This window comes from Dendrobates tinctorius, unplaced genomic scaffold (assembly GCF_039654945.1).
Source record: "Dendrobates tinctorius isolate UK_male_01 unplaced genomic scaffold, ASM3965494v1 ptg000008l, whole genome shotgun sequence".
Taxonomy (NCBI): Eukaryota; Metazoa; Chordata; class Amphibia; order Anura; family Dendrobatidae; genus Dendrobates; species Dendrobates tinctorius.
Genome location: NW_027361676.1, coordinates 33,138,316 through 33,282,494, shown reverse-complemented (window position 1 = coordinate 33,282,494; position 144,179 = coordinate 33,138,316).

Genomic DNA, 144,179 nt, shown 5'->3' with positions numbered 1-144,179 from the left:
GCCACCTGAGGAAGAGGATTGCGATTGGACATCAGGAGTTTCTGATTGGACAGATGAGTCCATGGTCTTCTCGGAATTGGTAAAGGTACCAATTCCCCGGCTGGCCGGAGATGAGAGCTCTTAGAACGGGCGCAAACCCCACAGGCTGTGACATATTCCTTATTTCTATAGACATAGATGGCCATCAAAACACTCTTTTATTCGTATCAAATTATACGCCCCCTAAGATATAGTTTAGAGAACCACTTTGCCCCCGAGAGTTGGTTACACAGATCTGGAATCAAGGGTAAAGGATATGCATTCTGGATGGTAATCTTGTTGAGTTCCCAAAAGTCGAGGCAGGGACGCAGGCCACCATCTTTCTTTTTGACAAAGAAGAACCCCGCTGCTATAGGGGAAACTGAAGGTCTAATATGACCTTTACGGAGACTTTCTGCTATATAATCTTTCATTGCCAGACGCTCGGGTCCTGACAAATTAAACAGACGGGCTTTAGGTAATTTGGCCCCAGGGATCAGGTCAGTGGTGCAGTCGTATGGCCTGTGTGGGGGTAATGCCTCGGCCTCACTTTCGGAGAACACGTCCTCAAACTCCTTCAGGTATTCCGGAATACCCTCCAGAGAAAAAGAAGACCCAAAGACAGGTTTTGCAGAGGAAACACAGCACACAGTTTTATAGCAACAGTCAATACAATCCGGGCCCCATTTAACAATTATTCTCTTCTCCCATTCAATTACTGGGTTGTGCCGTTGAAGCCATGGCATGCCCAACACCAACCCTTCGGGCAGATTGTCCATCACAAAACATCTCATGTCCTCAACATGGGAGGAACCAACCTGTAACACAAAATTATTAGTAACATAACAGATACCCGAACGGGTGAGAGGGGAAGAGTCAATGGCTACGATTTTCAGGGTGGTCTCCAACCTGACTGTCCCTATCTTGACCCTGGAGATGGTGCTGGAACTGATTAAGTTCAGGGATGAACCGCAGTCCACCAAGGCTGTAGAAATAAAACGGTTATTGTCTACCACCAGTTCGATATTAAGCAAAACTTAGGGCATGAGGAAGAAAGTACCTGAGGGTCTGGGCAGCCTCCTCGATCACTACCCAGACCTAGTAGTTTCCCAACGGCTTGGCAGAGGCCGGACAAGATGGACAATCTCTCCTCCAGTGTCCTGATTCCCGCATTAGAAACGTAGTTGTTTATCCCGCCAACGTCTCCTCTCCTTTTCTCTGATCGAGGTGGCGCCAATTTCCATGGGCATAGAACTGGCCTCCACCTCCTTGCTTCCTGAGAACAGAGATGTTTCGGTGTGCATCACTCCTCTGGATCTCAGCCGGCGATCCATCCGTACCGCCTGGGTCATGGCCTTGTCCAGAGTATCGGGGGGCGGGTGCAAGGCCAGGGCGTCCTGAAGGCATTCTGACAGACCTCTATGAAACAGTCCCCGGAGTGCGGCATCATTCCAAGTGACTTCGGCTGACCATTGCCGAAACTCAGCACAGAACCACTCCGCAGAGTGTTGACCCTGACGTGCTCTCATCACCAGGTCCTCCGCCAGGCGTACTCTGTCAGGTTCATCATAAACACAGCCCAAGGCCTCAAAAAATCATCTACAGTCATATGTTCAGGTGCTGTATGTGCTAATGAAAATGTCCAAGCTTGAGGGGCACCCCACAGCAAGGAGATCACTACCCCCACCCTTTGAAATTCTCACCCAGATGAACGGGGCCTCAGGGAGAAGAACAATTTGCATCCCTCCCGAAATGCCCTGAACTCCTTTTTATCTCCAGAAAAGAAATCAGGTAATTTAATCGGAGACTCAGGAGACGAGAGGGACACATCCCTACTCTCAGGAGCCATAGCCCCTTGCACCGTACTAACCAGCTGTTGCTGAGTGTGGGCCAGGCTGCGTTGTTCCACATTCATCTTTTGGAACATTTGTGAGAGCTGTTTCACTTGCTCGGACAGTGCCTGCACTGGATCCATGACTATAGTAAAAGCCCCTCTATACACACACACCCGTCTGGTAAGAAGAAAGGAAAAGAATGATATAACAACCAGTGGTTGTTGTCGGGAGTAGCGTGAAAGGCGAGCATCAGCGGGCCCCGAAGCTGCTGAGACTCCAGGGGAGGGTACTCCTGGTGAACGGGCAGAGGCGCTGTATCTGCGATCAGAAGTCCGGACACAGAGGAGCGATGGGGAGATGCTCAGTGCCCGCAGGACCTTCCACCATGTGACTGCATGTCAGAGGGTTGGGGGCGGGGCTTAGCCCCCGGGACGCAGCAGTGATAGTCAGGGGACTAAGCCACACAGGGGCTGAGAAAAGGCGATAGTCAAACAAAGCAGGGGTTCATACACATATCTAGTAACGCCGTACAGAATCAGAGTGGCAGAGAATAGTCGGTTGAAGCAGAGGGTCAGACACGGGTCGGGCAACGCAGTACAAAATCAGAATGATAGAGAGCAGTCAGGGGAAGCAGAGGGTCATACACGGGTCGAGCAGAACAGTACCAAATCAGAAACCGAGAGATGTAAACCAAGTCCAAACCAGATCATACACCAATCAACGTACAAGAACAGGCGAGAGGAATTAGCGATGCAGGGTCGAGCTCCCTCAGGTTAGGAGTATAACCGACAGGGAGAGGTGCTCACCTGAAGCTATAAAAACCCTCCCTGGCGTCATAGAGAGGCTCTCCCTATTAATCCCTGCACCATCTGATCCAAATCCAATACATATCCAAGAATGCTATAGGTAGACGTACAAAAACAAGCTTATGGCAACAGTCAGCATTTTAGCTGTTGTGCGCACATTTGTTAAATTGTAGTAGTACAACAGTTGAGCAAAAACACTATTTTTTTCATTTTTTAATGTACAGTCTATTTTGGTTAACATTCTCCCTACTCTTTGGAAAAAAAATCGGTAACTCTAAGAAACTATGTTGGTAGGTAAGTGCTTTTACGTTAATAGAGCTGCAGCAACAGCTAGAAGTATTGTTGTGTGACCTATAAGGGACTAGAAGTCAAAGTCCAGAGAAGTTTTTCAAACAATGAAAAATTGTTTATTACAGGAAAATTACACAAACAATAGCAGACAAAATATAATAAACTAGTCAATAGTGGTGGCACAGGGTATCAAAATACTGCAAATCCACAATGTAGTAATGGGTACAGGCAAGGAATTAAACCTATAGATGCACAGAATCAGGGTGCATTGCTGCTAGAGTAAACTATCTGTTGACATCTGAATGAAATTAAATGCTATGGCAGGAGACCCAGGAGGACCCTACTGCTGATGCAGAGACATAAAAAGCTAGACCGTTATGTGCCAAAATATGCATGAGCCTATTAAATCTTTCTGCGAAAGATGAGACCAAGATAGAGCTTTTTGGTAAAGCATATCATTCTATTGTATATCAGAAACATCATGAGTCCTACAAAGAAAAGAGCACAGTGCCTACTGTCAAATATGGCGGAGGTTCACAGATGTTGTGGGGTTGATTTGCTGTCTCTGGCACTAGGTACCATGATTGTGTGCAATGCACCATGACCTCTGAAGATTACCAAAGGATTTAAGGTAGCAATGTAGTGCCCAGTGTCAAAAAGCTGAATTTGCATCCTAGGTCATGGATCTTCCAGCAGGACCATGACCCCAAACATACTTCAAGAAGCACCAAAGAATGGATGGAAACACTGTGCTGTAGAGTTCTTAAGTGGCCAGAAATGAGTCCGATTCTAGACCCCATTGAACACCTGTGGAGAGATCTTAAAATAGCTTTTGGGAAAAGACATTCTTCAAATATGAGAGACCTAGAGCAGTTTGCAAAAGAAGAGTGGTCTAAAACTCCAATTGAGAGGTGTAAGAGGCTTGTTGATAAATGTTAAATAAAGCAAGTGATTGCAGACTAGTTATTTATTCCAAAGGATGTGCAACCAAGTATTTAGTTGAGGATGCCAACAAATTTGTCCAGCACATTTTGGGAGTTTTGTGTGAAATTATGTCCAATTTGCCTTTTTCTCTCTGCTTTTTTTTGTGTTGTTCCACAAAGGAAAGGAAACATGTATAATAAAACCATGTGTAATTGCAATAATTTTCTGGAACAATTTCAAGGGTGCCAACACTTTCGGCTGTAAATAACTTATCGTTTGCCTGTCTCACTTTCTCTGACACACAAACCTTGGATTCAGAAGTACCCTTAGGACAGATGGGTAAAAACAGCTTTCTTGTTTCCAGTGTGTCAAGAATATAAAGTAAATATGTTACCAAGGTGTTGTACTGCAGTTGTACTGCAGTATATCACATATTCACTGTCACACAGACTCTGAAGGTCCAGATCTTGCCTATCACTTGAATCTGTCTGTTATTATTCAGACTACCAAACCCATTTTCAATGATTTTCAGTGGTGTAGTAGCACACCATAATCAGACTTAGGTCCTTATATCTAGTATGTGTACTCTTAACTACTATCTGTAGACTCTAAAATGTTAAAACAAACTCTACTTTCCCTGCCCTCATCTTTTATGGTCCCTTCCCCATTTGGCTGCACTAAACCATCTCATGTTATAGCTGCAATGCATTATTAGATAGCCCATGTAAGCACACTTGACATCACCGATGTGTAAATTGGCACTGGACATTTTATACCGATCCTCGTGAATCGAATCACAAATTACTTAAATTCATTGGAATCTATGAATTTTAAGAGCAATAAATTAGACTCCAACTTGACTTGCAGAGCATCGATCCCCTCATCTTTAGTATTTGGGTATAATATAGTGTTTTTATTGTTTAAGTCAGTTTACTTGTGGTAGTCTAAGTTTGAAAATTGTCTTGGCCATGAAAGGGTTACAGCAAATTTATACATGCCCTTGACACGATTTATTCAATCAAAAATGTTTTAAACTCCACAGAATAAAAGCTTGAAGTAGGACATTTAAGAAAGCAATTTATGTTCAGACTTTTATAGGCAATTATACAAAGTAGTACATCTTCAGTAACACAGATCAGTTGCCAAGATTCTAGATTGAAATTGTTCACTGAGTTGTGGCTTTTGTTTACTGCAACACAATCTGATGGATATTTAATTGCTTGCTTAATGTCATATGCTTTGATAAAAAACCTTTAGTGCTTGAAATTGCTAATTATTTTCTTTTTATAGAAATAATATGGGAAGATGGAGTCTTAGGCCACATGCACACATTCAATATTTGGTGATTTTTTTTACCTAAGTATTTGTAAGCCAAAATCAGGAGTGGGTGAAAAATGCAGAAGTGGTGCAAATGTTTCTATTATGCTTCTCCTCTGACCGTTCCACTCCTGGTTTTGGCTTACAAACACTGGGGTAAAAAACTCACCAAATACTCAATGTGTGCACAGGGCCATAATGTAACATGTATACACATTTGGGCAAAATGACTGATACCCTTTTCTTAAAGTAAGCAAAAACCACAATGGTCACCGAAATAACTTGATACTGAGAAAAGTCATTTTTAATTAAAATTTTCTGTCAGCAAATAAAAATAAGATGTTGCTTTTCAAGAGCAATATTAACCCCTTTCCAACATCGGGTGTAATAGTACCCATATGTCAGACTCCCTCCCTTTGATGTGGGCTTCAGCAGTAAGCCCATATCTTTCCTGGGACATGTCAGCTGTTTTGCCAGAAATCCGCCCACCGGTGACCCACATCACGTGATCGCGGGCCACTGTGTGTTCGCATGACAACCAGAGGTCTCATGGAGACGTCTATGGTTGTCACTGCAAGCTTGCTGTGAGCACCACCCAGTGGTCTGAGCTCATAGCAAGTCAGCAATTCTGCTACATAGAGGCGAACTGATCATTGCCTCTATGCAGCAGAACTGATAGAGTTATGGCAGCTTCTAGTCTCCCTTGGAGACTATTGAAGCATTCCAAAAGTAATAAAAAATTTTAAAAATATGAAAAATCAAAAAGTTTAAATCACACCCCTTTCGCCCAATTCAAAATAAAACAATAAAAAATATCAAACATACACATATTTGGTAACACCGCTTTCAGAATCACCCAATCTATCAATAAAAAAAGAATTAACCTGATCGCTAAAAGGCATAGTGAGAAAAAAGTCAAAATGCCAGAATTATGTTTTTTTTGGTCGCTGCGAAATTGCATTAAAATGCAATAACGGGAGATCAAAAGAACGTATCTACACCAAAATGGTATCAATAAAAATGTCAGCTTAGTGCACAAGAATGAATCCCTTACCTAACCCGAGATCATGAAAAATTGAGACGCTATGGGTATCGGAAAATGTCGCAATTTTTTTTAACAAAGTTTGGAATTTTTTTTCACCAACTAGGTAAAAAAGAATCTTGACATGTTTGGCATCTATGAACTCGTAATGACCTGGAGAATCATAATGACATGTCAGTTTTAGAATTTAATGAACCTAGTAAAAAAGCCAAACAAAAAACAAGTGTGGGATTGCACTTTTTTGCAATTTCACCGCACTTGGAATTTTTTTCCTGTTTGCAAGTACACGAAATGGTAAACCCAATGGTGTCATTCAAAAGTGCAACTTGTCCCACAAAAAACAAGCCCCACAACACCATATTGACGGAAAAATAAAAAAATTATGGCCCTGAGAAGAAGGGAAATGAAAAACGAAAACGCAAAAAAGAGAATACCTCTGGGGGTTAAGGGCTAGGAAATCCTTTGTGCAACTCACAACAATCCTAAGACATACTGTAAGAACATCCCATATAAATGGTGTTTTTCTATAAAATCAACAGTTTTCATGTGATTTAAAGTTCAACAGGAGGCCAGGCATATCTAAAGGAACATAAAATTTCAGGGAAAGAAAAGAATCCTACATTAGGCTTCCTCTACACTTGCTGTAGTTTTTGCGGCCCCTTTTTGCATGTCTTTTTTGTGGCCCGTATTGCCGTAATTTTCACGGTATTCCTCTAAAACGGGCTGCAAAAATCTTCTCGGATCAACGTTTTTCTGGTTTGGAATAGCTTTTGAAAAGGCGGAAAAAAAAAACAGGAAATTGTCAAGGAACAATAAAGAGAAAAAAACTCAAAAAAAGAATCCAGTGCCATTTTCTTCTGGTCTTCACAGTGTGCAGAGCTCTGTGTCCTTTGTTTGTCGCAAACTTTGGAGTTCTGTTTTCTGAATATGTCAAAGCATTTTGAAGATGATGTGATTCTGTGTTGGTTGCTTTACCAGCATTTACAGCATGAGCAGAGAACAGCAGCAGAAGCTGCACTTGCACCAAGGAGGCTGTGGGTGCACCCAATTCTGTCCCAACGTTCATGGAAGGGTCATTTCCATACGCTGTACAGTGACTTGCGTCAGCATCCAGAGAAATTCTTCACACACTGTCTCATGTCCGTGGCAACTTTTGATTTGCTGTTGTCAGAGGTGCGTCCCTGGATTACATTCAAGGATAACAGAATGCGACGCTGCATTTCTCCGGAACAGTGGCTTATTGTGACATTGAGGTAATGACAACCTTATTTTAAATAACTAATTTAGGATCTTAATGTTTAATAATAAATTACTAATGTCTACCTCCCCCTTTTTTAAAATTACAGATTCCTTGGAACAGGCAACTCTTTCTCAGCACTTCATCTTGAGTTCTTGTTAGGGATTACTACAGTGTCTAAGATAGTTGCACATACCTGTTTGGTATTGTGGGAGCACCTAAAGGAAATTGTTTTAGCTCATCCAAAGCAGGAAGACTGTCAAGCTATTGCAGTGGACTTCCAAAAAAACGCAGTTTCCACACTGTATTGGTGCGCTGGATGGGAAGCATATCCGGGTCAAAAAAATGGCCTTCTTTGGCACCAAATTTTTCAATTATAAACATTATTTTTCTATTGAAATAATAGTTATTGCTGACAGCAATTACAATTTTGTAATGATCAGCATTGGGGTTTATGGGAGCACGTCTGTTGCAAGGATCTGGAGTAGCATTTGAAGAACAACCAATTAAATCTCCCAAAACCTGCAGGATTATTGGACTACACCAACCACCAATTTCCATATGTCCTGGTTGTTGATGAGGGCTTTTGTTAGATGTCAGGTTCCTGCAGATACACAGCAGGAATCCAAAGCCTTGCATCCAGTTGTCTCCCATTCTCCACTGACCGCTCAGGAGCCTGCACAGTAATCGCAGCGTCCCAGACGCTCTGCGCAGACCAGCTCCGTAGGTCTGGTTGTTGCTGCCACCTCTGTGTCAGCAATAGCAGCGCAGGCTGTCCTACAGCAAGCCACTCCAGAGGCTAAGTCCTCGCGTCTCGCTACTGGGCATGCTCACGAGACGATGTCCCATTGGAGATCGGGAGTCACGTACTCAGGTCCTTCTCCTGATCTGATTGGTCCATCTCAGAGATCTGGAAGGTCCTGGCAGCTCACGGCTATAAAAGGCCCGCATGGCCTCTCGGCCATGCGCTAGTATAGACTCTTCTTGCTAGATGTGTGAATGGTGATGCATGTATGATTTTGGTGACTGACTTACTAAGATTCCCCTCCCTCTGATATTACGCATGTGGATAGGGAACCATAGAAAGAGTCAGCGCCAGTCAGTGTCAAGCCTTAGGCCACTGTGCACACCGCACCTCTACACTAGCGTCCGGTGGCATCACGTCTCTCACGGCACTATCGCATAGCAGCTGTGTCTGCCACCGCGCTGCATTCAGCAGCACTTACCGGCATCCGCAGTAGTGATGCCGCATGCATGGTAGGTCTAGAAGACACCGTTCCCTGTCTTGGACCCTGTCCTGTGACCTGATACCGTGCGTGTAATTTCGCTGAGACCTGTGAGTCTAACGGCTCGGTGTTTATGTTTATGTTACAGCACCTCTGTGAGTTAACAGAGTCCGCTCTGCACACATCGGGTGACGTTGAACCCGTGCACATTATACTGCCATATAGCGTGTCTGCCATTGTCTAGCAGCGGTTTTAACACCTACTGCACGGTGGACCCCGGGCGGCGAACACACTTTCTATTATTTAATATTTAGTGCGTTCCGCTGTCCCTAACATTATACTAGTGCCAGGGTCTGACTAGTAATGGCGGACCAACAGCAGCTGCGGCAGTACATTCGGCAGCTGGAGGGCAGGTTGGTGGCTCTCGAGAGTCCCACCTCAGCTGCGAATGCTACTGCAGCCGCTGTTCAGGCTGTCGCAGAGGCTGTCTCACGTATGCCCACGCTCACAACGGCACTGACATTATCCCGCCTCCCGCTGCCGACAAGTTTTCAGGTGACAGCGCCACCTGTAGGGGATTCGTGAGCCAGTGCTCTATTCAGCTTGAGCTACTGGCCACATGGTTCCCTACAGAGTGGGCTAAGGTGGGGTTTATTGTCTCTCTCCTGTCAGGCAGGGTGTTAGAGTGGGCTATGCCATTGTGGGAGCGTGATGACCCCGTGGTTCTGAGCTCCGCTCAGTTTCTCACATCCATTAAGCAAGTCTTTTTGGGACCACAGGTCACTCACGACACCTCTCTCCAACTATTAGCCCTAACACAGGGGTCCCTCTCAGTCAGCCATTACGCCGTCCGATTCCGGACATTGGCTTCCGAGCTGGAGTGGACTGATAAGACACTCGTCCCTAGGTTTTGGAGAGGGTTAGCGGAGTATATCAAGGATGCTCTAGCAAACAGAGAGGTCCCCACAACTCTGGAGGAGTTGATTGCCATTTCCACCCGCATTGATCTCCGGTTTACGGAGAACGGGCTGGAGCGTGCGCAATCCAGGCGAAGGGTTATGGTGGCTCCCACCTTCTCCGAGCCGCTAAAAATTTCCCTCTCAGGAGTTGATACCTTCTGAACCTAGGTGTCTCGCACCGGTTCCAATCCACGTCCAGCGCGAAGCTCTGCACATTGTTACCAGTGCTGGCAATTTGGTCACTCGGCTAACACGTGTTCACTGCGGTTGAAAAAACGATCACGTCCAGTGATCGTAGGTGGGGGTCTGTCAGATATGAAACCTTTCTCTCTCAAACCAGTATTCCGTGGGACCTTAGATAGCGGAGCTTCCACCTGGGAGGCAAAGGTCACCGTGGATTCCGGGGCAGAAGGGAACTTTATGTCCTTGTCCTTCACCCAAAAGCACGCTTTTCCTCTGGTGTTACTGCCCCAACCCTTGACCATCAGGGTGTTTAATGGTGCACCTTTACCATCTCAGGTTACCCACCAGACAGCACCACTCATGCTCTCTATCTCACCATTCCACCGTGAGATTTTGTCCCTGTGCATTTTGCCAGATGACATCGACCAGGTGCTTCTCGGAGTTCCCTAGCTCCGTTGCCATATTGATTGGGCTTCGAGGAATATACTGGGTTGGAGCAAGGAGTGTGAGGGTAGGTGCCTGAGGGACAGTGTTAAGGTAGCCTCCACTGAAGTGCCTGCGGATCTCTCTGCGCTTCCCAAACCATACCACCAGTATACGGACATCTTCTCTAAAAAAATCTGCGGAGACGCTTCCGCTGCACCGTCCTTACTAGAGATGAGCGACTTTGCCTTTTTTAGGGTCAAGTCAGGTTTCATGAAACCCGACTTTCTCAAAAGTCGAGTCGAACGAAATCGGCCGACTATAGGGAAAAGTCGTAAAAAGTCGTGAAACATGAAACCCAATGCAAGTCAATGGGGAGAAAAGTCGGCAGTGAGTGGAAGACTGTAAACACACTCGGCATGAATTTTAACCCTAGAAGCGGCAAAATCTCTCTCTTCTCCCTCTCCCTCTCTCTCTCTCTCTCTCCCACTCCCACTCCAGCTACGCTCCCGTTACGCTTCTCTCATTGGCTGAAAAAAGTCACGTGCAAGCATTCAGCGAAACCCGACTTTGGCGCTTGGATCGCCGACTGTATGGCCGACTTCACACTGTGGTCGGGTTTCGTTTCATGAAACCCGACTTTGGCGAAAGTTGGCGACTTTTGAATCTGACCAACCTCTTTCGCTCAACTCTAGTCCTTACGATTTTCCGATAGATCTATTGCCAGGCACGGAACCTCCTAGAGGCTGCGTGTATCCGCTATCACTCCCCGAGACAGAGGCCATGTCTCAATATATCCGGGACTATCTGGCAAGAGGTTTTATCAGAAAGTCGGTGTCGCCGGCTGGTGCAGGGTTCTACTTCGTGCAGAAGAAGAGTGGAGAGTTATGTCCCTGCATTGATAACAGAGGTCTCAATGCCATAACAGTTAAAAACAAGTACCCTCTTCCGTTGATCTCTGAGTTATTTGACAGGTTGCGAGGGGCCCGGATCTTTACAAAATTAGATCTATGGGGGGCTTACAACCTGATCCGCATTCGCAGATGGACGAACGGAAGACAGCCTTTAATACCAGGGATGGCGACTATGAATAGCCTCTTTGGCTCCTTTGGCTTCTGTAATGCGCCTGCTGTCTTCCAGGATTTTGTTAACGACGTCTTCTGCGATATGCTCTCTACCTCGGTGGTGGTATATCTGGATGACATCCTCATCTTTTCGCCATATTTGACCTCCCACCAGAGAGACGTCTGCAGGGTCTTCAACCATCTGCGGGCGACCTCTCTCTTTGCCAAGCTGGAGAAGTGCCAGTTTGAGCAGGAGTCCTTGCCGTTCCTGGGCTACATCATCTCGGCCCAGGGGTTGGCTATGGATCCTGCCAAATTGCAAGTGGTAATGGAGTGGCAGGAGCCCCATTCACTCAAAGCGGTGCAGTGCTTTTTGGGGTTCGTCAACTTTTACCGCCAGTTCATTCCCCACTTCTCCACACTGATAGCTCCTCTGGTTGCCCTCACTAAGAAAGGAGCTAATCCCAAGGCTTATTCAGAACAGGTCTCCAAGGCCTTCTCATCTCTGAAGACCCATTTTGCCGGCGCTCCCATCTTACACCGTCCCGATGTGGATAAACCTTTTATCCTAGAGGTGGATGCTTCTTCCATCGGTGCAGGAGCAGTCCTTTTTCAGAAGGATGCTCAAGGTCAGAAGCATGCCTGCTTTTTCTCCTCAAAGACCTTCTCACCGGCGGAGAAGAACTACTCCATCGGGGACAGGGAGCTGCTAGCAATGAAGTTGGCCTTTTCCGAGTAGAGACATCTCCTGGAGGGAGCCCGGTTTCCCTTCCAGGTGTATAAGGACCATAAAACCTGGTCTATTTACAAATGGCCCAGCACTTGAACTCTCGTCAAGCTAGGTGGTCGCTCTTCTTCTCCCACTTCCGCTTCACCTTGCACTATCTGTCTGGAGAGAAGAACGTCCGTGCGGATGCTCTCTCTCGCTCGGTGGTTTCAGCGGAGGAAGAGGAGGCTGAGCCTCAGCTAATTCTCCCTACTGAGAGTTTCAGGACTGTGGCTCCAGTTGCTCTCGAGTCAGTGCCGCCGGGCAAGACCTTTGTCCCTCCTCAGCTATGGCCGGAGGTTCTCGCGTGGGCACACGCATCCAGGGTGGGTGGTCACTTCGGCAATAAGCGGACCACAGAACTCCTGGCAAGGTCTTATTGGTGGCCGCACATGGCCCGGGACACAAAGGAATACATACAGGCATGCGTCTCGTGTGCGCGGAACAAGTCCTCTAGACAGAGGCCGGCTGGGTTACTGTATCCTCTGCTGGTGGCAGACAGACGTTGGGAGATGGTTGGCATGGATTTTGTGGTTGGCCTGCCCAAGTCTGGTGGCAGTACGGTCATCTGGGAGGTCATCGACCATTTTTCTAAAATGGTGCATCTGGTGCCACTCGCGCGGCTGCCTTCCGATCGTGGTCTTGCCACACTGTTCATAAAACATGTATTCCATTTGCATGGCATGCCGGACAAAATTGTTAGTGACCGAGGTCCCCAATTCAAGTCTCGGTTTTGGAGGGAGCTCTGCAGTCTACTCAGTATTGAGCTAAATCTGTCCTCTGCTTATCATCCTGAGACAAACGGGTTGGTTGAGAGAGCCAACCAAACTCTGGTCACGTACCTGTGACATTTTGTCTCTGCCAGGCAGGATGACTGGGCATCCTTACTACCATGGGCTGAATTTGCCCTGAATAATGCAGTGGCTGATTCCACTGGTCAGACGCTGTTCCTTCTTGATTACGGCCAGCATCCGCACGTCCCTGTCCCGATGCCGGTGTCCTCCACTGATTCCAGGGTGGCAGACTGGGCAGTGGAGGCTCGCGACATTTGGGATCGCACCCAGGATGCTATTTGAGTCTCTAAAGAAAGAATGCGGGCGTCTGCCAAAACACATCGGTGCCCCGCTACAACCTTTTCTCCCGGATACTTGGTGTGGCTCTCTGCTCGAAATATCAAACTGCGGGCTGGGTACACAAAGTTCGCGCCGCGATACATCGGACCATTTAAGGTTCTTGAGCGAATCAGCTCGGTGGTCTACCGCCTGGCTCTTCCACCACATTTAGCCATCTCTGACGTCTTCCACGTGTCCCTTCTCAAACCTGTTCACATGGCCCGGTTCTCCGAGTCATCTGCCGGGTCATCATACTTGTCTTCAGATGAGTTTGAGGTTAATGCCATTGTGGGATGCAGGATTGTGCATGGCAAAAATTTTATTTGGTGGACTGGAAGGGTCATGGTCCAGAGGCCCGGACCTGGGAGCCAGTGGAGAACATCCACGCTCTGCTCCTGATCGTGGCCTTTGAGTGTAGCGAGGCTCGGGGGGGCCCTGGGGGGGTAATGTTAGGCGTCGGGTTCCTGCAGCTGCACAGTGGGAATCTAGAGCCTTGCATCCAGTGGGCTCCCATTCTCCACCGACCGCTCAAGAGCCTGCACAGCAATCTCGGCGTCCCAGACGCTCTGCTCAGACCACTTTCGTAGGACTGGTTGTTGCTGCCACCTCTGGGTCAGCATTAGCAGCGCAGGCTGTCCTACAGCAAGCCACTCCAGAGGCTAAGTCCTCGCGTCCCGCTACTGGGCATGCTCACGAGACGATCTCCCATTGGAGATCGGGAGTCAAGTGCTCAGGTCCTTCTCCTGATCTGATTATTCCATCTCAAAGATCTGGAAGGTCCCGGCAGCGCATGGCTATAAAAGGCCCGCATGGCCGCTCGGCCATGCGCTAGTATAGACTCTTCTTGCTAGATATGTGAGTGGTGATGGATGTATGATTCTGGTGACTGACTTACTAAGATTCCCCTCCCTGTGATATTACACATGTGGATAGGGAACCATAGAAAGAGTCAGCGCCAGTCAGTGGCAAACCTTAGGCCACTGTGCACACCGCACCTCTACACTAGCATCCGGTGGTGTCACGTCTCTCATGGCACTATCGCATAACGGTTGTGTCTGCCGCTGCGCTGCATTCAGCAGCACTTACCGGCGCCCACAGTAGTGACGCCGCACGCATAGTAGGTCTAGACAGACACCGTCCCCTGTCTTGGACCCTGTCCTGTGACCTGATACCATGCGTGTAATTTTGCTGAGACCTGTGAGTCTAACAGGCTCGGTGTTTATGTTTATGTTACAGCGCCTCTGTGAGTTAGCAGAGTCCGCTCTGTGCACATCGGGTGACGTTGAACCCGTGAGCATTATACCGCCATATAGCACATCTGCCATTGTCTAGCAGCGGTTTTAACACCTACTGCACGGTGGACCCCGGGCGGCGAACGCGCTTTCTATTATTTCTATTATTTAATGTTTAGTGCGTTCCGCCGTCCCTAACAGTTTTGTGCTCTCCCCATATATAATGAGGCCTTTTCCCCGATGATCTTTAGATTCACGGAAGAGGATCTTTAATTATAGACTTACTAGAGCACGAAGGTACATTAAGTGTGCCTTTGGGATCCTGTCAGGAAAGTGGCGTCTACTCATGAGCTGCATGGAAGTAAGACCAGAGATTGCAACAAATATTGTCAAGGTGTGTGTGGTGTTACACAATTTTGTTCGACAATATGAAGTTAACCAAGACCATTTGCTTTCTGTGGAAACTCCATCTGACAAGACTATCAACTAGAATTGAGTGAAACGGGTCGAAAAATTTCAAAAGTCGACGACTTTTGGCAAAGTCGGGTTTCATGAAACGAAACCCGACCCTAGGATGAGGTCGGCCACGAGGTCGGCGACTTAAGCGCCAAAGTCGTGTTTCAAAAGTTTGTTTTGTGCTCTTTTTCAGCCAATCAGGATCCACGGACACTGTGGGCAACGTGATGACATAGGCAGGGGTCACCACCATTTTTCAGAAGGGCATGCAAGTGATTGGCTTGCTTTGGTGGGCGTCACAGGGGGTATAAAAGGGCGTGCACGCCGACTGCCATGTTACTCATGCTGATCTCAGAATAGGGAGAGCTGCTGCTGCTGCTGATTTTGTAGGGAGAGCGTTAGGCAGGGAAGAAGACACCAAAAACTGCTTCTGCTGCTAGCGATTTTGCCTGTACAACACACCAGTCACTGTGTGTACAGTGCAAGTGGAGGCTATATTTTGCTGGATCAGCGGTGTTGGTTGTTAGGCTGCCTTCTAAGGCTTCCTGACGGCTGCATTGCTGTTTACCCACTGCTCTGCAAACTGCTTTTTTAAAAGCAATCCCAATTTTTTTTTTTGTCCTGGTGAGGTACTGAGCATGCATTTTTTCACACCATGCAGCGGTGCACACTCCTCACACAGTACCGTGTAACGGCTGTTATCACAGCCACAGTGAAGCTATCTGTGTGTCACTCTGTAAGGATAAGTCGAGGACATGTTCCGTTCTTACAGACCTGCACCTTCTAGTTTTGTATAGCTTTCAAACAGTTAAATATATTTGCTGTTTGATCACATTCAAAACTATAGAGAGACAGCGTGTGTCAGTCCGTATACTTAAAAAACATGGAGCTTGACAATTTTACGTACACCGGACAGCCGTGTACGTGCACGTTCCTCTCTCAGTACCGTGTAACGGCTGTTATCACGGCCACAGTGAAGCTATCTGTGTGTCGCTCTGTAAGGATAAGTCGAGGACATGTTCCGTTCTTACAGACCTGCACCTTCTAGTTTTGTCTAGTTTTCAAACAGTTAAATATATTTGCTGTTTTATCACATTCAAAACTATAGAGAGACAGCATGTGTCAGTCCGTATACTTAAAAAACATGGAGCTTGACAATTTTACGTACACCGGACAGCCGTGTACGTGCACGCTCCTCTCTCAGTACCGTGTAAGGGCTGTTATCACGGCCACAGTGAAGCTATCTGTGTGTCGCTCTATAAGGATATCGAGGACTTGTTCCGTTCTTACAGACCTACACTCTAGGGAGATTCCTATTCTGCCCAATTCTATATACACCTTGTAGTTTGTCATACACTAGCCAATTTCTGCCTGTGACATAGCACTGTGATATTCACTGGGCCTCACACAATCCAAAAGTGTCCAGTGTCCACAAGTGTGTGCAGAAATTCAAAATCTCTGTTATCCTCTAGTGACATTTTTCACACCTGCGACATCGAGCCTGTGACATAGCGCTGTGATATTCACTGGGCCTCACACAATCCAAAAGTGTCCAGTGTCCACAAGTGTGTGCAGAAATTCAAAATCTCTGTTATCCTCTAGTGACATTTTTCACACCTGCGACATCGAGCCTGTGACATAGCGCTGTGATATTCAGTGGGCCTCACACAATCCAAAAGTGTCCAGTGTCCACAAGTGTGTGCAGAAATTCAAAATCTCTGTTATCCTTTAGTGACATTTTTCACACCTGCGACATCGAGCCTGTGACATAGCGCTGTGATATTCAGTGGGCCTCACACAATCCAAAAGTGTCCAGTGTCCACAAGTGTGTGCAGAAATTCAAAATCTCCGTTATCCTCTAGTGATATTTTTCACACCTGCGACATCGAGCCTGTGACATAGCGCTGTGATATTCAGTGGGCCTCACACAATCCAAAAGTGTCCAGTGTCCACAAGTGTGTGCAGAAATTCAAAATCTCCGTTATCCTCTAGTGACATTTTTCACACCTGCGACATCGAGCCTGTCACATAGCGCTGTGATATTCAGTGGGCCTCACACAATCCAAAAGTGTCCAGTGTCCACAAGTGTGTGCAGAAATTCAAAATCTCCGTTATCCTCTAGTGACATTTTTCACACCTGCGACATCGAGCCTGTGACATAGCGCTGTGATATTCAGTGGGCCTCACACAATCCAAAAGTGTCCAGTGTCCACAAGTGTGTGCAGAAATTCAAAATCTCCGTTATCCTCTAGTGACATTTTTCACACCTGTGACATCGAGCCTGTGACATAGCGCTGTGATATTCAGTGGGCCTCACACAATCCAAAAGTGTCCAGTGTCCACAAGTGTGTGCAGAAATTCAAAATCTCTGTTATCCTCTAGTGACATTTTTCACACCTGCGACATCGAGCCTGTGACATAGCGCTGTGATATTCAGTGGGCCTCACACAATCCAAAAGTGTCCAGTGTCCACAAGTGTGTGCAGAAATTCAAAATCTCCGTTATCCTCTAGTGACATTTTTCACACCTGCGACATCGAGCCTGTGACATAGCGCTGTGATATTCAGTGGGCCTCACACAATCAAGTGTCCAGTGTCCACAAGTGTGTGCAGAAATTCGAAATCTCCGTTATCCTCTAGTGACATTTTTCACACCTGCGACATCGAGCCTGTGACATAGCGCTGTGATATTCAGTGGGCCTCACACAATCCAAAAGTGTCCAGTGTCCACAAGTGTGTGCAGAAATTCAAAATCTCCCCTGTCCTATAGACACCTTGTACCTTGTTTTACATTACAATATAGTTTGTTGGATTTTGTCTACATTTCTACCAAAAATGAGGAAGGCTGGTGGAAGAGGCCGTGGAATTGGGCGGGGGTTGGCAGCTGGTAATGATGGTGTTGGTGGTGGATCTGATGGTAGTGGCAAAAGCAAAATAGGACCGAATGCAGGAGGTGTTGAGCCTGCGTCATCGTCTGGCTCCACAATGCCTCGAAGGCTTAGTTTTCTAGGAGTTGGCAAACCGCTTTTAAAGCCAGAGCTTCAGGAAAAAGTTTTGTCTTACATTGCTGACTCAGCCTCCAGCTCTATCGCCTCCTCTTCTGAAGTTGTAAAAAATAAAAGCACTGAGTCGTCATTGGAGGCTCATGTTTATGAACCACACCTTTCCTTGTGTCCTTCACCCCAGCCAAGATTGAAGGATGACGCAGGCCATACTAATGATTACTCCATGGAGCTGTTTTCACATACCATGCCTGGATTATCAAGTGAAATGCTGAATTACCCAGGCCAAGATGAATCTGACATGGAGTGCACTGATGCACAGCCACTGATAGATGATTCTGCTGGTACATTCACTCAGAGCACTACATTGTCCTCGCAGTGTACAGAGCCAGATTCTGACCCTGATGAGACTCAGGTGCCCCTTCCCGCACACTATACCACCATACACGGTGACACAGAGGAAGGTGCACATGACATTGAAGAGGAGGTGATGGATGACCCAGTTGTTGACCCAGATTGGCATCCATTGGGGGAAGAGGGTGCTGCTTCCAATAGCTGAGATGAGGAGGAGGAGCATCCACAGCAGACATCGACATCGCAACAGCTGTTATCTGGCAGGCCCGGAGCACTCCAAAGACTGGTTCCAAAAATCAAAAGAGTTGCTGGACAGCTTGTCCAGAGGGTCAAAATATCACAGCGTGCTAGGCCGCAAAATGTCTGCCAAAGTAGGAAGAGTGCAGTGTGGCACTTTTTTGAACAAAATCCTCATGATCAGGCCAAGGTTATCTGTAAGAAGTGCGCAAAGACCGAGGGAAAAATCTGAAAAATTTGAATACCAGTTTCATGCTTAGACATTTAACCAGCATGCACTTGCCAGCGTGGACACAACACCAAACCTCAAGTACCACATGTGCAACTGATCACAAAGAAGGTAGTCAGCAACGCTACATTGTTTCCCCCACTGTAAGCCCACCGGTTAGCACAGCAGCAAATGTTGAGGTGTCGTTGCAAGGCCACAGCAGTCAGGGAATCCCACTGTTATATCAACGAAAGACTGAATCTAGGCCATCAGAAAGAACACCAACTCCATCACCATCATCAACTCTCTCTCAGTCCGCCCTGTCCACCGCTACTTCCACCATATGCAGCTCTCAAGTCCAGCTCACCCTCCCAGACACTATGAGTAGGTCAAGAAAGTACTCAGTTTCTCATCCGCGTACACTGGGTTTGAACGCCCACATTGCCAAACTAATCTCGTTAGAGATGATGCCCTATCGGTTGGTGGAAAGCGCAGCTTTCCGCGAACTCATGGCCTATGCAGTACCACGCTATGACCTACTCAGTCGCCACTTCTTCTCTCGCAAAGCCATCCCAGCCCTCCACCATCATGTGAAAGACTGCATTGTCCATGCACTCCAGCAGTCATTGAGTGGAAAGGTGCACCTCACAACTGATGCATGGTCCAGTCGGCATGGCCAAGGCCGTTACGTGTCCATCACTGCACACTGGGTTGATGTGGTGGATGCAGGGTCCACAGGGGACAGCGGTGGTGGGACAGTGCTGCCTAGCCCACGGTATAGGAAACAGTTGGCTGTAGGCGTTCGACCCTCCTCCTCCTCCAGAAGCGAAAGCTCGTCCACAGAGCGCAGTCATACGAGCACTCCATCTGCAGCTGCCACTGTTGCACACGGGGTGTCCCCCTATCGAGCAGCTAGTGGAAAGTGTCAGCAGGCTGTGTTGCAGATGATGTGTTTGGGCGACAGACACACTGCCGAGGTGCTGGCCGAGTACTTTCAGCGACAAACTGAGTCATGGCTGGGCAGTGTACATCTTGAGGCAGGCAAGGTAGTTAGTGATAACGGCCGTAATTTTGTGGCAGCCATAGCCCTTTCAAAACTCAGCCACATACCTTGCTTGGCTCACACCTTGAACCTGGTGGTGCAGTGCTTCCTCAATAATTATCCGGAGTTAACAGCCCTGCTCCAGAAGGTGCGAAGACTGTGCGCGCACATCCGCCGGTCGCCTGTACACTCCATTCGTATGCAGAAGCTGCAGCGATTGCTCCACCTTCCCAACCACCGCCTCATTATCGACATTGCAACAAGGTGGAACTCCACCCTGCACATGGTTGAGCGGCTGTGCGAGCAGAGGCAGGCCATAATGCATTTGTGGGAGGATACACGGCCAGGCACTTTGAGAGCAGACATGGAGTTGACAGGTGTGCAGTGGTCGAAGCTGAAAGACCTCTGTAAAGTCCTTCAGTGTTTTGAGGAGTGCACACGGCTGGTAAGCACAGACGACGCCATCCTCAGCATGAGCATCCCACTTATGTGTCTGCTCATGCAAACTTTGACGCACCTTATGGAGCAGGTGTCTGCAGCCAATGTTGACAAGGAGGAAGAGGTGGAGGGAATCCTTGATGACATTCAGCCATTGTCTGCTCAGGGACCTCTCCTGGACGAGGTGGAGGAAGAAGAGGAGGAAGAGGATGATGATGGGGATGATTACTTAGGGGAGGAGGATGCATCTCGTGGGGCAAGTGAAAATGTTGGCGTGGCAAGGTCTGGTACAGGGTTTGTGTGTGACTGGAGGGATGTGGATTTGCCAGAAAGTGCTCCTCCACCCAGCACTTGCAGTGCATCATTGACACCGGGAACATTGGCCAACATGTCAGATTATGCCTTGCAGATCCTAAAAAGGGACCCACGCATTGCCAAAATGATGAACGATGACGACTACTGGTTGGCCAGCATCCTGGATCCACGCTATAAAGGCAAATTAAAAAACATCATGCCACAGGAGAACCTTGACCTAATATTGGCTAATAAACAAGCAACTCTGGTTAGGTTGGTTGAGGCATTCCCAGCACACAGCAGCGGTGATGGTTCTCACACGAGCCGTACGGGCCGGGGGCAGCTTGGCAGAGGTGTTCGTGGTGCACACAGCAGAAGTGGCGTTGGAGACAGGGGTTTCATGACAATGTTGTGGACTGATTTTTCACGGACCGCTCACACAACTGGTAATACTGCATCGTTGGAAAGTGACAGGAGACAGCAGTTGTCAACTATGGTTCACAACTACTTTTCCTCCCATATCGATGTTCTCCCGCACAGGTCATTCCCCTTTGACTATTGGGCCGCTAAACTGGACACCTGGCCTGAATTGGCACAATATGCCTTACAGGAGCTCGCTTGCCCAGCTGCAAGTGTGCTATCGGAAAGAGTCTTCAGTGCAGCTGGATCAATCCTGACAGAAAAAAGGACCCGTCTGTCAACCCAAAATGTGGATGATCTAACCTTCATTAAAATGAACCATGCATGGGTTTCCAAGGATTTTGTCCCACCTTCCCTTGATGACACATAGGTTGCCAGAAAAATGGCTTGCTTTGGTTCTCCTCCTATTCCGCGAACTTGACCTATTTCGCCTTTTGCAGCAGCTGAATGACCCACATCTACATATGCCACTTTGTAAACCTCCCTAAGTGGGCGGCCCCCCCCATGGCAGGGGTCACCACCTAGCGCACAAAACCGTGCGAGTGCCGTTGCCCTGGACAGGTGGGTAGGCCGACTCTTGGGCGTGGGCACTGCCATAGGGTCCCTCATAGTGCAATCAAGTGTCTCTGACAGTGGTGGTGCACACCCGCCATCAGACACACCGCTGTACTATGATGGGCCCAGTGCCAGTACCGACGCCCACGAGTGTGCCCCTCTTGCTTGGGCAGGGCCCCAGCTTTTGCAATGTTTACCTCTCCCTGCTCCTCCGCTGAGTAGTCTGGGCTGTCAAATCCTTCACTGGGACTGTCACTACAAATTGATTGAACTGAAAGATGATGGTTAAGATGTAGCTATGCCCTGTCCTGCTGGCCGGGCTCTAGCTCCAGATGATCAGTGGCTTCCATTTCTTATGGACGTCGACTCACAATTACATGCAGTGGTGGTTTATCATCAGCTTTCACAGTTTTCCTACTCACAAACGTGTGACATTCCGGCGCACATTTCAAAATGTGCCCTCTCATGCCAATCAAATAGAATCGCCTACGGCCTGTGGCTTCTGTCTTTTGCACTCCAAAGTTACGTGACAGATCATGATAGCCAGTGAGCACCATGTTTACATCGCTCCCTGTCATAAAAATTGGATTGAGATATGTAACAGTGATGGAATCAACGGAAGTGCGATACAGCAAGACTTTATTCACAAAAAATGTTTTCACTGTCTCAACACACAAATTAATTGAGGGTCAGCATCACCTATGAGAATTGTGACGGAAGTTTTTCCCGTGAATAATAATTCCTAGATTTCTGCAATCAATAGCCTTTATGTCACTAATTGTATGCATCTCATTTCCTATTGCGGAGAGGCTGGACTGTATTACTGAGGCAGAAATATATATGAAGATTTAAAATAACACCAAAAGCATATAGTTGTGTATGCCTCAAATGCATTTCCTTTTTTCCACGTTTTAGATTGCTGTGTAATCCATACTGAGAACACTGAGATTTTACATGTTTAAACTATGCTATATATACCTGCTATCCAGTGATAAAGTACCCTTTCTCAACTTTGTACAATCTGGTCAAATCCATACTGGGCCTGAGAACATCTGAGTCTGCCTCCTGATCTATAGACATATATTTTTAATGTGTAAACTAGGCTACATATATACGTGTTGTCCGGTGAAACTGTACCCTTTATCAACTTTCTACAATGTTGTTGAATCCATACTGGGCCTGAGAACGGCTGCCCAGCTGTTAAGCAAGCTACAGCACCTGTGGTTTGGACACTTAATTTTTTCAGGAATGACAGTTAGGCCTAACTCCGGAATTGCGGTTGACCTGAACTTACTGGGAAATCATCGTTCGCGGGGAATAATCTGAATCCCAGATCCCCATCACTAACGGAGTTCAGCAGGTTATCTGCATCTGTAAGCGACAAAAGCTGGTCCTTTCAGTGTAGTGTGCATGCAGCCCCGGACATGTACTGGAATGCTAGACCTGTTATTGCTCGATCTCACGTGCCACAGCCTCGCGAATCCCTCTAGTAAGCTTGACGCGTACCACGGGGCCATGCCGGAGTCTCGGTCATTAACGGAATAAAGCTGAGAAATCGCTAGCACAACTACAAACGGACATACCACACCACACACAGAATCGACAAAGCTTGCAATCTGTCCATCTTTTCTGTAGCTTGTATGGTAGTGGTTTCCCGGGCGCAGTCCAATTAAGCCACAGGCTCCACTCCTGGTGGTGCCTTTTTAGACATTCCTTTAAGGTTCAGCTTTGCAATCATACTGCCCCCGGAAACCAAAAACTTTGCCTTCAGGGACGCTGTTTGGAGGTTCGTGGGAATAACGCCGCCCGATCAGCAGTCTGCATATGGGTCGCCCTCCCAGGGCTGTGGGGTACTCGGTACCGGGCCGGTGTCAGTGGGATGTGTCACAGCAGTGACCCGGACGGTGGCCCTGGGTGCCCATGTAAATGGCGTGGTATAATGGTAAAGAGTTTATATAGATAGTTTGACGCCACCTGTGGTGTTCGGCAACATAGATGTTAGGCCGACACTGCATGCAGATCCTCTGGGACTGAGAGTGTTGTGCAGCAAAGATGGTGAAGCTCCCCACAGGTGGAGCTGGAGTCCCAGGGAAGTGTAGATGTAGTGATGGGGGAAAGGCACAGGTGGTGTAGGTTCCGTTTACCCAGATGTAGCGGTGCTGGAATAACTGTAGGACACCAGAGCGTGCAGTTCCAAAGCTGTACTCACAGTCTGCAGGTTACACAGATGCCTGCCTCCGTGCTGTGTCCTCCGGGTCAGGACCTCTGCCAACCTCCGGGACCAGAATGGAAAACTCCCTTCCAACATTCCGCCAACATGTACCTTCCTGAACGTCTCCTTTCTAGAGCTTGTGGGGGAAGCACTCACAGGACCGTGGTTCACTGAAACGCCTCCTGTCTAACAGATGTTCCTCAGACTTTACTTGTATGGCAGACAGCTGTAGCCTTTTCCTTCTGCCTCGCACACGTCGATGCTGGGGCCTCCGAGCCTTAGTTGGGTGCAGAGCATTTATTGCTGCTACTTCCCCCGGTTTTTGCTGCAGGAACATCAGTGTCGCTACAAACTCGGAGACCGGAATGCGGACCATGAGCTCCAGCTAGGAGTGAGCCTTAACTCTGCTCATCCTCCAGCTCCCCTTCTCACATCCACACACTTCCCCTTCCCTGCACAGAGTGCCCTAACTTACCTCCTCCCGACCACAGAGAGCAGCTCCTCAGCAGTCAGGTTCAGAGGTCTCCCTGCTGGCCTGGAGTGGGAAATGTGTTGTGTGTTGGTTTCACTGCTAGCGAGATCCTTCGTTACTCCCAAGCTTGACAACACACTGCCTAGGAGAAAGGCAATGCCACGGTGGCGACCGTACTCTTGGGGACGCCACAAGTGCACTGAGGCCCAGCCACTGCTGGATGATGCTGCTGGTACATTGACCCAGACCACTACATTCCCCTTGCACTCTACACAGCCAGAATCTGACCCAGAGGAAACTCAGGTTCCCCTTCCCGCATACTATACCACCTTACACGGTAACAAAGAGGAAGGTGCAGATGAAAGTGCAGGTTCCTTGAGCAGGTGGGGGGCATACTCATGGGCGATGGCACTGGCACAGGGCACCGCATAGTGCGCAAAAGTGTCTCTGCCGGTGGGAGGGCCTAAACAGCCAAGTGCAGTGAGATGGAAGATGGGGACGACAAGGAGTCCTAGCAAGGAGACTTATGTAATTGTTTTCAATGTTGGGACAGCAATTTTTGGGGAGCACTATACTCTGGTGAATGATATATGGGGCCCACCATACACTGGAGCATTCCAAAGGTGGACATCAGACACTGGAGCAGCATTTACAGGGCCCATTATACACTAGAGCAGTAGAAATGGGGCCCATTATATATGGAGCATTATTTGGGCCCATAAGACAGTGGAGCTTCATCCATTGGGACCAACATATACTGTAGCATTATGTGGAGCTCATCATATACGGTTTGAAACATTATATGGGAATAATGATTCCGTATGGAGAAATATATGGGCCTCATTACTCTGTATAGCGCACTAAGTGCTGGCCATAATACTGTATGGAGTTATATACTGTCCATTTTTGGAGGTATTGGAGAATTTAAAATGGATATCAGTCATGAGATGTAAGAAGTGAAGTATTTTTCATTGTACTATACTGCTATTTCTCTGCCGTATCGGAGCATCGTGAGTTGTGGTATGTGTTAAAGGGGCGCTCTTTGGCCCTGGGCCCACGAAAACCTGGAGCCAGCCCTCCCCCCCACAACTGTAGCCAAATAACCCCCATTTTTCAGTGCGTAACTAGTATTATGAAGTTAATTAAGGTTGACAAGCTTCAGAAACAAGAATTTATGCTTTTGGCATTCAAATGGGCACAGTTGGTGTGTTTCCTGTCCTCCTCTCACTGCCGACTTTAATTCTCCATTGACTTACATTGGGTTTCGTGTTTCGGGACGACCCCGACTTTTCCCTATAGTCGGCCGATTTTGCTCGACCCGACTTTTGGAAAAATCGGGTTTCATGAAATGAAACTCGACCCTAAAAAACCAAAAGTCGCTCAACACTACTATCAACACCTCGAATCAGCAAGTTAATTTTGGTCGCCCTGCTGCAGCTGCAATTGCAATTCGAGAGGTTTTTGCAAATTATTTTGTGTCTTCCCAGAGAGCCGTCTCCTGGAAGCAGGCGGCCATTCATCAAATGATTATTACGACCCAAAGTGTGAATTGTGCCCGCTGATTTCCCTGTACATTTTGAAAAACACACAAGGAAATCAGTGTTTTTATCATCTGCAAAATTGATGTTTTTTTTTTTGCTACAGACATTTTTGCTTCCAGCCTGTATGCAGCTATGTGCCTACAGACTTGGAAACTGATGTCACTCAGTTCACATGTCACTAGTAGAGTTGAGCGATACCGTCCGATACTTCAAAGTATCGGATCGGAATGGATCTGCCGATCTTTAAAAAAAGTATCGGTATCACCGATTCCGATACCGGAAGTCCCATTCAAGTCTATGGGACTTCCGGTATCGGAATAAGAAAAACCCTGTTTTTGCCTTGTACAGCCTCTCTGGGGTCTGTACGGGCCTTTCGGGGGGCTGTGCCGGCCTGCCAGGGGGTCTGTGCAGGCTCCGGTGGTCTGTGCCGGCCTGCCGGGGGGCTGTGCCGGCCTGCCGGTGGTCTGTGCAGGCTCCGGTGGGCTGTGCCGGCCTGCCGGGGGGCTGTGCCGGCCTGCCGGTGGTCTGTGCAGGCTCCGGGGGGCTGTGCCGGCCTGCCGGGGGGCTGTGCCGGCCTGCCGGTGGTCTGTGCAGGCTTCGGGGGTCTGTGCAGGCTTCGGGGGTCTGTGCAGGCATCGTCCGATGGGACTACAAGTCCCATCGGGCGATGCCTGCTACCATGACAGTGATTGACACATTAGCCAATGATGGGACAGTAGTAGTCCCATCATCCGGCTAATGTGTTGAATGTAAAAAAAAAAAAAAAAAAATACTACATACATACTACATGCATGCTACATACATGCTACATGCTACATACATACTACATGCTACATACATACTACATGCTACATACATACTACATATATACTACATGCATGCTACATACATACTACATGCTACATACATACTACATATATGCTACATGCATGCTACATACATACTACATACATACTGCATGCTACATACATACTACATACATACTACATACATACTACATGCATGCTACATGCATGCTACATACATACTGCATGCTACATACATACTACATACATACTACATGCATGCTACATGCATGCTACATGCATGCTACATGCATGCTACATACATACTACATACATACCACATACATACTACATACATACTACATACATACTACATGCATGCTACATACATACTACATACATACTACATACATACTACATGCATGCTACATACATACTACATGCATGCTACATACATACTACATGCTACATACATACCACATATATACTACATACATGCTACATGCTACATGCATACTACATACATACTACATACATACTACATGCTACATACATACCACATATATACTACATACATGCTACATGCTACATACATACTACATACATACTACATACATGCTACATGCTACATACATACTACATATATACTACATGCATGCTACATACATACTACATATATACTACATGCATGCTACATACATACTGCATGCTACATGCATGCTACATACATACTACATACATACTACATGCTACATACATACCACATACTGTATATACTACATACATACAATACATTCATACAATACATACATAGACATACAGTACATATAACATAGAGTAACATACTTACCAATACTTGTCACATTGTTCCCCAAAGCCATTGTCTTTTCCGGAATAAATATTAACATAACAAACCACAAAAATACTCACCCACGATCCGAAGCAGTCCACGAGTGTGTCCCACGACGATCTTGGGTAGAGAACTGCAGCATCAGATGATGCTGCCGTTCTCTACGGGCTGCAGGAATCCAATGACGGAAGGTAGGTATCCTTCCGCACTGTATTCCTCCGCCACTTAAAAAAAAAAAAGTCCCTAGTCTCACTTTATGCCATTGCTGTGTGGGAATTTCCCACGCAGCAATGGCATAAAGTGAGACTAGGGACTTTTTTTTTTTTTAAGTGGTGGAGGAATACAGTGCGGAAGGATACCTACCTTCCGTCATTGGATTCCTGCAGCCCGTAGAGAACGGCAGCATCATCTGATGCTGCAGTTCTCTACCCAAGATCGTCGTGGGACACACTCGTGGACTGCTTCGGATCGTGGGTGAGTATTTTTGTGGTTTGTTATGTTAATATTTATTCCAGAAAAGACAATGGCTTCGGGGAACAATGTGACAAGTATTGGTAAGTATGTTACTCTATGTTATATGTACTGTATGTCTATGTATGTATGTATTGTATGAATGTATTGTATGTATGTAGTATATATGTGGTATGTATGTAGCATGTAGTATGTATGTAGTATGTATGTAGCATGCATGTAGCATGCAGTATGTATGTAGCATGCATGTAGTATATATGTAGTATGTATGTAGCATGCATGTAGTATATATGTAGTATGTATGTAGCATGTAGCATGTATGTAGTATGTATGTAGTATGTATGTAGCATGTAGCATGTATGTAGTATATATGTGGTATGTATGTAGCATGTAGTATGTATGTAGCATGTATGTAGTATGTAGCATGCATGTAGTATGTATGTAGTATGTATGTAGCATGCAGTATGTAGCATGTATGTAGCATGTATGTAGTATGTATGTAGTATATATGTGGTATGTATGTAGTATGTATGTAGTATGTATGTAGTATGTATGTAGCATGTAGTATGTATGTAGCATGCATGTAGTATGTATGTAGTATTTTTTTTTTTTTTTTTTTAACATTTAACACATTAGCCGGATGATGGGACTACTACTGTCCCATCATTGGCTAATGTGTCAATCACTGTCATGGTAGCAGGCATCGCCAGATGGGACTTGTAGTCCCATCGGACGATGCTTGCACAGACCCCCGGACATCAGCACAGCCACCCGGCAGGCCGGCACAGCCCCCCGGCAGGCCGGTACAGACCCCCACAGGGTGCACAGACCACCGGCAGGCCGGCACAGCCCCCCGGCAGGCCGGTACAGACCCCCGCAGGGTGCACAGACCACCGGCAGGCCGGCACAGCCCCCCGGCAGGCCGGTACAGACCCCCGCAGGGTGCACAGACCACCGGCAGGCCGGCACAGCCCCCCCGGCAGGCCGGTACAGACCCCGGGCAGTCCACACAGCCCCCCGGCAGGCCGGCAGAGACCCCCGGAAGGCCCGAAATGACGGCGCATCATGATGCGCACACACCGCGCATCATGATGACGTCAGGCTGTCAATCAACTTTGAACTTCCGATTCCGATGCCGAATTCCGATATTGAAAAAATATCGGAAGTCGGTATCGGAATTCCGATACAGCAAGTATCGGCCGATACCCGATACTTGCGGTATCGGAATGCTCAACACTAGTCACTAGTCCAATTTTATCTACTCTACTATTATCATTATTTCTGATCTTGTGTGGCACACTGAAACTACAGTAGAGAACTAAAAAAGTCTCAGTCTGCTACACAAGATGTGGACTAATGGCTGGACTTACTGATTCTTACAAAGTTTGTTTGCTAAATTTTATTTAACAACATATATATTTAAAAAAAAAACATATTGGCCTTAAAAAAAGAAAAAAAAATGAATTTGGCATTTGTGAGAAAAACAGGACATGTTCCAAATTCACATGTTAAGGAAGTTGGGGATGTTGTGGTCAAGCATCCCCGCCTGGGAATGCTCAGAAGATTTAGGAGTGCTTAAAAGACTAGATGAGCCCTGAAACTGCAATGTGCCCCCGGAAGACTGTGGCAGATTTGTACTAGCCTGACGCTGCAAAAAAGAATTGCAAATTGCATACTGTACGCCTCGTTGACTACTTAAACCTATCAATAGCCTCCTCCAAATCAATCGGATGGTGTTCGTGAGAACATATATATATTACACTGTTGATCATGCTAATACAGCTCTTCTTGTTTTCCGGGAGCACTTTGCGAAAATAGGGGCTGAAGCTCCTTAATAGCTCCTTCTCTGGGCCTTCTGTTTTTTTTCCTTAAAAACTCAAGGATTTCTTGCCCTTTTCAAGGGGAGCAGCAGAAGCAGTAGCAGCAGCAGCAGCTCTCCACTTGTGCTTTTTCTGCGACGTAATGTCTACAGTGACCACCCTTTCTGCAGGACATTCCGAGCTCTCGTCTGCAATGATGCCTTGTTAGCTTGAATCAAAAGAAGTACTTGCACCACTGCTGCTTGACTGCTGCTGCTTTGATTGTGTGGACTCTGCCAGTAGACTTTCTTCAGTTCTGAAAATTAGAACAGACAATTTAAGTAGCTAGACAACAAACATCAACATGGAGGATACATATATATGTATGTAAATTTACTCACACATGTCAAGGACAGGAAGCAGAAATTGAAGCTGTTTAGTAAATCTGTGGGGTTTCTTTTCTTTACCACCAGCCTCTCCAGAACTCTCTCTCTCAGCTTTGGCCTTTATTTCTCTTTTTATTTGGTCCCTTGGAGATTCCCACTTGATCTTAATGTATGTCACTGTAGTGGAAGAAAAAACATAACTCTATTTTACACTTTTTAAATTGTAAACAACAAGTATATCATGTCATGTGTTGAGTACTTACATATCAAGTCTTGCTCCTTGAAATCTGTGCGCAGGCCTGCTCTTTCAAGTCCCGGTCGTGATAGCTCTATTAGGGACACAAAAACGGGCTGCAAAACCACGGCAAGTGTAAAACAACCCTTACCCTGGATTATAGAATTTAATGGGCTTCTAAAAAGATTGTTATGGCATCTTTTGTTTGATATTGATGTCTTCTGACTTACTTTTATCTTGTAGTTTTCCCCCTCTTCTAAGATAAGGGTGAGATATGGGAAATTGATATCATTTTGATTTCTGATAGCATTTCCCTTCAAGATAAAGTTTGTCCCAAAAATACTTGCTTGAGATCACTCTGCCCCCTCCCTTTGCATGCATTCTCCAAGGCCATGAAAAGCAATGCAATGTTTTACTTTAATTTAAAACTCCAGTGCTCTGTGAAGCTCTGTGGCCACCAATTAGCACAAGTGTGTGAGTTCTAGTGCTGACACAGCCAAACTAAATTCCTTTTGTGTAACTCAGGCACTACAGGTCACAGCAGGTCTGAGGTATTGAATCTGGACCTATGACCTATAATAACAGAATACAATATCTCTGAGACTAGCCAAGCACATAATCGGAATCAGCATTCCTTCCCCCACATGCCCGTGCCTGGCAGCCACCTGTAGCACTATGTGTTATTGAACTATAAAGCATAGCTACCAGGAATTACATACGGTAGGCATATTTAGTCTCTAAGCACAGATAAAACCCAGGAGAATCCAGCGGCACCACTGCCAGTCCATTCAGAGCTTCGGGCGGAAAGTTATGAGCCTCCATGGTTCAAGACAGAAAATCATAATTTCATTGATGGGAGAAGAGAGGAAGCACAAGCTGTTGTGAACTCTCTTGATCTGACTTCTGAGTCAGGGCTCCCTCTGTGGTTGATGTAGTGGAGCTGGTCTTATTGACAGAAGTCTATCACCTGAAGATGATGATTGGAAGTCAGGGGTTACAGACTGGGAGGATTTAAGTGAGCAAGCTTCCTTCAGTTGCTGCTGGTGATTTGGTTTCTCTTCCTGTGCATTGTGAAGTCTGCTTTTTCCCCTCCTTGGTCTTGCATCATTCAGAAAAGTTATTTGTTTGCAGGAATCTTTTGCATTTGATACAGTTTTTGCCTTTCTCTGTTTTCTGCTTTGCTGTGTGGGTTCAGCATTATTCCCTGCTGAGATTTGTGCTGGACCCTGCTCATATGTCACAACTTATGTCATTCTGCTCAGTATTGCTAATTCCCTGTTGTATTAGTATCTTTTGCTTTGCTTCCAGATCACACCAGAATGCTGATCTAGTGGGGGAGAGGTCATGTGGCCTCAGTGTTTTTGTATATCAAATGTGTTGGATTTTTAGGGTTTTTGCATGATTGCAGACAGTATCTTTTCTGTCCTGTCCTATCTAGGCAGTTTGGGCCCCATCATTTGCTCACTCTATTTTCTGCCTGTGTTTGTGCCTCATCTTGTCTCACTGACAATATATGTTTGGGGGCTATCTATTCCTTTGGGGTTCTACTCCGGGGCAGAATAGCTTTCCCCCTCTTGCTTTGAACTTAGTTAACTCTTTGGCTGTGCCAAGGCATCTAGGGCATTATAGGCACATCCCACGGCTAATGCTAGTTGTGTTGTTAGGTTTAGGGGTCTGCAATCTACTAAGTTGCCAATCTTTCTGGTTTCCTGGTTGCTTAGCTGATTCCCTGGTAATCCTCCTCGGTGACCGAATCATAACAACAAGCCCAGGGTGGGCACAAAGTGTGGGAGGAAACAGCCTAGGAGATATAAGGCAGCCCCTCATTTTGGACTTAGTTTCCTACAGGCAGGATATCCGTTATCAGATGCAGCCGCGAAAACCACATAACTAAGATATGGACCTGTGATCCATGAGCACCTCCCTGTGGTCACATTCTACATAACACGGTAATTGCAACTTATCTATACCCTATCCTTGTACTACACTCTTGACTGTATACCTGTATATTGTTCTTGTAAATATATACCTGTATATTTCAAGTGCGCCTTTTCGGCGAATAAATAAAAAATTAATCTTGGGCTGCTCTTTTATCTCAATACACGAATCCACACACCTCCACTGGTTATTATATGCTACCTGGGTTGGTTTCAGACTTGATATAAGCCTGCTGTCGGATGAGGCTTATTTCGAATGAGGAACTGGTGGCAGCAAACTGTACTGTTTTAGTGAGGAACTCTGGCAGTAACGGCCGGGAGGTTTATATACATATCCCCAGCTTGGACGGGTGATATATATCCCCCCTTACTGGGAGTGCCTCATTAACTCGTACCTATAAGGGAAGCCTTTCCGGTGACTATTTGCCCTTGGTGCAGTTCCCTGTCTGACCTGGGGCAAGTGGTGGTACCAGAGAGTCGATCCCTTCTGTGTCTTTCTCTCCCCTCCCCCAAGTTGAGCGAAGTCGACACCCCCTTCTCCTGTGCGATACGTCACAGAGGTCCATTGGAAATGTGTCTTGTTTGTTCCCAGACCTTGTTACAGGATCATCTGAGAAGAATATGGGTTTGGTTGTTTTTGGTTGTGATTTTTGAGATGTTGATTTACAGTGTTTTTATTCTGATATATGTTATATGATGCTTCTTGCACCATTGATTTTCACACTCGAAGAGAGTTAATATTCACAAATAAGAATTTCTGGCAGTCTCACTCTGTATTATGAATAGTGGTACAAATCTTATCTCTATACAGTATGTAAAGGGATTTAATGGTCCCATTAAGAGGCACTCTTCTTGGAAAGAAGCTAAAAGCTCAAATTGTGGGTCCCGGTGATTCTGACATTTTTTTTTCTCATGACATATTGTACTTCATGTTAGTAGTAAAATTTCATTCATATAACTTGCGTTTATTTGTGAAAAAAACAGAAATTTGGCGAAAATTTTGAACATTTTGAAATTTCCCAACTTTGAATTTTTATGCCCTTAAATCACAGAGATATGGCACACAAACTTAATAAGTAACATTTCCCACATGTTTACTTTACATAAGCACAATTTGGGAGCCAAAATTTTTTTTGTTAGGAAGTTATAAGGGTTAAAAGATGACCAGCGATTTCTCATTTTTACAGCACCATTTTTTTTAGGGTCCACATCACATTTGAAGTCACTTTGAGGGGTCTATATGATAGAAAATACCCAAAAGTGATACCATTCTAAAAACTGCACCTCTGACGGTACTCAAAACCACATTCAAGAAGTTCATTAACCCTTGAGGTGCTTCACAGGAATTTTTTGAATGTTTAAAAAAAGATGAACATTTAACTTTTTTTCACAAAAAATTTAATTCAGGTCCAATTTTTTTTATTTTACCAAGGGTAACAGGAGAAATTGGACTGCAAAAGTTATTGTGCAATTTGCCCTGAGTATGCTGATACTTGATATGTGGGGGGAACTACTGTTTCGGCGCATGGCAGAGCTCGGAAGAGAAGGAGTGCTGTTTGACTTTTTCAATGAAAAATTGGCTGGAATTGAGATCGGACGCCATGTCACGTTTGGAGAGCCCCTGATGTTCCTAAACAGTGGAAACCCCCCACAAGTGACCGCATTTTGGAACCTAGACCCCCCTAAGGAACGTAACTAGATATGTGGTGAGAGCTTTGAACCCCCAAGGGCTTCACAGAAGTTGATAATGTACAGCCGTAAAATTTAAAAAATCACATTTTTGCACAAAAATGATCTTTTCACCCCCAATTGTTATTTTCCCAAGGGAAACAGGACCCCAATTGTTATTGTGAAATTTGTCCTGAGTATGCTGATACCCCATATGTTGGGGTAAACCACTGTTTGGGCGCAAGGCAGAGGTTGGAAGGGAAGGAGCGCCGTTTGACCCAAAATTGGCTGGAATTGAGATCGGGCGCCATGTTGCGTTTGGAGAGCCCCTGATGTGCTTGGACAGTGGAAATCCCCCACAAGTGACCCAATTTTTGGAAACTAGACCCTCAAGGGAACTTATCTAGATGTGTGGTGAGCACTTTGAACTCCCAAGTGCTTCACAGAAGTTTATAACTCCCGGGCGTGAAAATAAAAAAGATCATATTTTTTCCACAAGCATGATCTTTTAGTCCCCAATTTTTTTATTTTCTCAAGGGTATAAGGAGAAATTGGATCCCAAATGTTGTTGTCCAATTTGTCCTGAGTATGCTGATACACCATATGTGGTAGAAAACTACTGTATCGGCACATGTCAGGGCTCAGAAGGGAAGTAGTGATGTTCTGGAATGCAGACATTGATGGAATGGTCTGCGGGAGTCATGTCACGTTTGGAGAGCCCCTGATGTGCCTAAACAGTGGAAACCCCCCACAAGTTACTCCATTTTGGAAACTAGACCCCATAAGGAACTTATCTAGATGTGTGGTGAGCACTTTAAACCCCCAAGTGCTTCACAGAAGTTTATAACGCAGAGCTGTGAAAATAAAAAAATCATATTTTTTTTCATAAAAATCATATTTTTGCCCCCAATTGTTTATTTTTCCAAGGATAACAGGAGAAATTGGACCCCAAAAGTTGTGCAATTTGTCCTTAGTAGGCTGATACCCCATATGTGGGGGTAAAACCTGTTTGGGTGCATGGCAGAGCTTGGAAGGGAAGGAGCACTGTTTGACTTTTTCAACGCAGAATTGACTGGAATTGAGATCAGATGCCATGTTGCTTTTGGAGAGCCCCTGATGTGCCTAAACAGTGGAACCCCCCCAATTCTATCTCCAACCCTAACCCCAACACACCCCTAATCCTAATCTCAGCCCTAACCCTAGCCTTATCCCTAGCCCTAACCCTAATGGGAAAATGGAAATAAATACTTTTTTTAATTTTATTATTTTTCCCTAACTAAGGGGGTGATAAAGGGGGGTTTGATTTACTATATATGGCTGGTTTTTATGTTTGGCAGCTGTCACATGTGTAGGGATTCAACTCGCTCAGGAGCAACGGGAGACAATCAGGAGGCACGTTCCTTTAAAAGTTCATAGGGTTTATTGCTCCATAACTAGAGTTGAGCGATACCAGCCGATACTTGAAAATATCGGATCGGAATGGATCGGCCGATCTTAAAAAAAAGTATCGGTATCGCCGATTCCGATACCGGGAACCAATGCAAGTCAATGGGGCCAAAATATCGGAATTAAAAAAAAACCTTTCTTTCCTTGTAGGTTAATTCTACATGAAGAAAAACAACTAAGAATAATGTAGAATGTATTGTGGGAGGTGGAGGAGACATTAAAGCCATAGAGGTTTAGCCCAATCAAATGGAATAGCAGGAATTAAACTTTTTTTTTAAAGATGTTAGGAGTTACAAAGATATTGACTATGTTAGCCTCATTTATATTTTGCCAGACATGTATGTCTTCTTCTTCTTTCTTCTTTCTTATTCTTCTTCCTTTTTTTACCTTCTTCTTCTTCTTATTCCTTTTTTTACATTCTTCTTCTTCTTCTTCCTCCTTTTTTTACATTCTTCTACTTCCTTTTTTTACATTCTTCTTCTTCCTTTTTTTACATTCTTCTTCTTATTCCTTTTTTTACATTCTTCTTCTTCCTTTTTTAAATTCTTCTACTTCCTTTTTTTACATTCTTCTTCTTCTTCTTCCTTTTCTTACATTCTTCATATTCTTCTTATTCAACAATTATTATTCTACATATTCAACTTCTTCATCTTCTTCCTATTCTTCTTCATCATATTCTTGTTTGTGTCAGGCATTCCTGTAGTTGTTATCTGGAAAAGTTAGAAGTTTACACCTTCCGTTCTGCCTGTCACAAAAGATTTACAACAGGATTTGTCCGCGTTCAGTTTGGCCTGCAGCAGCAGGCCTTTTCCAGGGGCACCACGAGGAGGAACGGACTCACCCCCATACACTGCTTAGTCTTCTTCTGCTTATAAATAAGATAATATCATTTGCTCAGAGTATTAGTCTTATGCTTAATGTTCTTCTGCTTTGTTTTTTTTATGCTTCTTGGTCTTCTCTCTCTTGTTGTTCTGCATCTTGGTGGTTGTCTTCCTGTTCTTTGTCCTCTTGAACCAGCTGACGGTACTGGCACCGGGAGGGGCAGCAGAAGGAACAAGAGCCAATGGCACTACCGAGGACCAGCTGACGGTGCTGGAACCCGGTTACTAAGCAGGAGGTACCTGTGCTACAAAGCACTACCAAGGACCAGCAGACGTTGCCGGAACTCGGATACCGAGATGGAGGCACCTAGGCCAAAGGCTCTGACGAGAACCAGCTGACGGTGCTGGAACCCGGAGGGGTAGCATAAGCTGCAAGAGCAAATGGAAATAGCGAGGACCAGCTGACAGTGCTGGCACCCGGAGGGGCAGCAGAAGGAATAAGAGCCAATGGCACAACCAAGGACCAGCTGACGGTGCTGGAACCCGGTTACTAAGCAGGAGGTACCTGTGCTACAAAGCACTACCAAGGACCAGCAGACGTTGCCGGAACTCGGATACCGAGATGGAGGCACCTAGGCCAAAGGCTCTGCCGAGAACCAGCTGACGGTGCAGGAACCCGGAGGGGTAGCATAAGCTGCAAGAGCAAATGGAAATAGCGAGGACCAGCTGACAGTGCTGGCACCCGGAGGGGCAGCAGAAGGAATAAGAGCCAATGGCACAACCGAGGACCAGCTGACGGTGCTGGAACACGGTTACTAAGCAGGAGGTACCTGTGCTACAAAGCACTACCAAGGACCAGCAGACGTTGCCGGAACTCGGATACCGAGATGGAGGCACCTAGGCCAAAGGCTCTGACGAGAACCAGCTGACGGTGCTGGAACACGGAGGGGTATCAGAAGTTACCCCTGAAAAGCAAAGTTGGCATGCCGCAAGCTGGCCGCAGTTACCGAATCACACAGTCCTACAGGGGGTGCTTGTCCTACTGGCACTATGGAACAAGCCTTTCTTACCAGAACCCGCAGTCCACATAGGAAGCACCTAAACTGCTGGCACCCTAGCCTCGGCTAACCCAACCGCAACACGACATGGCAACTTGGGGTGGCAAACTGACATTGACACTTCCCGGAAACAGCAGGCAGGGCTGGAACCAAGCTGGGCAGGAGGGAGTACCCGTGCCAAAGTCAGTTATGAGCAGCAACTGGCGATGTTGGAGCCCAGGACAAGCACTTAGCAGGCTGAGGCCTGATGTGCTGTCAATTGGGAGGCAGCAGGACAGATTGCCATCAAAACAGCAGGGGAACAGCTGACGTTACTGAACCCCACAAACACAGGAGCTAGTGTTTTACTCTGTGAAGACGGCACTTCCGAGCAACAACTGGCTGTGTTGAAGCCCAGGGACAAGCACGGAGCAGGCTGAGGCTGCATTGAAGAAATTTTAAGATCGGTTGTAGACTACTAATTTGAACCAAGCTCCACTTAGGCCTGTGGCTTCACTGATTTTCGTATTTCCCCTGTCCTCCAACCCCGCCAGTTACAGCTCCGAAGTGGCGTCTGCACAATCCACACTTGTTCCTGTGTTACAGGTGTTCAGTCCGGTCAGTTAATCCCCTGATGTGTGTCCGGCAATGTCGCCTGCTCTGTCCACATTCCCATAATGGGAATGTGGACAGAGCAGGCGACATTGCCGGACACACATCAGGGGATTAACTGACCGGACTGAACACCTGTAACACAGGAACAAGTGTGGATTGTGCAGACGCCACTTCGGAGCTGTAACTGGCGGGGTTGGAGGACAGGGGAAATACGAGAGACAGTGGAGCCACAGGCCTAATTGGAGCACGGTTAAAAATCAGTAGTGGTATGACTGTGTAGGCAGCAGGAGACTTTGCCATCTACACAGCAGGGGATCAGCTGACGTTACTGAACCCCACTGAGACACGGGAGCAAGTGTCTCTTTCCGTGTGGACGGCACTTCCGAACTACAACTGGCTGTGTTGAAGCCCAGGAAATAGGAGGGTGTAGGCAGAGGCCTACTGTATTTTGAAAGAGGTGACAGCAGGAGAGACTGCCATCCACAAAGCAGGGGATCAACTGACGTTACTGAACCCCACTGAGACACGGGAGCAAGTGTCTCTTTCCGTGTGGACGGCACTTCCGAACTACAACTGGCTGTGTTGAAGCCCAGGAAATAGGAGGGTGTAGGCAGAGGCCTACTGTATTTTGAATAAGGTGACAGCAGGAGAGACTGCCATCCACACAGCAGGGGATCAGCTGACGTTACTGAACCCCACTGAGACACGGGAGCAAGTGTCTCTTTCCGTGTGGACGGCACTTCCGAACTACAACTGGCTGTGTTGAAGCCCAGGAAATAGGAGGGTGTAGGCAGAGGCCTACTGTATTTTGAATAAGGTGACAGCAGGAGAGACTGCCATCCACACAGCAGGGGATCAGCTGACATTACTGAACCCCACTGAGACACGGGAGCAAGTGTCTCTTTCCGTGTGGACGGCACTTCCGAACTACAACTGGCTGTGTTGAAGCCCAGGAAATAGGAGGGTGTAGGCAGAGGCCTACTGTATTTTGAATAAGGTGACAGCAGGAGAGACTGCCATCCACACAGCAGGGGATCAGCTGACGTTACTGAACCCCACTGAGACACGGGAGCAAGTGTCTCTTTCCGTGTGGACGGCACTTCCGAACTACAACTGGCTGTGTTGAAGCCCAGGAAATAGGAGGGTGTAGGCAGAGGCCTACTGTATTTTGAATAAGGTGACAGCAGGAGAGACTGCCATCCACACAGCAGGGGATCAGCTGACGTTACTGAACCCCACTGAGACACGGGAGCAAGTGTCTCTTTCCGTGTGGACGGCACTTCCGAACTACAACTGGCTGTGTTGAAGCCCAGGAAATAGGATGGTGTAGGCAGAGGCCTACTGTATTTTGAATGAGGTGACAGCAGGAGAGACTGCCATCCACACAGCAGGGGATCAGCTGACGTTACTGAACCCCACTGAGACACGGGAGCAAGTGTATCTTTCCGTGTGGACGGCACTTCCGAACTACAACTGGCTGTGTTGAAGCCCAGGAAATAGGAGGGTGTAGGCAGAGGCCTACTGTATTTTGAAAGAGGTGACAGCAGGAGAGACTGACATCCACACAGCAGGGGATCAGCTGACGTTACTGAACCCCACTGAGACACGGGAGCAAGTGTCTCTTTCCGTGTGGACGGCACTTCCGAACTACAACTGGCTGTGTTGAAGCCCAGGAAATAGGAGGGTGTAGGCAGAGGCCTACTGTATTTTGAAAGAGGTGACAGCAGGAGAGACTGCCATCCACAAAGCAGGGGATCAGCTGACGTTACTGAACCCCACTGAGACACGGGAGCAAGTGTCTCTTTCCGTGTGGACGGCACTTCCGAACTACAACTGGCTGTGTTGAAGCCCAGGAAATAGGATGGTGTAGGCAGAGGCCTACTGTATTTTGAATGAGGTGACAGCAGGAGAGACTGCCATCCACACAGCAGGGGATCAGCTGACGTTACTGAACCCCACTGAGACACGGGAGCAAGTGTCTCTTTCCGTGTGGACGGCACTTCCGAACTACAACTGGCTGTGTTGAAGACCAGGAAATAGGAGGGTGTAGGCAGAGGCCTACTGTATTTTGAAAGAGGTGACAGCAGGAGAGACTGCCATCCACACAGCAGGGGATCAGCTGACGTTACTGAACCCCACTGAGACACGGGAGCAAGTGTCTCTTTCCGTGTGGACGGCACTTCCGAACTACAACTGGCTGTGTTGAAGCCCAGGAAATAGGAGGGTGTAGGCAGAGGCCTACTGTATTTTGAAAGAGGTGACAGCAGGAGAGACTGCCATCCACAAAGCAGGGGATCAGCTTACGTTACTGAACCCCACTGAGACACGGGAGCAAGTGTCTCTTTCCGTGTGGACGGCACTTCCGAACTACAACTGGCTGTGTTGAAGCCCAGGAAATAGGAGGGTGTAGGCAGAGGCCTACTGTATTTTGAATGAGGTGACAGCAGGAGAGACTGCCATCCACAAAGCAGGGGATCAGCTGACGTTACTGAACCCCACTGAGACACGGGAGCAAGTGTCTCTTTCCGTGTGGACGGCACTTCCGAACTACAACTGGCTGTGTTGAAGCCCAGGAAATAGGAGGGTGTAGGCAGAGGCCTACTGTATTTTGAATGAGGTGACAGCAGGAGAGACTGCCATCCACAAAGCAGGGGATCAGCTGACGTTACTGAACCCCACTGAGACACGGGAGCAAGTGTCTCTTTCCGTGTGGACGGCACTTCCGAACTACAACTGGCTGTGTTGAAGCCCAGGAAATAGGAGGGTGTAGGCAGAGGCCTACTGTATTTTGAATGAGGTGACAGCAGGAGAGACTGCCATCCACACAGCAGGGGATCAGCTGACGTTACTGAACCCCACTGAGACACGGGAGCAAGTGTCTCTTTCCGTGTGGACGGCACTTCCGAACTACAACTGGCTGTGTTGAAGCCCAGGAAATAGGAGGGTGTAGGCAGAGGCCTACTGTATTTTGAAAGAGGTGACAGCAGGAGAGACTGCTATCCACAAAGCAGGGGATCAGCTGACGTTACTGAACCCCACTGAGACACGGGAGCAAGTGTCTCTTTCCGTGTGGACGGCACTTCCGAACTACAACTGGCTGTGTTGAAGCCCAGGAAATAGGAGGGTGTAGGCAGAGGCCTACTGTATTTTGAAAGAGGTGACAGCAGGAGAGACTGCCATCCACAAAGCAGGGGATCAGCTGACGTTACTGAACCCCACTGAGACACGGGAGCAAGTGTCTCTTTCCGTGTGGACGGCACTTCCGAGCTACAACTGGCTGTGTTGAAGCCCAGGAAATAGGAGGGTGTAGGCAGAGGCCTACTGTCTTTGTAATGCGGAGACAGCAGGAGAGACTGCCATCTCCACAGCAGGGGAACAGCTGGCAGTGCTGAACCCCACTAACACTTGAACGAATGTGTTTGGCTCTGTGGAGACGACACTTCTGAACACCAACTGACGTTGTTGGAGCCCAGGATTAGGCGAGGAGCAGGCTGGGGCCTACTGGATTTTGGCAGGTGAATGCAGCAGGAGACTTGTCATCTCCACAGCAGGGGAACAGCTGACAGTGCTGAACCCCACTAACACTTGAACGAATGTGTTTGGCTCTGTGGAGACGACACTTCTGAACACCAACTGACGCTGTTGGAGCCCAGGATTAGGCGAGGAGCAGGCTGGGGCCTACTGGATTTTGGCAGGTGAATGCAGCAGGAGACTTGCCATCTCCACAGCAGGGGAACAGCTGACAGTGCTGAACCCCACTAACACTTGAACGAATGTGTTTGGCTCTGTGGAGACGACACTTCTGAACACCAACTGACGTTGTTGGAGCCCAGGATTAGGCGAGGAGCAGGCTGGGGCCTACTGGATTTTGGCAGGTGAATGCAGCAGGAGACTTGCCATCTCCACAGCAGGGGAACAGCTGACAGTGCTGAACCCCACTAACACTTGAACGAATGTGTTTGGCTCTGTGGAGACGACACTTCTGAACACCAACTGACGTTGTTGGAGCCCAGGATTAGGCGAGGAGCAGGCTGGGGCCTACTGGATTTTGGCAGGTGAATGCAGCAGGAGACTTGCCATCTCCACAGCAGGGGAACAGCTGACAGTGCTGAACCCCACTAACACTTGAACGAATGTGTTTGGCTCTGTGGAGACGACACTTCTGAACACCAACTGACGCTGTTGGAGCCCAGGATTAGGCGAGGAGCATGCTGGGGCCTACTGGATTTTGCCAGGTGAAGGCAGCAGGAGACTTGCCATCTCCACAGCAGGGGAACAGCTGACAGTGCTGAACCCCACTAACACTTGAACGAATGTGTTTGGCTCTGTGGAGACGACACTTCTGAACACCAACTGACGCTGTTGGAGCCCAGGATTAGGCGAGGAGCAGGCTGGGGCCTACTGGATTTTGGCAGGTGAAGGCAGCAGGAGACTTGCCATCTCCACAGCAGGGGAACAGCTGACAGTGCTGAACCCCACTAACACTTGAACGAATGTGTTTGGCTCTGTGGAGACGACACTTCTGAACACCAACTGACGCTGTTGGAGCCCAGGATTAGGCGAGGAGCAGGCTGGGGCCTACTGGATTTTGGCAGGTGAATGCAGCAGGAGACTTGCCATCTCCACAGCAGGGGAACAGCTGACAGTGCTGAACCCCACTAACACTTGACCGAATGTGTTTGGCTCTGTGGAGACGACACTTCTGAACAACAACTGACGCTGTTGGAGCCCAGGATTAGGCGAGGAGCAGGCTGGGGCCTACTGGATTTTGGCAGGTGAAGGCAGCAGGAGACTTGCCATCTCCACAGCAGGGGAACAGCTGACAGTGCTGAACCCCACTAACACTTGAACGAATGTGTTTGGCTCTGTGGAGACGACACTTCTGAACACCAACTGACGCTGTTGGAGCCCAGGATTACGCATGCCGCATGCAGAGGCCAATGGGCATCGGTTTTTATGGAGGTTGTGGACTACTACTGATTCTAACCATGCTCCACTTAGGCCTCTGGCTCCACTGTCTCTACTATTTACCCTGGCCTCCAACCCCGCCAGCTACATCTCTGAAGTGGCGTCAGCACAATCTACACTTGTTCCTGTGTTACTGGTGCTCAGTCCCATCAGTTGATCCCCTGATGTTTGTCCGGCAAGTTCGCCAGCTCTGTCCTCATTCCCACTACTGGTTATGGGAATGTGGACAGAGCAGGAGACCTTGCCGGACACACATCAGGGGATAAACTGATGGGACTGAGCCACAGGAACACAGGAACAAGTGTAGATTGTGCTGACGCCACTTCAGAGATGTAGATGGCGGGGTTGGAGGTCAGGGGAAATAGTAGAGACAGTGGAGCCAGAGACCTAAGTTGGGCACGGTTAAAAATCAGTAGTGGTTTGAATGTTGATGGAGCTGGTGACTCTGCCGTCCACACAGCAGGGGATCAGCTGGCATTACTGAACCCCAGTAACACAGGAGCTAGTGTGTTTCTCTGTGCAGACGACACATCTGAGCGACAACTGGCTGTGTTGAAGCACAGGGATTATAGTTCAGGTGGTAGAAAAATGAACACACCAGCAGACCTGGATACAGTTGCCAACCACTAATTTAGTCTGTAAGAGGAATGGCAAAGTCTTTGGAGATCCAGGCCTTGTTCATTTTCAGAAAAGTCAGCCGGTCAACATTATCGGAAGATAGTCGCGTGCGACGGTCTGTTAGTACACCACCTGCGGCACTAAAGACACGTTCCGATAATACACTGGCAGCAGGGCAAGCCAGCACCTCCAATGCATACTGGCTAAGCTCTGGCCATGTATCCAGCTTAGAGACCCAAAACTTGAAGGGGGAAGAGCCATCTGGGAGTACAGCGACAGGGCAAGACATGTAGTCTGACACCATCTGACGGAAGCGTTGCCTCCTGCTGACTCGACGCGTCGCTGATGGTGTAGACAATTGTGGTGGACACACAAAACTTTGCCACATTTGGGCCATAGTGGTCTTGCCTTGTGCTGCGGCACTGCCTCTGCTCCCTCTTTGTGCAGAGTTTCCTCCACTGCCTCGACGCACAGAGCTGCTTTGTAAAGCACTAGCAACAATGCTGTCGGGTGGAATGGAAAACATTATGGACTGCACCAGTGACTCTTCGTACTCCCGCATTTTACGCTCCCGGTTCAACGTTGGTATGAGCCTTTGTACGCTGTCCCGGTAGCGAGGATCTAGGAGGGTGTACACCCAATAATCAGCCGAGACGAGAATGTGGGCGATGCGGCGGTCGTTTCTCAGGCACTGCAGCATGAAATCAACCATGTGCTGCAGACTCCCAACTGCCAAAGAACCGCTGTCCCCTGTTTGAGGCGTGACCTCGACCTGCTCTGCATCACCCCACCCTCGCTGTACATACTGAGTAGAGGTTTGTGTACCTCCCTCCTCTGGAGAGATGTCTTCCTCCTCCATCGACTCCTCCTCATCCTCCTCACAAAGTGTCCCCTGCCTAGGCCTTTGTGAGGAAACACGTAGCGCAGACTGTCCAGAAGCAGATGGCATTTGGGACTCCTCATCCTCCACCTCTTCTGAAACCTCATCCCTTAGTGCTTGCAGTGTTTGTTGAAGCAGGCAGATAAGGGGGACAGTCATGCTGACTAGTGCATCATCTGCACTCGCCATCCGCGTGGATTCATCGAAGGCACGCAAAACGAGGCAGATGTCCTTCATAGAGGCCCACTCAATGGTGCTGAAGTGTGAACGGCGCACAGTGCGACTTGTTTGCGCCTGATGCAGCTGGTACTCCATGACTGCTGCCTGCTGCTCACACAACCGCTCCAACATATGTAACGTTGAATTCCACCGGGTGGGTAGGTCACATATGATGCGATGTTCCGGAAGGCCAAATCGTCGCTGCAGAGCAGCGAGGCGCGATCTTGCCGTGCTGGAACGTCGCAAGTGAGCGCACTCTATGCGGACCTTGTGCAACAGTGCATCAAGATCCGGATAGTCCCTCAGAAAGCTCTGCACGACCAAGTTAAGAACATGTGCCAGACATGGGATGTGTGTGAGGTTGCCTAGGCCAAGAGCTGCCACCAGATTTCGGCCATTGTCACACACTACCAAGCCCGGCTGGAGATTCGCTGGCCCAAACCACACATCGCTCTCCAGCTTGATAGCATTCCAGAGCTCCTGCGCTGTGTGGCTTCGATTCCCCAAAGAAATTAATTTGAGTACAGCCTGTTGACGTTTGGCCACGGCTGTGCTCATATCGGTCGTAACAGGCTCCTGCTCTGCTGTTTCTGAGGAACTTGAGTAGGAGGAGGAGTCTATGTGTACAGACTGGAGTCCTGCAATCCGTGGCGTTGGAAGAACACGTACAGCGCCACTCTCCAGATCCGTACCCGGCTCCACAACATTGACCCAGTGGGCAGTGAGGGAAAGGTATCGTCCCTGTCCATGGTTACTGGTCCACGCATCGGTGGTCAGGTGGACCTTGCTACTAACGGCGTTTAGTAGCGCATGTTTTATTTTGCCCTCAACATGTTTCTGCAGGGCAGGGACGGCTCGCCTGCTGAAATAAAAGCGGCTGGGCACGTTGTATTGGGGGACTGCCAATGCCATTAAGTCCCGGAAGGTGTCAGTGTCCACCAGCCTGAATGACAGCATTTCAACTGCCAGAAGTTTGGCAATGCCAGCATTCAGAGACTGTGCTCGGGGATGGTTTGCCGAGTAAGGGCGCCTTTTATCCCATGCCTGTGCTACCGATGGCTGTGATGGATGGGAACGTGCTGTTATGGGTGGAATCTGACAGGGTCTCCGGACAACAGTGGCAGAGGTTCTTCCTTGGCGATCCTGTGAGGAAGCCGAACCAGCAGTGTGTGAGCTGGAGGAAGAGGGCCCAACACGAACTGAAGAGGTGGTAGGTGGTGCTGTACGTTGGCCTACGTCTTCAGGGTGTCTCTGCAACTCCAACTCGTGCTTGGTGCGCACATGTTTCCACATATTTGTGGTATTGAGGTTGCTGACATTTCTCCCTCTTTTGACTCTCTGATGACACAGCTTGCATTTGACAAAGCAAATGTCATCTGCAACTGTGTCAAAAAAGGACCACGCACTGCAACTCTTGTGAGCGCCCGGTTTGCCTTTGGAAGGAGGAATGCTCCTAACGGGTGCCGAAGTGGAGGGTACAGGCAACCAAGTCTTCCCCCTCCCTCTGCCTCCTGTTTTGGCCGGTAGGGGAATCTCTTCCTCCGAGCTGCTCCCACCACCTTCCTGTTGCTCACGCCATGATGGGTCAAGGACCTCATCATCTTCCCTCCCCTCTTCAAACAGCTGCTTCTCCGGGGTTGTCTCGCCAGCACCGTACGCACCAGAAAGTGGCAACTGAGTCTCGTCATCATCTGATGCGTACTGAGGTGTGCTGACCATAGGCACTGGCCCACTCGCCTCTTCAGATTCAGAGGGACAAAGAAGTTGCGCATCACTGCATACTCCCTCTTCTTCACATTCAGGAATGCTGCTTGGCTGGCCCCCTCTTTCCAAGCCAACAGATTCCGAGAACAGAAGTAGAGACTGTGATGGCTCCTGTCCATGTCTCTCTGACTGCCTGGGCACTTTGGCAGGTGGTGAAGAGACAGATGGTTGCTCTTCGGTGCTCTGACCCTGAGAGGATGCGGAAGTAATTGAAGTCGATGCGTTAGCTGCCATCCATCCGACAACGGCTTCAATTTGTTCCTCCCGCAGCAGTGGGGTACGTTGAGGTCCTACAAAGCTGCGCATAAAGGACTGTTGCCTGCTAAAACTGGGGGATGCTGATCCACTGGTGCCCGCAGCAGGCCCAGAATCCCCACGTCCTCTACCTGTAGAATCCCCACGTCCTCTCCCTGCAGAATCCCCACGTCCTCTCCCTGCTGAAACTCCACGCCCACGCCCACGCCCCCGCGCCTTACTCCCTGCCTTCTTCATCTTGCAAGACTGCTTAAGATAGGCAAAAAAGTACAAAGGGGGGCCTTAGTGTGCTTATTCCTGAACAGCTGGTTAGAGGTACAAGAAACACTAATTTTATGAAGTGTGTGTGTGTGGACTAGACTTTAATAGGAGCTGATGTGGCCTACACAAGTTCAAAATGTAGTGTTTGGTGAACTTTTTATGTGGTTTCTTTGTTTGAAACAAACTCAAAGTATGAGAACAAAGAATTGAAACTGATAGTATCACCAACTTTTTGGAGCTATTACAATGCAGGCAGGTAACCTACAATGCAAAAGATGAGGCTCCCAAAAAATTGGGTAATACTAATCTGGCTGCGCCGGCAGGGCACAAGCCAGAAAAAAAGGCTCCTCTATCTACTCCTATATAGTGTTTGCAACCAACCAATGTTGATGGATACGGATGGATGCACACTAATAGGAGAAGAAAAAATGAGCTGCACTCAAAGACAAATATGTGTGAGGCAGTGACGCACGTTGAGCGTCCTACAACCAGACGTAGCTGCAGGACACACTACTCAGTGTGAGCTGCACTCACACACAGTCAGAGACCTCTCAGACAGCCGTGAACAGTGCAGCAAAGTGGACACTAGCACTGAAAGGCTGCAGAAAGGCTCCGCTGTCTACTACTAGTGTTTGCAACCAACGTATATGGATACGGATGGAAGCACACTAGATTGAAATTATTTAAAAAATGCAGCTCAAAAAATAAAAGATGTATGAGGCAGCAGTGATCACACTGGGTGGCCTACAGCCTGACGTGGCTGCAGGACCCACTCCACAGCGTGAGCTGCACTCACACAGCCCTTGCAGACAGCTGTGAACACTGCTGCTAGGGCAAAGAAGGCTACAGTGGTGGTTTATGTAGCCTGGGTAAAGCACTAGATGTTTGGTGGAATCGCTATTTCTAACTGTCCCTCACAGTCTTCTACAGCAGCCTGTCCCTAACTGAATTCACAGCAGAGTGACCAGAAATGGCGGCTGCGGTGGCTTTTATAGTGCATCATGACATCATTTCGGCAGCCAATCACAGCCATGCCAATAGTTAACATGCCTACATGCCTAACAGGATGTGCCCACACTTCAGAGGATTCCCATTGGCTTAATCAAAGCAAGCAGGCTCATAGCATGATGGGAACTTCCTATTCCGATTCCGATCCCGGAATCCGATATGAAAAAAGTATCGGAATTAAGTATCGGAATTCCGATACCGCTAATATCGGCCGATACCCGATACTTGCGGTATCGGAATGCTCAACACTATCCATAACCCATAAACCAGCATATAACATAAGGAATAGCCTTTAGCTCAGGCGAAAGTAAGTATAAGTGCCATTGTTTCAGGCTCAGTCATGGAGCCTCAGCAAACACAGGAGGCTTATCCGTCCTCGCATACAGCCAATATACACAGGCCTCACCGGGTCAGCAGCCTCAGCATGTGGTCTTCAGGAAGGTAGCCCACCTTCCTACACCTAGGCCTGCCGGGACCTTCCACATGGCCCAATCAGATCCATGCACTCTCTCTCATGTGACCGGACCTCAGATACCTTATATGGTCCATAACCACACCCACAGGTGATCACATGGCTATGACCTCACTAAAGGTCCTATTACACACAGCCATACTCATACTTTTTTATGACACTCTTAAACACACCCCTGGGTGGGTTTGTAGGTAACAAGGCCAGCCCATCTCTCTAGTTACCTGGAGACTTCTCCCTTATACATTGAAGCAACACCTCAGCAATATAATTGCTAAACAACACATAAGTCTCCATCCCAAAGCCACCCACTTTGGGATACATAACGGCCATTCCGTATTCTACCGTTCATCCTTTCTCCTGGGACATCCACACAGCACCCCCTTGCGGACTCAGTGGTTACTACATCACACATGCTAAAAGACGCTTTTTATTGTAAAAATAGTTTTTGCATCACCACATTTTGAGAGCTATAATTTTTCTGTATTTTGACCCACAGAGTCATGTGAGCTCTTATTTTTTGCAGGACGAGTTGACGTTTTTATTGGTACCATTTTTGGGCACGTGACTTTTTTTATCGCTTTTTATTCCGATTTTTGGGACGCAGAATGAACAAAAACCAGCATTTCATGAATTTCTTTTCGGGGAGTGATTACACCATTCCGTGTGTGGTAAAATTGATAAAGCGGTTTTATTCTTCAGGTCAGTACGATGACAGCGATACCTCATTTTTTATGTTTTGGCGCTTTTATACAATAAAAAAATTTTATATAAAGAAATAATTACTTTTGCATCGCTATATTCTGTGAGCTATAACTTTTTTATTTTTTCGCCAATGACACTTTATGGCAGCTCATTTTTTGCGGGACAAGATGATGTTTTCAGCGGTACCATGGTTTTTTATATCCATCTTTTTGATTGCGCGTTATTGCACATTTTTTGTTCAGTGGTATGATGATAAAGCATTGTTTTTTGCTTTGTTTTTTTAAGGGGTTCACTAAAGGAGTTAACTAGTGGGACAGTTTTATAGGGAGGGCCGTTACGGACGCTGTGATACTAAACATGTGTACTTTTACTGTTTTTTTCTATTTACAAAAAAAAATTTATTAGGTAATTTTTTTTAATTTATTTAGGGATTTTTTGTAAATTATTTCTTTTTCTTTATAGTAATGTCCCAGTGTGGTACATTACACTCTGGGACATTACTCTTTTTTTAATTCTTTGTACTTGACACTGAGACACATTAAAGGTGCCAGCCACCTCTGCAGTGGATCTGGTCTTCAGCCTCTTGATAATCCAGGCTTTGGTCGCAGGGTGGATTTTTGGCACATTGTCAGAGCTCAAGTTGCAGCTCAAGTGAAGGTCTGGGGTGCTGGGTTTCTTTTTATATACACCCACTAATTAACCGATCATTTACTGACCAGGCGAACTTTTGTCTTGCCAAAATCTGACCATTCTGTGTCCATTAAATGATCAATATTTCTGCATTGATGCCAATTTATTTTCTTAAACTAAACCACATTTCGGAGGATTTCAGCTTTCAAAAGAATAATTTATACAACCAATGGATGAACTTAATATCAGGTTATAAGCTTTTATTTACATAACATGGATAAGCGACATAACTTCTGTCAGGGAGTGTACTATAAAGTGTCAGATCGCTGATCTGACACTTTGCAGTGCACTGTGTCAGATCAGCGATCTGACAGGCACTGTATAGGCTTTCTCAGTGCCTGCTCTCAGCAGGCTCTGACAAAGCCACCTCCTTGCAGGACCCCATGACCATATTGAGTCTGGGGCCCTGCGTGATTTTTTCCCTGTGCCCCGGTACACTGTGATCATGTTTGATCGCAGTGTGCCAGGGATTAATGTGCCAGGGGTAGTCCGTGACTGCCCCTGGCACATAGTGCCGAGTGTTAGCTGTGATAATCAGCTGACACCCGGTCGCGACCAGCGGCGCTCCCCCCGTGAGTGCCGCTGATCGCGCTGACGTACTATCCCATCCCCGGTCCTATGGGCCTGGGTACCATGGACGGGATACTACATCAGATGTCAGAAAGGGGTTAAACAAAAAAAAAAAGCAGGAGTGATTACTGCTATCAAAATACTGTATTTTTCAATTATTAGCTGAAATTACTGATAATAACAGCCAATTCCACATTGTTATTTGTGTAATTAATACAATCACTTATACTCTACTTAATTTGTACACTCCTAATCATGGGAAAATCACATTTCTAAAAAAAACTAATGAAGAAAGTCTAAAAACATCAGGAAATGGATTTAATTATTTAGGGGGTTTTAATAATATTTCTGACCAAATAATGGATACAACAACCACCCCCAATGGAAAAATGTTCACCTTAAAAAAGTGGATAATCAAACATGAACTATTTGATGTCTTTAGATATCTGAATTCTTCATCTAAATAATTTACATACTTTTCTGTTAGTCATGCAACTTTTTCAAGAATCGATTTGATTTTAACCAATATCATTTCTCTTCAGAGATTGAAAGACATCAACATAGGGAGCATTTCATGGTCTGATCATGCACCAATGCATTTTTAGAAGAAATCAGTTGTCAATGAGAACAACTCTAGGAGGTGGAAATGTAATTGTTTTGTTCTGTGATGTCCTGCATTCATGTAGAAAATAGAAAAAGCAATGCTTTTTATTTCCAGGAAAATTCTACTCAAAATATTTCCCATTTTTCACATTTTGAATTCCCACGAGGCAGTTATTAGAGGTGTTTTTATTCAGTTAAATGCTCAATAAAAAAAAACTAGGGCAAATACTCAAAATATCTCATAAAAAATAACAGAAAATGAGACAAAACAACAAATCCCTTTGATGAAACATATTCTAAAATTTAAAATTGAAGAGCAGAATTGAAAACTTTGCTGTTGGAGGATTTTGACAAAGTAATTAATTAGATCAAACTAAACCACTACTTCTCATATAATAACATGACTATGCTCTTGACCAATAAAGTTAAACAGCAACACTTGAAATCTAGAGTTTTATGTGTCAAAAATGCAGGTGTCACGCTCAAGCTCTGACTGGTGGGCGTGACCCAGGGGGTTGTGGACCCACTGTTCCACAAACCAGACTACCCAGGAAGGGGCATAACTAGTGCAGCTACCTTGGTCTTCTCTGGAACCTCTGATGATGAGGTCAGGCTTGTGCAGCAGGTAGCTGCCAAGTGCCACTCCAGGGTGGTGTCTGGCTGTGGCTGCTGATCCCACTGGGGAACAGAATGCTAGGACAGGTGCAGGCAACAGGCAAGACTAGCAGACAGGCAGGTGAACATGGCAGGCTCGGCTGGTGCTCTGGCAGGTGGGCACGGCTGAGAAACTGGCAGGTGAGCAAGGCTGAGACATTGGCAGGTGGGCACGGCTGAGACACTGGCAGGCGGGCATGGCAGAGACACTGGCAGGTGGGCATGACTGAGACAATGGCAGGCGGCAATGGCTGAAACACTGGCAGGTGGTCAAGGCAGATACACTGGCAGGTGGGCAAGGCTGAGACACAGGGGCAGGGACTACCTCGAAAGGCACAGGGACACGGTCAGGAAAGATTGGTGTATGGAATAGGTGGGATCCTATTCAGACAGGAGGTGCAGGAACTGGTACAGGTAGGATGGAGATATGGACAGGTATGAGGGAACAGGTTTGGACCTGTTCACACTGGAGACTGCAGTGAGGAGCTGCAGTTTGCAGCAAGAGGTTCCGCAGCAGCAGAAGCGGAGCACAGGCAGAATCACAGAAGTGCGGCGCACAGGCGGAACCGCAGGAGGGCGGAGCACAGGCAGAACCGCAGGAGTGTGGAGCACAGGCAGAACCGCAGGAGTGCGGAGCACAGGCAGAACCGCAGGAGTGCAGAGCACAGGCAGAACCGCAGGAGTGCAGAGCAAAGGCAGAACCGCAGGAGTGCGGAGCACAGGCAGAACCGCAGGAGTGCAGAGCACAGGCAGGTGGAGAGGACACAAGGATAGACATGGCATGGAAAGGAGCACAGACAAGGAGACTAACAGACAGAGGTAGGACTGAGTTCAGACAAGGTAATGGTGGGAGACAAGTTACTGGAACAAAGACACAGAGACTCAGATATAATGCCTCCTGGAGGCCACAGGGGACAGGTATGAGACAAGGCAAGGAGCAATAGCACAGGGACTAGGATATTCTGCCTCCTGGAGGACAGACAAACAGGTACAAGGCAAGGATAGGAACAAGGACACAGAGACCAGGATATTCTGCCTCCTGGAGGGCAGACAGACAGGCACAGATATAGGATTTAGTAAACAAGCCTCCAGAGAAGGCGAAACACAGGACAGGACCTGGCAACTCAGCAGCAAGACACTAACTGAGTTACTACATTGCACAGGCAGCTACCACCAGGTGGAGCTACCCTAAATACTAGAGGCCTCTTGGCAATTGGCCAGGGACACACTAGACAGGTGCACCCTGATTCCATAAGAACCAGAGAGTTCTGGCGCCGTCCCCTTATGCACACAGTCAGAAAGCATGCAGAGAGCAGGCAGGAAGCATGAGGCACACAGCATGGAGCCAGCAGCATACAGAAGTCACAGTATGGCCTGGAGCAGTGAGTAAGTTTGTGTGTGGGGGATGGGAGGCCATGCAGTGATGCCGGCAGAGCTGTTACAGCAGGCAGTTGATATCTTGATCTTCATAAGTTCTACAATCCAAAAATGTAATTAAAGTAAACCACCTGGCTTACCTAATGAATATTATAAGATATTTAGTCAACATCTTTCATTTCCATGTTCAATCATGCAATCAATGAGACTTCTTTTCCCAAAGAATCTCTCCAAGCCACTATACTCGTGATAGGCCTATCTCACTGCTAAATCCAAATTTAAAGATCTACAGTGGGTACGAAAAGTAGTCAGACCCCTTTAAATTTCTCACACTTTGTTCAACTCTTGCACCTGTACAATAGGGAACAAGAACTGCAACCGGCTGTGAGTATTACATCAACCGTGTTAATGAAGGAAGCAAAACAATGAATGGGAGGATAGAGGAGGCCCTGAACACAGTCTGGTGATATACCCAACAGCCTGGATAGTGACAATTAGCACACTTTGCAGGACATTTTTTTTGGCATTTTCTTTAGTATGCAGAGAAGATTGCCTATTATTTAGTGGTTGCAGACGGACTGCTAAATATGACTGAAAGGTGGTGGATATAATATATATATGGAACATGTATACACAGGCTCCCTTTAAAACAGAATATAATTGACACATAGTTATATTTAAAACAAGCCACACAATGACCACACTAAGTCATGAACGCCATTATGCCTCAAAAACACCACTGTAGGTGCTGAATCCATATGAAAAAAAACATGCAGGCAATCCACAATGACTGAAGAAAATGGCAGGACCCGTTGGAGCACTGAAGCGCGAAACACCTATAGTCCGTACCTTGCACATGTGTCCCATGCCTGATCAGCACAGCATTCTATAAAGCAAGTTGAATCCGCATTGTGAGTGCCATCCATCCTTTTCTTCTGTCATTGTACATAGTTATATCCTCTCTTTATGGTAGGCTTGGTTTAATTTAAAAATGTGGTGCGAATCCATACTAAGAATTGTTTGCATTACAATATCAGCACCAACCAGCACGTACATATAAAATAAAAACACAAAAAAGGAATTGAAAAATCCCACTCTACAAAGCCATACAGTGGGTATGGAAAGTTTTAAGACCCCTTTTCATTTTTTACTCTTTATATCATTGCAGCCATTTGATAAATTCAAAAAAATTCATTTTTTTCCTCATTAATGTACACTCTGCACCCCATCTTGACTGAAAAAACAGAAATGTAGAAATTTTTGCAAATTTATTTAAAAAAAATTAAATATCACATGGTCATAAGTGTTAGACCCTTTCCTCAGAACTCATATTTAAGTCACATGCTGTCCATTTCCTTGTGATTCTCCTTGAGATGGTTGCTTTGTAAAGGCACACACCTGTCTATATAAGATGTCACAGCTCACGGTACATGTTAGACCAAATGACAATCATGAGGTCAAAGGAACTGGCCAAGGAGCTCAGAGACAGAATTATGGCAAGGCAGACATCTGGCCAAAGTTACAAAAGAATTTCTGCAGTACTTAAGGTTCCTAAGAGCACAATGGCTTCCATAATCCTTAAATGGAAGAAGTTTGGGACCACCAGAAGTCTTCCAAGACCTGGCCGTCCGGCCAAACTGAGCAATGGTGAGAAAGGTAAATAAGAACACAAAGATCACTATGGCTGAGCTCCACAGATCCAGTAGGGAGATGGGAAAATGTTACACAAAGTCAGCTGTCACTGCAACCCTCCACCTGTCTGTCTTTATGGCAGAGTGGCCAGACGAAAGCCTCTACTCAGTGCAAGACATATGAAAGCCCGCATAGAGTTTGCTAAAAAAACACATGAAGGACTCACAGACTAAGAGAAATAAGATTCTCTGGTCTGATGAGATGAATATAGAACTTTTTGGTGACATTTCAAAGTGGTATGTGTGGGAAAAAAGCAGGCACTGAACATCACCTGCCCAATACAATCCCAACAGAGAAACATTGTGGTGGCATCATCATGCTAAGGGGGTGTTTTTCAGCTGCAGGGACAGGACGACTGGTTGCAAGTGAAGGAAACATGAATGCGGCCAAGTACAAAGATATCCTGGGTGAATCCTGGACCTCAGACTTGGCCAAAGGTTCACCTTCCAACAAGACAATGACCCTAAGCACACAGCTAAAATAACAAAGGAGTGGCTTCAGAACAAATCTGTGACCATTCTTCTCTGGCCAAGCCAGAGCTCTAACCTAAACCCAATTTCTGGAGAGACCTGAAAATGGCTGTCCACCACTGTTCCAACGTTCCATCCAACCTGACCGAACTGGAGAGGATCTGCAAGGAAGAATGGCAGAGGAGACGCAAATCCAGATGTGAGAAACTTGTTGCACCATTCCCAAGAAGATTCATGGCTGTATTAGCGCAAAAGGGTGCTTCTATTCAATACTGAGCAAAGGGTCTGAATATTTATGACCAGTTTTTCTTTGTTAATAAATTTGGAAAAGTTTCTGAATTTATGGTTTTCTTCAGTCAAGGTGGGGTGCAGAGTGTACATTAATGAGAAAAAAAATGAACTTTTTTGAATTTGCCAAATGGCTACAATGAAACAAAGAGTGAAAAATTTAAAGGGGTCTGAATACTCTCATACCCACTGTATGCTAAAACGATTGCCCAGAGACAGCTAAAAGTTCTTCCAGGACTTATACATTCGGACCAGGTTGGCTTTGTTAGGGGAAGGCATGTTTCAGATGGAACATGAAGAATTTCAAAATTGTAGTCAACCAAATAGAAGAGGAGATCCACCTCAATTCTTTTGTCATTGGATGCCGAGAAGGCATTTGACCGAATAAACTGGAACTACACATTTTACACCTTTTAAAAATGTGGGTTTAAAGGGCAAATTCTAAATGCTATCTCTGCTTTATACTCTACATATGTCAGCAAAAGTTTCTGTTAATAATTATTTCTCTAATTACTTCTCTATCTAATGGTACTCAGCAGGGGTGCCCATTATCCCCATTACTATTTGCATTGATAATGGAGCCTTTTGCTAAATCTATTACTTGCAAATTCAAGACAGCATAAAATAGGGCTCTCTGCGGAAGATACCTTAGTTATGCTTTCAGATCCTATAAATTCATTACGAGCAGTTTTCTCAGTAATACAGTCTTTTTCCTTGGTTTCTCATTGTAAAATAAATATAAAGAAATAAAAAATATTGGGCTTTTCATAGCTTCTAGCCTAAGGAAATCACTGAAAAAGGAACTTCCTTACTCATGGGAGAAATTTTACATTCCTTATTTGGAGATATAAATTACTAATCAAAGCTACAAGCTCTTAGATGAAAATCTACGGCAGGGCTATTCTTTTTAAGATGATTATCATTCCTAAACTCCATTATATATTTCATACTATCCACATCCAAATCCCTGACCATTGGATTAATAAACTGCATGAACAATTATCCAAGATAAGATCTCAACATTTTTGCGGTTTAAGCATAAGAAAAATTGTGAAATCGGCCTAAACAATATCTATGCCAACCATGCTTCCAATTTCATTCTTCAAAGTAGATACTGATTCCTTGAGTTTGGCACACCTGGCTGGACGGAACTTGAAAAAGCTTCTAATAATAATTCCTCTTTATCATCATCGATAATATCCCATTTATTGGATCCATCTCTTCCCTTACCTAATCACTCTTTGATTAAATCTACTATCTCACTTTGGAAAAGCAATATAGTAGCTAAAAAAGGAAAAAATGTAACATTAATCTCAGCAAACTTCCTATTTCTAATTTTTTGTACAGATCTACCAAATTTTCCATGTAAAAAATGGGAAAGTTTGGAATTCTAGACTGTTCTTCACTTATAACGGGGCCTAAATTAGACTCAATTATAAACTTTCAGTCATTAAAAACCCTCTGCAATCTACCTGGCAAAGAATTCTATAATTTTCTAGAGTTGAGGAAGTATATTACAAGTAGAAACAAATTATCTTTACCTTTGACCTTTTCAAGAGAACGTCCTACTCCTTTACAGAATCCTATGAATAACTTAATTTTGGAACATGAATATATACGCAATTTTTAATTCTGATGTCTCTTTTTAAAAGCTAAATTGCTGTATTTTTCTGACTAGAAGACACATATAGGTTTTAGAGGATGAAAATAGAAATAGAAAAAAATTGAAGCAAAAAATGCGGTCATAAGACTCAGTTATGGGGAGCTGCTGATGACATTGTTATAGGGGTAATATTCCCTATCCTGATATACATAGTCTCCATCCCTATCCTGCTATACATGGCTACCATCCCCATTTTGGTATACATGGCCCCCTTCACCATCCTGAAAAACATGGCCCCCATCCCCATCCTGGTATACATGGCCCCCCTTCCTGCTATACATAGCCCCCCATCCTAATCCCGGTATACATGACAACCATCCCTACCCTGGTATACATGTTCTCATCCCAATCCTGGTATACATGGCTCCCATCCCCTTCCTGTATACATACCTTTACCTGTCATAGCTTAGGACGGGATTTCCTTCTCCATCCTGGGCTTGTGGGGGTTAACTCTGCATGGCCTCCCTTTTGTTTGAGGAGGGCTATTTTAACCCACTCTGGTGCTGGCTCTTAGTCAGTGATACTTCTGTTCTTGGCTGAGCAGCTAACCTAGTGACTCTGGTGTACACCGTTTGTTCCTCTGTGTGCTTGTTTTGTGTATGATTTGACTTGTCCCACATTTTTTGTCTGCTTGCTGTAATTCTGTACTCTGTACTTCTGATATTTCTCTAGTTCAGATGTTTGACTAAGTTCTCTGACTTCCCTCCTGTCTGCACCCCTGGTTACTGAGTCCCTGTCTGGTTTCTGACTTCGGCATGTATTGCACCATTCTGCTGCCTCATCCCTAGGACACTGTGCTACCCTCTGGTTACTGAACTTGGCTAGTTTGACCTCGCTCCCAGCACCGCCAGCTCCTGCTTTCATTTTCTCTCCCATACGGGAGTTAGCTCCACCTCCGGCCACTCCCCTGGTGGTCACAAGTCTCAGGTCCTGCTCTCATGTGGCTCTCACTCAGCAGCGGCCGCACACTCTGACTTGAGATTGCTGCCTTCCTCCTTACTCCCCGTTTTTCTTTACACCACCCCAATCTTGGTATACATGGCCCCCATCTCCATCACGGTATATACATGGCCCCCATAACGCCGCACACATTAATAAATAAACAATTGTACTTACCTTACCTCTGCTCTTGTTGGTGACAACTGTCTGCAGTGTGTAAGCAGCACATGACATCACTGCCTTGCGCCCTTACATGCAGATTTCAACTGCCATAATATCCGCTGTTCTCCATACTCGGGATTATGGGCATGAAGAGCAGTGAACATAAATTTTCTTTACTAGTAAGCATACTGTTAGCCACAGCCGCCAAGTAATTATGTGTGATCACTTTCAAAGAGAAAGAATATTCAATGCTCTCCACTCCCATGGGCGATGCCCCTGTTTACACAGCGGTTATGTAAGTAGTAAGTATATGTATAGATAGATAGAGAGATAGATAGATAGATAGGTAGATAGGTAGATATGCTTTTTATGTTATTTTTATCCCCTTAGTAATGGAGCCACTTTTGACCTTAGTAACCATGCAAATTTTTGAAAACTGACCAGCGTCAGTTTATGTGATAATAACTCTGGAGCACTTCAACATTTTATTCAAAAATTTAACAAAAATTTATGAAAATTTAGCAATTTTCAAACTTTTAATTTGTTTACCCTTAAAAGAAACAGTTACAGTGGGGAAAAAAGTATTTAGTCAGTCAGCAATAGTGCAAGTTCCACCACTTAAAAAGATGAGAGGCGTCTGTAATTTACATCATAGGTAGACCTCAACTATGGGAGACAAACTGAGAAAAAAAAATCCAGAAAATCACATTGTCTGTTTTTTTTTCATTTTATTTGCATATTATGGTGGAAAATAAGTATTTGGTCAGAAACAAGCAATCAAGATTTCTGGCTCTCACAGACCTGTAACTTCTTCTTTAAGAGTCTCCTCTTTCCTCCACTCATTACCTGTAGTAATGGCACCTGTTTAAACTTGTTATCAGTATAAAAAGACACCTGTGCACACCCTCAAACAGTCTGACTCCAAACTCCACTATGGTGAAGACCAAAGAGCTGTTAAAGGACACCAGAAACAAAATTGTAGCCCTGCACCAGGCTGGGAAGACTGAATCTGCAATAGCCAACCAGCTTGGAGTGAAGAAATCAACTGTGGGAGCAATAATTAGAAAATGGAAGACATACAAGACCACTGATAATCTCCCTCGATCTGGTGCTCCACGCAAAATCCCACCCCGTGGGGTCAGAATGATCACAAGAACGGTGAGCAAAAATCCCAGAACCACGCGGGGGGACCTAGTGAATGAACTGCAGAGAGCTGGGACCAATGTAACAAGGCCTACCATAAGTAACACACTACGCCACCATGGACTCAGATCCTGCAGTGCCAGACGTGTCCCACTGCTTAAGCCTGTACATGTCCGGGCCCGTCTGAAGTTTGCTAGAGAGCATTTGGATGATCCAGAGGAGTTTTGGGAGAATGTCCTATGGTCTGATGAAACCAAACTGGAACTGTTTGGTAGAAACACAACTTGTCGTGTTTGGAGGAAAAAGAATACTGAGTTGCATCCATCAAACACCATACCTACTGTAAAGCATGGTGGTGGAAACATCATGCTTTGGGGCTGTTTCTCTGCAAAGGGGCCAGGACGACTGATACGGGTACATGAAAGAATGAATGGGGCCATGTATCGTGAGATTTTGAGTGCAAACCTCCTTCCATCAGCAAGGGCATTGAAGATGAAACGTGGCTGGGTCTTTCAACATGACAATGATCCAAAGCACACCGCCAGGGCAATGAAGCAGTGGCTTCGTAAGAAGCATTTCAAGGTCCTGGAGTGGCCTAGCCAGTCTCCAGATCTCAACCCTATAGAAAACCTTTGGAGGGAGTTGAAAGTCCGTGTTGCCAAGCGAAAAGCCAAAAACATCACTGATCTAGAGGAGATCTGCATGGAGGAATGGGCCAACATACCAACAACAGTGTGTGGCAACCTTGTGAAGACTTAGAGAAAACGTTTGACCTCTGTCATTGCCAACAAAGGATATATCACAAAGTATTGAGATGAAATTTTGTTTCTGACCAAATACTTATTTTCCACCATAATATGCAAATAAAATGAAAAAAAAAACAGACAATGTGATTTTCTGGATTTTTTTTTCTCAGTTTGTCTCCCATAGTTGAGGTCTACCTATGATGTAAATTACAGACGCCTCTCATCTTTTTAAGTGGTGGAACTTGCACTATTGCTGACTGACTAAATACTTTTTTTCCCCACTGTATATCACACAAAACAATAAAAAATAACATTTCACATATGTCTACTTTTGCATTTGCATATTTTTGAAATGATAATTTTTTTGTTAGAATGTAAGAGGTATTGAAAATTTAGCAGCAATTTCTAATTTTTTCAACAAATTTGCAAAACCTGTTTGTTTAGAGATCTATTCAGATTTAAATTGAATTTGTAGGGTTTATATATTGGAAACTCCCCAAAAGTGATGCCATTTTAAATAATGCATACCTCAAATAATTCAAAACTCTTGTCAGGAAATTTTTAAACCTTCAAGTTCTACACAGGAATTAATACAAAGTGAAGTAAAAAAATTTTTTATTTTACCTCTAAAATTATGCTTTAGCCCCATTTTTGTTCACTTTTGGAAAAGTTAAAACCAATAAGTGGACCCCACAGTTTGTTACTCACTTTCTTATTAGTGCAGTGATAGCCCACATAGCATCAAAAAGTTCTGTTTGAACAAATGACAGGGCTCTGAATGGAAGCAGAAATTTTTGAATTTTGGAACACAAATTTGGCTGAAACAGCAGAAACCACCACAGAAGTTACCTAATTTTGGAAACTACAGCCTGTTAGGGTTGAAGGATTGCACTAAATAAAATATAAAATAAAATGCAATCGCAACCCGGGGTCCACCGTGCAGAGATGAATCTGCTGCTAGTAGAAACAATGATGGAAACAAAACAGCGAGTATTACCTTAAGCACACTGTGTTAATGCCACACAGTGTGATCGGAACACTGAGTAGCAAGCTCAGTTACTTCACAGAGAGGTACTGCACAAAGAAAGATAAGTACTATACCATGTCACCTTCGCAGAGAGGAAGCATAATGATTGAGCTTGCTCTGTAACTGAACTGTGCTAACCGCACACATGAACAAAACAGATGCTAAGTCAAGTGGCTAGTTACCCCAGTCCTGACGCTACCAAACTTGTGCCTGACAGGCACCTTAAGCGAGAGTTTTGGCACAGACAGTCAGATATGAAGTGTGCCATGTGTGCCAAGCTGCAAAGAGGCAAATTTTCTGTGACCCCAGAAGGAGGAACAATACCCATGCTCTCCTCACATTGACTCTCCTCCTCCATCTCCTCCTCTCCAGCCCACCCATGCTGGACAGACATGAAGCTGGGGTTGGGAGTCCCCTCTGTAGCATGAGGTGTTCCCTAGGTACTACTGAAAAAGAAGTCCTCTCCCTCCTTGTCTTCATCATCATCTTCATCCCCCAATCTTGCCTGATGACATTGCCTGGGCTGGGTAGGACACCCATTGTGAAATCTTGCTCCATATCCAGCTGCTGGGCCATTTTTAGATTATGCAGTGATTTTTTCAGCAGACACAGCATAGGGATGGTTATGCTGATAATAGCCTGATATCTGCTCACAAGCTTGGTGTAGTACTCACAGTTATCAAGCACCTTACAAATATCAGCAATCCACACCCACTCAACAGTTGTTATGTGTCTTGGCTGAGTCTCAGTGTGACGGTCATGTTTAACTTGGTATTCTCAAGTGCCCTCTCCTGCTCACTTATCCTTGCCAACATATGATATGTTGAGTTCCGCCATGTCGGCAGGTCACATATGAGTCAGTGGTTTGTCAAATTAAATTGCTTTTGAAGCACTGCAAGACCGGCAGCAGCAGTTGAGGAATGGCGGATATGGGCGCAAATATGGCGCACCATCTCAAGTAGGCACGGCAAGTCAGGGTATGTTTTTAGAAATTTCTGCACCACTAGGTTCAGCACTTGAGCCATGCATGGCACATGTACCAGCTTCCCGAGCTTTAAAGCTGCCATCAAGTACGCCCATTATCGCAGACAACCAGACTGGGATGGAGTTGCAGTGGGGAGAGCCATTGATTGGTCTGTTGTTTTATTCCTTGCCACAGCTCTGCTGCAGTGTGTGGTGTTTCACCTAAGCAGATCAACTTCAGCAGAGCATGTTGCCCCTTTGCAGATGCGCTGCTGCACAGCTCCCAATTTGGGACTGATGTGGAGGGTAATTCGGCATAGGGTGATGAGGCGGAGGAGGAGGAGGAAGAGGGGAGACAGGACGTATATGATGAGCTGGAAACCCTGATAGAGGTTGGGCCCGCTGTTTGTCACGTGGGTAGGATATGTGATGGTTGCGTTTAAGACTATGTCCCACCCTCCACCAGGATGAGCAAGTGTGCAGTTACAGAGATGTATCGTTCCTGGCCACAAGTACTTGTTGACTTGTCCGTTGTAAGGTGGATCTTCCCGGTTACGGCATTGCTGAGAGTACACTTTAGATTGTTTAAGATGTGCTGGTGTAATGCGGGGACAGTGCACCAGGAAAAATAGTGCCGGCTGGGAACCAAGTATTGTTATGAATGAGTCACCGAAGGAGGAAAAAACAAAAATACAAGCTAAGTCCAGAAAACTGGAGAGGTTGGTAGCTATCAGATTGCAGACCCCTGATCCTATCCACAACAACTAACAGTAGCCGTGGGGGGTTCCTACGATGCCCTAGACCCCTCGATCACAGCTGGAGAACTAAATAGGCCTAAAGAAAGAAAGTGGAAATCTAAACTGCCCCAGAGCAGACCCCAAAGCAATAGGCAGCCCCCAACATATAATGACGGTGAAGCAAGATGAAAACACTAACACAGATAGAAAGATAGGTTGAGCAAACGATGGGGCCCAAGCTAACTAAAAAGGACAGGATAGAAAAGCTGCTGTCTGCAATCCGTAAAAATCCCAACCAAAAAAATGTCCCAACCGTCTGTTAGGAAAAACAGGCCCTGAAGTCGCTAGGACTTCAAAAAGACTATATCAGCACTCAGGTAAATTCTGAAGACAGAGTAAAGAGACAAACTGATCAGAGACAAAACTGGAACTCAGCACACCCCCGACCGGGGATGGCTGAACTCCAAAAAACAAGGTAAACAAAGCAAAACTAATAAGTTCAATAGCAGAGTAAAAACTTATCTTTGGGAAGCAGGAATCAGACTGGTCTCCAAGAATCCAGCAGAGAAATCACCAGCGACTCAGAAGGGCGTCGGCTGCCTTATATCCAGTCAGAATTTCCTGTTACCCAGTCATCATCTACCAGATCAGGTGTTTGGTAATCAGCCTCACTACCTTCCTTCACCAGAAGAGGGAGTTCATCAGACATCGACGGTGAAGGGGAAAATGAACTCACAACAGTGCCTCCCCCTTGAGGAGGCGTCACCGAACCCTCATCCACGCCACCAGGGCGATCAGGATGGGCCCGATGAAAGGCACGAACCAATCTTTCGGCATGAATATCGGATGCAGGGACCCAAGAATTATCCTCCTGGCCATAACCCTTCCATTTAACCAAATACTGGAGTCTCCGTCTAGCCAGGCGAGAATCCAGTATCTTCTCAACCTCATATTCCACATTACCTTCAACCAATACCGAGTCAGGAGGTGCCACCACAGGAACTACTGGCTCAACAAACCTCTTTAACAGAGACTTATGAAACACGTTATGGATCTTAAATGTAACAGGAAGAGCCAATCGAAAAGAGACTGGATTAAGAATCTCCAAAATCTTGTAAGGTCCAATAAATCTAGGTTTAAACTTTGGAGAAGCCACCTTCATAGCGATATTCTTTGATGACAACCAAACCATATCACCCACCTTAAACTGGGGACCAATGGTCCTATGCCGGTTGGAAAACCGCTGGGCCTTTTCCTGGGAGAGAGACAACTTATCCACCACTTGGTCCCAGATCTGGTGCATTCTCTCCACCACAGTGTCAACACATGGGCAGGCAGAAGGCTCCACCTGCCCTGAAGAGAATCGAGGATGAAACCCAAAGTTACAAAAAAAAGGTGACATCAAAGTGGCAGAACTAGCTCTATTATTTAAAGCAAATTCGGCCAAGGGCAAAAATGAAACCCAATCATCCTGATCAGTAGAAATAAAACATCTCAAATACGACTCCAAAGTCTGGTTTGCTCTCTCCATCTGCCCATTGGTCTGAGGGTGAAAAGCAGAGGAGAAGGACAACTGAATTCCCAGCTTGGAACAGAAAGTCCTCCAAAATCTAGACACAAACTGAACTCCTCTGTCAGATACAATGTTCTCAGGAATCCCGTGCAAGCGAACCACCTGTTGCAAAAACAAGGGCACCAACTCTGAGGAAGATGACAACTTAGGGAGTGGTACAAGATGGACCATCTTAGAGAATCTATCACAAATCACCCAAATAACAGTCATTCTCTGAGAGACAGGCATATCAGAGATAAAATCCATTGAAATATCGGTCCATGGCCTCCTGGGCACCGGCAAAGGCATCAACAAGCCACTAGAGCGAGAACAAGGTTTAGACAGAGAGCAAGTCCCACAGGACTGCACAAAATTCCTGACATCACGAGACAAGGCGGACCACCAAAAAGACCGACTCACCAAATCTCTAGTACCAAAAATACCTGGATGACCAGCCAATGCAGAGCAATGAACTCCAGACATCACTCTCTTCCTCCACTGGTCAGGAACATACAATTTTCCAATGGGACAACGCTCAGGTTTGTCCTCCTGAAACTCTTCCAGAGCACGTCTCAAATCGGGCGAGATGGCAGAAAGAACTACCCCCTCACCTAAGATGGTAGCAGGCTTGGTCACAACAGGAGAATCAGCAAAGAAACTCCTAGAGAGGGCGTCTGCCTTGACATTCTTAGTGCCCGTAAGAAAAGAGACCACAAAATCAAAGCATGTGAAAAACAAGGCCCACCTAGCCTGTCTAGGATTCAAGCGTTTGGTCGACTCCAGGTAAATCAAATTCTTGTGGTCAGTAAGGACCACGACTTGATGTTTAGCTCCCTCCAACCAATGTCTCCTGTTGTGAGTTCATTTTTCCCTTCACCATTGAGGTCTGATGAACTCCCTCCTCTGGTGAAGGAAGGTAGTGAGGCTGATTACCAAACACATGGGCAGCTAGATGATGACTGGGTGGCTGGAATTGAGGACTGGATATAAGGCTGCCGACGCCCTTCTTCCTGGCTGGTGATTTTCCTGCTGGATTCTTGGAGACCAGTCTGATTCCTGCATCTCAAAGCTAAGTTTTTCTGCTCTGCTTTGTACTCTTCAGTTTTGTTTTTGTTTTGCCTTGTTTTTTGGGAGTTCTGCCATCCCCGGCCGGGGGTGAGCTGAACTCCATTTTTGTCTCTGATCTGTTGATATTTTGCTCTGTCTTCAGAATATACCTGAGTGCTGATATAGTCTTTTGAAGCCTAGCGACTTTTTTCCTATCAGTCGGTTGGCTCATTTTGATAGGGTGTTTGCGGATGGCAGACAGCAGCTTTTCTATCCTGTCCTATGTAGTTAGCTTGGGCCCCATCATTTGCTCAACCTATTTTTCTATCTGTGTTAGTGTTTTCATCTTGCTTCACCGTCATTATATGTTGGGGGCTGCCTATTGCTTTGGGGTCTGCTCTGGGGCAGTTTAGTTTTTCCCCTTTCTGTCTTTAGGCTATATAGTTCTCCGGCTGTGATCGAGGGGTCTAGGGCACCGTAGGAACCCCCCACGGCTACTGCTAGTTGTTGTGGATAGGTTCAGGGGTCTGCAATCCGATAGCTGCCAACCTCTCTGGTTTTTCTGGACTTAGCTGTATTTTGTTTTTTTCTCCTTCGGTGACTCATCATAACAGAATCACCAGCCATACCGCAGATCCTAGGGTACTCAATAGCAGGAGAGAATTGTAAAAAAAAAAAAAAAGAAGTGTCAGAATTTTTTTTTTTTTGTGTGCATATTTTTTCCTCTATATCTCTGAGGCCGTAGGAGGAATTTTTCTCTCAATGGAGATGAAGCAATTGTCTGATCGTGTGGAGCAGCTCGCTGCTGAAGTGTGGGAAATTTCCGCCTATCTTGCTCATTCACATGCTGCTGAACCAAAGATTCCTACTCCTGATGTATTTTTGGGGGATCGATCTAAATTCTTGAATTTCAAGAATAATTGTAAATTATTTTTTGCCTTGAAGCCTAACTCGTCGGGGAACTCCGCGCAGCAGGTTAAAATTGTCAACTCTTTGCTGCGCGGTGATCCCCAGGATTGGGCGTTTTCTTTGAAACCTGATGATCCTATTCTGAATAATGTGAACGCATTTTTTCAAGCCTTGGGGTTGTTGTATGATGAACCTAATGTATTGATCAGGCTGAAAAGACCCTGTTGGCATTAAGCCAGGGTCGGGATTCGGCAGAGTTGTACTGTCAAAAATTCCGAAAGTGGGCGGTCCTTACTACCTGGAATGATGGTGCCTTGGCAGCCCTCTTTCGGAAGGGTTTGTCAGAAACTGTAAAAGATACTATGGTGGGATTTCCTGTTCCCTCTGGTCTTGACGATTCTATGTCATTAGCCATTCAGGTGGATCGGCGTTTACGTGAATGCAAAACTACACGAGAGATGTTGCCACCTGTTGAACAAATGTCTGAACCTATGCAATGTGATAGAGTTTTGTCTAGGGCGCAACATCAGGAGTTCAGAAGGCGTAATAAGCTGTGTTTTTTTTGTGGAGATGCCTCGCATATTATTTCTGTCTGCCCTAAACGAGAGAAACGTTGTGCACACACGTTTTCTGTGGGTGGTGTTCAACCCAAGTTTCTTCTGGCAATTACTCTGATCTGCTCCCTGTCCACATTTTCCGCCAAGGCTTTTGTGGATTCAGGAGCAGCTCTTAACCTGATGGACTTGGATTTTGCTAAACGTTGTGGATTTCCTATGACACCTCTGCGGACGCCTATCCCTTTGAGGGGTATTGATGCTACTCCTTTGGTGAAGAATAAACCTCAGTTTTGGACCCAGGTGGTAATGCGGGTCACCCCAGACCATCAAGAAAATTGCAGATTTTTGGTGTTGCATAATTTGCATGATACCATTGTTCTGTGGTTTCCCTGGTTGCAAATTCATAATCCAGTTCTGGATTGGAAATCTTTGTCTGTGGTGAGTTGGGGTTGTCGGTGTTCCCTTAGTGATGCTCCTGTTTTCTCCACCTCTCCCCAGTCGCATGATGTTCCTGACTATTTGGCTGACTTTTATGATGTATTTAGTGAGAATGAGTCTGCGTCTTTGCCTCCTCATAGGAGTTATGACTGTGCAATCGAGCTGAACCCGGGGTGTAAATTCCCCAAGGGTCGGCTTTTCAATTTATCTGTACCCGAGCACGAGGCTATGCGATCCTATATTAAGGAGGCATTGGAGAAGGGTCATATTAGACCATCCTCTTCACCCTTAGGTGCTGGGTTTTTTTTCGTGGCTAAAAAGGATGGTTCATTAAGGCCTTGTATTGACTATCGTGCCCTCAACAAAATTACTGTTAAATATCAGTATCCGTTATCCCTGATTTCTGATCTATTCTCCAGAGTTAAAGGTGCTTGCTGGTTTACCAAGCTTGACCTCAGGGGGGCGTATAATCTTATTCGCATTAAGCATGGGGATGAATGGAAGATGTTGTTTAATACTCCGGAGGGACATTTTGAGTACCTGGTGATGCCTTTTGGGCTCACTAATGCCCCTTCTGTCTTCCAGTGCTTCATGAACGATATATTCCGAGACTTTGTGGATACATTTTTGATTATCTATCTGGATGATATTTTGATCTTCTCCAAGAATTGGGACTCTCATGTGGAACATGTTCTGACTGTGTTCCGGATTTTGAGGGAGAATTCCCTGTATGTCAAGGGATCGAAATGCCTTTTTGGGGTACAGAGGATTTCATTTTTGGGATTTATTTTGTCTCCGTCAACTATTTTAATGGACCCGGCCAAGGTACAGGCCATTTATGATTGGGTTCAGCCCACTTCTTTGAAGGCCCTCCAGAAGTTTTTGGGTTTTGCTAATTTTTATCGGAAATTTATAGCTAATTTTTCTGATATTGCCAAGCCATTGACGGATTTGACTAGGAAGGGTGCTGATGTGCTGAATTGGTCTCCAGAGGCTGTTTCTTCCTTTCAGGAGCTGAAGCGAAGATTCACTTCTGCTCCGGTTTTACAGCAACCTGATGTCTCACTCTCGTTTCAGGTGGAGGTGGACAATTCCGAGATTGGTGCAGGAGCGGTGTTGTCCCAAAAAGATCCTGTGATATCTAAAATGAATCCTTGTGCTTTCTTTTCCTGAAAGTTCTCCCCATCCGAACGTAACTATGATGTGGGGAATCGGGAACTGTTGGCCATGAAATGGGCATTTGAGGAGTGGAGACATTGGTTGGAGGGAGCCAAACACCAAGTCGTGGTCCTTACTGACCACAAGAATTTGATTTACCTGGAGTCGGCCAAGCGCTTGAATCCTAGACAGGCTATCTCGCCCGATTTGAGACGTGCTCTGGAAGAGTTTCAGGAGGACAAACCTGAGCGTTGTCCCAGTGGAAAGTTGTATGTTCCTGACCAGTGGAGGAAGAGAGTGATGTCTGAAGTTCATTGCTCTGCATTGGCTGGTCATCCAGGTATTTTTGGTACTAGAGATCTGGTGAGTCGGTCTTTTTGGTGGCCCGCCTTGTCTCATGATGTCAGGAATTTTGTGCAGTCCTGTGGGACTTGCTCCCGGTCTAAACCTTGTTCTCGCTCTAGTGGCTTGTTGATGCCTTTGCCGGTGCCCAGGAGGCCATGGACCCATATTTCAATGGATTTTATCTCTGATATGCCTGTCTCTCAGAGAATGACTGTTATTTGGGTGATTTGTGATAGATTCTCTAAGATGGTCCATCTTGTACCACTCCCTAAGTTGCCATCTTCCTCTGAGCTGGTGCCCTTGTTTTTGCAACAGGTGGTTCGCTTGTACGGGATTCCTGAGAACATTGTATCTGACAGAGGAGTTCAGTTTGTGTCTAGATTTTGGAGGACTTTCTGTTCCAAGCTGGGAATTCAGTTGTCCTTCTCCTCTGTGTTTCACCCTCAGACCAATGGGCAGACGGAGAGAACAAACCAGACTTTGGAGTCGTATTTGAGATGTTTTATTTCTGCCGATCAGGATGATTGGGTTTCATTTTTGCCCTTGGCCGAATTTGCTTTAAATAATAGAGCTAGTTCTGCCACTTTGATGTCACCTTTTTTTTGTAACTTTGGTTTTCACCCTCGATTTTCTTCAGGGCAGGTGGAGCCTTCTGCCTGCCCAGGTGTTGACACTGTGGTGGAGAGAATGCACCAGATCTGGGACCAAGTAGTGGATAAGTTGTCTCTCTCCCAGGAAAAGGCCCAGCGGTTTTCCAACCGGCGTAGGACCGTTGGTCCCCAGTTTAAGGTGGGTGATATGGTTTGGTTGTCATCAAAAAATATCGCTATGAAGGTGGCTTCTCCTAAGTTTAAGCCAAGATTTATTGGACCTTACAAGATTTTGGAGATTATTAATCCGGTCTCTTTTCGGTTGGCTCTTCCTGTCACATTTAAAATTCATAATGTGTTTCATAAGTCCTTGTTGAAGAGGTTTGTTGAACCAGTAGTTCCTGTGGTGGCACCTCCTGACCCTATATTGGTTGAAGGTAACATGGAATATGAGGTAGAGAAGATACTGGATTCCCGTCTGGCTAGACGGAGACTCCAGTATTTGGTTAAGTGGAAGGGTTATGGTCAGGAGGATAATTCCTGGGTCTCTGCCTCTGATATTCATGCCGAAAGATTGGTGCGTGCCTTTCATCGGGCTCACCCAGATCGCCCTGGTGGCATGGATGGGGGTTCGGTGACCCCTCCTCAAGGGGGAGGTACTGTTGTGAGTTCATTTTTCCCTTCACCATTGAGGTCTGATGAACTCCCTCCTCTGGTGAAGGAAGGTAGTGAGGCTGATTACCAAACACATGGGCAGCTAGATGATGATTGGGTGGCTGGAATTGAGGACTGGATATAAGGCTGCCGACGCCCTTCTTCCTGGCTGGAGATTTTACTGCTGGATTCTTGGAGACCAGTATGATTCCTGCATCTCAAAGCTAAGTTTTTCTGCTCTGCTTTGTACTCTTCAGTTTTGTTTTTGTTTTGCCTTGTTTTCTGGGAGTTCTGCCATCCCCGGCCGGGGGTGAGCTGAACTCCATTTTTGTCTCTGATCTGTTGATATTTTGCTCTGTCTTCAGAATATACCTGAGTGCTGATATAGTCTTTTGAAGCCTAGCGACTTCAGGACCTGTTTTTCCTATCAGTCGGTTGGCTCATTTTGATAGGGTGTTTGCGGATGGCAGACAGCAGCTTTCCTATCCTGTCCTATGTAGTTAGCTTGGGCCCCATCATTTGCTCAACCTATCTTTCTATCTGTGTTAGTATTTTCATCTTGCTTCACCGTCATTATATGTTGGGGGCTGCCTATTGCTTTGGGGTCTGCTCTGGGGCAGTTTAGTTTTTCCCATATCTGTCTTTAGGCTATATAGTTCTCCGGCTGTGATCGAGGGGTCTAGGGCACTGTAGGAACCCCCCACGGCTACTGCTAGTTGTTGTGGATAGGTTCAGGGGTCTGCAATCCGATAGCTGCCAACCTCTGGTTTTTCTGGACTTAGCTGTATTTTGTTTTTTCCTCCTTCGGTGACTCATCATAACAGTCTCCACTCCTCAAATGCCCAGTTCAAGGCTAACAGTTCCCGATTCCCCACATCATAGTTACGTTCGGATGGGGAGAACTTTCGGGAAATTAAAGCACAGGGATTCATTTTAGATGTTACAGGATCTTTTTGAGACAAAACAGCTCCTGCACCAATCTCAGAAGCGTCCACCTCTACCTGAAACGGGAGTGAGACATCAGGTTGCCGCAAAACCGGAGCAGAAGTGAACCTTTGCTTCAGCTCCTGAAAGGGAGAAACAGCCTCCGGAGACCAATTCAGCACATCTGCACCCTTCTTAGTCAAATCAGTCAATGGTTTGGCAATACCAGAAAAATTAGCTATAAATTTACGATAAAAATTAGCAAAACCCAAAAATTTCTGGAGGGCCTTCAAAGAAGTGGGCTGAACCCAATCATAAATGGCCTGTACCTTGGCCGGGTCCATTTCAATAGTTGACGGAGACAAAATAAATCCCAAAAATGAAATCCTCTGTACACCAAAAAGGCATTTCGATCCCTTGACATACAGGGAATTCTCCCTCAAAATCCGGAGCACAGTCCGAACATGTTCCACATGAGAGTCCCAATCCTTGGAAAAGATCAAAATATCATCCAGATAGATGATCAAAAATTTATCCACCAAGTCTCAGAAAATATCATTCATGAAGCACTGGAAGACAGAAGGGGCATTAGTGAGCCCAAAAGGCATCACCAGGTACTCAAAATGTCCCTCCGGAGTATTAAACGTCATCTTCCATTCATCCCCATGCTTATTGCGAATAAGATTATTCGCCCCCCTGAGGTCAAGCTTGGTAAACCAGCAAGCACCTTTAACTCTGGAGAATAGATCAGAAATCAGGGGTAACGGATACTGATATTTAACAGTAATTTTGTTGAGGGAACGATAGTCAATACAAGGCCTTAATGACCCATCTTTCTTAGCCACGAAAAAAAACCCAGCACCTAAGGGTGAAGAGGATGGTCTAATATGACCCTTCTCCAACGACTCCTTAATATAGGATCGCATAGCCTCGTGTTCGGGTACAGATAAATTGAAAAGTCGACCCTTGGGAAATTTACACCCAGGGCTCAGCTCAATTGCACAGTCATAACTCCTATGAGGAGGCAAAGACGCAGACTCATTCTCACTAAATACATCATAATAATCAATCAAATAGTCAGGAACATCATGCGACTGGGGAGAGGTGGAGAAAACAGGAGCATCACTAAGGGCACACCGACAACCCCAACTCACCACAGACACTGATTTCCAATCCAAAACTGGATTATGGATTTGCAACCTGGGAAACCCCAGAACAATGGTATCATGCAAATTATGCAACACCAAAAATCTGCAATTCTCTTGATGGTCTGGGGCGACCCGCTTTACCACCTGGGTCCAAAACTGAGGTTTATTCTTCCCCAAAGGAGTAGCATGAATACCCCTCAAAGGGATAGGCGTCTGCAGAGGTGTCATTGGAAATCCACAACGTTTAGCAAAATCCAAGTCCATCAGGTTCAGAGCTGCTCCCGAATCCACAAAAGCCTTGGCGGAAAATGTGGACAGGGAGCAGATCAGAGTAATTGCCAGAAGAAACTTAGGTTGAACACCACCCACAGGAAATGTGTGTGCAAGACGTTTCTCTCGTTTAGGGCAGACAGAAATAATATGCGAGGCATCACCACAGAAGAAACACAGCTTATTACGCCTTCTGAACTGACGTTGCGCCCTAGACAAAACTCTATCACATTGCATAGGTTCAGACATTTGTTGAACAGGTGGCAACACCTCTCGTGCGGTTTTGCGTTCACGCAAACGCCGATCAACCTGAATGGCTAATGACATAGAATCGTCAAGACCAGAGGGAACAGGAAATCCCACCATAGTATCTTTTATGGTTTCTGACAATCCCTTCCGAAAGAGAGCTGCCAAGGCACCATCATTCCAGGTAGTAAGGACCGCCCACTTTCGGAATTTTTGACAGTACAACTCTGCCGAATCCCGACCCTGGCTCAATGCCAACAGGGCCTTTTCAGCCTGATCAATAGCATTAGGTTCATCATACAACAACCCCAAGGCTTGAAAAAATGTGTTCACATTAGTAAGAATAGGATCATCAGGTTTCAAAGAAAACGCCCAATCCTGGGGATTGCCGCGCAGCAAAGAGATGACAATTTTAACCTGCTGCGCGGAGCTCCCCGGCGAGTTAGGCTTCAAGGCAAAAAATAATTTACAATTATTCTTGAAATTCAAGAATTTAGACCGATCCCCCAAAAATACCTCAGGAGTATGAATCTTTGGTTCAGCAGCATGTGAATGAGCAAGATAGATGGAAATTCCCCGCACTTCAGCAGTGAGCTGCTCCACACGATCAGACAATTGCTTCATCTCCATTGAGAAAGAAAAAAAAAATTCCCCCTACAGCCTCAGAGACATAGAGGAAAAAATATACACAACAAAAAAAAAATTCTGACAAACTCTTTCTTTTTTTTCTTTTTTTTTTTTTTTTTTACAATTCTTTCCTGCTATTGAGTACCCTAGAATCTGCGGTATGACTGGTGATTCTGTTATGAATGAGTCACCGAAGGAGGAAAAAACAAAAATACAAGCTAAGTCCAGAAAACCGGAGAGGTTGGTAGCTATCGGATTGCAGACCCCTGATCCTATCCACAACAACTAACAGTAGCTGTGGGGGGTTCCTACGATGCCCTAGACCCCTCGATCACAGCCGGAGAACTAAATAGGCCTAAAGAAAGAAAGGGGAAATCTAAACTGCCCCAGAGCAGACCCCAAAACAATAGGCAGCCCCCAACATATAATGACGGTGAAGCAAGATGAAAACACTAACACAGATAGAAAGATAGGTTGAGCAAACGATGGGGCCCAAGCTAACTAAAAAGGACAGGATAGAAAAGCTGCTGTCTGCAATCCATAAAAAACCCTACCAAAAAATGTCCCAACCGTCTGATAGGAAAAACAGGCCCTGAAGTCGCTAGGACTTCAAAAAGACTATATCAGCACTCAGGTAAATTCTGAAGACAGAGTAAAGAGACAAACTGATCAGAGACAAAAATGGAACTCAGCACACCCCCAACCGGGGATGGCTGAACTCCAAAAAATGAGGTAAACAAAACAAAACTAATAAGTTCAATAGCAGAGCAAAAACTTATCTTTGGGAAGCAGGAATCAGACTGGTCTCCAAGAATCCAGCAGAAAAATCACCAGCAACTCAGAAGGGTGTCGGCTGCCTTATATCCAGTCAGAATTTCCTGTTACCCAGTCATCATCTACCAGATCAGGTGTTTGGTAATCAGCCTCACTACCTTCCTTCACCTGAAGAGGGAGTTCATCAGAAATCGACGGTGAAGGGGAAAATGAACTCACAACAGAGTATTGTACGGCAGCCACAGCCAACAGATCATGGAAAGACTGTGTCCCTACAAGCCTAAATGGCAACATCTCCATGGCTTGCAACTTGGCAATGGTCGCGTTCAGTATTTGTGCTTGTGGATGCGTGGCTTGGTATTTACACGTCCTTTCATACATCTGGGGCATGGACAATTGGACGCTTGGCTGGGACAAACAAGTAGATGAGTTGTTGTGTCCTATGCAACCACAGCTTGTGAACAAGAGGTATGATGATCACCTGCTTCCTGCCCAGCAGATTGGGAAGGATTGATCACAGGTGACATGGCAGTGGTTTGACCCGCAGATACCGATTTGGTACCCTGTTGTTTCGCCCACCGACTAGCGTGTTTGACTGCCAAGTGGCTTTCTTCTGGCCGTGGGGTTTCAAATATTTGGCTATCATCAACAGACGATACCTCCTCACATTCCTCTTCAATATCGCATGGTGTGAGGACAGAGGCAATGAAAGGAAATGGACCAAACAGATCCTCAGAGTGGCCAAGGTTGGGGATCAAATATTTCTTGAGACTCCTGATGGAGTGATGAACTAGGATCAGGTTAAGACTAGGATGACCCAGCATTCTCTGTATGGACAGGAGACTGTTTTGTCATGTTACAATTGGGTGCTGCTAGAAAATATCTTTGAGGCCTTATCAGCTATCCAAGACGGTATCTGCACTTGTTCTTCTGGCTTCCAGACCCGTTTACATTCCAGAATGGGAAATTTCACCAGGAGCCTAGATGCATCAACCTTCTTCAGTCTCCCAGACTCTGTGCCTTGTTGTGCACCAATGACAACCCCACATCCACGTTCATGTCCCTGTCCCTTCACAACAGACTTTCTAGGAATTTGGGATTTTTCTGCCATAGTTGCAGATGTTCTGAAGCAGATATCAGGGAACAAGGAGCGGTTAGTGCTTTGTGGAAGGTAGCACTACAGCCTAAAAAAAAAATATTGCCCTGAGGTTTAAGGCGAGATTACGCTCCATAGTCACCACACAAGTCAGCTGTGTTTCACAAAAAATTGCCCTGAGGTTTAAGGTGAGATTATGCACCCCAGTCACCACACAAGACAGCAGTGCTGCCACTAAAAAAAATGCCCTGAGGTTTAAGTCAAGATTACCACCCCAGTCACCACACAAGACAACGGTGCTGCCCCAAAAAAATGCCCTGAGGTTTAAAGTGAGATTACGCACCCCAGTCGCCACACAAGACAGTGGTGCTGCCACAAAAAAATTGCTCTGAGGTTTAAGGCGAGATTAAGGTCCCCAGTCACCACACAAGACAGCAGTGCTGCTACTAAAAAATTGCCGTGAGGTTTAAGGTGAGATTATGAACTCCAGTCACCACACAAGACAGCGGTCATGGCTGCGTTTCAATTGTGCAGTACCGTGCATCCTATTCGCTGTGAACAGAGCACCGCAACAGCACAAAAAAATTGCCCTGCAGAGGTAAATGTGACCCCAACAATAGCTGGGAAAACTGTCACTACTCAGTCGCTGACCTTATACTTTCAGCTCTGTAAAGAGCTTTCGGGTTTTACAGAGAATTTCTGGACGATTTTCACAAACAAACACAACTCTCCCTAGCAGCTGCTCACACTCTCCCTACACTAGCTGTGTTCTTCATGCAATGTGCAGAAAATGGTGATGGCATGGTTTATATAGAGCCTATGACTCATAGGATATGTGTTAGGAACGGCGGAACGCACTAAATAAAAATAAATAATAAAGTTCGTTCGCCGCTCGGGGTCCACCGTGCAGTAGATGTTACACCGCTGCTAGGTAATGACAGACAAGCAATATGGCGGTATAATGCGCATGGGTTAGACTTCACCCGAAGTGTGCAAAGCGGGCTCTGTTCACACACAGAGGCGCCACAACATAAATATACAAAAACACTGAGCCTGTATCACAGGCCTCAGGTACAGTAAATGCACACACGGTATCAGGTCACAGGAGCAGGACCTAAGACAGAGGAGCTGCATCCATCTAGACCTACCATGTGTACGACGTCGCTACTGCGAGCACCAAGAAGGGCTGCAACTGCAGCGCAGCATAGGATACTGCCCACAGGACGACACAGCTACAAAGCAGGCGCAATGTCGGACGCTAGCGCAGAGGTGCAATGTGCACAGTGGCCTAACGCTTGCCACTGACTGGCGCTGACTGCTGAACTAATTCCCTATCCACATGCGTAATATCAGAGGGAAGGGGTTTCTTAATAAGTCAGTCACCAGAATCATACATCCGTCACCTTTCACACATAGCAAGTATAGTCTATACTAGCACATGGCCGAACAGTCATGCACGCTTTTTATAGCCGTGCGGGACCTTCCAGATCTCTGAGATGGACCAATGAGATCTGGAGCAGGACCTGGGCACATGACTCCCAATCTCCAAAGGGAGATCATCTCATGAGCATGCCCAGTATGAGCACAGAGGAACTTAGTCTCTGGAGTGGTCTGCTGCAAAGTAATCTTCTCTGCAGTAGATAGACAGCGGAGAACGCAGAATGTGAGGCTCTGGATTCCTGCAGAGCAGACGCAGAAACCTGATGCCTAACATTACCCCCGCTCCTAGGGCCCCCTCCCCTCTGAGCCTTCCAATCCACCACCTTGTGCCCCTCAGAGGCATAGGCCTCAGACTCGTCCGAAGGCAAGTCTGATGTCCAGGTAGGTGACATGGAAAACCGGGACATGTGGAAGGTATCAGAGGCGGCAAGATCGCCAGGTATAAGAAGGGACACGTGGGAGACAACGGGAGTGGCAAAACCTCCCAGAGCATAAGTTGAAGTGGAACGCCGCAGTGTGTCGGCGGACGTCTCCACTCTCTGTTTAAGGAGGCTAACCCAAGCACATGAGGGGCATACCTGAATATATTTTCTAATGTCCCGAGCCCTGTGCGGCCACCAATAAGACCCTGCCAGGAGTTTTGTGGTCTGCATGTAGCCACAGTGACCACCCGCCCTGGACGCGTTTGCCCACGCAAGAACCTTCGGCCGAAGGCAAGGGGGGGACAAAGGTCTTGCCCGGTGGCACAGAGTTTGGCCATTGCGGGGCCCCGTTATCCTGGGGAACAGCGTGCTAACAATGGTAACCGCAAATGGAGTATTGTGCTGGACGCGCCTCGAGAACGGCGCAAGACACCTCCATGGACTCTAGGAGTGGAGTCTCTGGCTCGGGTGGTTCCAGAGGCTCAAAATAGTTGGGAGCCGAGGTAACCTTCCGTTTGGATTGAGCACGCTCCAGGCCGCGCTCCGAAAAATGGAGATCAATGCGGGTGGAAATGGCAATCAGCTCTTCCAAACTTGCAGGAACCTCTCTGGTAGAGAGAGCATCCTTAACATGCTCCTCCAAACCTCTCCAAAACACAGGGATGAGGGCTTTGTCAGGCCACTCCAGCTCGGAAGCCAGTGTCCGAAAACGAACGGCATACTGACTAACCGAGAGGGATCCCTGCGTCAAAGCAAGTAGCTGAAGAGAGGTGTTGTGTGTGACCCGTGGCCCCAGGAAGACCTGCTTAATACACTGCGTTCCAAATTATTATGCAAATTGGATTTAAGTGTCATAAAGATGTAATTTTTTGTTTTTCAAATAAACTTATGGTATTGTGTGTCAGGGCTCTTTGGATCACTGAAATCAATCTCAAACGCCTGTGATAATTAGTTTACCAGGTGAGCCCAATTAAAGGAAAACTACTTAAGAATGATGTTCCACATTATTAAGCAGGGCACAGGTTTCAAGGAATTTAGGAAAGAAAACGGATCTCTCTGCTGCTGAAAAGCATCAAATAGTGCAATGCCTTGGTCATGAGATGAAAACATTAGATATTTCCCAAAAACTTAAACGTGATCATCGTACTTTTAAGAGACTTGTGGTTGATTCTGAGCACAGACATGTTTGTGCTGATAAAGGCAGAATGAGGAAGGTTTCTGCCAGGCAAGTTCATCGGATTAAGAGAGCAGCTGCTAAAAAGCCATTACAAACCAGCAAACAGATATTTAAAGCTGCTGGTGCCTCTGGAGTCCCTCGAACCTCAAGGTGTAGGATCCTTCAAAGGCTGCAATGGTGCATAAATCTACTATTTGGCCACCCCTAAACAGTGTTCACAAGCAGAAATGGTTACAGTGGGCCCAGACATACATGAAAACTAATTTTCAAACAGTCTTGTTTACTGATGAGTGTTGAGCAACCCTGGATGGTCCAGATGGATGGAGTAGTGGATGGTTGGTGGATGGCCACTATGCCCCAACAAGGCTGCGACGTCAGCAAGGAGGTGGAGTCATGTTTTGGGGTGGAATCATGGGGAAACAGCTGGTAGGGCTCTTTAAGGTTCCTGATGGTGTGAAAATGACCTCTGCAAAGTATATAGAGTTTCTGACTGACAGCTGTCTTCCATGGTATAAAAAGCAGAAATGTGCCTTCAGGAGCAAAATCCTCTTCATGCATGACACTGCACCATGTCATGCTGCAAAGAATACCTCTGAGTCATTGACTGCTATGGGCATAAAAGGAGATAAACTCATGGTGTGGCCACCATCTTTCCCTGACCTCAACCCTATAGAGAACCTTTGGAGTATCATCAAGCGAAAGATCTATGAGGGTGGGAGGCAGTTCACATCAAAACAGCAGCTCTGGGAGGCTATTCTGACTTCATGCAAAGAAATACAAGCAAAAAACTCTCCAAAAAATTCACAAGTTCAATGGATGCAAGAATTGTGAAGGTGATATCAAAGAAGGGTTCCTATGTTAACATGTAACTTGGCCTGTTAAGCTATTTAACTCCAAAATATTCTTTTTGTTCAGTGAATGTGACCTCCTAATGCTGCAAATTCCACAAATGAGCATTTTCAGTTCTTTAAAACATATCAAATGTTTAGAAATTCTACTGTGCATAATAATTTGGAACAGTGCAATCTGAGTTTTTATTCATTTTGGAGATTATACTGTTATCATTGGGAGGTTTCTTCAATAAAATTCGATGCATACTCTAACGGGTGATGACTTTTATTAGACTGACTGTCATTTGTACCGACTATTTAGGAAAATCAGAGAAAAATATAATTTGCATAATAATTTGGAACACAGTGTAGCTGTTAAAAACTGAGCCGTTCCGTAGGGAATCATGCAGCCAGTAACTCCAGCTAGATAGAGCACTGGCTGACGAAACCCCTACAGGAGGCGCCATCGCCAGAAAATTTATCGGGCAACGGGGGGGCGGGTAACTGTCGGCGCGTGGGAGGACGTGGACACTCGTGAAACCGCGTCTGTGATTGCCTGTACAGCAGCTTCAGTGGATTTCGCAGCTGAGATAGCACTCTCAAGAGTAGCCAACCGGCCCTCCAGCTGCCGAATATACTGTAAGAGTTGCTGCTGTTCTGCCATCACTTGCCAGACCCTGGCACTAGTATAATGTTAGGAACGGCAGAACACACTAAATAAAAATAAATAATAAAGTGTGTTCGCTGCTCGGGGTCCACCGTGCAGTAGATGTTACACCGCTGCTAGGTAATGACAGACAAGCAATATGGCGGTATAATGCGCGCGGGTTAGACTTCACCCGAAGTGCGCAAAGCGGGCTCTGTTCACACACAGAGGCACCGCAATATAAACATACAAAAACACTGAGCCTGTTAGTATCAGTATCACAGGCCTCAGGTAAATGCACACATGGTATCAGGTCACAGGAGCAGGACCTAAGACAGAGGAGCTGCATCCGTCTAGACCTACCATGTGTGCGGCATCGCTACTGCGAGCACCAAGAAGGGCTGCAACTGCAGCGCGGCGTAGGACACTGCCGCAGAACGACACAGCTACAAAGCAGGCGCAATGTCGGACGCTAGCGCAGAGGTGCGATGTGCACAGTGGCCTAAGGCTTGCCACTGACTGGCGCTGACTGCTGAACTAATTCCCTATCCACATGCTTAATATCAGAGGGAAGGGATTTCTTAATAAGTCAGTCACCAGAATCATATATCCGTCACCATTCACACATAGCAAGTATAGTCTATACTAGCGCATGGCCGAACAGTCATGCGCGCTTTTTATAACCGTGTGGGACCTTCCAGATCTCCGAGATGGACCAATGAGATCTGGAGCAGGACCTGGGCACATGACTCCCGATCTCCAATCGGAGATCGTCTCATGAGCATGCCCAGTATGAGCACAGAGGAACTTAGTCTCTGGAGCGGTATCTCCACTTTTCGTGATCTGGGGTTGGGTGAGGGCATTTTTTTTTGCGTACCGAGCTGACACTTTTATTGATACCATTTTAGTGTACCAGCGATCCCGACAACGATACGACCTGGTCAGGATCGCTGGTGCATCGCTAAATGGTCGCTAGTAGTGTTGAGCGACTTTTGTTTTTTTTAGGGTCGAGTTTCGTTTCATTAAACTTTTCCAAAAATCAGGTAGAGCAAAATCGGCCGACTATAGGGAGAATTCGGGGTCGTCCCGAAACACGAAACCCAATGTAAGTCAATGGAGAATTAAAGTCGGCAGTGAGAGGAGGACAGGAAACACACCAACAGTGCCCATTTGAATGCCAAAAGCATAAATTCTTGTTACTGAAGCTTGTCAACCTTAATTAACTTAACTTCATAATACTAGTTACGCACTGAAAAATGGGGGTTATTTGGCTACAGTTGTGCGGGGGGGGAGGGCTGGCTCCAGGTTTTCGTGGGCCCAGGGTCAAAGAGCGCCCCTTTAACACATACCACAACTCATGATGCTCCGATACGGCAGAGAAATAGCAGTATAGTACAATGAAAAATACTTCACTTCTTACATCTCATGACTGATATCCATTTTAAATTCTCCAATACCTCCAAATACGGACAGTATATAACTCCATACAGTATTATGGCCAGCGCTTAGTGCGCTATACAGAGTAATGAGGCCCCTATATTTCTCCATACGGAATCATTATTCCCATATAATGTTTCAAACCGTATATGATGAGCTCCACATAATGCTACAGTATATGTTGGTCCCAATGGATGAAGCTCCACTGTCTTATGGGCCCAAATAATGCTCCATATATAATGGGCCCCATTTCTACTGCTCTAGTGTATAATGGGCCCTGTAAATGCTGCTCCAGTGTCTGATGTCCACCTTTGGAATGCTCCAGTGTATGGTGGGCCCCATATATCATTCACCAGAGTATAGTGCTCCCCAAAAATTGCTGTCCCAACACTGAAAACAATTACATAAGTCTCCTTGCTAGGGAATCCCTGCACTACTCTGAACTCCTTGTCGTCCTTATCTTCCATCTCACTGCACTTGGCTGTTTAGGCCCTCCCACCGGCAGAGACACTTTTGCGTACTATGCGGTGCCCTGTGCCAGTGCCATCGCCCATAAGTATGCCCCCCCACCTGCTCAGGGAACCTGCACTTTCATCTGCACCTTCCTCTTTGTCACCGTGTAAGGTGGTATAGTATGCGGGAAGGGGAACCTGAGTTTCCTCTGGGTCAGATTCTGGCTGTGTAGAGTGCGAGGGGAATGTAGTGGTCTGGGTCAATGTACCAGCAGCATCATCCAGCAGTGGCTGGGCCTCAGTGCACTTGTGGCGTCCCCAAGAGTACGGTCGCCACTGTGGCATTGCCTTCCTCCTAGGGAGTGTGTTGTCAAGCTTGGGAGCAATGAAGGATCTCTCTAGCAGTGAAACCAACACACAACACATTTCCCACTCCAGGCCAGCAGGGAGACCTCTGAACCTGACTGCTGAGGAGCTGCTCTCTGTGGTCGGGAGGAGGTAAGTTAGGGCACTCTGTGCAGGGAAGGGGAAATGTGTGGATGTGAGAAGGGGAGCTGGAGGATGAGCAGAGTTAAGGCTCACTCCTAGCTGGAGCGCATGGTCCGGATTCCGGTCTCCGAGTTTGTAGGGACACTGACATTCCTGCAGCAGAAACCGGGGGAAGTAGCAGCTATAAATGCTCTGTACCCAACTAAGGCTCGGAGGCCCCAGCATTGACGTGTGCGAGGCAGAAGGAAAAGGCTACAGCTGTCTGCCATACAAGTAAAGTCTGAGGAACATCTGTTAGACAGGAGGCGTTTCAGTGAACCACGGTCCTGTGAGTGCTTCCCCCACAAGCGCTAGAAAGGAGACGTTCAGGAAGGTACATGTTGGCGGAGTGTTGGAAGGGAGCTTTCCATTCTGGTCCCGGAGGTTGGCAGAGGTCCTGACCCGGAGGACACAGCACGGAGGCAGGCATCTGTGTAACCTGCAGACTGTGAGTAAAGCTTTGGAACTGCACGCTCTGGTGTCCTACAGTTATTCCAGCACCGCTACATCTGGGTACCAGCACCTACACCGCCTGTGCCTTTCCCCCATCACTACATCTACACTTCCCTGGGACTCCAGCTCCACCTGTGGGGAGCTTCACCATCTTTGCTGCACAACACCATCAGTCTCAGAGGATCTGCATGCAGCGTCGGCCTAACATCTAGGTTGCCGAACACCACAGGTGGCGTCAAACTATCTATATAAACTCTTTACCATTATACCACACCATTTACATGGGCGCCCAGGGCCACCGTCCGGGTCACCGCTGCTGTGACACATCCCACTGACACCGGCCTGATACCGAGTACCCCACAGCCCTGGGAGGGCGACCCATATGCCGACTGCTGATCGGGCGGCGTTATTCCCACGAACCTCCAAACAGCGTCCCTGAAGGCAAAGTTTTTGGTTTCCGGGGGCAGTATGATTGCAAAGCTGAACCTTAAAGGAATGTCCAAAAGGGCACCACCAGGAGTGGAGCCTGTGGCTTAATTGGACTGCACCCGGGAAACCACTACCATACAAGCTACAGAAAAGATGGACAGATTGCAAGCTTTGTCGATTCTGTGTGTGGTGTGGTATGTCAGCTTGTAGTTGTGCTAGCGATTTCTCAGCTTTATTCCGTTAATGACCGAGACTCCGGCATGGCCCCGCGGTATGCGTCAAGCTTACTAGAGGGATACGCGAGGCTGTGGCACGTGAGATCGAGCAATAACAGGTCTAGCATTCCAGTATATGTCCGGGGCTGCATGCACGCTACACTGAAAGGACCAGCTTTTGTCGCTTACAGGTGCAGATAACCTGCTGAACTCCGTTAGTGATGGGGATCTGGGATTCAGATTATTCCCCGCGAACGATGATTTCCCAGTAAGTTCAGGTCAACTGCAATTCCGGAGTTAGGCCTAACCGTCATTCCTGAAAAAATTACGTGTCCAAACCACAGGTGCTGTAGCTTGCTTAACAGCTTGGCAGCCGTTCTCAGGCCCAGTATGGATTCAACAACATTGTAGAAAGTTGATAAAGCGTACAGTTTCACCGGATAACACGTATATATGTAGCCTAGTTTACACATTCAAAATATATGTCTATAGATCAGGAGGCAGACTAAGATGTTCTCAAGCCCAGTATGGATTTGACCAGATTGTACAAAGTTGAGAAACGGTACTTTATCACTGGATAGCAGGTATATATAGCATAGTTTAAACATGTAAAATCTCAGTGTTCTCAGTATGGATTATACAGCAATCTAAAACGTGGAAAAAAGGAAATGCATTTGAGGCGTACACAACTATATACTTTTGGTGTTATTTTTAAATCTTCATATATATTTCTGTCTCAGTAATACAGTCCAGCCTCTCTGCAATAGGAAATGAGATGCATACAATTAGTGACATACAGACTATTGATTGCAGAAATCTAGGAATTATTATTCACGGGAAAAACTTCCATCATAATTCTCATAGGCGATGCTGACCCTCAATTAATTTGTGTGTTGAGACAGTGAAAACATTTTTTTGTGAATAATGTCTTGCTGTATCGCACTTCCGTTGATTCCATCACTGTTACTCATCTCAATCCAATTTTTATCACAGGGAGCGATGTAAACATGGTGCTCACTGGCTATCATGATCTGTCACGTAACTTTGGAGTGCAAAAGACAGAAACCACAGGCCGTAGGCGATTCTATTTGATTGGCATGAGAGGGCACATTTTGAAATGTGCACCGGAATGTCACACGTTTGTGAGTAGGAAAACTGTGAAAGCTGATGATAAACCACCACTGCATGTAATTGTGAGTCGACGTCCATAAGAAATGGAAGCCACTGATCATCTGGAGCTAGAGCCCGGCCAGCAGGACAGGGCATAGCTACATCTTAACCATCATCTTTCAGTTCAATCAATTTGTAGTGGCAGTCCCAGTGAAGGATTTGACAGCCCAGACTACACAGCGGAGGAGCAGGGAGAGGTAAACATTGAAAATGCTGGGGCCCTGCCCAAGGAAAGGGGTCACACTCGTGGGCGTCGGTACTGGCACTGGGCCCCTCATAGTACGGCAGTGTGTCTGATGGCGGGTGTGCACCACCACTGTCAGAGACACTTGATTGCACTATGAGGGACCCTATGCCAGTGCCCGCGCCCAAGAGTCGGCCTACCCACCTGTCCAGGGCAACGGCACTCGCACGGTTTTGTGCGCTAGGTGGTGACCCCGGCCATGGGGGGCCGCCCACTTAGGGAGGTTTACAAAGTGGCATATGTAGATGTGGGTGATTCAACTGCTGCAAAAGGCGAGATAGGTCAAGTTCGCGGAATAGGAGGACCAAAGCAAGCCATTTTTCTGGCAACCTATGTGTCATCAAGGGAAGGTGGGACAAAATCCTTGGAAACCCATGCATGGTTCATTTTAATGAAGGTTAGATCATCCACATTGTGGGTTGACAGACGGTCCTTTTTTCTGTCAGGATTGATCCAGCTGCACTGAAGACTCTTTCCGATAGCACATTTGCATCTGGGCAAGCGAGCTCCTGTAAGGCATATTGTGCCAATACAGGCCAGGTGTCCAGTTTAGTGGCCCAATAGTCAAAGGGGAATGACCTGTGCGGGAGAACATTGATATGGGAGGAAAAGTAGTTGTTAACCATAGTTGACAACTGCTGTCTCCTGTCACTTTCCATCGATGCTGTATTAACAGTTGTGTGAGCGGTCCGTGAAAAATCAGTCCACAACATTGTCATGAAACCCCTGTCTCCAACGCCACTTCTGCTGTGTGCACCACAAACACCTCTGCCAAGCTGCCCCCGGCCCGTGCGGCTCGTGTGAGAACCATCACCGCTGCTGTGTGCTGGGAATGCCTCAACCAACCGGTTAACCAGAGTTGCTTGTTTAGTAGCCAATATTAGGTCAAGGTTCTCCTGTGGCATGATGTTTTGTAATTTGCCTTTATAGCGTGGATCCAGGATGCTGGCCAACCAGTAGTCGTCATTGTTCATCATTTTGGCAATGCGTGGGTCCCTTTTTAGGATCTGCAAGACATAATCTGACATGTGGGCCAATGTTCCCGGTGTCAATGATGCACTGCGAGTGCGGGGTGGAGGAGCACTTTCTGGCAAATCCACATCCCTCCAGTCACGCACAAACCCTGTACCAGACCTTGCCACGCCAACATTTTCACTTGCCCCACGAGATGCATCCTCCTCCCCTAAGTAGTCATCCCCATCATCATCCTCCTCCTCCTCTTCTTCCTCCACCTCGTCCAGGAGAGGTCCCTGAGCAGACAATGGCTGAATGTCATCAAGGATTCCCTCAACCTCTTCCTCCTCGTCAACATTGGCTGCAGACGCCTGCTCCTTAAGGTGCGTCAAAGTTTGCATGAGCAGACGCATAAGTGGGATGCTCAAGCTTAGGATGGCGTCGTCTGTGCTTACCAGCTGTGTGCATTCCTCAAAACACTGAAGGACTTTACAGAGGTCTTTCAGCTTCGACCACTGCACACCTGTCAACTCCATGTCTGCTCTCAAAGTGCCTGGCCGTGTATCCTCCCACGAATGCATTATGGCCTGCCTCTGCTCGCACAGCCGCTCAACCATGTGCAGGGTGGAGTTCCACTTTGTTGCAATGTCGATAATGAGGCGGTGGTTGGGAAGGTGGAGCAATTGCTGCAGCTTCTGCATACGAATGGAGTGTACAGGTGACCGGCGGATGTGCGCGCACAGTCTTCGCACCTTCTGGAGCAGGGCTGTCAACTCCGGATAATTATTGAGGAAGCACTGCACCACCAGGTTCAAGGTGTGAGCCAAGCAAGGTATGTGGCTGAGTTTTGAAAGGGCTATGGCTGCCTCAAAATTACTGCCATTATCACTAACTACCTTGCCTGCCTCAAGATGTACACTGCCCAGCCATGACTCAGTTTGTCGCTGAAAGTACTAGGCCAGCACCTCGGCGGTGTGTCTGTCGCCCAAACACATCATCTGCAACACAGCCTGCTGATGCTTTCCACTAGCTGCTCGATAGGGGGACACCTCATGTGCAACAGTGGCAGCTGCAGATGGAGTGCTCGTACGACGAGCTTTCGCTTCTGGAGGAGGAAGAGGAGGAGGAGGAGGAGGGTCGAACGCCTACAGCCAACTGTTTCCTATACCGTGGGCTAGGCAGCACAGTCCCACCACCGCTGTCCCCTGTGGACCCTACATCCACCACATTAACCCAGTGCGCAGTGATGGACACGTAACGGCCCTGGCCATGCCGACTGGACCATGCATCAGTTGTGAGGTGCACCTTTCCACTCACTGACTGCTTGAGTGCATGGACAATGCGGTCTTTCACATGATGGTGGAGGGCTGGGATGGCTTTGCGAGAGAAGAAGTGGCGACTGGGTAGGTCATAGCGTGGTACTGCATAGGCCATGAGTTCACGGAAAGCTGCGCTTTCCACCAACCGATAGGGCATCATCTCTAACGAGATTAGTTTGGCAATGTGGGCATTCAAACCCAGTGTACGCGGATGAGAGACTGAGTACTTTCTTGACCTACTCATAGTGTCTGGGAGGGTGAGCTGGACTTGAGAGCTGCATATGGTGGAAGTAGCGGTGGACAGGGCGGACTGAGAGAGGGTTGATGATGGTGATGGAGTTGGTGTTCTTTCTGATGGCCTAGATTCAGTCTTTCGTTGATATAACAGTGGGATTCCCTGACTGCTGTGGCATTGCAACGACACCTCAACATTTGCTGCTGTGCTAACCGGTGGGCTTACAGTGGGGGAAACAATGTAGCGTTGCTGACTACCTTCTTTGTGATCAGTTGCACATGTGGTACTTGAGGTTTGGTGTTGTGTCCACGCTTGCAAGTGCATGCTGGTTAAATGTCTAAGCATGCAACTGGTATTCAAATTTTTCAGATTTTTCCCTCAGCTAAAGGTCTTTGCGCACTTCTTACAGATAACCTTGGCCTGATCATGAGGATTTTGTTCAAAAAAGTGCCACACTGCACTCTTCCTACTTTGGCAGACATTTTGCGGCCTAGCACGCTGTGATATTTTGACCCTCTGGACAAGCTGTCCAGCAACTCTTTTGATTTTTGGAACCTGTCTTTGGAGTGCTCCGGGCCTGCCAGATAACAGCTGTTGCGATGTCGATGTCAGCTGTGGATGCTCCTCCTCCTCATCTGAGCTATTGGAAGCAGCACCCTCTTCCCCCAATGGATGCCAATCTGGGCCAACAACTGGGTCATCCATCACCTCCTCTTCAATGTCATGTGCACCTTCCTCTGTGTCACCGTGTATGGTGGTATAGTGTGCGGGAAGGGGCACCTGAGTCTCATCAGGGTCAGAATCTGGCTCTGCACACTGCGAGGACAATGTAGTGCTCTGAGTGAATGTACCAGCAGAATCATCTATCAGTGGCTGTGCATCAGTGCACTCCATGTCAGATTCATCTTGGCCTGGGTAATTCACCATTTCACTTGATAATCCAGGCATGGTATGTGAAAACAGCTCCATGGAGTAATCAGTAGTATGGCCTGCATCATCCTTCAATCTTGGTTGGGGTGAAGGACACAAGGAAAGGTGTGGTTCATAAACATGAGCCTCCAATGACGACTCAGTGCTTTTATTTTTAACAACTTCAGAAGAGGAGGCAATAGAGATGGAGGCTGAGTCAGCAATGTAAGACAAAACTTTTTCCTGAAGCTCTGGCTTTAAAAGCGGTTTGCCAACTCCTAGAAAACTAAGCCTTCGAGGCCTTGTGGAGCCAGACGATGACGCAGGCTCAACACCTCCTGCATTCGGTCCTATTTTGCTTTTGCCACTACCATCAGATCCACCACCAACACCATCATTACCAGCTGCCAACCCCCGCCCAATTCCATGGCCTCTTCCACCAGCCTTCCTCATTTTTGGTAGAAATGTAGACAAAATCCAACAAACTATATAGTAATGTAAAACAAGGTACAAGGTGTCTATAGGACAGGGGAGATTTTGAATTTCTGCACACACTTGTGGACACTGGACACTTTTGGATTGTGTGAGGCCCACTGAATATCACAGCGCTATGTCACAGGCTCGATGTCGCAGGTGTGAAAAATGTCACTAGAGGATAACGGAGATTTTGAATTTCTGATCACACTTGTGGACACTGGACACTTTTGGATTGTGTGAGGCCCACTGAATATCACAGCGCTATGTCACAGGCTCGATGTCGCAGGTGTGAAAAATGTCACTAGAGGATAACGGAGATTTTGAATTTCTGCACACACTTGTGGACACTGGACACTTTTGGATTGTGTGAGGCCCACTGAATATCACAGCGCTATGTCATAGGCTTGATGTCGCAGGTGTGAAAAATGTGACTAGAGGATAACAGAGATTTTGAATTTCTGCACACACTTGTGGACACTGGACACTTTTGGATTGTGTGAGGCCCAGTGAATATCACAGTGGTATGACACAGGCAGAAATTGGCTAGTGTATGACAAACTACAAGGTGTATATAGAATTGGGCAGAATAGGAATCTCCCTAGAGTGTAAGTCTGTAAGAACGGAACAAGTCCTCGAATTATCCTTACAGAGCGACACACAGATAGCTTCACTGTGGCCGTGATAACAGCCGTTACACGGTACTGAGAGAGGAGCGCGCACGTACACGGCTGTCCGGTGTACGTAAAATTGTCAAGCTCCGTGTTTTTTAAGTATACGGACTGACACACGCTGTCTCTCTATAGTTTTGAATGTGATCAAACAGCAAATATATTTAACTGTTTGAAAACTAGACAAAACTAGAAGGTGCAGGTCTGTAAGAACGTAACATGTCCTTGACTTATCCTTACAGAGTGACACACAGATAGCTTCACTGTGGCCGTGATAACAGCCGTTACACGGTACTGAGAGAGGAGCATGCTCGTACACGGCTGTCCGGTGTACGTAAAATTGTCAAGCTCCGTGTTTTTTAAGTATACGGACTGACACACGCTGTCTCTCTATAGTTTTGAATGTGATCAAACAGCAAATATATTTAACTGTTTGAAAACTAGACAAAACTTGAAGGTGCAGGTCTGTAAGAACGGACATGTCCTCGACTTATTCTTACAGAGTGACACACAGATAGCTTCACTGTGGCTGTGATAACAGCCGTTACACGGTACTGTGTGAGGAGTGTGCACCGCTGTATGGTGTGAAAAAATGCACGCTCAGTACCTCACCAGGACAAAAAAAAAAAATTTGGATTGCTTTTAAAAAAGCAGTTTGCAGAGCAGTGGGTAAACAGCAATGCAGCCGTCAGGAAGCCTTAGAAGGCAGCCTAACAACCAACACCGCTGATCCAGCAAAATATAGCCTCCACTTGCACTGCACACACAGTGACTGGTGTGTTGTACAGGAAAAATCGCTAGCAGCAGAAGCAGTTTTTGGTGTCTTCTTCCCTGCCTAACGCTCTCCCTGCAAAATCAGCAGCAGCAGCAGCTCTCCCTATTCTGAGATCAGCATGAGTAACATGGCGGTCGGCGTGCACGCCCTTTTATACCCCCTGTGACGCCCACCAAAGCAAGCCAATCACTTGCATGCCCTTCTGAAAGATGGTGGTGACCCCTGCCTATGTCATCACGGTGCCCACAGTGTCCGTGGATCCTGATTGGCTGAAAAAGAGCGCAAAACAAACTTTTGAAACGCGACTTTGCCGCTTAAGTCGCCGACATCGTGGCCGACCTCATCCTAGGGTCGGGTTTCGTTTTATGAAACCCGACTTTGCCAAAAGTCGGCAACTTTTGAAATTTTTTGACCCGTTTCGCTCAACTCTAGTCGCTAGTGAGCTGCCAAACAGGCAGATCTCACGAGCGATGCAGCAGCGGACGGCGGTCGTTACTTACCTGTCAGTCGGCAGCTCTGCTGGCGACTTCCTCCCATGTCCATGGAGTCGCTTGTCGGCGCCAGCAGGAAGCCAATGACGAGAAAAGGGCCAGCATGATCTCACGCGATCAACAATAACAATAGCCAACAGGGGGGCCGGTCGGAGGTAAGTGTCACATGTAGCGAGATCACTAGCGATATCGCTGTTGCATCTCGCTATGTGTGAAGGGGGCTTTAGAAATGTCAAAGTGACCTCATAGAGACAGAGGACAATTGGTAGTAAACATTTATGTCAAGACAATTTTTGCAGAACACTGATTCAAACTATCAGAGGTAACATCAGCCTACTGTGACTGAGACAAATGATATGCCATATACAGTGGGTACAGAAAGTATTCAGACCTCTTTAAATTTTTCGCTCTTTGCTTCATTGCATCCATTTGGTAAATTCAAAGAAGTTCATTTTTTTCTCATTAATGTACACTCTGCACCCCGTCTTGACTGAAAAAAAACAGAAATATATAAATTTTTGCAAATTTATTAAAAAAAGAAAAACTGAAATATCACATGGTCTTAAGTATTCAGACCCTTTGTTCAGTATTGAGTAGAAGCACCCTTTTGAGCTACTACATCCATTATGCACATGTAATCTAAGTACATGTATCAAAGTACTTCTGGCAGTTATAACATGGATGAATGTGACACGCATCTCTATTCTCTTCATACAGGTAACCAGCTTTTCCAATCTCTGCTCTGAATCCACTCCTGTGTCTCCATTCAATGTCAGCAAGCAGTTAATCCTGAATGCTATCTATGTGTTTTCAACTCTGCAAGCTTAGGCTGGTTTCACATTTGCGTTTTTTTTCGCGGTAATTTAGCGCTAAATAGCGCATGCGGTTTTTTTTCCTATTCTTTGCATGGGATGCGCTTATGTGCGCATACACATGCGTTTGTACGCGTTTTACCGCGCATGCGTTTTTTTGCGGTATGCGCTCGGGCGCACAAAATGCAACTTGTTGCATTTTTTGTGCGTCCGATTTGCCTCAAAAAAACGCATGCGCGCGCAATGCGTTTTTTTACAGCAAGACACCCATTATAAGTCTATGGTGAGCATATGTGCGCATTGGCATGCTTATGTATGCGTTTTTTTGCACATGCGTTTTTTTTTTTACCATTAGTTTAGACAATGGAATTTAGGGGTTTGGGTAAAGTTAGGGTTAGTTAAGGGGGTTTAGGGTTAGGGTTAGGGTCAGGGTTAAGTATGGTTTGGTTAAGGGTTAGGGTCAGGGTTAGGGTTAGGGTTAGGGTTAGGGTTAAGTATGGTTTGGTTAAGGGTTAGGGTCAGGGTTAGGGTTAGGGTTAGGGTTAGGGTCAGGGTTAGGGTCAGGGTTAGGGTTAAGTATGGTTTGGTTAAGGGTTAGGGTCAGGGTTAGGGTTAGGGTTAGGGTCAGGGTTAGGGTCAGGGTTAGGGTTAAGTATGGTTTGGTTAAGGGTTAGGGTCAGGGTTAGGGTTAGGGTTAGGGTTAGGGTCAGGGTTAGGGTTAAGTATGGTTTGGTTAAGGGTTAGGGTCAGGGTTAGGGTTAGGGTTAGGGTTAGGGTCAGGGTTAGGGTTAGGGTTAAGGTTAGTTAGGGTTTGGGTTAGGGTTAAGTATGGTTTGGTTAAGGGTTAGGGTCAGGGTTAGGGTTAAGTATGGTTTGGTTAAGGGTTAGGGTTAGGGTTAGGGTTAGGGTTAGGGTCAGGGTTAGGGTTAGTAAAGTCATGGTTTGGGTTAGTGTGAGGGGCCACCTAATGTTGGAAAAAAACGCAAACGCGGTAAAAACGCACTAAAAACGCATACAAACGCATAAAAACGCTGCGTTTTTTTCATGCATGCTCATAAAAATGCTTGAAAAAAACGCAGCAGTTGTATGCTTTTGTATGCGTTTTTCAATGCGTTTTTTTGCGGGAAAAATGCGCTGCAAAAAAAAGCAAGTGTGAAACAGGCCTTATATCTGGTAACCAGCTTTTCCAATCTCTGCTCTGAATCCACTCCTGTGTCTCCATTCAATGTCAGCAAGCAGTTAATCCTGAATGCTATCTATGTGTTTTCAACTCTGCAAGCTTATATCTGGTAACCAGCTTTTCCAATCTCTGCTCTGAATCCACTCCTGTGTCTCCATTCAATGTCAGCAAGCAGTTAATCCTGAATGCTATCTTTGTGTTTTCAACTCTGCAAGCTTATATCTGGTAACCAGCTTTTCCAATCTCTGCTCTGAATCCACTCCTGTGTCTCCATTCAACGTCAGCAAGCAGTTAATCCTGAATGCTATCTATGTGTTTTCAACTCTGCAAGCTTATATCTGGTATATAGTTTTTTCAACTTACTCTGCTTGTCCCCTTATGTTGTGAGGTCAAGAAACTTTTCAAAGTGCTTTATGATCCATGTAGTGCTGGACATGTGTTTATTTGACCACAACATTTTATTGGGTCCTGGTGTCTCAATTTAGTGTGATTGATTAACGAGCAGAGAGAGCCACAAAAAAAACAAAATAAAAAAAAACTTAGCCTTAACCTCCTATATATTCAGACCTAGCTAGGGGGAGCATTTATGCAGGGGTGGCATTTATGCACATGTAATCGAAGTACATGTATCAAAGTACTTCTGGCAGTTATAACATGGCAGTTAGACAGGGCAGGAGACAGGTAAGACATTTATATACATCTACTCCCTGTACATTTGGAGTACAACAAATATATACCATATGCATTTGTGTAATTTTTATCCTGGCCGCTGCATTCACACACATCCACCGCCCTGGCATTAACTCTCTACACTCCATCCACATTGGCCCCTCGCTTCTTTCCTCTCCTATGTATAGCACTCATGCTCTTTTCACATTGTTAAATTGCACAGATCCAGCCAGTCCCACCATTCAACAACAGAGACGCTCTCACAAATCACTTAACCATTTGCTCACTCTTTCTATCCTCCTTCTCCTACTTGCAGGAGACATTGCTCCCAACCCTGGTCCCCCATGTTATAGAAAGTCAAACCCCCCCACTGCTACACTCAGAAACCCCTCTAATCTTATTAATATTCCCTGCATGCCATCTGTCTCTCTTAATTGTGCACTTTGGAATTCTCGCTCAGTGTGTAACAAACTCTCCTTCATTCATGACTTCTTCCTTTCTAATTCTCTTAACCTCCTGGCTCTTACTGAAACCTGGATCCAGCAGTCAGATACTACCGCTGCTGCTGCTCTTTCATACGGGGGGCTACACTTCTCTCATACCCCAAGATCAGACAATAGAGCTGGTGGAGGCGTTGGTCTGCTCCTATCACCAAAATGTACCTTTCAGGTTATCCCTCAAGTACCCTCACTTGTCTTCCCTTCTTTTGAGGTCCATGCCGTCAGACTCTACACCCCCTTCTCCATGCGAGTGGCGGTGGTGTATCGTCCTCCCGGCCCCTCCCATCAGTTCCTGGATCATTTTGCCACTTGGCTTCCACATTTTCTCTCCTGTGACATCCCTACCCTCATCATGGGAGATTTCAACATCTCCATTGCTCTTCCCCTCTCCCCATCTGCTACTCACCTTTTATCTCTAACCTCCTCGTTTGGGCTTTCGCAGCATACTAATTCTCCAACGCATGAAGACGGAAACTCCCTCGACTTGGTCTTCTCTCGGCTTTGTGCAGTGGTTGATTTTGCAAACTCCCCTCTCCCGCTCTCTGACCACAATCTTCTTTCATTCTCTATCAAGAACTGCCAGGCTGCTCAGGTCACCCCCACTGTCCAGACTTATAGAAACATACAGGCCATTAACACCCAGAAACTTCTGAAGAACTTGCAGTCTTCATTGGCCCCTATCTCCTCCCTCTCATGTCCTGATTCTGCATTGAAGCATTACAATGAAACACTTCAAAGTGCCCTGGATGAATTTGCACCCCCTATAAATAGAACACCACAACGCAGACGGCGACAACCCTGGCACACGGTGCAAACACGTTTCCTGCAGCGGTGCTCCAGGTGCGCCGAACGTCTGTGGAGAAAATCCAATCTACACGAAGATTTCATCCATTTTAAGTTTATGCTTAGAACATACAACACTGCCCTTCACCTCTCCAAACAAACCTATTTCAACACCCTCATCATCTCACTGTCCAATAACCCGAAACGTCTCTTTGACACTTCATTCTCTACTCAATCCAAGAGTACAGGCCCCAACCACGGAGCTCCGAGCTGACGATCTGGCCAATTACTTCAAAGAAAAAATTGACCAGATCCGACAGGAAATTATCTCCAAATCCCCTCATACCATGCACTGTCCTCCCTCCCCCACTGCATCTAACTCACTCTCTGATTTTGAACCAGTCACAGAAGAAGAAGTAAGCAGGCTCCTTGCATCTTCTCGCCCAACTACTTGCACCAGTGACCCATTTCCGTCACATCTCCTCCAGTCCCTTTCCCCTGCTGTCACCCCTCACCTAACTAAAATATTTAACCTCTCTCTCTCTTCTGGTATTTTTCCCTCCTCAGTTAAGCATGCCATCATACATCCACTACTTAAAAAACCGTCCCTCGACCAAAACTGTGCCGCTAACTATAGACCTGTCTCTAATCTTCCCTTCATCTCTAAACTCCTGGAACGCCTGGTCCACTCCCGTCTTATCCGCTATCTCTCAGAAAACTCTGTTCTCGACCCTCTCCAATCCGGTTTCCGCTCTTTACACTCCACTGAAACTGCCCTCACTAAAGTCTCTAATGATCTGCTAACAGCTAAATCAAATGGTCATTACTCCATGCTAATTCTCTTGGATCTCTCTGCAGCATTCGACACTGTGGATCATCAGCTCCTCCTCACTATGCTCCATTCCATTGGCCTCAAGGACACCGTTCTCTCCTGGTTCTCCTCCTATCTCTCCGACCGCTCCTTTACTGTTTCTTTTGCCGGTTCCTCCTCCTCTCACCTTCCCCTTACTGTTGGGGTTCCTCAAGGATCGGTTCTAGGCCCCCTCCTCTTCTCCTTGTACACTGCCCCTATTGGTCAAACAATCAGTAGATTTGGTTTCCAGTACCATCTCTATGCTGATGACACCCAATTATACGCTTCTTCTCCTGACATCACGCCAGCCTTTCTAGAAAACACTGGCGATTGTCTAAACGCTGTGTCTAATATCATGTCCTCACTATATCTGAAACTGAACCTGTCAAAGACTGAACTCCTTGTGTTTCCTCCCGCTACTAATGTACCTACACCCGACATTGCCATTTCCGTGTGTGGTTCCACTATTACTCCCCAGCAACATGCCCGCTGTCTTGGGGTCATACTTGATTCCGAGCTTTCCTTTGCCCCCCACATTCGATCACTGGCTCGCTCTTGTCATCTGCACCTCAAAAACATTTCTAGAATTCGACCTTTTCTTACTTTTGACTCTGCAAAAACTCTTACTGTTTCTCTTATTCATTCTCGTCTCGACTATTGTAACTCTCTTCTAATCGGTCTCCCTCTTACCAAACTCTCCCCTCTCCAATCTGTCTTGAATGCTGCAGCCAGGATCATATTCCTCACCAATCGTTACACCGATGCCTCTACCTTGTGCCAGTCATTACACTGGCTACCCATCCACTCCAGAATTCAGTATAAACTTATTACCCTCACCCACAAAGCCCTCCATGGCTCAGCACCACCCTACATCTCCTCCCTTGTTTCAGTATACCACCCTACCCGCGCCCTCCGTTCTGCTGATGACCTGAGGTTAGTATCCTCAATAGTCAGAACCTCCCACTCCCGTCTCCAAGACTTTACACGTGCCGCGCCAATTCGTTGGAATGCACTTCCCAGGTCAATACGATTAGTCCCCAATCCCCACAATTTTAAGCGTGTCCTGAAAACGCATTTATTCAGACTGGCCTATCGCCTCAACACACTAACCTAACCTATCCCTGTGTGGCAGAGCCAAAAGTTTTACCATAACCAGGTTCCCAGCATCATGTTCCCACATGCTTTATGCATCCATTAGCCCTCTGTGTCTGTACTGTTACACACTTAACATTATGGCTGGTCCATACAATCAGGGCAACTGTTACCACCCACCTTTCGTGTCTACCTCTTTCCTCATAGACTGTAAGCTTGCGAGCAGGGCCCTCACTCCTCTTGGTATTTGTTATAATCTACTGTATGTGATTATTGTTATGCTGTAATGTCTATTGTCTGTACAAATCCCCTCTGAAATGTAAAGTGCTGCGGAATATGTCGGCGCTATAAAAATAAAATTTATTATTATTATTATGAGTCTTCTTGGGAATGATGCAACAAGTTTTCCACACCTGGATTTGGGGATCCTCTGCCATTCTTCCTTGCAGAGCCTCTCCAGTTCCATCAGGTTGGATGGTGAACATTGGTGGACAGCTATTTTCAGGTCTCTCCAGAGATTCTCAATTGGGTTTAGGTCAGTGCTCTGGCTGGGCCAGTCAAGAATGGTCACAGAGTTATTCTGAAGCCACTCCTTTGTTATTTTAGCTGTGTGCTTAGGGTCATTGTCTGGTTGGAAGGTGAACATTCAGCCATGTCTGAGGTCTAGAGCACTCTGGAAGAGGTTTTAATCCAGGACATCTCTGTACATTGCCACATTCATGTTTCCTTCAATGGCAACCAATCATTTTGTTCCTGCAGCTGAAAAACACCCCCATAGCATGATGCTGCCACCACCAAGTTTCACTGTTGGGATTGTATTGGGCAGGTGATGAGCAGTGCCTGGTTTCCTCCACACACACCGCTTATAATTACCACCAAAAAGTTCTATCTTCATCTCTTCAGATCAGAGAATCTAGTTGCTCATAGTCTGGGAGTCCTTCATGTGTTTTTTTAGCATACTCTATGAGGGCTTTCATATGTCTTGCACTGAGGAGAGGCTTCTGTTGGGCCACTCTGCTATAAAGGCCTGACTGGTGAAGGGCTGCAGTGATAGTTGACTTTGTGGAACTTTCTCCCATCTCGCTACTGCATCTGTGGAGCTCAGCCACAGTAATCTTAGGGTTCTTCTTTACCACTATTGCTCAGTTTAGCTGGATGGCCTGGTCTAGGAAGTCTTCTAGTGGTCCCAAACGTCTTCCATTTAAGGATTATGGAGGCCACTGTGCTCTTAGGAACCTTGAGTACTGCAGGAATCCCTTGCCACAATTCTGTCTATGAGCTCCTTGGCCAGTTCCTTTGACCTCAAGATTCTCATTTGGTCTGACATTTATTTATTTTACTCATTTGTATAGTGCCATTAATTCCACAGTGCTTTACAGACTGTCACGATCCAGGACGGGGTTTCGCTTTGGCCCATCCTGGTCAGACAGTGGGTTAATTGTTTCTGCCTCTCTCTGGCAGAGGGTGGCTATTTAATGCTCACTGGACCTAGGTCCTGCGTCAGTTATATTCCTGCCCTTGGCTGAGTTAGTTGACCTCTTGTGTACGTGTGCCTTGTCCCTGATAACTTGTTGCTTGTTTGGTTTTGATCCGGTTCTGTCCCTGTTACGAGTTCTGCTTGTCCCTCTTGCACCGCACCGCCCTCTCGTGTATGACTCTCTCCTTGTAACTTGACCATTCTCTGCTCATCCCTTTTGTACTGCACCGCCCTCTTGTGTATGACCTCTGCTTGTCTGACCTGCGTTTTCCTCTCCTCTACTACAGTATTCCTGCAGTAGGTATATTACATCATCTGCAGTAGTAGGACGCTAAGCCCCGCCCCCTGCAGTCACATGATCGTAGGTCCTGGTACTCCTTACTATTTTCCGTGCCTCAGGTCTTGTCTGCTTAAACCTTTACTACCGTATTGGGCTCTCCCGCAGTGTGGGTAAGTCACCCTGCTTAGCCGTGGCAGTTGCCGACGCTGACAGGATCCTGACACAGACATTATTGGCACTGTCCCCGATGGGGCTCACAATCTAAATCGTAAGCTGTGAGGTCTTATATAGACAGGTGTGTGCCTTTAAAAATCAGTCCTATCAATTTAATTAAACACAGCTGGACTCCAATGATAGATTAGAACCATCTCAAAGAGGATCACAAGGAAATGGACAACTTGTGACTTAAATATTAGTGTCTGAGGAAAGGGTCTGAATACTTATGATCATGTGATATTTCAGCTTTTCTTTTTTATATCACATGACATCCTTATATGGCATTATCCACACCCTGGCCCCTCCACCAGCATTACTGAGTACAAATAAAGTAACTTGAGACACAAACACTACTGATAACATGATAAAAAATACATGGGGGCCTAAAAGGCCCCCAATCCGTACAGATGTGGTTTTCACCAAAAAAGCATTGTTATACCGAAATGCCTATGAAAAAAATTATATGAACAACTGGATATAACCAACAACGACATACTTGAGGATTACCTGGAGTTTCAAAATTCTAACTTAAGTAATTTTGCAGATAATAGCAAAAAAGTAAGCATGGGGGCCTAAAAGGCCCCCAATACAAATGCTAGCGTTAATAAATTTGCAAAAATTTCTACATTTCTGTTTTTTCAGTCAAGATGGGGTGCAGAGTGTACATTAATGAGAAAAAAATGAACTTTTTTGAATTTACCAAATGGTTACAATGAAGCAAAGAGCGAAAAATTTAAAGTGGCCTGAATACTTTCCGTACCCAGTTTATTCCGTAATGCCCTCCTGCCTCCCAGTAAAACACCTGAAGGCGTAAAAGGAGGTAAAATTATGGCCTGTGTGCTATTTCTATTGCATCGATGGCTACTGCAAATGGTGGTGTTGCTTCGACTGCTGCTAGTGGTTTCCATATACTTAGCCATGATATGCTTATTTTTTTCTTCAACACAATTGCTACTTTTAATTTTTCCATACATTTTGTACAATAGTGTAATTAACTTTTGATAATATTTCGAACCCCAATTATTCAAATGCTGCCAAAAAGGATGTAACAAAAAATGATAGGTAGGAACACATTCGAAAACAAAATATGGTACAGGTGATAGCATGCATGATTGTCAAATTTGCTAAGTAAGACAGATCTAAAACTTCCCTAGTAAAAAAAAAAAATTATGTCTAGGGATCTATAATACCTCTCATATATGTATCACAAACTTGTAATGAGTTCCAAAATATAAAAACAAAGATTGGCAGTACTATCACAATGCAAGGAAGACCTCAATGAATTATTAAAGGAATAAAATGACAAATAACCGTACTGGAAAGACAGTATAATAAGATATCTCTGATCAAAGAACGATGCATATCCACCCCAGGACTTCTTTCACTGTTTCTTCCTGGAGAGTGTTAATGATACAGTGGTAATCTTCCCATAGTAGCATGTGCACATTTCACTTACAGTTGTGGCCAAAAGTATTGACACCCCTGCAATTCTGTCAGATAATACTCAGTTTCTTCCTGAAAATGATTGCAATCACAAATTCTTTGGTAATATTATCTTCATTTAATTTGTCTTAAATGAAAAAACACAAAAGAGAATGAAGCAAAAAGCAAAACATTGATCATTTCACACAAAACTCCAAAAATGGGCCAGACAAAAATATTGGCACCCTCAGCCTAATACTTGGTTGCACAACCTTTAGCCAAAATAACTGCAACCAACCACTTCCAGTAACCATCAATGAGTTTCTTACAATGCTCTGCTGGAATTTTAGACCATTCTTCTTTGGCAAACTGCTCCAGGTCCCTGATACTAGAAGGGTGCCTTCTCTAAACTGCCATTTTTAGGTCTCTCCACAGGTGTTCTATGGGATTCAGGTCTGGACTCATTGCTGGCCACCTTAGAAGTCTCCAGTGCTTTCTCTCAAACCTCTCAAACCATTTTCTAGTGCTTTTTGAAGAGTGTTTTGGGTCATTGTCCTGCTGGAAGACCCATGACCTCTGAGGGAGACCCAGCTTTCTCACACTGGGCCCTACATTATGCTGCAAAATTTGTTGGTAGTCTTCTAACTTCATAATGCCATGCACACGGTCAAGCAGTCTAATGCCAGAGGCAGTAAAGCAACCCCAAAACATCAGGGAACCTCCGCCATGTTTGACTGTAGGGACCGTGTTTTTTTCTTTGAATGCCTCTTTTTTTCTCCTGTAAACTCTATGTTGATGCCTTTGCCCAAAAAAGCTCTACTTTTGTCTCATCTGACCAGAGAACATTCTTCCAAAATGTTTTAAGCTTTTTCAGGTAAGTTTTGGCAAACTCCAGCCTGGCTTTTTTATGTCTCGGGGTAAGAAGTGGGGTCTTCCTGGGTCTCCTACCATACAGTCCCTTTTCATTCAGACGCCGACGAATAGTACAGGTTGACACTGTTGTACCCTCGGACTGCAGGGCAGCTTGAACTTGTTTGGATGTTAGTCGAGGTTCTTTATCCAACATCCACACAATCTTGCGTTGAAATCTCTTGTCAATTTTTCTTTTCCGTCAGCATCTAGGGAGGTTAGCCACAGTGCCATGGGCTTTAAAGTTCTTGATGACACTGCGCACGGTAGACACAGGAACATTCAGGTCTTTGGAGATGGACTTGTAGCCTTGAGATTGCTCATGCTTCCTCACAATTTGGTTTCTCAAGTCCTCAGACAGTTCTTTGGTCTTCTTTCTTTTCTCCATGCTTAATGTGGTACACACAAGGACACAGGACAGAGGTTGAGTCAACTTTAATCCATGTCAACTGGCTGCAAGTGTGATTTAGTTAATGCCAACACCTGTTAGGTGCCACATGTAAGTTACAGGTGCTGTTAATTACACAAATTAGAGAAGCATCACATGATTTTTTGAACAGTGCCAATACTTTTGTCCACCCTCTTTTTTATGTTTGGTGTGGAATTATATCCAATTTGGCTTTAGGACAATTCTTTTTGTGTTTTTTCATTTAAGACAAATTAAATGAAGATAATAATACCAAAGAATTTGTGTTTGCAATCATTTTCAGGAAGAAACGGAGTATTATCTGACAAAATTGCAGGGATGTCAATACTTTTGGCCACAACTGTATATCTGTTTATGTGTCTATTTTGTTTTTGTCTGTACTGCAGTTGTACATTTATAAGTGAACTATTTTAATGATATATGTAGTGAATATAAAAAAAGTATAAATTCTTACAAGTTAGATTTAGCAGCTGCCACAGAGATGCAGATATTTTCCAATCTGTTGTTATATATTATGTTGCCTCTTTGCCACAAAGAATTCCTTGTATATATGTAATATGTACTTGGCGATAATAAATTTGATTGATTGATATTTATTTCAAATTGGACAGGATATTTGATAAAGTGGGAATAAAATTTCGTCCATAAAGTTCATTATGTGGCAGTTATAATAATTTTTAGGTCTCTTCAGCACACAAGACATAATAAATGGAGGGGACGGAAGTGGTTAAAAAGAAGCTAAATATTATCATAACCTGTCTAATCCCTCACCTGACACATTATACCGCAGCCACAGCATCTCTGGTTAACTGTACAGTTGTTTAGTTTTTCTATCACAGATACCCACATGGTCTCTCTATCACAGAGACCCACTACGGTGAGGGTAGGTGATACACGTCATTAACATCATCAAACCTCACAGCAGCACCTCAACTGTGGAAGAACCATAGTCTTGCATAGAGGACAAGAGAAGCTGTGGTGACAGCGGAGATGGCTTAAAGAGTCAGGTAAGGTTCAAGGACAGTAAAAAAAAAATTTTCTTTAAACCTCTAGTGAAATGTTCAGCATACTGAATGCTTTTACAATCAAAAAGGGAAAATGTAAGAACTGTTTAAAATATAAAAATTTTATTGATGAATCCACAAATTTTGGAAAATTCTAAACTCATTTGATTTGCTTAGAATTAGTGATGAGCGAGCATGCTCGCCACTACTCGGTACTCGCCAGAGCATCTCATTGCTCGAGATGCTCGGAGCTCGCCAGGTATTTCAGGGGTTGCTCAGCGGGAGCTCGGGGCCCCTCCCTGCATATTTGGCGCTCTTTAGAGAGCCAATGAACATGCAGAGATTGTCTGCCACACATTGTAATGCCACATCCATATTGGTTGTGGCATTACAGTGATTGGCTGGCCGAACAGCGTCATCGGGTCTATATCAGACCTGGTGCCGCCATGCTCGTCACAGTCTACTTCAGAATCAGGCAGTGTAGGGAGAGTTGCTGCTGAGCTAGGGAGAGATTTACTTGTTTCTTAGTTAGTGTAGGTATACAACAATTTATTATACACATATCCATCTCAACTAACAGTCCTTCTGAGGACTAATCCAGCTGTATAGATATCAGTGCTAGTTAGGCAGGCAGTGTATGTGGCAGACTGCAGTGCATATAGCAAGAGGGTCAATTCAAGTTCTGTCTGCTGCTGCTTCTTTTAGAGATAATTCTAGACATATTCCCAGGTATTAGGGGCCAAGAATAATTTTTTTTGGATCTTAATACTGATTATTTGCTTAAAAAGCAATCCAGAGAACACCGCTTTTCTGCTCCATTGGCTTGTTGGCGCAGCAGAATACAGCCAGATGCTTTCCATATTAGGTGCAGGAGAAAGAGGTATGGGAGCTTGACACGTGATCCAAACATGCAATCAAATGAGGCTTGGTACAATCAAGGAAAACACAGGTGGGTGCCAGATACCGCTGGTGAGCACAGCAGTTAGCAGAAGGAAACAGGAATAGAAGTGGCACTCCAACCCGGTAAAAAAATAGAAAAATACTTTATTTAAGGCTTGTTAGCCATGTTTAAAAACAGAATAAACACTTGATGCATTTCTGGTGCGTACACAGTGCCCTTAGTCATGGCCATATCGCAGCACTAAAAATCCATCAATTTAAAACTGTGGTTTGTCAGTCACAAAGATAACATATAAGTACACTCAAAATTCTGCCATTTCTGGCCTCCATTTACATTTTGCTGCAGTGTGTTGGTGTAGTTATTGACACCAGTTTGCTGTTAAAAATAGTTACTTACAGGCCATCTATTTAAAACTGTGGTTTGTCCATCACACGGATCACATATGGTGTAAGTGCACTCAAAATTTTGCCATTTCTGGCCTCCATTTAAATTTTGTTGCAGTGTGTTAGCGAAGTTATTGACACCAAGAATTGGAGAAGCAGGAAGCTCATCTGCATATTTCCGGTGCATTCTGGGAAGAGGAGAAGAGTCACCTTAAGCTGATCGATCGCTAGGACTTGCCGGGTCTTGCTGTTTAAGGACATCGCAAAACTGGGGATTGGAGAAGCAGGAAGCTCATCTGCATATCGTTTTGCTGTTTGAGGAAATCGCAAAACCACGCGCCGTTAGACTGCATCAGCAATAGCAATATGGAAGAGAAGAAAATCCACATGGTCACCTGCAACACATGCTACATGTTTACGGATCTTCTGGCCCAAAAACTCAACTTTACCTGTCAGAAGTGCAAACTTGTTGCCCTCTTAGAGGAAAAGGTGCAGGGACTGGAAGAAAGAATAGTAACATTGAAGTTAATTAAAGAACATGATGACTTCTTGGATGAAGCAGAAGCAACCATTAAGGATACGGAAAGTGAGAAAAGCTTCAGAGCACATACAGAGGCTGAAAAGTGGAGCAATGTAACGAAAAGAAGCAAACGGATCAAGTGGTCATCACCACCCACACAGCTTAGCAACCAATATGAAGCCCTCATGCTGGAGAACGAAAATGGCACATCTCAGGATGATACCGTATCTACCAGAGAAAACACACTATCAACAAAAGAAGTTACTCTGTCAACAAAAGTGGAAACAAATGACAGTCAAAAACACACACGAGCAACAAGCAGTGCGTCCGGAAAGAAAAGAAGAGTGGTAGTTATGGGCGACTCACTACTAAGAGGCACGGAGGCAACTATCTGCAGGCTGGACATAACCGCACGAGAAGTATGCTGCCTCCCAGGAGCAAAAATCAAGGATGTGGCCAACAGGATACCAACTATCCTCAAATCCAAGGATGACTACCCTTTCCTACTGATACATGTAGGCTAAAAAAGACACGGCAAGAAATGACCAACCAACTCTCTGCGAAGACTTTGAAAGTCTGGGTAAGAAAAAAAGGAACGGAACGTACAGGATGTTTTCTCACAAATCCTCCCAGTCGATGGTCATGGCATCAGAAGATGGAATAGGATACTAGAGGTGAACAACTGGCTATGACGGTGGTGCAGGCAGCAAGGATTTGGAGTCTTGGACCATGGCGTGAATTACCTCTACGATGGACTTCTCGCAAGAGATGGGATACACCTCACAAAACCTGGGAAACACACATTCACCAGAAGATTTGCCACACTCATCAGGAGGGCTTTAAACTAGAAGAAGAGGGGATGGGAGGAAAAACAGCAGACAAGAACATGCAGCAGAAGGACAAACTAATCAAGGATACTAGATGTGGTAAAGAGGACCCAAGACAGGGTACTCAGAAGGAAGCTACGAAAAAGGAAGCAAAACTTCTTTCCTGCATGTTGACCAACGCAAGAAGCCTGACCAATAAGATTGAAGATCTGGAGTTGGTAATGTATGAGGAAAAATACGACATAGTAGGAATAACTGAGTCATGGTTAGACGACAGCTATGACTGGGCGGCTAACTTGCAAGGATATGATTTGTTTAGGAGGGATCGTAAAAAAAGGAAAGGGGGTGGAGTCTGTCTATATATAAAGTCCACTTTAAAGCCCACACTAAGAGAAGATGTACAAGAGGGAAATGAAGAGGTGGAGTCTCTATGGGTGGAGATACAAGGAGGGAAAAATAATAAAATCCTCATAGGGGTTTGTTATAAGCCACCAAATATAACAGAAACCACTGAAAATGTATTATTGAAACAAATAGACAAAGCAGCAAATCACAATGAGGTGATTATTATGGGGGACTTCAACTACCCCGATATAGACTGGGAAACTGAAACCTGCGTATCTCAGAAAGGAAACCAATTTCTGTCAGTGACCAAGTATAATTATCTGTCACAACTTGTGCAGGGCCCAACTAAAGGGACAGCCCTTCTGGACTTAATTTTAACCCCTTTCCTTCATTGGACATAATATTCCATCCATGTGCCCTGGGCCCTAATAACCATGGATGGAATATTACGTCATAGCGATAAGCGGTGCCCATGTGGTGAGCACCGCTTATCGCGGCCGGGTGTCAGCTAATTATCCTAGCTGACACCAGGCACAATGTGTCAGGGGAGGTCACGGACCGCCCCTGACACGCTAACCCCTTGCACACCACGATCAAACACGATCGCGGTGTACCGGGGGTTAAAGGGAAGCATCGGCAGGGAGGGGGCTCCCTCTGTGCTTCCCTGAGCCCCCCACGGCAGAGCAATGTGCAGCGCTGCTGCAGGGGGCTCCTTTCCTGCAGGTCCCTGGATCCAATATGGCGGCGGGGACCTCTGGGGGCCTGCAGGAAGCTGGCTTCCTCACTGCCCGCAGAGCGCAGGCATGAGGAAGCCTGCAGCAGTGCCTGTGACAGATCGCTGATCTGTCACAGCGATCTGTGATGTGACAGATCAGCGATCTGTCACATGACAGTTATGTCCCCCCTGGGATATTGCAATAAAGTTAAAAAAAAGTGTAAAAATAATTTTTTAAAAATCGCTAAATAAATTCAAAAAAAAAAAAATATTCCCCAATAAATTCATTTTTTGGAAATCAAAAAAAAATAAAATAAATAAAAGTACACATATTTGGTATCACCACGTCTGTAACAACCCGCCCTATAAAACTGTCTCATTAGTTAACCCCTTAAGCGAACACCTTAAAAAATAAAAATAAAAAACGAAGCAAAAAATAATGATTTATTATCATACTGCCGAACAAAAAGTGCAATAACGCACGATCAAAAAGATGCATATAAATATCCATGGTACCGCTGAAAATGTCATCTTGTCCCACAAAAAATGAGCCATCATACAGCATCATCAGCGAAAAAATAAAAAAGATATAGCTCGCAGAATAAAGTGATGCAAAAATAATTATTTTCTATATAAAATTGTTTTCATTGCATAAAAGCGCCAAAACATAAAAAAAGACATACAGTGGGGAAAAAAAGTATTTAGTCAGTCAGCAATAGTGCAAGTTCCACCACTTAAAAAGATGAGAGGCATCTGTAATTTACATCATAGGTAGACCTCAACTATGGGAGACAAACTGAGAAAAAAAAATCCAGAAAATCACATTGTCTGTTTTTTTTTCATTTTATTTGCATATTATGGTGGAAAATAAGTATTTGGTCAGAAACAAAATTTCATCTCAATACTTTGTGATATATCCTTTGTTGGCAATGACAGAGGTCAAACGTTTTCTGTAAGTCTTCACAAGGTTGCCACACACTGTTGTTGGTATGTTGGCCCATTCCTCCATGCAGATCTCCTCTAGAGCAGTGATGTTTTTGGCTTTTCGCTTGGCAACACGGACTTTCAACTCCCTCCAAAGGTTTTCTATAGGGTTTTGACTCGGTGGGTCAAAATGTGTAAAAATTATAGCTCTCAATATGTGGTGATGCAAAAACTATTTTTACAATAAAAAGCATCTTTTAGCGTGTGACAGCTGCCAAATATAAATAACGCCATAAATAGTAAATCAAACCCCCCCGTTATCACCCCCTTAGTTAGGGAAAAATAATAAAATTAAAAAAATGTATTTATTTCCATTTTCCCATTTAGGTTAGGGCTAGAGCTAGGGTTAGGGCTAGGGTTAGGGCTAGGGGTGTGTTGGGGTTAGGGTTGGAGTTAGAATTGGGGCTTTCCACTATTTGCGAACATCAGGTGCTCTCCAAACGCAACATGGCGTCTGATCTCAATTCCAGCCAATTCTGCGTTGAAAAAGTGAAATGGTGCTCCTTCCCTTCCAAGCTCTGCCATGCACCCAAACAGTGTTTTTTACCCCCTCATATGGGGTATCAGCCTACTCAGGACAATTTGCAAAACAACTTTTTGGGTCCTATTTCTCCTGTTGCCCTTAGGAAAATAAAAAATTGGGGGCAAAAATATCATTTTTGTGGAAAAAAAATGATTTTTTTATTTTCACGCCTGGGCGTTATAAACTTCTGTGAAGCACTTGGGGGTTCAAAGTTCTCACCACACATCTAGATAAGTTCCTTGGGGGGTCTAGTTTCCAAAATGGTGTCATTTGTGGGGGATTCCACTGTTTTGGTACATCAGGGGCTTTCCAAACGCGACATGGTGTCCGATCTCAATTCCAGCCAAAAAAGTCAAATGGCGCTGCTTCCCTTCCGAGCTCTGCCATGCGCCCAAATAGTCGTTTACACCCACACATGGGGTATCATCATACTCAGGACAAATTGCACAATAACTTTTAGGGTCCTGTTACCCTTGGGAAAATAAAAATTGGGGGTGAAAAGATCATTTTTGAGGAAAAAATATGATTTTTTAATTGTACTGCTGTACGTTATAAACTTCTGTGAAGCCCTTGTGGGTTCAAAGTTCTCGCCACATATCTAGATAAGTTCCTTGGGGGGTCTAGTTTCCAAAATGAGGTCATTTGTGGGGGGTTTCCACTGTTTAGGTACATCAGGGGCTCTCCAAACTTGACATGGCGTCCGATCTGAATTCCAGCCAATTTTGCATTGTAAAAGTCAAACGGCGCTCCTTCCCTTCTGAGCTCTGCCATGCGCCGAAACAGTGGTTCTCCCCCACATATCAGGTATCGGCGCACTCAGGACAAATTGCACAATAATTTTTGCAGTCCAATTTCTCCTGTTACCCTTGGTAAAATAAAAAAATTGAACCTGAAGTATTTTTTTGTGAAAAAAAGTTAAATGTTCATTTTTTTTAAATATTCAAAAAATTCCTGTGAAGCACCTGAAGGGTTAATAAACTCCTTGAATGTGGTTTTGAGCACCTTAAGGGGTGCAGTTTTTAGAATGGTGTCACTTTTGGGTATTTTCTATCATATAGACCCTTCAAAGTGACTTCAAATGTGATGTGGTCCGTAAAAATAAAATGGTGTTGCAAAAATGAGAAATCGCTGGTCAACTTTTAACCCTTATAACTTCCTAACAAAAGAAAATTTTGGTTCCAAAATTGTGCTGATGTAAAGTAAACATGTGGGAAATGTTACTTATTAAGTTTTTCGTGTGCCATATCTCTGTGATTTAGGGCATAAAAATTCAAATTTGGAAAATTGCGAAATTTTCAAAATTTTTGCCAAATTTCAGTTTTTTTCACAAATAAACGCAAGATATATGAATGAAATTTTACCACTAACTAACATGAAGTACAATATGTTACGAGAAAACAGTGTCAGAATCACCAGGATCCATGGAAGCATTCCAGAGTTATGGCCTCATAAAAGGACAGTGGTCAGAATTGTAAAAATTGGCCCGGGAGTTAACGTGCAAACCACCCTTGGTAGTGAAGGGGTTAAGCAACAGGCCAGATAGAATAACAGAAGTACGAGTCGATGGGCACCTAGGGAACAGTGACCACAATATAATACAATTCCACTTGTCCTTCAGTAAGGTGCCCTGGAAGGCGGTTACAAAAACGCTGAATTTCAGGAAAGCAAAGTTTGATCAGCTTAGAGAGGACTTTCACCGAATTGATTGGGACAATATCCTCAAAAATAGGAGCACAGAAAATAAATGGGAAATACTTAAATCAGTTTTACACACCCATTACGAGCTAGCCATACCATACAGAAATAAAAGGGCTAGGAACAGGAGAACACCAATGTGCCTAAATAAGGATGTAAAAAGGGCAATAAATAACAAGAACAAGGCATTTAAGAAGCTAAAACAAGAAGGCAATGAAGAAGCATTAAAAAGTTATAGAGAAAAAAATAAAATGTGTGAAAAACAAATACATTTAGCAAAAGTGGAAACTGAGAGACTCATTGCTAAGGAAATTAAAACAAACCCCAAACTATTCTTTAATTATATAAACAGTAAAATGATTAAAATTGATGGTGTAGGCCCTTTAAAGAACAATGAGGGTGAAATCATAGAGAGCGATGTGGGAAAAGCAAATGTTTTAAATACTTTTTTCTCAACAGTGTTCAAACAGGAAAAGGATTTGCCAGGGGAAATGCAGAGTGATAATGTAAACTCCCCATTAAGTATTACCTGCCTAACCCAGGAAGAAGTGCAGAACCGCCTAAGTAAGATTAAAATAGACAAATCACCAGGCCCTGATGGCATTCACCCTCGGGTATTAAGGGAGTTAAGTAATGTGATAGACAGGCCTCTATTCCTTATATTTAAAGACTCTATAGAAACAGGGTCTGTTCCTTTTGATTGGCGGCAAGCAAATGTGGCACCAATATTCAAAAAGGGGTGTTAAAGGGAACCTGGAAACTATAGGCCGGTAAGCTTAACATCTGTTTTGGGTAAAATTTTTGAAGGGTTTCTAAGGGATACCATTATGGAATATCTCAATGTTAATAAATGTTTAACTCCATATCAACATGGATTTATGAAGGATCGCTCCTGTCAAACTACCTGATCAGCTTCTATGAGGATGTATGCTCTCAAATGGACCAAGGAGAATCATTGGATGTCATTTATCTCGACTTCTCGACTTCTCTAAAACATTTGACACTGTCCCACATAAAAGATTGGTAAGTAAGATGAGAAAGCTTGGGCTAGGGGAAAATGTGTGTAGATGGGTAGGTAGCTGGTTTAGTGATAGAAAACAAAGAGTGGTTATTAATGGTGCATACTCAGATTGGGCCAGGGTTCTAGTGGGGTACCACAGGGTTCTGTATTGGGCCCCCTACTATTTAATATATTTATTAATAATCTAGTGGATGGCTTACACAGTAAAATATCAGTATTTGCAGATGATACAAAACTATGTAAGGTAGATAACACAAAGGAGGACAGTTTGCAACTACAGACAGATTTGAGTAAATTGGAGAATTGGGCTGAAAAATGGCAAATGAGGTTTAACACAGATAAGTGTAAGGTTATGCACAAGGGAAGGAGAAACAGATGCTACAATTACTAACTAAATGGGAAACTGCTGGGGAAATTAGACATGGAAAAAGACTTAGGCATTTCAGTCAATAATAAGCTAAATTGGAGTGCCCAGTGTCAGGCAGCTGCCACCAAAGCAAATAGGGTCATGGGATGCATTAGAAGAGGTCTGGGGACATGAGATGAAAACATAATTCTCCCTCTGTACAAATCACTCGTCAGACCACACTTGGAGTATTGTGTGCAATTTTGGACGCCGGTGCTCAAGAAAGACATTACTGAACTTGAAAGGGTTCAAAGGCGGGCTACTAAAATGATAAATGGAGTTGGTTCACTACAATACCCAGATAGGTTATCAAAATTAGGTCTTTTTACTCTAGAAAAGAGAAGACTTAGGGGAGACCTGATATATACAGTGAGGAAAAAAAGTATTTAGTCAGTCAGCAATAGTGCAAGTTCCACCACTTAAAAAGATGAGAGGCGTCTGTAATTTACATCATAGGTAGACCTCAACTATGGGAGACAAACTGAGGAAAAAAAATCCAGAAAATCACATTGTCTGTTTTTTTTTTCATTTTATTTGCATATTATGGTGGAAAATAAGTATTTGGTCAGAAACAAAATTTCATCTCAATACTTTGTGATATATCCTTTGTTGGCAATGACAGAGGTCAAACGTTTTCTGTAAGTCTTCACAAGGTTGCCACACACTGTTGTTGGTATGTTGGCCCATTCCTCCATGCAGATCTCCTCTAGAGCAGTGATGTTTTTGGCTTTTCGCTTGGCAACACGGACTTTCAACTCCCTCCAAAGGTTTTCTATAGGGTTGAGATCTGGAGACTGGCTAGGCCACTCCAGGACCTTGAAATGCTTCTTACGAAGCCACTCCTTCGTTGCCCTGGTGGTGTGCTTTGGATCATTGTCATGTTGAAAGACCCAGCCACGTTTCATCTTCAATGCCCTTGCTGATAGAAGGAGGTTTGCACTCAAAATCTCACGATACATGGCCCCATTCATTCTTTCATCTACCCGGATCAGTCGTCCTGGCCCCTTTGCAGAGAAACAGCCCCAAAGCATGATGTTTCCACCACCATGCTTTACAGTAGGTATGGTGTTTGATGGATGCAACTCAGTATTCTTTTTCCTCCAAACACGACAAGTTGTGTTTCTACCAAACAGTTCCAGTTTGGTTTCATCAGACCATAGGACATTCTCCCAAAACTCCTCTGGATCATCCAAATGCTCTCTAGCAAACTTCAGACGGGCCCGGACATGTACAGGCTTAAGCAGTGGGACACGTCTGGCACTGCAGAATCTGAGTCCATGGTGGCGTAGTGTGTTACTTATGGTAGGCCTTGTTACATTGGTCCCAGCTCTCTGCAGTTCATTCACTAGGTCCCCCCGCGTGGTTCTGGGATTTTTGCTCACCGTTCTTGTGATCATTCTGACCCCACGGGGTGGGATTTTGCGTGGAGCACCAGATCGAGGGAGATTATCAGTGGTCTTGTATGTCTTCCATTTTCTAATTATTGCTCCCACAGTTGATTTCTTCACTCCAAGCTGGTTGGCTATTGCAGATTCAGTCTTCCCAGCCTGGTGCAGGGCTACAATTTTGTTTCTGGTGTCCTTTGACAGCTCTTTGGTCTTCACCATAGTGGAGTTTGGAGTCAGACTGTTTGAGGGTGTGCACAGGTGTCTTTTTATACTGATAACAAGTTTAAACAGGTGCCATTACTACAGGTAATGAGTGGAGGAAAGAGGAGACTCTTAAAGAAGAAGTTACAGGTCTGTGAGAGCCAGAAATCTTGATTGCTTGTTTCTGACCAAATACTTATTTTCCACCATAATATGCAAATAAAATGAAAAAAAACCAGACAATGTGATTTTCTGGATTTTTTTTTCTCAGTTTGTCTCCCATAGTTGAGGTCTACCTATGATGTAAATTACAGACGCCTCTCATCTTTTTAAGTGGTGGAACTTGCACTATTGCTGACTGACTAAATACTTTTTTTCCCCACTGTATGTACAAGTATATCAGAGGGCAATACAGAGATCTCTCCAATGAACTGTTTGTACCAAGGACTGTGACAAGAACAAGGGGTCATTCTCTTCGTTTGGAGGAAAGACAATTTCTGCACCAGCATAGAAGAGGGTTCTTCACGGTAAGAGCAGTGAGGCTCTGGAATTCTCACTGAATGAATTTAAGAAAGGAATAGAGTTTTACTTGTGAGTAACAGTATAGAAGGTTACGAATAACATAATATTGTAGGTAGATGGTTGACCCAGCTTAGAGGAAGGAATTTTTTTGGCTTCTGCTCTGTGGGTTTTTTGCCTTCCCCAGGATCAACAATGCAGAACAGCTGAACTAAAAAAATGGCTGAACTAGATGGACATAAGGTCTTTCTTCAGCCTTCAAAACTATATTATGTTACCAGTTTGCTGTTAAAAATAGCTACCTACAGGCCAGATATTTTAAACTGGGGTCTGTCCGTCACACAGATCACATATAAGTACGCTCAAAATTCAGCCATTTGTAGTGAATGTGTAAAATATTGTCCTCCATTTAAAATGGGCAAGGCACGTGGCAAGGAACGGGAACTGGACGTGATGGTGATGGTGCATGCAGAGGTCGAGTCCGTGAGCAAGCTGAAATTGTGCCACAAGAAACATCCACATCTTCTCGCCCGACCTTCCTGTCCCAATTACTAGGGGTCCGGAGCACACCACTATTGAACTCAGAGCAGTGTCAAAAGGTTGTTGGTTGGATAGTGGAAAATGCTTCAAGTTACTTTGCCACCACCACCACCACTACCCTGTCTTCCTCACAGTCAAGTCTCAATAACCATGAGTCTGAACCACATATTCCTCACCCTGATCCTCCTTCCTCCAACATGCCAAGTGCCCGGAGACAACTGATCCAACACTTGGGCACTCTGAAGAGCTGTTCACTTTCCATTTATAGATTTGGGCCTCTCGCCCGGTCCACTTGATGCAGGGCAAGAGGAGATTGCATTTAGCGATGCCCAAATATTTGAACAGCCACAGTCGCACAAAGGTGATGGTGGGAAAGTGTCACAATAGGTGGATGATGATGAGACACCATTGACAGAAAGTCAGGAGGAGGACCTGTGTGCCAAAGTGGAAGACGAAGTGGTGGATGATATAGTAACTGACCCAACCTGGCAGGAGGACATGCAGAGTGAGGACAGCAGCACACAGGGGGAGGGAGGTGTAGCACCCCAACAGGCAGGAAGATGCAGTGTGGTGGTGACAGAAAGAAGGCGGCAACCGTTCCCCATAAGACCAACACAACGGATGTTGTGAGTACAACTGTTAGGTCTTTCCGAGTCTGGTTGTTTTTTAAAGACTCTGCTGATAACTGCAAAAAGGCCATTCGCACCACCTGCTAGACCAGCATCAGGAGAGGTAGCAAAACTACCAGCCTGACCACCACCAGCATGATCAGACACATAGCAGAAAAGCACCTGACTTTTGTGGGCTGAACCCCAGGGTCCAGGAACAGTGTATGCAGGTGATATCATTGCTTCTTCCGCTGTTGTGTGTGAAAGTCAATCCGCTGTCCATGGTGCATGAGAAGATGCCTCCTGCCCTGCACCTGTTGTTGCACACACTCAACTAACACCATCAGGAAGCACGTCCATGTCCTTTCCCCAGTGCAGCATTCAGTTGTACATACCCCAGTCCTTTGAATGCAAGCACAAATATGCAGCCAATCCCCACAGGCCTCACAAATAAATTCCCACATTCCACGACTGCTTGCGCTTCAAATGTTGACTTTTAGGCTCGTGGAGATGGAAGCTTTTCGCACCCTTATGGCGGCGGCCGTCCCTCGGGACTTGGTCCCCAGCCGCCACTATTTCTCCCATTCTGCCATCCCTGCATTTCACAAGCACGTGTCCCACAACATTAGCCGTGCCCTCAAGAAGCAGGTACTGAGAAAGTCAACCTAACCACGAACACGTGGACAAGTACTTGTAGGCAGGGATGGAACATCTTGCTGACGGCACACTGGGTTAACATAGTGGAAGCTGGGACCCAGTCGGACCTTGGGATGGAACACATGCTCCCGATGTCAAGGATTGCGGGCCCTAGGTCAATCAGGGTTGCCCCCACAGTCTACAGCTCTTGCACTTCATCCTCCTACTCCTCCTCTTCAGCCTCCATCTCCAAAATGACTACATCAGTCACAAGCTGGAAGCACTGAAGCACTGCAGCACTGCCTCAGCCAAGAGGCGAAAGGCTGTGCTGAGGCTTATATGCTTAGGTGACAAACCGCACAATGCTGAATAGTTGAGGACAGCTCTGAAAGAGTTGGCAGATCCGTGGCTGACACCACTGAACCTACAGACAGGCATGGTCGTGTGAGACAATGGCCGGAACCTGGTGGCGGCTCTGAGGTGGAGCGAGCTCACACATATACCATGCCTGACCCATGTTCTTAACTTGGTAGTTCAGCGGCATCTCAAAACCTACCCAGAGCTGCCGGATCTGCTTGTCAAAGAACACCACCTGTGTACCCATTTTAGAAAGTGAACAACAGCTTCCGCCGCCTTTGCCATGCTTCAGCAGCATTTGCAGCTTTCAGCTCACCAACAGGTGTGTGATGTCCCCACGCGTTTGAACTCTAAACTGCAGCTGTTGGAAGGGATTTGTGAGCAGAAGAGGGCAGTTGTTTACTACCAGCATCAACAAGGCCATCGGTATTCAGTTCAGACTCCATATATAAGACTCCAGGAGTGGACATGGATGTCACACATATGTAGCATCCTCCAAAACTTTGAAGACTCCACCATGGTGAGCAGCAATGATGCCATAATTAGCATCACCATCTCACTTCTCTGTGTTCTGATATGCTCTCTGCTCACAATCAAAGAGGATACATTGCAGGCAGAGCACGATGAGATAAAGTAAGGAACGGTACAGGGTGATTACACACAGCCCAGCCTCATCTCATCCCCATGTGGACTGGATTACATTGAGGAAGAGGAGGAGAAGAAGGAAGAACAGGAGCTAGTTGGAGGAGAGTATGGTCAGTCGTCCTCTTGGTGAGGACATGGAAGTCTTGCCTGTTAGTAGTCTAGCCCACATGGCTGAGTTTATGTCATGCTGCCTTTCCCATGACCCTAGCGTTCTCAAATTTTTGGGTGACAGTCAATACTGTTGATGACACTTCTAGACCCACGCTACAAGGAGAACTTTCTATCTCTTATTCCTGAGGTGGACAGGTCTACTAAAATGGGGCAGTACCAGAAGGCCCTTGTTGCGGAATTGTTAAAAAAATTCCAATCTGAAAACACTGGCAGCAGAGGTCACAGTTTGTTTGACAACCAAGGAGCACAGGCAAGAGAGACACAACTCCAATCCAGCAGAGACAGGGAAAAACTGTCAAGGTTCTGGGAGAGTTTTCTCAAACCCTCCCATCACACAGGCCCTGAGGCGCGGGGTACTCTCACAAGGAGTGAAAAGTTTGGGAAGATGCTGAATGAGTATCTTGCTGACATACCACCTCCGTGATTCCTCTGTGCCTTACAGTTATTGGTTATCCAAGCTGGACACATGGCATGAAGTGGCTCTCTATGACTTGGAGGTCCTTGCCTGCCCTGCCACTAGCGTTTTGTCAGAGTGCCGCTGGTGGAATTATAAATGATAAGCACATCCGCCTGTCAACTGAAAATGCTGACAGGCTGACTCTTATAAAAATGAACAAGGGCAGGATTGGGCCAGACTTCTCAATACCACCGAATGATAGCAGCTTAACATAAACTCAAATCCAGTGTCTTTTTTTGGGAGATCTATTCCCATGCACCTCTTCACACTTCACACATGGGTAAACGCTTTCTGATTTTAGCTATTTACTGTTGTTCTCCTCCTTCTCCTCATCCTCATCCTCTACCACCATATCATCAGGGTGACCGTGGTCTGTGATGCAACACCCACATAATTTTTTAAAGGGTGTTTATGATGCCCGTAAAAAAAAATGATTATACAGTATGTTCATGTATAGCCCCCGGGGTAAATGTTTGTCAGCCCATACACTTAGTGCACGGGCATTACAAGTATAGGAGACCCGCTCCTTTTTAATGGAAACATTTTTAATGAGGCCCTCCTCCAAGTCTCCTCCAAGGCACATTGGAGTGCCTCAAAATTTTTGGCAGCCCTTGCATTCAGTGCATAAGCAAACAGTATAGGAGACCCACTTCCTAATAATGGGAACATTTTTTCATGAGGCCCTCATCTACGTCTCTTCAAAAGGGTATTGGAGTGTCTCTTCAAAAGGGTATTGGAGTGTCTCCAAATTTTTAGCAGCCCTTGTATTAACTGCATAGGCAAACATTATGGGAGACCCACTTCCTAAAAATGGGAACATTGTTCTCAAAGGGGTATTGGGCTGCGTCCAAATTTTGGGCAGCCCTGCCACTCACTGCATATGCAATAACAGCATAGGAGACCCACTGTTTAATAATGGGAGCAACAAAGCATAGCCGACTGATGGCTTTCTAAGAATACTGAGGGCCAACTTCTTGCCCTTTAAGAATAGTAAAGGCCGCCTGATGGCCCTATAAAAATAGGCTTTGTGGCTTTCAGAGACCCTCCTTCATAAATGAAACTGGATGAGTCTGATGATGTGTCACACACCACATGGCCAGATAAGGTTGTAAATTGTTAAAATGACATTTCCCAGTAAATGCATTTATCTTGGTTGAAAGCAATATTAAAGTTCAAAAACGCATCAAAAACGCTATGTGTAAATATAGTCCAAGGTGTGGAGGAGCATTTTTGTTTATTGATTTTGCCTTATATACAAGTCATTACTCTGGAAAGGATGTTCCTTAACATATTTCCCATGAAAAACCATTTTGGTTTCATTTTTGTATCTTTTATTGTGAGTCTGTAAAAGTGGCGTAAGACTTTGACAACATTGTTCACAGCAGTCACCTGGGAGTCAGAAATGCTTCCAGGGGTCCCCATGCTGTTCCTATGTCATTTGAGCACTGTTCCCATCGATTTCCACAATTTCTATTCCCTTTGCAGACCGCTGAAGGGGCTGATGGAAAAAAGATCAAGTTTCCCCTAGACTTACTGTATATTGGGCTCGCTGCTCGGGTCGAGCACCCGAGCATTCCAATTTGCTCGACCCGCGACATGAGCATCAAACACCCAAGCATTTTAGTGCTCGCCCATCACTATTTAGAATCAGTTTGCTCATCCTTACTGTTATCAATTAACAGTGCATAAATGTTATCCTTCATTTTAAACCTGCTTGTGATGATAATGAAATGGTTACTGAAAGGTTCTCTACACAATAGTCTTTTATGAGTTACAGTAGACAGAAGGAAAACAGCAAGATTTCAGGATTATTTTTGCATAGATTTGACATGGAAATTATTAAATAAAACTTTATATAATATGTGTCACAGGGTTACTGCAACAGTATGGAGCCAGAAGACCGCAGCGTCTGATTGTTCCTACTCCGGCGCTGAGAAGAAGCACTTCTTCATTTTAAATGTGGTTAATTCTTCTAGCAGAACAGGCGTTAATCAACCAAGTTGGAAATCCCTGTGCTCAAAGCTGAGCTCAGTCAGCCACTCCATTCCCTTTTATAATCTGGGCTATGATACAAATCCTTGTCAGAGATAGCTTTATTGCTGCATAGCTAATGGATGGAGAGGAGTTCTTAGGCCAGGGTCACGCTTGCGATTGTAATGTGAGATACTTGCATCAATACTCGGCACTGCTGCCGGCACTGGGGACCAGGGTGTCTTTCTATGCAGCTGAACACTCTGGTCTGAACTGCCAGCGGCAGTGCCGGGTATTGAGGTGAGATAATCACGCGAGTTTCTTGCATTGCCCTCGCAAGAGTGACCCCAGTCTTATGAGGAGAGTTGGAGGAGTTATTTGTGACTGTTGCTTGGTTTGTATGTGTGGCAATTTTTTATCCTTCTGTATTTTAGTTTATTCCCCTACCTTCACACCCCAGTGAATTCCTCTATTATATGTGAGTGAATATTTTGTATGCCTGGAGTTTTCTGTTAACCCTTGTTTGTGTTGCCTTGTTTGTCAGGTTGGTGTACTACTGTGCACAGTAGCGCCTCTCTTCCTTGGGTGGGGGAAAAGAACAGATGGAGGGCTAACTCAGAAGATAAGGTAAGGATAGAGGCCATGGCATTTTTACATTCAGAAGTATTCCGGGAAGTAGGGCGAGCTAGGGTGCGCTCTAGTGTTAGGGACAGGGAAGAAGCCCCGGTCTTGAGTCACCCGTCAGCTGTGTCATGACATTAGCTCTGACCTCAACGATTTTCTCTGATTCATGATGAATCCAATCACTGCTCTGATGGAGCAATTGCAGCAGCTCAGTCTGGAGGTGGCAGATTTACGTAAGGTGGTTTTGCAGCACCTTAACACATCTGATGTGGGATTCTCGCCTCTCAGGCAAACCATAGTGGTGACCAAGGTCGCGTTGCCTGACAGGTTCTCTGGGGGGCAAGTTTTTTGTTTTCAGAGATGCCTGTAAACTGTACTTCAGATTACAACCAGTTTCATCAGGTACAGAGTAACAACGTGTGGGAATTGTAATCTCATTCCTTCAGGGGAACCCCCAAGCATGGGCGTTTTCTCTCCCATCTGACTCTCGGTCTCCCGACAACTGTGTCTTGACAATGTAGTTTTCTGAAGACATAATCCTACTTATAATAGATACTGAAAATAATCTCATTAACAGTGAAGAATTGCAATGGATAACCAAATCTTCACATGAAAGGTCTATCTCAAAGAACACCATGTGTATGCTGTCAAATAACATTTCTTAAGTAATGGTAAAGAATTATGTACATGGATTTTGTACATAGTATTAACAGTCGCAATAAATTAAGAAGGAAAAGGTCAAAGGCTTTTTCAAATGACTTGGAATCTGTTGAGTGTCTCTCTGTTTTACTGCAGGGCTTTATTGGATAATGGAGATCCTGAAATTAACCTTCTGCCGAAAAAAAAATTACATGATTTAAAGACAGGTGTCCAAATCTTTTAGGCTTAAACCTTCTATATGTTTATGCATTCTGATCATTCCTATGTGAACCTCAATGTTAAAGTCTGTAATGAAACTATCAATTTCCCTATCATGTTAAAATGATTAACATTTTCAACTTGATATTCTCGTACTTTATAATGAAATTACAGGATAAATTCAGTATGTGTATATCTAATATATAAAGCTCAAGTGTGTGTATGTATGTATGTATGTGTGTATGTGTGTATGTCTGGGATTGGCATCTGCACCGTCGCAGCTACAGCCACAAAATTTGGCACAGTCACACGTCTGGACCCCGAGAGAGTCCTAGGCTATGTTGTGAGGCGAAATTTTAACCCTGCGCATTCCAATTCACCAAACAATTTTGCCCCTATCTACATAATGGGGAAAAAGTGTGTGTGTATCAAGCCCCGACCCTCATTATGATGTCATAATGGTTGCCATGGCGACGCTGATGTCATCATAGGTTGTGTGCCCCGCCGCTCATTATGATGTCATAATGGTTGACTATGGGATGGAGGATGTGTGATGGGTATATGGGCACTGGACTATGGGATGGAAGATATGTATGATGGGTATATGGGCATGGGACTATGGGATGGAGGATGTGTGATGGGTATATGGGCACTGGACTATGGGATGGAGGATATGTATGACGGGTATATGGGCACGGACTATGGGATGGCGGATATGTATGATGGGTATATGGGCACGGGACTAGGAGATGAAGGATGTGTGATGGGTATGGGACTATGGGATGGAGGATATGTATGATGGGTATATGGGCATGGGACTATGAGATGAAGGATGGGTATATGGGCATGGGACTATGGGATGGAGGATGTGTGATGGGTATATGGGCACGGGCCTATGGGATCGTGGATATGTATGATGGGTATATGGGCATGGGACTATGGGATGGAGGATGTGTGATGGGTATATGGGCATGGGACTATGGGATGGAGGATGTGTGATGGGTATATGGGCACTCGACTATGGGATGGAGGATATGTATGATGGGTATATGGGCACGGGCCTATGGGATCGTGGATAGGTATGATGGGTATATGGGCACGGGACTATGGGAAGGAGGATAATTATAAGTTGCTATAACTAACCACAGTTAGTTACTATGCCCGGGCAGCGCCAGGCTCTTCAGCTAGTATATATATATATATATATATATATATATACAGTGGGGCAAAAAAGTATTTAGTCAGTCAGCAATAGTGCAAGTTCCACCACTTAAAAAGATGAGAGGCGTCTGTAATTTACATCATAGGTAGACCTCAACTATGGGAGACAAACTGAGAAAAAAAAATCCAGAAAATCACATTGTCTGTTTTTTTTTCATTTTATTTGCATATTATGGTGGAAAATAAGTATTTGGTCAGAAACAAAATTTCATCTCAATACTTTGTGATATATCCTTTGTTGGCAATGACAGAGGTCAAACGTTTTCTGTAAGTCTTCACAAGGTTGCCACACACTATTGTTGGCATGTTGGCCCATTCCTCCATGCAGATCTCCTCTAGAGCAGTGATGTTTTTGGCTTTTCGCTTGGCAACACGGACTTTCAACTCCCTCCAAAGGTTTTCTATAGGGTTGAGATCTGGAGACTGGCTAGGCCACTCCAGGACCTTGAAATGCTTCTTACGAAGCCACTCCTTCGTTGCCCTGGCGGTGTGCTTTGGATCATTGTCATGTTGAAAGACCCAGCCACGTTTCATATTCAATGCCCTTGCTGATGGAAGGAGGTTTGCACTCAAAATCTCACGATACATGGCCCCATTCATTCTTTCATGTACCCGGATCAGTCGTCCTGGCCCCTTTGCAGAGAAACAGCCCCAAAGCATGATGTTTCCACCACCATGCTTTACAGTAGGTATGGTGTTTGATGGATGCAACTCAGTATTCTTTTTCCTCCAAACACGACAAGTTGTGTTTCTACCAAACAGTTCCAGTTTGGTTTCATCAGACCATAGGACATTCTCCCAAAACTCCTCTGGATTATCCAAATGCTCTCTAGCAAACTTCAGACGGGCCCGGACATGTACAGGCTTAAGCAGTGGGACACGTCTGGCACTGCAGGATCTGAGTCCATGGTGGCGTAGTGTGTTACTTATGGTAGGCCTTGTTACATTGGTCCCAGCTCTCTGCAGTTCATTCACTAGGTCCCCCCGCGTGGTTCTGGGATTTTTGCTCACCGTTCTTGTGATCATTCTGACCCCACGGGGTGGGATTTTGCGTGGAGCACCAGATCGAGGGAGATTATCAGTGGTCTTGTATGTCTTCCATTTTCTAATTATTGCTCCCACAGTTGATTTCTTCACTCCAAGCTGGTTGGCTATTGCAGATTCAGTCTTCCCAGCCTGGTGCAGGGCTACAATTTTGTTTCTGGTGTCCTTTGACAGCTCTTTGGTCTTCACCATAGTGGAGTTTGGAGTCAGACTGTTTGAGGGTGTGCACAGGTGTCTTTTTATACTGATAACAAGTTTAAACAGGTGCCATTACTACAGGTAATGAGTGGAGGAAAGAGGAGACTCTTAAAGAAGAAGTTACAGGTCTGTGAGAGCCAGAAATCTTGATTGCTTGTTTCTGACCAAATACTTATTTTCCACCATAATATGCAAATAAAATGAAAAAAAACCAGACAATGTGATTTTCTGGATTTTTTTTTCTCAGTTTGTCTCCCATAGTTGAGGTCTACCTATGATGTAAATTACAGACGCCTCTCATCTTTTTAAGTGGTGGAACTTGCACTATTGCTGACTGACTAAATACTTTTTTTCCCCACTGTATGTACAAGTATATCAGAGGGCAATACAGAGATCTCTCCAATGAACTGTTTGTACCAAGGACTGTGACAAGAACAAGGGGTCATTCTCTTCGTTTGGAGGAAAGACAATTTCTGCACCAGCATAGAAGAGGGTTCTTCACGGTAAGAGCAGTGAGGCTCTGGAATTCTCACTGAATGAATTTAAGAAAGGAATAGAGTTTTACTTGTGAGTAACAGTATAGAAGGTTACGAATAACATAATATTGTAGGTAGATGGTTGACCCAGCTTAGAGGAAGGAATTTTTTTGGCTTCTGCTCTGTGGGTTTTTTGCCTTCCCCAGGATCAACAATGCAGAACAGCTGAACTAAAAAAATGGCTGAACTAGATGGACATAAGGTCTTTCTTCAGCCTTCAAAACTATATTATGTTACCAGTTTGCTGTTAAAAATAGCTACCTACAGGCCAGATATTTTAAACTGGGGTCTGTCCGTCACACAGATCACATATAAGTACGCTCAAAATTCAGCCATTTGTAGTGAATGTGTAAAATATTGTCCTCCATTTAAAATGGGCAAGGCACGTGGCAAGGAACGGGAACTGGACGTGATGGTGATGGTGCATGCAGAGGTCGAGTCCGTGAGCAAGCTGAAATTGTGCCACAAGAAACATCCACATCTTCTCGCCCGACCTTCCTGTCCCAATTACTAGGGGTCCGGAGCACACCACTATTGAACTCAGAGCAGTGTCAAAAGGTTGTTGGTTGGATAGTGGAAAATGCTTCAAGTTACTTTGCCACCACCACCACCACTACCCTGTCTTCCTCACAGTCAAGTCTCAATAACCATGAGTCTGAACCACATATTCCTCACCCTGATCCTCCTTCCTCCAACATGCCAAGTGCCCGGAGACAACTGATCCAACACTTGGGCACTCTGAAGAGCTGTTCACTTTCCATTTATAGATTTGGGCCTCTCGCCCGGTCCACTTGATGCAGGGCAAGAGGAGATTGCATTTAGCGATGCCCAAATATTTGAACAGCCACAGTCGCACAAAGGTGATGGTGGGAAAGTGTCACAATAGGTGGATGATGATGAGACACCATTGACAGAAAGTCAGGAGGAGGACCTGTGTGCCAAAGTGGAAGACGAAGTGGTGGATGATATAGTAACTGACCCAACCTGGCAGGAGGACATGCAGAGTGAGGACAGCAGCACACAGGGGGAGGGAGGTGTAGCACCCCAACAGGCAGGAAGATGCAGTGTGGTGGTGACAGAAAGAAGGCGGCAACCGTTCCCCATAAGACCAACACAACGGATGTTGTGAGTACAACTGTTAGGTCTTTCCGAGTCTGGTTGTTTTTTAAAGACTCTGCTGATAACTGCAAAAAGGCCATTCGCACCACCTGCTAGACCAGCATCAGGAGAGGTAGCAAAACTACCAGCCTGACCACCACCAGCATGATCAGACACATAGCAGAAAAGCACCTGACTTTTGTGGGCTGAACCCCAGGGTCCAGGAACAGTGTATGCAGGTGATATCATTGCTTCTTCCGCTGTTGTGTGTGAAAGTCAATCCGCTGTCCATGGTGCATGAGAAGATGCCTCCTGCCCTGCACCTGTTGTTGCACACACTCAACTAACACCATCAGGAAGCACGTCCATGTCCTTTCCCCAGTGCAGCATTCAGTTGTACATACCCCAGTCCTTTGAATGCAAGCACAAATATGCAGCCAATCCCCACAGGCCTCACAAATAAATTCCCACATTCCACGACTGCTTGCGCTTCAAATGTTGACTTTTAGGCTCGTGGAGATGGAAGCTTTTCGCACCCTTATGGCGGCGGCCGTCCCTCGGGACTTGGTCCCCAGCCGCCACTATTTCTCCCATTCTGCCATCCCTGCATTTCACAAGCACGTGTCCCACAACATTAGCCGTGCCCTCAAGAAGCAGGTACTGAGAAAGTCAACCTAACCACGAACACGTGGACAAGTACTTGTAGGCAGGGATGGAACATCTTGCTGACGGCACACTGGGTTAACATAGTGGAAGCTGGGACCCAGTCGGACCTTGGGATGGAACACATGCTCCCGATGTCAAGGATTGCGGGCCCTAGGTCAATCAGGGTTGCCCCCACAGTCTACAGCTCTTGCACTTCATCCTCCTACTCCTCCTCTTCAGCCTCCATCTCCAAAATGACTACATCAGTCACAAGCTGGAAGCACTGAAGCACTGCAGCACTGCCTCAGCCAAGAGGCGAAAGGCTGTGCTGAGGCTTATATGCTTAGGTGACAAACCGCACAATGCTGAATAGTTGAGGACAGCTCTGAAAGAGTTGGCAGATCCGTGGCTGACACCACTGAACCTACAGACAGGCATGGTCGTGTGAGACAATGGCCGGAACCTGGTGGCGGCTCTGAGGTGGAGCGAGCTCACACATATACCATGCCTGACCCATGTTCTTAACTTGGTAGTTCAGCGGCATCTCAAAACCTACCCAGAGCTGCCGGATCTGCTTGTCAAAGAACACCACCTGTGTACCCATTTTAGAAAGTGAACAACAGCTTCCGCCGCCTTTGCCATGCTTCAGCAGCATTTGCAGCTTTCAGCTCACCAACAGGTGTGTGATGTCCCCACGCGTTTGAACTCTAAACTGCAGCTGTTGGAAGGGATTTGTGAGCAGAAGAGGGCAGTTGTTTACTACCAGCATCAACAAGGCCATCGGTATTCAGTTCAGACTCCATATATAAGACTCCAGGAGTGGACATGGATGTCACACATATGTAGCATCCTCCAAAACTTTGAAGACTCCACCATGGTGAGCAGCAATGATGCCATAATTAGCATCACCATCTCACTTCTCTGTGTTCTGATATGCTCTCTGCTCACAATCAAAGAGGATACATTGCAGGCAGAGCACGATGAGATAAAGTAAGGAACGGTACAGGGTGATTACACACAGCCCAGCCTCATCTCATCCCCATGTGGACTGGATTACATTGAGGAAGAGGAGGAGAAGAAGGAAGAACAGGAGCTAGTTGGAGGAGAGTATGGTCAGTCGTCCTCTTGGTGAGGACATGGAAGTCTTGCCTGTTAGTAGTCTAGCCCACATGGCTGAGTTTATGTCATGCTGCCTTTCCCATGACCCTAGCGTTCTCAAATTTTTGGGTGACAGTCAATACTGTTGATGACACTTCTAGACCCACGCTACAAGGAGAACTTTCTATCTCTTATTCCTGAGGTGGACAGGTCTACTAAAATGGGGCAGTACCAGAAGGCCCTTGTTGCGGAATTGTTAAAAAAATTCCAATCTGAAAACACTGGCAGCAGAGGTCACAGTTTGTTTGACAACCAAGGAGCACAGGCAAGAGAGACACAACTCCAATCCAGCAGAGACAGGGAAAAACTGTCAAGGTTCTGGGAGAGTTTTCTCAAACCCTCCCATCACACAGGCCCTGAGGCGCGGGGTACTCTCACAAGGAGTGAAAAGTTTGGGAAGATGCTGAATGAGTATCTTGCTGACATACCACCTCCGTGATTCCTCTGTGCCTTACAGTTATTGGTTATCCAAGCTGGACACATGGCATGAAGTGGCTCTCTATGACTTGGAGGTCCTTGCCTGCCCTGCCACTAGCGTTTTGTCAGAGTGCCGCTGGTGGAATTATAAATGATAAGCACATCCGCCTGTCAACTGAAAATGCTGACAGGCTGACTCTTATAAAAATGAACAAGGGCAGGATTGGGCCAGACTTCTCAATACCACCGAATGATAGCAGCTTAACATAAACTCAAATCCAGTGTCTTTTTTTGGGAGATCTATTCCCATGCACCTCTTCACACTTCACACATGGGTAAACGCTTTCTGATTTTAGCTATTTACTGTTGTTCTCCTCCTTCTCCTCATCCTCATCCTCTACCACCATATCATCAGGGTGACCGTGGTCTGTGATGCAACACCCACATAATTTTTTAAAGGGTGTTTATGATGCCCGTAAAAAAAAATGATTATACAGTATGTTCATGTATAGCCCCCGGGGTAAATGTTTGTCAGCCCATACACTTAGTGCACGGGCATTACAAGTATAGGAGACCCGCTCCTTTTTAATGGAAACATTTTTAATGAGGCCCTCCTCCAAGTCTCCTCCAAGGCACATTGGAGTGCCTCAAAATTTTTGGCAGCCCTTGCATTCAGTGCATAAGCAAACAGTATAGGAGACCCACTTCCTAATAATGGGAACATTTTTTCATGAGGCCCTCATCTACGTCTCTTCAAAAGGGTATTGGAGTGTCTCTTCAAAAGGGTATTGGAGTGTCTCCAAATTTTTAGCAGCCCTTGTATTAACTGCATAGGCAAACATTATGGGAGACCCACTTCCTAAAAATGGGAACATTGTTCTCAAAGGGGTATTGGGCTGCGTCCAAATTTTGGGCAGCCCTGCCACTCACTGCATATGCAATAACAGCATAGGAGACCCACTGTTTAATAATGGGAGCAACAAAGCATAGCCGACTGATGGCTTTCTAAGAATACTGAGGGCCAACTTCTTGCCCTTTAAGAATAGTAAAGGCCGCCTGATGGCCCTATAAAAATAGGCTTTGTGGCTTTCAGAGACCCTCCTTCATAAATGAAACTGGATGAGTCTGATGATGTGTCACACACCACATGGCCAGATAAGGTTGTAAATTGTTAAAATGACATTTCCAAGTAAATGCATTTATCTTGGTTGAAAGCAATATTAAAGTTCAAAAACGCATCAAAAACGCTATGTGTAAATATAGTCCAAGGTGTGGAGGAGCATTTTTGTTTATTGATTTTGCCTTATATACAAGTCATTACTCTGGAAAGGATGTTCCTTAACATATTTCCCATGAAAAACCATTTTGGTTTCATTTTTGTATCTTTTATTGTGAGTCTGTAAAAGTGGCGTAAGACTTTGACAACATTGTTCACAGCAGTCACCTGGGAGTCAGAAATGCTTCCAGGGGTCCCCATGCTGTTCCTATGTCATTTGAGCACTGTTCCCATCGATTTCCACAATTTCTATTCCCTTTGCAGACCGCTGAAGGGGCTGATGGAAAAAAGATCAAGTTTCCCCTAGACTTACTGTATATTGGGCTCGCTGCTCGGGTCGAGCACCCGAGCATTCCAATTTGCTCGACCCGCGACATGAGCATCAAACACCCAAGCATTTTAGTGCTCGCCCATCACTATTTAGAATCAGTTTGCTCATCCTTACTGTTATCAATTAACAGTGCATAAATGTTATCCTTCATTTTAAACCTGCTTGTGATGATAATGAAATGGTTACTGAAAGGTTCTCTACACAATAGTCTTTTATGAGTTACAGTAGACAGAAGGAAAACAGCAAGATTTCAGGATTATTTTTGCATAGATTTGACATGGAAATTATTAAATAAAACTTTATATAATATGTGTCACAGGGTTACTGCAACAGTATGGAGCCAGAAGACCGCAGCGTCTGATTGTTCCTACTCCGGCGCTGAGAAGAAGCACTTCTTCATTTTAAATGTGGTTAATTCTTCTAGCAGAACAGGCGTTAATCAACCAAGTTGGAAATCCCTGTGCTCAAAGCTGAGCTCAGTCAGCCACTCCATTCCCTTTTATAATCTGGGCTATGATACAAATCCTTGTCAGAGATAGCTTTATTGCTGCATAGCTAATGGATGGAGAGGAGTTCTTAGGCCAGGGTCACGCTTGCGATTGTAATGTGAGATACTTGCATCAATACTCGGCACTGCTGCCGGCACTGGGGACCAGGGTGTCTTTCTATGCAGCTGAACACTCTGGTCTGAACTGCCAGCGGCAGTGCCGGGTATTGAGGTGAGATAATCACGCGAGTTTCTTGCATTGCCCTCGCAAGAGTGACCCCAGTCTTATGAGGAGAGTTGGAGGAGTTATTTGTGACTGTTGCTTGGTTTGTATGTGTGGCAATTTTTTATCCTTCTGTATTTTAGTTTATTCCCCTACCTTCACACCCCAGTGAATTCCTCTATTATATGTGAGTGAATATTTTGTATGCCTGGAGTTTTCTGTTAACCCTTGTTTGTGTTGCCTTGTTTGTCAGGTTGGTGTACTACTGTGCACAGTAGCGCCTCTCTTCCTTGGGTGGGGGAAAAGAACAGATGGAGGGCTAACTCAGAAGATAAGGTAAGGATAGAGGCCATGGCATTTTTACATTCAGAAGTATTCCGGGAAGTAGGGCGAGCTAGGGTGCGCTCTAGTGTTAGGGACAGGGAAGAAGCCCCGGTCTTGAGTCACCCGTCAGCTGTGTCATGACATTAGCTCTGACCTCAACGATTTTCTCTGATTCATGATGAATCCAATCACTGCTCTGATGGAGCAATTGCAGCAGCTCAGTCTGGAGGTGGCAGATTTACGTAAGGTGGTTTTGCAGCACCTTAACACATCTGATGTGGGATTCTCGCCTCTCAGGCAAACCATAGTGGTGACCAAGGTCGCGTTGCCTGACAGGTTCTCTGGGGGGCAAGTTTTTTGTTTTCAGAGATGCCTGTAAACTGTACTTCAGATTACAACCAGTTTCATCAGGTACAGAGTAACAACGTGTGGGAATTGTAATCTCATTCCTTCAGGGGAACCCCCAAGCATGGGCGTTTTCTCTCCCATCTGACTCTCGGTCTCCCGACAACTGTGTCTTGACAATGTAGTTTTCTGAAGACATAATCCTACTTATAATAGATACTGAAAATAATCTCATTAACAGTGAAGAATTGCAATGGATAACCAAATCTTCACATGAAAGGTCTATCTCAAAGAACACCATGTGTATGCTGTCAAATAACATTTCTTAAGTAATGGTAAAGAATTATGTACATGGATTTTGTACATAGTATTAACAGTCGCAATAAATTAAGAAGGAAAAGGTCAAAGGCTTTTTCAAATGACTTGGAATCTGTTGAGTGTCTCTCTGTTTTACTGCAGGGCTTTATTGGATAATGGAGATCCTGAAATTAACCTTCTGCCGAAAAAAAAATTACATGATTTAAAGACAGGTGTCCAAATCTTTTAGGCTTAAACCTTCTATATGTTTATGCATTCTGATCATTCCTATGTGAACCTCAATGTTAAAGTCTGTAATGAAACTATCAATTTCCCTATCATGTTAAAATGATTAACATTTTCAACTTGATATTCTCGTACTTTATAATGAAATTACAGGATAAATTCAGTATGTGTATATCTAATATATAAAGCTCAAGTGTGTGTATGTATGTATGTATGTGTGTATGTGTGTATGTCTGGGATTGGCATCTGCACCGTCGCAGCTACAGCCACAAAATTTGGCACAGTCACACGTCTGGACCCCGAGAGAGTCCTAGGCTATGTTGTGAGGCGAAATTTTAACCCTGCGCATTCCAATTCACCAAACAATTTTGCCCCTATCTACATAATGGGGAAAAAGTGTGTGTGTATCAAGCCCCGACCCTCATTATGATGTCATAATGGTTGCCATGGCGACGCTGATGTCATCATAGGTTGTGTGCCCCGCCGCTCATTATGATGTCATAATGGTTGACTATGGGATGGAGGATGTGTGATGGGTATATGGGCACTGGACTATGGGATGGAAGATATGTATGATGGGTATATGGGCATGGGACTATGGGATGGAGGATGTGTGATGGGTATATGGGCACTGGACTATGGGATGGAGGATATGTATGACGGGTATATGGGCACGGACTATGGGATGGCGGATATGTATGATGGGTATATGGGCACGGGACTAGGAGATGAAGGATGTGTGATGGGTATGGGACTATGGGATGGAGGATATGTATGATGGGTATATGGGCATGGGACTATGAGATGAAGGATGGGTATATGGGCATGGGACTATGGGATGGAGGATGTGTGATGGGTATATGGGCACGGGCCTATGGGATCGTGGATATGTATGATGGGTATATGGGCATGGGACTATGGGATGGAGGATGTGTGATGGGTATATGGGCATGGGACTATGGGATGGAGGATGTGTGATGGGTATATGGGCACTCGACTATGGGATGGAGGATATGTATGATGGGTATATGGGCACGGGCCTATGGGATCGTGGATAGGTATGATGGGTATATGGGCACGGGACTATGGGAAGGAGGATAATTATAAGTTGCTATAACTAACCACAGTTAGTTACTATGCCCGGGCAGCGCCAGGCTCTTCAGCTAGTATATATATATATATATATATATATATATACAGTGGGGCAAAAAAGTATTTAGTCAGTCAGCAATAGTGCAAGTTCCACCACTTAAAAAGATGAGAGGCGTCTGTAATTTACATCATAGGTAGACCTCAACTATGGGAGACAAACTGAGAAAAAAAAATCCAGAAAATCACATTGTCTGTTTTTTTTTCATTTTATTTGCATATTATGGTGGAAAATAAGTATTTGGTCAGAAACAAAATTTCATCTCAATACTTTGTGATATATCCTTTGTTGGCAATGACAGAGGTCAAACGTTTTCTGTAAGTCTTCACAAGGTTGCCACACACTATTGTTGGCATGTTGGCCCATTCCTCCATGCAGATCTCCTCTAGAGCAGTGATGTTTTTGGCTTTTCGCTTGGCAACACGGACTTTCAACTCCCTCCAAAGGTTTTCTATAGGGTTGAGATCTGGAGACTGGCTAGGCCACTCCAGGACCTTGAAATGCTTCTTACGAAGCCACTCCTTCGTTGCCCTGGCGGTGTGCTTTGGATCATTGTCATGTTGAAAGACCCAGCCACGTTTCATATTCAATGCCCTTGCTGATGGAAGGAGGTTTGCACTCAAAATCTCACGATACATGGCCCCATTCATTCTTTCATGTACCCGGATCAGTCGTCCTGGCCCCTTTGCAGAGAAACAGCCCCAAAGCATGATGTTTCCACCACCATGCTTTACAGTAGGTATGGTGTTTGATGGATGCAACTCAGTATTCTTTTTCCTCCAAACACGACAAGTTGTGTTTCTACCAAACAGTTCCAGTTTGGTTTCATCAGACCATAGGACATTCTCCCAAAACTCCTCTGGATTATCCAAATGCTCTCTAGCAAACTTCAGACGGGCCCGGACATGTACAGGCTTAAGCAGTGGGACACGTCTGGCACTGCAGGATCTGAGTCCATGGTGGCGTAGTGTGTTACTTATGGTAGGCCTTGTTACATTGGTCCCAGCTCTCTGCAGTTCATTCACTAGGTCCCCCCGCGTGGTTCTGGGATTTTTGCTCACCGTTCTTGTGATCATTCTGACCCCACGGGGTGGGATTTTGCGTGGAGCACCAGATCGAGGGAGATTATCAGTGGTCTTGTATGTCTTCCATTTTCTAATTATTGCTCCCACAGTTGATTTCTTCACTCCAAGCTGGTTGGCTATTGCAGATTCAGTCTTCCCAGCCTGGTGCAGGGCTACAATTTTGTTTCTGGTGTCCTTTGACAGCTCTTTGGTCTTCACCATAGTGGAGTTTGGAGTCAGACTGTTTGAGGGTGTGCACAGGTGTCTTTTTATACTGATAACAAGTTTAAACAGGTGCCATTACTACAGGTAATGAGTGGAGGAAAGAGGAGACTCTTAAAGAAGAAGTTACAGGTCTGTGAGAGCCAGAAATCTTGATTGCTTGTTTCTGACCAAATACTTATTTTCCACCATAATATGCAAATAAAATGAAAAAAAAACAGACAATGTGATTTTCTGGATTTTTTTTTCTCAGTTTGTCTCCCATAGTTGAGGTCTACCTATGATGTAAATTACAGACGCCTCTCATCTTTTTAAGTGGTGGAACTTGCACTATTGCTGACTGACTAAATACTTTTTTGCCCCACTGTATTTACACACACACACACACATACTACAGCTGAGCAGATATTTCTAAATTCAAATTTGCCGATCTTTCTCAATTTCCTCCAAAAAATAGATTCAAGGCAAATATATTTTATTGAATTACTTGATTAAAAAGCCTCTAATTTCCTGGAGAATGTGTGTAAAACACTGTACAGTAGGTATGGTATAGCCTTCAAATTGAATAAATGACTTCCACCTATCTGGATACAGGGAAAACGGATGATAACCAGAGGTAACCAACACAGTATCCAACTTTTTATACTTCCTAAATTGTACAAATGGTCTAAAAATTATCCCTTATTGTGAAGGGGTCAGTTGCATTCATTGCTGTTTATAGACAGTTGGTTGTGGCATTTTCACATGATTGGATACACTAATTATTCCTGTTTGGGAAGAATAGAGAGCTTTATAGTTTGCTAACTCAAAAAGTGATAACATTTTTATAAACTGTCCAAAAAATATCAGTCTAATAGCAAGACAAAACAGGTGTACTGTATTGTATTGAATGTAAGGAAATAATGTCATCTCAACCAAAGGGGAAAAAAATTATCCTTTTTTGTTGTGGTCACTAGTTTACTAATCACAAAATAAGCAATTACAAAGGCTTTTAACACTAAACAGAAATAGCACAAAAAGAGGACTTGAAAATCCTCCAAAAATTCAAAAACACAGAAAAAAGGCAAAGGTGCTCACCTGCACAGGCCTCCAAACAAATGCACTATCAGGATGCAGTGGACCCATATAGTTAACATGGTGGCAACACAGGTGCAAGAATACTGATGAGTCAACCGCTCACAGCCTATCAATCCATGGAGGGGGTGGTTGCTTGGTTTATTAATGCACAATGATAGAGCATTTGTTTGGAGGCCTGGGCAGGTAAGCATCTCTGCCTTTTTGCTGTGTTTTTTAAGTACAAAGGCTTTCTATCAAGATGCCCAAAAATTATCCCCTTATTTCTAGATACAAGACAGTGGCAGTTTTGAACATGAAGAAGTTCTGGCTCATTGTCATCAAGACAAAATACCCCTATTTTTAGAGTTGTTTCTTGAGGATAAAAAAATGGGAATACATTTTCCAGCATCAGTAGTACAGGCATGCACTGTAAAATACAGCGGGCAGTTTGTGGCTGGCATTGCTGTGCAGTGGCTGTGTATGTGGAAGCATGGTAGAGAGTTAAGACGGTTAGGCAGGGAGATGCTTGGCCATTTAGGGTCAGCAATGGCAGTCCCTGCAGCAGCAAAAGCATAGTTAAGCATTATGGAGCATAGTGGGCAACCAAAAGGTGTGTGGCTGGTGAGGTTGTGCAGTGGTTGCATCAAGAGCAGCATGGTAGAGAATTAAGACCATGCAGGCAAGGAGATGCTTGGTAGTTTAGGGCTAGCAACAGCAACCCTGACAGCAGAAGTTGTATAGAATACTGTAGATAATGAACATAATTTACAGTGAGTAGATGCCCAACATAATGTAGTCCATTGGCACTAGTGACAGCAGAACACTGTAGATGGCAATCAGCAGACAGGAAGGCAGATAAATGGTTTGGTATCAAGGCCACGCCCACTAGACGGCTTCGGCTTGGGAGTATGCATATTGCATACCTTACTGTCATTCCTGGCTCAGAAATCGGCGAATCCTTGCAGTGCTCAATGCACTTTATGTCTTGAATTTCTATTCACAAACTGCAATTATCACTCCCATTTTCAATCTAGTACATAAGCACTGAGGTAGTACACCATAATCACATGAAGGCCTCTTTCACATGTTTGTATGTTTGATCAGTATTTCATGCCAGGAGTGTCTCCAAAACACAGAACAGGTGTTTCATTCCATTATAATTTTTCTCTGCAAGTTTCACTCCTGATTATGGCATACAAACACCGATGCAAAATACTGACCTACTACTGAAGTGTAAATGAGACCTAAGCCTTTACCTATCCCTATCCTGGATGCTGTCTTTGAGAGCTCCTATCCCTACCCAGTACAGATATGAAATGGCTGTGCTACACCATGTGATCAAATTGCAGCGGGGCATTATAAGGAAGCCAATGCTACCAAGCCAGATGCCAATAGCCTGCTCACTGAATGTGCAGTAACTGCAAACTTAATTACAGAATGTTCAAATTTGAATGAAACCATAGATTGTATTCAGAGTTTTCAGACCCCTTTAAATTTTTCACTCTTTGTTTCATTGCTGCCATTTGGCAAATTAAAAAAGCTCATTTTTTCTCATTAATGTACACTCTGCACCCCATATTGACTGAAAAAAATAGAAATGTAGAAATTTTTTGCAAATGTATTAAAAAAGTAAAACTGAAATATCACATGATCATAAGTATTCAGATACTTTGCTTAGTATTGAGTAGAAGCACCCTTTTGAGCTAGTACAGCCTTGAATCTTCTTGGGAATGATGCAACAAGTTTTTCACACCTGGATTTGGGGATCCTCTGCCATTCTTCCTTGCAGATCCTCTCCAGTTCCATCAGGTTGGATGGTGAACATTGGTGGACAGCTATTTTCAGGTCTCTCCAGAGATGCTCAATTGGGTTTAGGTCAGAACTCTGACTGGGCCAGTCAAGAATGGTCACAAAGTTGTTCTGAAGCCACTCCTTTGTTATTTTAGCTGTGTGCTTAGGGTCATTGTCTGGTTGGAAGGTAAACATTCAGCCAAGTCTGAGGTCTAGAGCACTCTGGAAGAGGTTTTCATCCAGGACATCTCTGTACATTGCCACATTCATGTTCCCTTCAATGGCAACCAATCGTTCTGTTCCTGCAGCTGAAAAACACCCCCATAGCATGATGCTGCCACCACCAAGTTTCACTGTTGGGATTGTATTGGGCACGTGATGAGCAGTGCCTGGTTTCCTCCACACACACCGCTTATAATTGCCACCAAAAAGTTTAGGGTCTTTGTCTTGTTGGAAGGTGAACCTTCGGCCAAACCTGAGTTCCAGAGCACTCTGGAAGAGTTTTCATCCAAGATATCACTGTACTTGGCTGCATTCATGTTTCCTTCAATTGCAACCAGTCGTCCTGTCCCTGCAACTGAAAAACATAGCATGATGCTGCCACCACCATGTTTCACTGTTGGGATTGTATTGGGCAGGTGATGAGCAGTGTGGTTTTCTCCACACATACCAGTTTGAATTATCACCAAAAAGTTCTATCTTCGTCTCATCAGACCAGAGAATCTTATTTCTCATAGTCTGGGAGTCCTTCATGTGTTTTTCAGCATACTCTATGAGGGCTTTCATATGTCTTGCACTGAGGAGAAGCTTCCATTGGGCCACTCTGCCATAAAGGCCCGACTGGTGGAGGGCTTCAGTGATAGTTGACTTTGTGGAACTTTCTCCAATCTCTCTACTGCATCTGTGAAGCTCAGCAACAGTGATCTTGGGGTTCTTCTTTACTTCTCTCACCAAGGCTCTTTTCCCATGATTGCTCAGTTTGGCTGGATGGTCAGGTCTAGGAAGACTTCTGGTGGTCCCAAACTTCTTCCATTTAAGGATTATGGAGGCCACTGTGCTCTTAGGAACCTTGAGTACTGCAGAAATTCTTTTGTAACCTTAGCCAGATGTGTGTCTTGCCACAATTGTTTCTCTGAGCTCCTTGGCCAGTTCCTTTGACCTTATGATTCTTATTTGGTCTGAAATACACTGTGAGCTGCGAGGTACTATATAGACAGATGTGTGCCATTACGAATCAAGTCCTATCAGTTTAATTAAACACAGCTGGACTCCAATAAAGGAGTAGAACCATCTCAAGGAGGATCACAAGGAAATGGACAGCAATAGTGATGAGTGAGCACTAAAATGCTCAAGTGCTCATTTCTCAGGTCAAGCAAATTGGAATACTCGGGTACTCAGACAGAAGAACAAGCCCAATGTAAGTCTATGGTAGACCCGAGCATTTTTACCGCAATCCCCCGGGGGTCCCTTTTAAGGTCTAAAAACGTCTGGAAATAATGGAAACACTGGTCAAATGACACAGGGACATTATGAGGATTGGCCATGGAAGCATTTCTGACTTAGTTCACAACTTTAACCAATGTTGTCAGAGTTTCATGCCATTTTTACCGATGCACCTAAAAACATACCAAAACGAAACCAAAATGGATTTTGCTGGGAAATATGTTAAAGTCCATCCTTTCCAGGTTAAAGACTTGTATATTAGGCAAAATAAATAACCCAAGACCAAAATGTTCCCCCACGACTTGGGCTATGTTCAGATGCAGCGTTTTTGAAGCGTTTTTCAACTTTAACATTGCTTTCAACCCATACAAATGCATTCACTGGAAATGTCATTGTAACATTTAACAACCCTAGCTGTCCATGTTGTGTGAGACATCTTGTTTCATTTATGAAGGAGGGACTCTTACAGTCTCAGAGCCTACATTATTTTTACCGTGGCATTAGGCAGCATTATTCTTCTTAAAGGGCCATTATTAAACAGAGGGTCTTCTAAACTGTTATTACCTATGCAGTGAGTGGATGGGCTGCCAAGAATTATGACGCACCCCAATACCCCTTTCACGAGAGGTCCAGGAGGGCTTCCAGAAAAAATGTTTTGTTGAATGCAAAGCCTGGCTTGCCCCAAAGTTACATGCACCCCATTAAAATAAAATAAATGACTCAAGGAAAGTGCAATATAAAATCTCCTAATAATCAAAATTATGCACCATGGAAAAATTAAAAAAGACAACTCGGGCAAATAAGATAAAACAAACGAAGAAACCGAGAACAAAGTCCAATAATAAAGATTTTATTTTATTAGATATCCAACAATATTGTATATATATATATTTGTGTATTTAAAATTAATGGTAAGGGGAGGCCAATGCCAAAGTGAAGGCACAGCCTGGGGACAGCAATAATCACTAAATTAAAAGCACCCACAATAGTATCACACAATATAAAGTTACAGCCAAAAATATATATAAATATAATATATATGTATATATAAAAACACATATAAAAAATGCTAGTGCTAGTGTAATAAATTTATGTGCAAACATATAATACGTGCAAACAAGAAAAAGCTGTGAAAAGAATATATAAAACGCTAAAATAATTGGCTAGATATGTATTACCACACAATAAAGTGCGATGTGCCACAATTGTAAACAAAAAACCGTGTACAAAGGAAAAGTATTTCAACTATATGTGAAAACACAAAAAGAGTGCTCAAATAATTAATAATAAATGAGCTGCCACAATTAAGGTGCAATGTGCCACAATCGTATACTAAATCAGAGCTTTATAACATATAATAAAAATAGTTGTGGACAGTGTAAATACCTTTCAGCTGCTTCTGTCCCCAGGATGTGCCAGCCCCGATGCGCGTTTCGGCGTACCTTCGTCAGCCCCTTGTGCCAGCCCCTGACGAAGGTACGCCGAAACGCGCATCGGGGCTGGCACATCCTGGGGACAGAAGCAGCTGAAAGGTATTTACACTGTCCACAACTATTTTTATTATATGTTATAAAGCTCTGATTTAGTATACTATTGCGGCACATTGCACCTTAATTGTGGCAGCTCATTTATTATTAATTATTTGAGCACTCTTTTTGTGTTTTCACATATAGTTGAAATACTTTTCCTTTGTACACGGTTTTTTGTTTACAATTGTGGCACATCGCACTTTATTGTGTGGTAATACATATCTAGCCAATTATTTTAGCGTTTTATATATTCTTTTCACAGCTTTTTCTTGTTTGCACGTATTATATGTTTGCACATAAATTTATTACACTAGCACTAGCATTTTTTATATGTGTTTTTATATATACATATATATTATATTTATATATATTTTTGGCTGTAACTTTATATTGTGTGATACTATTGTGGGTGCTTTTAATTTAGTGATTATTGCTGTCCCCAGGCTGTGCCTTCACTTTGGCATTGGCCTCCCCTTACCATTAATTTTAAATACACACATATATATATATACAATATTGTTGGATATCTAATAAAATAAAATCTTTATTATTGGACTTTGTTCTCGGTTTCTTCGTTTGTTTTATGCACCCCATTAAGCGTTTCAAGCCACGTACTGGATGGCCACCGGAAAATACACTTCACATTAATCATTTTGTACTCCTATTCTGTTTTCTTATGAATTGACTGCAAGGCCTGCTCTGCTACCAAGTTATATGCACCCCAATAAGCCTTTTAACCCACATACTGGATGGGCCCAGGAAAATCCCCTTCACATTATTCATTTTGTACTCCAATTCTGTTTTCTTATGCATTGACTGCAATTCCTGCCCTGCTACCAAATCATATGCACCCCAATAAGCCTTTGAACCCAGATACTGGATGGGCCCAAGAAAATCCACTTCACATTATTCATTTTTTACTCCCATATTCTTTTCTTATGCATTGACAGCAAGGCCTGCCCTGCTGCCAAGTCATTTGCATCCCAATAGACCTTTGAACCCAGGTACTGGATGGGCACAGGAATATCAACTTCACATTATTCATTTTGTACTCCCATTCTGTTTTCTTATGCATTGAATGCAAGGCCTGCCCTGCTACCAAGTCATATGCACCCCATTAACCCCAATCCCCTCTTGGAAGAAACATGAAGGAGGGCCTCTTAACCAAAAATGTCACATTAATAAGGAGCTGGTCTCCTAGACCTGGAATGCCCATACACTAAGTGTGTTGGATGTCAAACATTTTCCCCTGTGGGGTACACCTCAACCTTTTCCATAAAAAGAAAAAACACAAAAATTGAGCTTGGTTTGAGTTGATACACATGCAGCATATAAATGCATGTTGACATTGGCCATAAAACCTGCAAAAGACAAAATGAGCAAAAACCCTGCTGTAACTAAATAAGTAAAAGCAAAAGTGCATCTAAATAATACAGTATTTAGTAATACTGTTTTTGATCAAAAGTAGCATGAAAGCCATCCCACCACGACACAGTAATTCTGCTCAGGATTTTCCCATAAAAAGTATTTATCGCCCAGCAAAAACCCCCACCCTTGTTAGGATTTCGACAATGGCTGTAGCAGCACGGAACACGTTAACGCTGAGATCGAGTGGTGGCGGATGATGAGACATGGAGGAAAGCCGGATTAAAAACTATTCCCAATTTAAAGGAGCGGGTCTCTTAAACTTGGAATGCCTATACACTAAGTGTGTTGGCTGTCAATCATTTTCCCCTGTCGGGTACACCTCAACCTTTTCCATAACAAGCATTTAACGCCCAGCAAAACTCCCAACCTTGTTAGGATTTTGACACTGGCTGTAGCAGCACAGAACACGTTAATGTTGGCGATCAAGTGGCAGCAGATGATGAGACGTGGAGGAAAGCCAGATTAAAAACTATGCCCAATTAAAAGGAGCGGGTCTCGTAGACTTGGAATGCCTATACACTAAGTGTGTTGGCTGTCAATCATTTTCCCCTGTGGGGTACACCTCAACCTTTTCCATAACAAGTATTTAACGCTCAGCAAAACCCCCACCCTTGGTGGGATTTCGACACTGGCTGTAGCAGCATGGAACACATTAATGCTGGTAATCGAGTGGCGGAGGATGATGAGACTTGGAGAAAAGCCTGATTAAAAACTATGCCCAATTTAAAGGAGAGGGTCTCATTGACTTGGAATGCCCATACACTAAGTGTGTTGGCTGTCAATTATTTTTCCCTGTATGGTACACCTCAACCTTTTCCATAACAAGTATTTAATGCCCAGCAAAAAACCCCACCCTTGTAAGGATTTCGACAATAGCTGTAGCAGCACGGAATACGTTAATGCTGGTGATTGAGTGGTGGCAGATGATGAAACGTGGAGGAAAGCCTGATTAAAAACTATGCCCAATGCAAAGGAGCGGGTCTTCTAGACTTGAAATGCCCATACTCTAAGTGTGTTGGCTGTCAAACATTTTCCCCTGTGGGGTACACCTCAAACTTTTCCTTAACAAGTATTTAACGCCCTGCAAAAACCCCCACTCTTGTTAGGATTTCGACACTGGCTGGTGATCGAGTGGCGGTGGATGATGAGATGTGGAGGAAAGCCTGATTGAAAACTATGCCCAATTTAAATGAGCGGGTCTCCCAGACTTGAAATGCCCATACAACTAAGTGTATGGGCTGTCAAACATTTCCCCTGGGGGTAGATATCAACATAATGTGACCTTTTTTTTGGGGGGGGGGCATCCTAAACACCTTGCAAAACTGTAACGTGGTTTCATACACAGTTGCTGCTGGGAAGGTGCAGGCTTTTAGTAAAAACGAATTGTTGCATGAAATGGAAAAGGCTCATGGTGATGACATGAATGGGAAAGTACATGATTAATAACAGCAGTGGCTATGGTAGGTATGAGATCCAGGATACAACCAACAATGATTCCTCATTTAGACGCCATCAATTACCATAATCGGTTTCACGCCCGTCATAAGATCGGTGTACCAGATGCTCGTGTGAGACTCGTCCTAAGAAATGCCCAGCCAAAATATGTTGCCAAACATGCATGTGTCTGTATAAAGGGCAAAGTGCAACATGTTCGTGAGATGCTGAATTATACAAAGCAGATCAGTGTAAGAGGAAAACCAAACAAACTGATGGATGCTCGTGAAAAGTTTAAAGAGGAGTGCATCGTCCGTTACTATAAATACACCCGTGCAACAAGCTTCTTCATCTTCACTCATACATATTACCAATAATATACAAATGTCGCAGTCTAAAAATAATTGTCCGAGTGTAACCAACACTCTTAAAGGAATGCCACAAAACGTAAATAACCACAAGCCTTTGAAAAACCTGATTTCCTCTATACAAGATATGGACGGTGATTAGAGTTGAGCGAAACGGGTCGGTCAATTTCAAAAGTCGCCGACTTTCGCAAAAGTCGGGTTTCGTGAAACGAAACCCGACCATAGCGTGAGGTCGGCCACGAGGTTGGCGACCATGGCGTCAAAGTCGCGTTTGAAATGATGCTTCAGCGCCCTTTTTCAGCCACTGATGGAGGACGCACACTGTGGGCAAAGCAATGACATAGGCAGCGGTCACCACCATCTTTGAGAAGGGCATGCAAGTGATTGGCTTGCTTTGTGTGGCGTCACAGGGGCTATAAAAGGGCATGCATGCCGACCGCCATCTTACTTCTGCTGATCTCAGAGCAGGGAGAGCTGCTGCTGCTGCTGCTGATTCTGTAGGGAGAGCGTTAGGCAGGGAAGAAGATGCAAAAAACTGCTTCTGCTGCTAGCGATTTTGCCTGTACAAGACACCAGTTAGTGTGCAGTGCAAGGGGAGGCTATATTTTGGTGCATCAGCTCTGTTGGTTATTAGGCTGCCTTATAAGGCTCCAAGCGTTCATTTTTCCACACTTTTGTGTGCAGCAGTCCTGCTTATTAGGCTGCCTGCTGCCATACTTGGGACTGAGAGCATCATTGTCAGCTTGCTAAAATCTCTAGGGAGATTCAAATTCTCCCCAGTCCTATATAGACATTTTATACACCATCCAATTTCAGCCTGTTATATTGAGGTGTAATCTACACTGGGCCTGAGATAATAGTTCAGTGTCCTCAAGTCTGTAGGGAGATTCAAATTCTCCCCAATACTAGATACACCTTGTACCTTGTTTTACAGTACCATATTGCTGGTGGTATTTTGGGTACATTTTCCCAAAAATGAGGAAGTGTGTTGGAAGAGGCCGTGGAAGTGTGCGGGGGTTGCCAGCTGGTAATGATGGTGTTGGTGGTGGATCTGCTGGTAGCGGCAAAAGCACAATAGCACCTAAAGCAGGACGTGTTGAGCCTGCGTCATCATCTGGCTCCACAAGGCCTCGAATGCTCCCTTTTCTGGGAGGAGGTAAACCGCTTTTATAGCCGGAGCTTCAGGAACAAGTTTTGGCTTACATTGGTGACACAGCCTCCAGCTCTATCGCCTCCTCTTCTGAACTTTCAAAAAATAAAAGCACTGAGTCATCATTGGAGGCTCATGGTCAGGAACCACACCTTTCCTTGTGTCCTTCACCCCTACCAAAAGTAAAGGATGTGGCAGGCAACACTACAGATTACTCCATGGAGCTCTTTTCACATACCATACCTGGGTTATCAAGTCAAATCGTGAATTACCCAGTCCAAGAAGAATCTGACATGGAGTGCACTGATGCACAGTCACTGCTAGATTTATCTGCTGGTACATTCACTCAGAGCACTACATTGTCCTCGCAGTGTACTGAGCCAGAATATGACCCTGATGAAACTCAGGTGCCCCTTCCCGCATACTATACCACCTTACATGGTGACACAGAGGAAGGTGCACATGACATTGAAGAGGAGGTGATGGATGACCCAGCTGTTGACCCAGATTGGCATCCATTGGGGGAAGAGGATGCTGCTGCCAATAGCTCAGAAGAGGAGGAGGAGCATCCGCAGCAGGCATCGACATTGCAACAGCTGTTATCTGGCAAGCCCAAAGCTGTCCAAAAACGGGTTACAAAAACCAAAAGAGTTGCAGGACAGCTAGGCCAGACGGTCAAATTAGCACAGCGTGCAAGGCCTCAAAATATCTTCCATAGTAGGAAGAGTGCAGTGTGGCACTTTTTTGAACAAAATCCTAATGACCAGGCAAAGGTTATCTGTAAGAAGTGCGCAAAGACCTTTAGCCAAGGGAAAAATCGGAGAAATTTGAATACCAGTTGCATGCTTAGACATTTAACCACCATGCACTTGCAAGCGTGGATGGATTACCAAACCTCACGCACCACATGTGCAACTGCTCCCAATGAAGGTAGTCAGCAACGCTACATCGTTTCCCCCACTGTAAGCCCACCGGTTAGCACACCACCAGCAGCAAATGTTGAGGTGTCGTCGCAAGGCCAAAGCAGTCAGGGAATCACAATGTTATTGCTATGAAAGACTGAATCTAGGCCATCAGAAAGAACACCAACTCTATCAGCATCATCAACCCTCTCTCAGTCCGCCATATCCACCGCTAGTTCCACCATATGCAGCTCTCAAGTCCAGCTCACCCTACCAGAGACTATGAGTAGGACAAGAAAGTACTCATCCTCTCATCCGCTGGGTTTGAACGTCCACATTGCCAAACTAATCTCGTTAGAGATGATGCCCTACCGGTTGGTTGAAAGCGAAGCTTTCCGCGAACTCATGGCCTATGCAGTACCACGCTATGACCTACCCAGTCGGCACTTCTTTTCTCGCAAAGCCATCCCAGCCCTCCACCTTCATGTGAAAGACCGTATTGTCCATGCACTCAAGCAATCAGTGAGTGGAAAGGTGCACATCACAACAGATGCATGGTCCAGTAGGCATGGCCAGGGCCGTTACGTGTCCATCACTGCGCACTGGGTTAATGTGGTGGATGCAGGGTCCACAGGGGACAGTGGCGGTGGGACAATTCTGCCTAGTCCACGGTATAGGAAACAGTTGGGTGTAGGCGTTCAACCCTCCTCCTCCTCCTCCAGAAGTGAAAGCTCGTCCACAGAGCGCAGTCGCACAAGCACTCCATCCGCAGCTGCCAGTGTTGCACACTCGGTGTCCCACTATCGAACAGCTAGTGGTAAGCATCAGCAGGCTGTGTTGAAGATGATGTGTTTGGGCGACAGACACACCGCGGAGGTACTGGCCGACTACTTTCAGCGACAAACTGAGTCATGGCTGGGCAGTCTACATCTTGAGGCAGGCAAGGTAGTTAGTGATAACGGCCAGAATTTTGTGTCAGCCATAGCCCTTTCAAAACTCCAACACATACCTTTCCTGGCTCACACCTTGAGCCTGGTGGTGCAGTGCTTCCTCAATAATTATCCGGAGTTAACAGGCCTGCTCCAGAAGGTCCGAAGACTGTGCTCGCACATGCGCCGGTCGCCCGTACACTCCAGTCATATGCAGAAGCTGCAGCGATTGCTCCAACTTCCCAGGCATCGCCTAATTATTGACATTGCAACAAGGTGGAACTCCACCCTGCACATGGTTGAGAGGCTGTACGAACAGAGGCAGGCTGTAATGCATTTGTGGGATGATACACGGCCAGGCACTTTGAGGGCAGACATGGAGTTGCTGGGTGTGCAGTGGTCGAAGCTGAAAGACCTCTGTAAAGTCCTTCAGTGTTTTGAGGAATGAACACGACTGGTAAGCGCAGACGACGCCATCATAAGCATGAGCATCCCACTTATGCGTCTGCTCATGCAAACTTTGATGCACATTAAGGAGCAGGCATCTGCAGCCGAGGAGGATGAGGAAGAGGAGGAGGGAAGTCTTGAAGACAGTCAGCCATTGTCTGCTCCGGGACCTCTCCTGGACGAGGTGGAGGAAGCAGAGGAAGAGGAGGAGGAGGAGGATGATGATGGGGATGATTATTTAGGGGAGGAGGATGCTTCTCGTGGGGCAAGAGAAAATGTTGGCGTGGCAAGGACTGGTACAGGGTTTGT